Below are 144179 nucleotides of genomic sequence, written 5' to 3' on the forward strand. Positions count from 1 at the left end.
CAACCAAATTAACTACACACTCCTGGAGCTTGTCTGATAAGTTCTACTCCAACCAAATTAACTACACACTTCTGGAGCCTTTCTGATAAGTTCTACCCCAACCAAATTAACTACACACCTCTGGAGCCTCTCTGATAAGTTCTACCCCATCCAAATTAACTACACACTTCTGGCACCTCTCTGATAAGTTCTACTCCAACCAAATTAACTACACACTTCTGGAGCCTCTCTGATAAGTTCTACCCCATCCAAATTAACTACACACTTCTGGAGCCTTTCTGATAAGTTCTACCCCATCCAAATTAACTACACACTTCTGGAGCTTGTCTGATAAGTTCTACCCCATCCAAATTAACTACACACTTCTGGAGCTTGTCTGATAAGTTCTACTCCAACTAAATTAACTACACACTTCTGGAGCCTCTCTGATAAGTTCTACCCCATCCAAATTAACTACACACTTCTGGAGCTTGTCTGATAAGTTCTACCCCATCCAAATTGACTACAAACTTCTGGAGCCTCTCTGATTAGTTCTACCCCATCCAAATTAACGACACACTTCTGGAGCTTGTCTGATAAGTTCTACTCCAACCAAATTAACTACACACTTCTGGAGCCTCTCTGATAAGTTCTACCCCAACCAAATTGACTACAAACTTCTGGAGCCTCTCTGATTAGTTCTACTCCAACCAAATTAACTACACACTTCTGGAGCCTCTCTGATAAGTTCTACTCCAACCAAATTAACTACACACTTCTGGAGCCTCTCTGATAAGTTCTACCCCAACCAAATTGACTACAAACTTCTGGAGCCTTTCTGATAAGTTCTACACCATCCAAATTAACTACACACTTCTGGAGCTTGTCTGATAAGTTCTACCCCATCCAAATTAACTACACACTTCTGGAGCCTTTCTGATAAGTTCTACTCCAACCAAATTAACTACACACTTCTGGTGCCTCTCTGATAAGTTCTACTCCAACCAAATTAACTACACACTTCTGGATCCTGTCTGATAAGTTCTACTCCAACCAAATTAACTACACACTTCTGGAGCTTGTCTGATAAGTTCTACCCCATCCAAATTACCGACACACTTCTGGATCCTGTCTGATAAGTTCTACCCCATCCAAATTAACTACACACTTCTGGAGCTTGTCTGATAAGTTCTACCCCATCCAAATTAACTACACACTTCTGGAGCCTTTCTGATAAGTTCTACCCCATCCAAATTAACTACACACTTCTGGAGCTTGTCTGATAAGTTCTACCCCATCCAAATTACCGACACACTTCTGGATCCTGTCTGATAAGTTCTACTCCAACCAAATTAACTACACACTCCTGGATCCTGTCTGATAAGTTCTACTCCAACCAAATTAACTACACACTTCTGGAGCTTGTCTGATAAGTTCTACCCCATCCAAATTACCGACACACTTCTGGATCCTGTCTGATAAGTTCTACTCCAACCAAATTAACTACACACTTCTGGAGCCTCTCTGATAAGTTCTACTCCAACCAAATTAACTACACACTTCTGGAGCCTCTCTGATAAGTTCTACTCCAACCAAATTAACTACACACTTCTGGAGCCTCTCTGATAAGTTCTACTCCAACCAAATTAACTACACACTTCTGGAGCTTGTCTGATAAGTTCTACCCCAACCAAATTAACTACACACTTCTGGAGCTTGTCTGATAAGTTCTACCCCAACCAAATTAACTACACACTTCTGGAGCCTTTCTGATAAGTTCTACCCCAACCAAATTAACTACACACTTCTGGAGCCTTTCTGATAAGTTCTACCCCAACCAAATTAACTACACACTTCTGGAGCTTGTCTGATACGTTCTACCCCATCCAAATTAACTACACACTTCTGGCGCCTCTCTGATAAGTTCTACTCCAACCAAATTAACTACACACTTCTGGAGCTTGTCTGATAAGTTCTACCCCATCCAAATTAACTACACACTTCTGGAGCCTCTCTGATAAGTTCTACTCCAACCAAATTAACTACACACTTCTGGAGCTTGTCTGATAAGTTCTACCCCATCCAAATTAACTACACACTTCTGGAGCTTGTCTGATAAGTTCTACCCCATCCAAATTAACTACACACTTCTGGAGCTTGTCTGATAAGTTCTACCCCAACCAAATTAACTACACACTTCTGGAGCCTCTCTGATAAGTTCTACTCCAACCAAATTAACTACACACTTCTGGAGCCTCTCTGATAAGTTCTACCCCAACCAAATTAACTACACACTTCTGGAGCCTCTCTGATAAGTTCTACTCCAACCAAATTAACTACACACTTCTGGAGCTTGTCTGATAAGTTCTACCCCAACCAAATTAACTACACACTTCTGGAGCCTCTCTGATAAGTTCTACCCCAACCAAATTAACTACACACTTCTGGAGCCTCTCTGATAAGTTCTACCCCAACCAAATTAACTACACACTTCTGGAGCTTGTCTGATAAGTTCTACCCCAACCAAATTAACTACACACTTCTGGAGCCTCTCTGATAAGTTCTACCCCATCCAAATTAACGACACACTTCTGGAGCCTCTCTGATAAGTTCTACCCCATCCAAATTAACTACACACTTCTGGAGCCTCTCTGATAAGTTCTACCCCATCCAAATTAACTACATACTTCTGGAGCCTCTCTGATAAGTTCTACCCCAACCAAATTAACTACACACTTCTGGAGCCTCTCTGATAAGTTCTACCCCAACCAAATTAACTACACACTTCTGGAGCTTGTCTGATAAGTTCTACCCCAACCAAATTAACTACACACTTCTGGAGCCTCTCTGATAAGTTCTACCCCATCCAAATTAACTACACACTTCTGGCGCCTCTCTGATAAGTTCTACCCCAACCAAATTAACTACACACTTCTGGAGCTTGTCTGATAAGTTCTACTCCAACCAAATTAACTACACACTTCTGGAGCCTTTCTGATAAGTTCTACCACAACCAAATTAACTACACACTTCTGGTGCCTCTCTGATAAGTTCTACTCCAACCAAATTAACTACACACTCCTGGATCCTGTCTGATAAGTTCTACTCCAACCAAATTAACTACACACTTCTGGAGCCTTTCTGATAAGTTCTACCACAACCAAATTAACTACACACTTCTGGAGCCTTTCTGATAAGTTCTACCACAACCAAATTAACTACACACTTCTGGAGCCTTTCTGATAAGTTCTACTCCAACCAAATTAACTACACACTTCTGGAGCCTCTCTGATAAGTTCTACCCCATCCAAATTAACTACACACTTCTGGAGCTTGTCTGATAAGTTCTACCCCATCCAAATTAACTACACACTTCTGGAGCCTCTCTGATAAGTTCTACCCCATCCAAATTAACTACACACTTCTGGAGCCTTTCTGATAAGTTCTACTCCAACCAAATTAACTACACACTTCTGGAGCCTCTCTGATAAGTTCTACTCCAACCAAATTAACTACACACTTCTGGAGCCTCTCTGATAAGTTCTACTCCAACCAAATTAACTACACACTTCTGGAGCCTCTCTGATAAGTTCTACTCCAACCAAATTAACTACACACTCCTGGAGCTTGTCTGATAAGTTCTACTCCAACCAAATTAACTACACACTTCTGGAGCCTTTCTGATAAGTTCTACCCCAACCAAATTAACTACACACCTCTGGAGCCTCTCTGATAAGTTCTACCCCATCCAAATTAACTACACACTTCTGGCACCTCTCTGATAAGTTCTACTCCAACCAAATTAACTACACACTCCTGGAGCCTTTCTGATAAGTTCTACCCCAACCAAATTAACTACACACTTCTGGAGCCTCTCTGATAAGTTCTACCCCATCCAAATTAACTACACACTTCTGGCGCCTCTCTGATAAGTTCTACCCCAACCAAATTAACTACACACTTCTGGAGCTTGTCTGATAAGTTCTACTCCAACCAAATTAACTACACACTTCTGGAGCCTTTCTGATAAGTTCTACCACAACCAAATTAACTACACACTTCTGGTGCCTCTCTGATAAGTTCTACTCCAACCAAATTAACTACACACTCCTGGATCCTGTCTGATAAGTTCTACTCCAACCAAATTAACTACACACTTCTGGAGCCTTTCTGATAAGTTCTACCACAACCAAATTAACTACACACTTCTGGAGCCTTTCTGATAAGTTCTACCACAACCAAATTAACTACACACTTCTGGAGCCTTTCTGATAAGTTCTACTCCAACCAAATTAACTACACACTTCTGGAGCCTCTCTGATAAGTTCTACCCCATCCAAATTAACTACACACTTCTGGAGCTTGTCTGATAAGTTCTACCCCATCCAAATTAACTACACACTTCTGGAGCCTCTCTGATAAGTTCTACCCCATCCAAATTAACTACACACTTCTGGAGCCTTTCTGATAAGTTCTACTCCAACCAAATTAACTACACACTTCTGGAGCCTCTCTGATAAGTTCTACTCCAACCAAATTAACTACACACTTCTGGAGCCTCTCTGATAAGTTCTACTCCAACCAAATTAACTACACACTTCTGGAGCCTCTCTGATAAGTTCTACTCCAACCAAATTAACTACACACTCCTGGAGCTTGTCTGATAAGTTCTACTCCAACCAAATTAACTACACACTTCTGGAGCCTTTCTGATAAGTTCTACCCCAACCAAATTAACTACACACCTCTGGAGCCTCTCTGATAAGTTCTACCCCATCCAAATTAACTACACACTTCTGGCACCTCTCTGATAAGTTCTACTCCAACCAAATTAACTACACACTCCTGGAGCCTTTCTGATAAGTTCTACCCCAACCAAATTAACTACACACTCCTGGAGCCTTTCTGATAAGTTCTACTCCAACGAAATTAACTACACACTTCTGGAGCCTTTCTGATAAGTTCTACCCCAACCAAATTAACTACACACTCCTGGAGCCTTTCTGATAAGTTCTACTCCAACCAAATTAACTACACACTCCTGGAGCCTTTCTGATAAGTTCTACCCCAACCAAATTAACTACACACTCCTGGAGCCTTTCTGATAAGTTCTACTCCAACCAAATTAACTACACACTTCTGGAGCCTCTCTGATAAGTTCTACTCCAACCAAATTAACTACACACTTCTGGAGCCTTTCTGATAAGTTCTACCCCATCCAAATTGACTACACACTTCTGGAGCCTTTCTGATAAGTTCTACTCCAACCAAATTAACTACACACTCCTGGAGCTTGTCTGATAAGTTCTACTCCAACCAAATTAACTACACACTCCTGGAGCCTCTCTGATAAGTTCTACCCCATCCAAATTGACTACACACTTCTGGAGCCTTTCTGATAAGTTCTACCCCATCCAAATTAACTACACACTTCTGGAGCTTGTCTGATAAGTTCTACACCAACCAAATTAACTACACACTTCTGGAGCCTCTCTGATAAGTTCTACCCCATCCAAATTAACTACATACTTCTGGAGCCTTTCTGATAAGTTCTACCCCATCCAAATTAACTACATACTTCTGGAGCCTCTCTGATAAGTTCGACACCAACCAAATTAACTACACACTTCTGGAGCCTCTCTGATAAGTTCGACCCCATCCAAATTAACTACACACTTCTGGCACCTCTCTGATAAGTTCTACCCCAACCAAATTAACTACACACTTCTGGAGCTTGTCTGATAAGTTCTACCCCAACCAAATTAACTACACACTTCTGGAGCCTCTCTGATAAGTTCTACCCCAACCAAATTAACTACACACTTCTGGAGCCTCTCTGATAAGTTCTACCCCAACCAAATTAACTACACACTTCTGGAGCCTCTCTGATAAGTTCTACCCCAACCAAATTAACTACACACTTCTGGCGCCTCTCTGATTAGTTCTACCCCATCCAAATTAACTACACACTTCTGGCACCTCTCTGATAAGTTCTACCCCAACCAAATTAACTACACACTTCTGGCGCCTCTCTGATTAGTTCTACCCCATCCAAATTAACTACACACTTCTGGCACCTCTCTGATAAGTTCTACTCCAACCAAATTAACTACACACTTCTGGAGCCTCTCTGATAAGTTCGACCCCATCCAAATTAACTACACACTTCTGGCACCTCTCTGATAAGTTCTACTCCAACCAAATTAACTACACACTTCTGGAGCTTGTCTGATAAGTTCTACCCCATCCAAATTGACTACAAACTTCTGGAGCCTTTCTGATAAGTTCTACCCCATCCAAATTAACTACATACTTCTGGAGCCTCTCTGATAAGTTCGACACCAACCAAATTAACTACACACTTCTGGAGCCTCTCTGATAAGTTCTACCCCATCCAAATTAACTACACACTTATGGCACCTCTCTGATAAGTTCTACCCCAACCAAATTAACTACACACTTCTGGAGCTTGTCTGATAAGTTCTACCCCAACCAAATTAACTACACACTTCTGGAGCCTCTCTGATAAGTTCTACCCCATCCAAATTAACTACACACTTCTGGAGCTTGTCTGATAAGTTCTACTCCAACCAAATTAACTACACACTTCTGGAGCTTGTCTGATAAGTTCTACCCCATCCAAATTACCGACACACTTCTGGATCCTGTCTGATAAGTTCTACTCCAACCAAATTAACTACACACTTCTGGAGCCTCTCTGATAAGTTCTACTCCAACCAAATTAACTACACACTTCTGGAGCCTCTCTGATAAGTTCTACTCCAACCAAATTAACTACACACTTCTGGAGCCTCTCTGATAAGTTCTACTCCAACCAAATTAACTACACACTTCTGGAGCTTGTCTGATAAGTTCTACCCCAACCAAATTAACTACACACTTCTGGAGCTTGTCTGATAAGTTCTACCCCAACCAAATTAACTACACACTTCTGGAGCCTTTCTGATAAGTTCTACCCCAACCAAATTAACTACACACTTCTGGAGCCTTTCTGATAAGTTCTACCCCAACCAAATTAACTACACACTTCTGGAGCTTGTCTGATACGTTCTACCCCATCCAAATTAACTACACACTTCTGGCGCCTCTCTGATAAGTTCTACTCCAACCAAATTAACTACACACTTCTGGAGCTTGTCTGATAAGTTCTACCCCATCCAAATTAACTACACACTTCTGGAGCCTCTCTGATAAGTTCTACTCCAACCAAATTAACTACACACTTCTGGAGCTTGTCTGATAAGTTCTACCCCATCCAAATTAACTACACACTTCTGGAGCTTGTCTGATAAGTTCTACCCCATCCAAATTAACTACACACTTCTGGAGCTTGTCTGATAAGTTCTACCCCAACCAAATTAACTACACACTTCTGGAGCCTCTCTGATAAGTTCTACTCCAACCAAATTAACTACACACTTCTGGAGCCTCTCTGATAAGTTCTACCCCAACCAAATTAACTACACACTTCTGGAGCCTCTCTGATAAGTTCTACTCCAACCAAATTAACTACACACTTCTGGAGCTTGTCTGATAAGTTCTACCCCAACCAAATTAACTACACACTTCTGGAGCCTCTCTGATAAGTTCTACCCCAACCAAATTAACTACACACTTCTGGAGCCTCTCTGATAAGTTCTACCCCATCCAAACTAACTACACACTTCTGGAGCCTCTCTGATAAGTTCTACCCCATCCAAATTAACTACACACTTCTGGAGCCTCTCTGATAAGTTCTACCCCATCCAAATTAACTACATACTTCTGGAGCCTCTCTGATAAGTTCTACCCCAACCAAATTAACTACACACTTCTGGAGCCTCTCTGATAAGTTCTACCCCAACCAAATTAACTACACACTTCTGGAGCTTGTCTGATAAGTTCTACCCCAACCAAATTAACTACACACTTCTGGAGCCTCTCTGATAAGTTCTACCCCATCCAAATTAACTACACACTTCTGGCGCCTCTCTGATAAGTTCTACCCCAACCAAATTAACTACACACTTCTGGAGCTTGTCTGATAAGTTCTACTCCAACCAAATTAACTACACACTTCTGGAGCCTTTCTGATAAGTTCTACCACAACCAAATTAACTACACACTTCTGGTGCCTCTCTGATAAGTTCTACTCCAACCAAATTAACTACACACTCCTGGATCCTGTCTGATAAGTTCTACTCCAACCAAATTAACTACACACTTCTGGAGCCTTTCTGATAAGTTCTACCACAACCAAATTAACTACACACTTCTGGAGCCTTTCTGATAAGTTCTACCACAACCAAATTAACTACACACTTCTGGAGCCTTTCTGATAAGTTCTACTCCAACCAAATTAACTACACACTTCTGGAGCCTCTCTGATAAGTTCTACCCCATCCAAATTAACTACACACTTCTGGAGCTTGTCTGATAAGTTCTACCCCATCCAAATTAACTACACACTTCTGGAGCCTCTCTGATAAGTTCTACCCCATCCAAATTAACTACACACTTCTGGAGCCTTTCTGATAAGTTCTACTCCAACCAAATTAACTACACACTTCTGGAGCCTCTCTGATAAGTTCTACTCCAACCAAATTAACTACACACTTCTGGAGCCTCTCTGATAAGTTCTACTCCAACCAAATTAACTACACACTTCTGGAGCCTCTCTGATAAGTTCTACTCCAACCAAATTAACTACACACTCCTGGAGCTTGTCTGATAAGTTCTACTCCAACCAAATTAACTACACACTTCTGGAGCCTTTCTGATAAGTTCTACCCCAACCAAATTAACTACACACCTCTGGAGCCTCTCTGATAAGTTCTACCCCATCCAAATTAACTACACACTTCTGGCACCTCTCTGATAAGTTCTACTCCAACCAAATTAACTACACACTCCTGGAGCCTTTCTGATAAGTTCTACCCCAACCAAATTAACTACACACTCCTGGAGCCTTTCTGATAAGTTCTACTCCAACGAAATTAACTACACACTTCTGGAGCCTTTCTGATAAGTTCTACCCCAACCAAATTAACTACACACTCCTGGAGCCTTTCTGATAAGTTCTACTCCAACCAAATTAACTACACACTCCTGGAGCCTTTCTGATAAGTTCTACCCCAACCAAATTAACTACACACTCCTGGAGCCTTTCTGATAAGTTCTACTCCAACCAAATTAACTACACACTCCTGGAGCTTGTCTGATAAGTTCTACTCCAACCAAATTAACTACACACTTCTGGAGCCTTTCTGATAAGTTCTACTCCAACCAAATTAACTACACACTCCTGGAGCTTGTCTGATAAGTTCTACTCCAACCAAATTAACTACACACTCCTGGAGCCTCTCTGATAAGTTCTACCCCATCCAAATTGACTACACACTTCTGGAGCCTTTCTGATAAGTTCTACCCCATCCAAATTAACTACACACTTCTGGAGCCTTTCTGATAAGTTCTACCCCATCCAAATTAACTACACACTTCTGGAGCTTGTCTGATAAGTTCTACACCAACCAAATTAACTACACACTTCTGGAGCCTCTCTGATAAGTTCTACCCCATCCAAATTAACTACATACTTCTGGAGCCTTTCTGATAAGTTCTACCCCATCCAAATTAACTACATACTTCTGGAGCCTCTCTGATAAGTTCGACACCAACCAAATTAACTACACACTTCTGGAGCCTCTCTGATAAGTTCTACCCCATCCAAATTAACTACACACTTCTGGCACCTCTCTGATAAGTTCTACCCCAACCAAATTAACTACACACTTCTGGAGCTTGTCTGATAAGTTCTACCCCAACCAAATTAACTACACACTTCTGGAGCCTCTCTGATAAGTTCTACCCCAACCAAATTAACTACACACTTCTGGCGCCTCTCTGATTAGTTCTACCCCATCCAAATTAACTACACACTTCTGGCACCTCTCTGATAAGTTCTACCCCAACCAAATTAACTACACACTTCTGGCGCCTCTCTGATTAGTTCTACCCCATCCAAATTAACTACACACTTCTGGCACCTCTCTGATAAGTTCTACTCCAACCAAATTAACTACACACTTCTGGAGCCTCTCTGATAAGTTCTACTCCAACCAAATTAACTACACACTTCTGGAGCCTCTCTGATAAGTTCTACCCCAACCAAATTAACTACACACTTCTGGCGCCTCTCTGATTAGTTCTACCCCATCCAAATTAACTACACACTTCTGGCACCTCTCTGATAAGTTCTACTCCAACCAAATTAACTACACACTTCTGGAGCCTCTCTGATAAGTTCGACCCCATCCAAATTAACTACACACTTCTGGCACCTCTCTGATAAGTTCTACTCCAACCAAATTAACTACACACTTCTGGAGCTTGTCTGATAAGTTCTACCCCATCCAAATTGACTACAAACTTCTGGAGCCTTTCTGATAAGTTCTACCCCATCCAAATTAACTACATACTTCTGGAGCCTCTCTGATAAGTTCGACACCAACCAAATTAACTACACACTTCTGGAGCCTCTCTGATAAGTTCTACCCCATCCAAATTAACTACACACTTATGGCACCTCTCTGATAAGTTCTACCCCAACCAAATTAACTACACACTTCTGGAGCTTGTCTGATAAGTTCTACCCCAACCAAATTAACTACACACTTCTGGAGCCTCTCTGATAAGTTCTACCCCATCCAAATTAACTACACACTTCTGGAGCCTCTCTGATAAGTTCTACCCCAACCAAATTAACTACACACTTCTGGCGCCTCTCTGATTAGTTCTACCCCATCCAAATTAACTACACACTTCTGGCACCTCTCTGATAAGTTCTACTCCAACCAAATTAACTACACACTTCTGGAGCTTGTCTGATAAGTTCTACTCCAACAAAATTAACTACACACTTCTGGAGCTTGTCTGATAAGTTCTACCCCATCCAAATTAACTACAAACTTCTGGAGCCTCTCTGATAAGTTCTACCCCAACCAAATTAACTACACACTTCTGGAGCCTCTCTGATAAGTTCTACCCCAACCAAATTGACTACAAACTTCTGGAGCCTCTCTGATTAGTTCTACTCCAACCAAATTAACTACACACTTCTGGAGCTTGTCTGATAAGTTCTACCCCATCCAAATTAACTACACACTTCTGGAGCCTTTCTGATAAGTTCTACTCCAACCAAATTAACTACACACTTCTGGAGCCTTTCTGATAAGTTCTACCACAACCAAATTAACTACACACTTCTGGAGCCTTTCTGATAAGTTCTACTCCAACCAAATTAACTACACACTTCTGGAGCCTCTCTGATAAGTTCTACCCCATCCAAATTAACTACACACTTCTGGAACTTGTCTGATAAGTTCTACCCCATCCAAATTAACTACACACTTCTCGAGCCTTTCTGATAAGTTCTACCCCATCCAAATTAACGACACACTTCTGGAGCTTGTCTGATAAGTTCTACTCCAACCAAATTAACTACACACTTCTGGAGCTTGTCTGATAAGTTCTACCCCATCCAAATTAACTACACACTTCTGGAGCCTTTCTGATAAGTTCTACCCCATCCAAATTAACTACACACATCTGGAGCTTGTCTGATAAGTTATACCCCATCCAAATTAACTACACACTTCTGGAGCTTGTCTGATAAGTTCTACCCCATCCAAATTAACTACACACTTCTGGAGCTTGTCTGATAAGTTCTACTCCAACTAAATTAACTACACACTTCTGGAGCCTCTCTGATAAGTTCTACCCCATCCAAATTAACTACACACTTCTGGAGCTTGTCTGATAAGTTCTACCCCATCCAAATTGACTACAAACTTCTGGAGCCTCTCTGATTAGTTCTACCCCATCCAAATTAACGACACACTTCTGGAGCTTGTCTGATAAGTTCTACTCCAACCAAATTAACTACACACTTCTGGAGCCTCTCTGATAAGTTCTACCCCAACCAAATTGACTACAAACTTCTGGAACCTCTCTGATTAGTTCTACTCCAACCAAATTAACTACACACTTCTGGAGCCTCTCTGATAAGTTCTACTCCAACCAAATTAACTACACACTTCTGGAGCCTCTCTGATAAGTTCTACCCCAACCAAATTGACTACAAACTTCTGGAGCCTTTCTGATAAGTTCTACTCCAACCAAATTAACTACACACTTCTGGAGCCTTTCTGATAAGTTCTCCTCCAACCAAATTAACTACACACTTCTGGAGCCTCTCTGATAAGTTCTACTCCAACCAAATTAACTACACACTTCTGGAGCCTCTCTGATAAGTTCTACTCCAACCAAATTAACTACACACTTCTGGAGCCTTTCTGATAAGTTCTACCCCAACCAAATTAACTACACACCTCTGGAGCCTCTCTGATAAGTTCTACCCCAACCAAATTAACTACACACCTCTGGAGCCTCTCTGATAAGTTCTACTCCAACCAAATTAACTACACACTTCTGGAGCCTTTCTGATAAGTTCTACCCCATCCAAATTAACTACACACTTCTGGCACCTCTCTGATAAGTTCTACCCCAACCAAATTAACTACACACTTCTGGCGCCTCTCTGATTAGTTCTACCCCATCCAAATTAACTACACACTTCTGGCACCTCTCTGATAAGTTCTACTCCAACCAAATTAACTACACACTTCTGGAGCCTCTCTGATAAGTTCGACCCCATCCAAATTAACTACACACTTCTGGCACCTCTCTGATAAGTTCTACTCCAACCAAATTAACTACACACTTCTGGAGCTTGTCTGATAAGTTCTACCCCATCCAAATTGACTACAAACTTCTGGAGCCTTTCTGATAAGTTCTACCCCATCCAAATTAACTACATACTTCTGGAGCCTCTCTGATAAGTTCGACACCAACCAAATTAACTACACACTTCTGGAGCCTCTCTGATAAGTTCTACCCCATCCAAATTAACTACACACTTATGGCACCTCTCTGATAAGTTCTACCCCAACCAAATTAACTACACACTTCTGGAGCTTGTCTGATAAGTTCTACCCCAACCAAATTAACTACACACTTCTGGAGCCTCTCTGATAAGTTCTACCCCATCCAAATTAACTACACACTTCTGGAGCTTGTCTGATAAGTTCTACTCCAACCAAATTAACTACACACTTCTGGAGCTTGTCTGATAAGTTCTACCCCATCCAAATTACCGACACACTTCTGGATCCTGTCTGATAAGTTCTACTCCAACCAAATTAACTACACACTTCTGGAGCCTCTCTGATAAGTTCTACTCCAACCAAATTAACTACACACTTCTGGAGCCTCTCTGATAAGTTCTACTCCAACCAAATTAACTACACACTTCTGGAGCCTCTCTGATAAGTTCTACTCCAACCAAATTAACTACACACTTCTGGAGCTTGTCTGATAAGTTCTACCCCAACCAAATTAACTACACACTTCTGGAGCTTGTCTGATAAGTTCTACCCCAACCAAATTAACTACACACTTCTGGAGCCTTTCTGATAAGTTCTACCCCAACCAAATTAACTACACACTTCTGGAGCCTTTCTGATAAGTTCTACCCCAACCAAATTAACTACACACTTCTGGAGCTTGTCTGATACGTTCTACCCCATCCAAATTAACTACACACTTCTGGCGCCTCTCTGATAAGTTCTACTCCAACCAAATTAACTACACACTTCTGGAGCTTGTCTGATAAGTTCTACCCCATCCAAATTAACTACACACTTCTGGAGCCTCTCTGATAAGTTCTACTCCAACCAAATTAACTACACACTTCTGGAGCTTGTCTGATAAGTTCTACCCCATCCAAATTAACTACACACTTCTGGAGCTTGTCTGATAAGTTCTACCCCATCCAAATTAACTACACACTTCTGGAGCTTGTCTGATAAGTTCTACCCCAACCAAATTAACTACACACTTCTGGAGCCTCTCTGATAAGTTCTACTCCAACCAAATTAACTACACACTTCTGGAGCCTCTCTGATAAGTTCTACCCCAACCAAATTAACTACACACTTCTGGAGCCTCTCTGATAAGTTCTACTCCAACCAAATTAACTACACACTTCTGGAGCTTGTCTGATAAGTTCTACCCCAACCAAATTAACTACACACTTCTGGAGCCTCTCTGATAAGTTCTACCCCAACCAAATTAACTACACACTTCTGGAGCCTCTCTGATAAGTTCTACCCCATCCAAACTAACTACACACTTCTGGAGCCTCTCTGATAAGTTCTACCCCATCCAAATTAACTACACACTTCTGGAGCCTCTCTGATAAGTTCTACCCCATCCAAATTAACTACATACTTCTGGAGCCTCTCTGATAAGTTCTACCCCAACCAAATTAACTACACACTTCTGGAGCCTCTCTGATAAGTTCTACCCCAACCAAATTAACTACACACTTCTGGAGCTTGTCTGATAAGTTCTACCCCAACCAAATTAACTACACACTTCTGGAGCCTCTCTGATAAGTTCTACCCCATCCAAATTAACTACACACTTCTGGCGCCTCTCTGATAAGTTCTACCCCAACCAAATTAACTACACACTTCTGGAGCTTGTCTGATAAGTTCTACTCCAACCAAATTAACTACACACTTCTGGAGCCTTTCTGATAAGTTCTACCACAACCAAATTAACTACACACTTCTGGTGCCTCTCTGATAAGTTCTACTCCAACCAAATTAACTACACACTCCTGGATCCTGTCTGATAAGTTCTACTCCAACCAAATTAACTACACACTTCTGGAGCCTTTCTGATAAGTTCTACCACAACCAAATTAACTACACACTTCTGGAGCCTTTCTGATAAGTTCTACCACAACCAAATTAACTACACACTTCTGGAGCCTTTCTGATAAGTTCTACTCCAACCAAATTAACTACACACTTCTGGAGCCTCTCTGATAAGTTCTACCCCATCCAAATTAACTACACACTTCTGGAGCTTGTCTGATAAGTTCTACCCCATCCAAATTAACTACACACTTCTGGAGCCTCTCTGATAAGTTCTACCCCATCCAAATTAACTACACACTTCTGGAGCCTTTCTGATAAGTTCTACTCCAACCAAATTAACTACACACTTCTGGAGCCTCTCTGATAAGTTCTACTCCAACCAAATTAACTACACACTTCTGGAGCCTCTCTGATAAGTTCTACTCCAACCAAATTAACTACACACTTCTGGAGCCTCTCTGATAAGTTCTACTCCAACCAAATTAACTACACACTCCTGGAGCTTGTCTGATAAGTTCTACTCCAACCAAATTAACTACACACTTCTGGAGCCTTTCTGATAAGTTCTACCCCAACCAAATTAACTACACACCTCTGGAGCCTCTCTGATAAGTTCTACCCCATCCAAATTAACTACACACTTCTGGCACCTCTCTGATAAGTTCTACTCCAACCAAATTAACTACACACTCCTGGAGCCTTTCTGATAAGTTCTACCCCAACCAAATTAACTACACACTCCTGGAGCCTTTCTGATAAGTTCTACTCCAACGAAATTAACTACACACTTCTGGAGCCTTTCTGATAAGTTCTACCCCAACCAAATTAACTACACACTCCTGGAGCCTTTCTGATAAGTTCTACTCCAACCAAATTAACTACACACTCCTGGAGCCTTTCTGATAAGTTCTACCCCAACCAAATTAACTACACACTCCTGGAGCCTTTCTGATAAGTTCTACTCCAACCAAATTAACTACACACTCCTGGAGCTTGTCTGATAAGTTCTACTCCAACCAAATTAACTACACACTTCTGGAGCCTTTCTGATAAGTTCTACCCCATCCAAATTGACTACACACTTCTGGAGCCTTTCTGATAAGTTCTACTCCAACCAAATTAACTACACACTCCTGGAGCTTGTCTGATAAGTTCTACTCCAACCAAATTAACTACACACTCCTGGAGCCTCTCTGATAAGTTCTACCCCATCCAAATTGACTACACACTTCTGGAGCCTTTCTGATAAGTTCTACCCCATCCAAATTAACTACACACTTCTGGAGCCTTTCTGATAAGTTCTACCCCATCCAAATTAACTACACACTTCTGGAGCTTGTCTGATAAGTTCTACACCAACCAAATTAACTACACACTTCTGGAGCCTCTCTGATAAGTTCTACCCCATCCAAATTAACTACATACTTCTGGAGCCTTTCTGATAAGTTCTACCCCATCCAAATTAACTACATACTTCTGGAGCCTCTCTGATAAGTTCGACACCAACCAAATTAACTACACACTTCTGGAGCCTCTCTGATAAGTTCTACCCCATCCAAATTAACTACACACTTCTGGCACCTCTCTGATAAGTTCTACCCCAACCAAATTAACTACACACTTCTGGAGCTTGTCTGATAAGTTCTACCCCAACCAAATTAACTACACACTTCTGGAGCCTCTCTGATAAGTTCTACCCCAACCAAATTAACTACACACTTCTGGCGCCTCTCTGATTAGTTCTACCCCATCCAAATTAACTACACACTTCTGGCACCTCTCTGATAAGTTCTACCCCAACCAAATTAACTACACACTTCTGGCGCCTCTCTGATTAGTTCTACCCCATCCAAATTAACTACACACTTCTGGCACCTCTCTGATAAGTTCTACTCCAACCAAATTAACTACACACTTCTGGAGCCTCTCTGATAAGTTCTACTCCAACCAAATTAACTACACACTTCTGGAGCCTCTCTGATAAGTTCTACCCCAACCAAATTAACTACACACTTCTGGCGCCTCTCTGATTAGTTCTACCCCATCCAAATTAACTACACACTTCTGGCACCTCTCTGATAAGTTCTACTCCAACCAAATTAACTACACACTTCTGGAGCCTCTCTGATAAGTTCGACCCCATCCAAATTAACTACACACTTCTGGCACCTCTCTGATAAGTTCTACTCCAACCAAATTAACTACACACTTCTGGAGCTTGTCTGATAAGTTCTACCCCATCCAAATTGACTACAAACTTCTGGAGCCTTTCTGATAAGTTCTACCCCATCCAAATTAACTACATACTTCTGGAGCCTCTCTGATAAGTTCGACACCAACCAAATTAACTACACACTTCTGGAGCCTCTCTGATAAGTTCTACCCCATCCAAATTAACTACACACTTATGGCACCTCTCTGATAAGTTCTACCCCAACCAAATTAACTACACACTTCTGGAGCTTGTCTGATAAGTTCTACCCCAACCAAATTAACTACACACTTCTGGAGCCTCTCTGATAAGTTCTACCCCATCCAAATTAACTACACACTTCTGGAGCCTCTCTGATAAGTTCTACCCCAACCAAATTAACTACACACTTCTGGCGCCTCTCTGATTAGTTCTACCCCATCCAAATTAACTACACACTTCTGGCACCTCTCTGATAAGTTCTACTCCAACCAAATTAACTACACACTTCTGGAGCTTGTCTGATAAGTTCTACTCCAACAAAATTAACTACACACTTCTGGAGCTTGTCTGATAAGTTCTACCCCATCCAAATTAACTACAAACTTCTGGAGCCTCTCTGATAAGTTCTACCCCAACCAAATTAACTACACACTTCTGGAGCCTCTCTGATAAGTTCTACCCCAACCAAATTGACTACAAACTTCTGGAGCCTCTCTGATTAGTTCTACTCCAACCAAATTAACTACACACTTCTGGAGCTTGTCTGATAAGTTCTACCCCATCCAAATTAACTACACACTTCTGGAGCCTTTCTGATAAGTTCTACTCCAACCAAATTAACTACACACTTCTGGAGCCTTTCTGATAAGTTCTACCACAACCAAATTAACTACACACTTCTGGAGCCTTTCTGATAAGTTCTACTCCAACCAAATTAACTACACACTTCTGGAGCCTCTCTGATAAGTTCTACCCCATCCAAATTAACTACACACTTCTGGAACTTGTCTGATAAGTTCTACCCCATCCAAATTAACTACACACTTCTCGAGCCTTTCTGATAAGTTCTACCCCATCCAAATTAACGACACACTTCTGGAGCTTGTCTGATAAGTTCTACTCCAACCAAATTAACTACACACTTCTGGAGCTTGTCTGATAAGTTCTACCCCATCCAAATTAACTACACACTTCTGGAGCCTTTCTGATAAGTTCTACCCCATCCAAATTAACTACACACATCTGGAGCTTGTCTGATAAGTTATACCCCATCCAAATTAACTACACACTTCTGGAGCTTGTCTGATAAGTTCTACCCCATCCAAATTAACTACACACTTCTGGAGCTTGTCTGATAAGTTCTACTCCAACTAAATTAACTACACACTTCTGGAGCCTCTCTGATAAGTTCTACCCCATCCAAATTAACTACACACTTCTGGAGCTTGTCTGATAAGTTCTACCCCATCCAAATTGACTACAAACTTCTGGAGCCTCTCTGATTAGTTCTACCCCATCCAAATTAACGACACACTTCTGGAGCTTGTCTGATAAGTTCTACTCCAACCAAATTAACTACACACTTCTGGAGCCTCTCTGATAAGTTCTACCCCAACCAAATTGACTACAAACTTCTGGAACCTCTCTGATTAGTTCTACTCCAACCAAATTAACTACACACTTCTGGAGCCTCTCTGATAAGTTCTACTCCAACCAAATTAACTACACACTTCTGGAGCCTCTCTGATAAGTTCTACCCCAACCAAATTGACTACAAACTTCTGGAGCCTTTCTGATAAGTTCTACTCCAACCAAATTAACTACACACTTCTGGAGCCTTTCTGATAAGTTCTCCTCCAACCAAATTAACTACACACTTCTGGAGCCTCTCTGATAAGTTCTACTCCAACCAAATTAACTACACACTTCTGGAGCCTCTCTGATAAGTTCTACTCCAACCAAATTAACTACACACTTCTGGAGCCTTTCTGATAAGTTCTACCCCAACCAAATTAACTACACACCTCTGGAGCCTCTCTGATAAGTTCTACCCCAACCAAATTAACTACACACCTCTGGAGCCTCTCTGATAAGTTCTACTCCAACCAAATTAACTACACACTTCTGGAGCCTTTCTGATAAGTTCTACCCCATCCAAATTAACTACACACTTCTGGCACCTCTCTGATAAGTTCTACCCCAACCAAATTAACTACACACTCCTGGAGCCTTTCTGATAAGTTCTACTCCAACCAAATTAACTACACACTCCTGGAGCCTTTGTGATAAGTTCTACCCCAACCAAATTAACTACACACTCCTGGAGCCTTTCTGATAAGTTCTACTCCAACCAAATTAACTACACACTCCTGGAGCTTGTCTGATAAGTTCTACTCCAACCAAATTAACTACACACTCCTGGAGCCTCTCTGATAAGTTCTACCCCAACCAAATTGACTACACACTCCTGGAGCCTCTCTGATAAGTTCTACACCAACCAAATTAACTACACACTTCTGGAGCCTTTCTGATAAGTTCTACCCCATCCAAATTAACTACACACTTCTGGAGCTTGTCTGATAAGTTCTACACCAACCAAATTAACTACACACTTCTGGAGCCTCTCTGATAAGTTCTACCCCATCCAAATTAACTACATACTTCTGGAGCCTTTCTGATAAGTTCTACCCCATCCAAATTAACTACATACTTCTGGAGCCTCTCTGATAAGTTCGACACCAACCAAATTAACTACACACTTCTGGAGCCTCTCTGATAAGTTCTACCCCATCCAAATTAACTACACACTTCTGGCACCTCTCTGATAAGTTCTACCCCAACCAAATTAACTACACACTTCTGGAGCTTGTCTGATAAGTTCTACCCCAACCAAATTAACTACACACTTCTGGAGCCTCTCTGATAAGTTCTACCCCATCCAAATTAACTACACACTTCTGGAGCCTCTCTGATAAGTTCTACCCCAACCAAATTAACTACACACTTCTGGCGCCTCTCTGATAAGTTCTACTCCAACCAAATTAACTACACACTTCTGGAGCTTGTCTGATAAGTTCTACCCCATCCAAATTGACTACAAACTTCTGGAGCCTTTCTGATAAGTTCTACCCCATCCAAATTAACTACATACTTCTGGAGCCTCTCTGATAAGTTCTACCCCAACCAAATTAACTACACACTTCTGGAGCCTCTCTGATAAGTTCTACCCCATCCAAATTAACTACACACTTCTGGCACCTCTCTGATAAGTTCTACTCCAACCAAATTAACTACACACTTCTGGAGCTTGTCTGATAAGTTCTACTCCAACAAAATTAACTACACACTTCTGGAGCTTGTCTGATAAGTTCTACCCCATCCAAATTAACTACAAACTTCTGGAGCCTCTCTGATAAGTTCTACCCCAACCAAATTAACTACACACTTCTGGAGCCTCTCTGATAAGTTCTACCCCAACCAAATTGACTACAAACTTCTGGAGCCTCTCTGATTAGTTCTACTCCAACCAAATTAACTACACACTTCTGGAGCTTGTCTGATAAGTTCTACCCCATCCAAATTAACTACACATTTCTGGAGCCTTTCTGATAAGTTCTACTCCAACCAAATTAACTACACACTTCTGGAGCCTTTCTGATAAGTTCTACCACAACCAAATTAACTACACACTTCTGGAGCCTTTCTGATAAGTTCTACTCCAACCAAATTAACTACACACTTCTGGAGCCTCTCTGATAAGTTCTACCCCATCCAAATTAACGACACACTTCTGGAGCTTGTCTGATAAGTTCTACTCCAACCAAATTAACTACACACTTCTGGTGCCTCTCTGATAAGTTCTACTCCAACCAAATTAACTACACACTTCTGGAGCTTGTCTGATAAGTTCTACCCCATCCAAATTAACTACACACTTCTGGAGCCTTTCTGATAAGTTCTACCCCATCCAAATTAACTACACACTTCTGGAGCTTGTCTGATAAGTTCTACCCCATCCAAATTAACTACACACATCTGGAGCTTGTCTGATAAGTTATACCCCATCCAAATTAACTACACACTTCTGGAGCTTGTCTGATAAGTTCTACCCCATCCAAATTAACTACACACTTCTGGAGCTTGTCTGATAAGTTCTACTCCAACTAAATTAACTACACACTTCTGGAGCCTCTCTGATAAGTTCTACCCCATCCAAATTAACTACACACTTCTGGAGCTTGTCTGATAAGTTCTACCCCATCCAAATTGACTACAAACTTCTGGAGCCTCTCTGATTAGTTCTACCCCATCCAAATTAACGACACACTTCTGGAGCTTGTCTGATAAGTTCTACTCCAACCAAATTAACTACACACTTCTGGAGCCTCTCTGATAAGTTCTACCCCAACCAAATTGACTACAAACTTCTGGAGCCTCTCTGATTAGTTCTACTCCAACCAAATTAACTACACACTTCTGGAGCCTCTCTGATAAGTTCTACTCCAACCAAATTAACTACACACTTCTGGAGCCTCTCTGATAAGTTCTACCCCAACCAAATTAACTACACACTTCTGGAGCCTTTCTGATAAGTTCTCCTCCAACCAAATTAACTACACACTTCTGGAGCCTCTCTGATAAGTTCTACTCCAACCAAATTAACTACACACTTCTGGAGCCTCTCTGATAAGTTCTACTCCAACCAAATTAACTACACACTTCTGGAGCCTTTCTGATAAGTTCTACCCCAACCAAATTAACTACACACCTCTGGAGCCTCTCTGATAAGTTCTACCCCAACCAAATTAACTACACACCTCTGGAGCCTCTCTGATAAGTTCTACTCCAACCAAATTAACTACACACTTCTGGAGCCTTTCTGATAAGTTCTACCCCATCCAAATTAACTACACACTTCTGGCACCTCTCTGATAAGTTCTACCCCAACCAAATTAACTACACACTCCTGGAGCCTTTCTGATAAGTTCTACTCCAACCAAATTAACTACACACTCCTGGAGCCTTTGTGATAAGTTCTACCCCAACCAAATTAACTACACACTCCTGGAGCCTTTCTGATAAGTTCTACTCCAACCAAATTAACTACACACTCCTGGAGCTTGTCTGATAAGTTCTACTCCAACCAAATTAACTACACACTCCTGGAGCCTCTCTGATAAGTTCTACCCCAACCAAATTGACTACACACTCCTGGAGCCTCTCTGATAAGTTCTACACCAACCAAATTAACTACACACTTCTGGAGCCTTTCTGATAAGTTCTACCCCATCCAAATTAACTACACACTTCTGGAGCTTGTCTGATAAGTTCTACACCAACCAAATTAACTACACACTTCTGGAGCCTCTCTGATAAGTTCTACCCCATCCAAATTAACTACATACTTCTGGAGCCTTTCTGATAAGTTCTACCCCATCCAAATTAACTACATACTTCTGGAGCCTCTCTGATAAGTTCGACACCAACCAAATTAACTACACACTTCTGGAGCCTCTCTGATAAGTTCTACCCCATCCAAATTAACTACACACTTCTGGCACCTCTCTGATAAGTTCTACCCCAACCAAATTAACTACACACTTCTGGAGCTTGTCTGATAAGTTCTACCCCAACCAAATTAACTACACACTTCTGGAGCCTCTCTGATAAGTTCTACCCCATCCAAATTAACTACACACTTCTGGAGCCTCTCTGATAAGTTCTACCCCAACCAAATTAACTACACACTTCTGGCGCCTCTCTGATAAGTTCTACTCCAACCAAATTAACTACACACTTCTGGAGCTTGTCTGATAAGTTCTACCCCATCCAAATTGACTACAAACTTCTGGAGCCTTTCTGATAAGTTCTACCCCATCCAAATTAACTACATACTTCTGGAGCCTCTCTGATAAGTTCGACACCAACCAAATTAACTACACACTTCTGGAGCTTGTCTGATAAGTTCTACCCCAACCAAATTAACTACACACTTCTGGAGCCTCTCTGATAAGTTCTACCCCATCCAAATTAACTACACACTTCTGGAGCCTCTCTGATAAGTTCTACCCCAACCAAATTAACTACACACTTCTGGCGCCTCTCTGATTAGTTCTACCCCATCCAAATTAACTACACACTTCTGGCACCTCTCTGATAAGTTCTACTCCAACCAAATTAACTACACACTTCTGGAGCTTGTCTGATAAGTTCTACTCCAACAAAATTAACTACACACTTCTGGAGCTTGTCTGATAAGTTCTACCCCATCCAAATTAACTACAAACTTCTGGAGCCTCTCTGATAAGTTCTACCCCAACCAAATTAACTACACACTTCTGGAGCCTCTCTGATAAGTTCTACCCCAACCAAATTGACTACAAACTTCTGGAGCCTCTCTGATTAGTTCTACTCCAACCAAATTAACTACACACTTCTGGAGCTTGTCTGATAAGTTCTACCCCATCCAAATTAACTACACACTTCTGGAGCCTTTCTGATAAGTTCTACTCCAACCAAATTAACTACACACTTCTGGAGCCTTTCTGATAAGTTCTACCACAACGAAATTAACTACACACTTCTGGAGCCTTTCTGATAAGTTCTACTCCAACCAAATTAACTACACACTTCTGGTGCCTCTCTGATAAGTTCTACTCCAACCAAATTAACTACACACTCCTGGATCCTGTCTGATAAGTTCTACTCCAACCAAATTAACTACACACTTCTGGAGCTTGTCTGATAAGTTCTACCCCATCCAAATTAACTACACACTTCTGGAGCCTTTCTGATAAGTTCTACCCCATCCAAATTAACTACACACTTCTGGAGCTTGTCTGATAAGTTCTACCCCATCCAAATTAACTACACACATCTGGAGCTTGTCTGATAAGTTATACCCCATCCAAATTAACTACACACTTCTGGAGCTTGTCTGATAAGTTCTACCCCATCCAAATTAACTACACACTTCTGGAGCTTGTCTGATAAGTTCTACTCCAACTAAATTAACTACACACTTCTGGAGCCTCTCTGATAAGTTCTACCCCATCCAAATTAACTACACACTTCTGGAGCTTGTCTGATAAGTTCTACCCCATCCAAATTGACTACAAACTTCTGGAGCCTCTCTGATTAGTTCTACCCCATCCAAATTAACGACACACTTCTGGAGCTTGTCTGATAAGTTCTACTCCAACTAAATTAACTACACACTTCTGGAGCCTCTCTGATAAGTTCTACCCCATCCAAATTAACTACACACTTCTGGAGCTTGTCTGATAAGTTCTACCCCATCCAAATTGACTACAAACTTCTGGATCCTCTCTGATTAGTTCTACCCCATCCAAATTAACTACACACTTCTGGAGCTTGTCTGATAAGTTCTACTCCAACTAAATTAACTACACACTTCTGGAGCCTCTCTGATAAGTTCTACCCCATCCAAATTAACTACACACTTCTGGAGCTTGTCTGATAAGTTCTACCCCATCCAAATTGACTACACACTTCTGGAGCCTCTCTGATAAGTTCTACCCCAACCAAATTGACTACAAACTTCTGGAGCCTCTCTGATTAGTTCTACTCCAACCAAATTAACTACACACTTCTGGAGCCTCTCTGATAAGTTCTACCCCAACCAAATTAACTACACACTTCTGGAGCCTCTCTGATAAGTTCTACTCCAACCAAATTAACTACACACTTCTGGAGCCTCTCTGATAAGTTCTACCCCAACCAAATTGACTACAAACTTCTGGAGCCTCTCTGATAAGTTCTACCCCATCCAAATTAACTACACACTTCTGGAGCTTGTCTGATAAGTTCTACCCCATCCAAATTAACTACACACTTCTGGAGCCTTTCTGATAAGTTCTACTCCAACCAAATTAACTACACACTTCTGGTGCCTCTCTGATAAGTTCTACTCCAACCAAATTAACTACACACTTCTGGATCCTGTCTGATAAGTTCTACTCCAACCAAATTAACTACACACTTCTGGAGCTTGTCTGATAAGTTCTACCCCATCCAAATTACCGACACACTTCTGGATCCTGTCTGATAAGTTCTACCCCAACCAAATTAACTACACACTTCTGGAGCCTTTCTGATAAGTTCTACCCCATCCAAATTAACTACACACTTCTGGAGCTTGTCTGATAAGTTCTACCCCATCCAAATTACCGACACACTTCTGGATCCTGTCTGATAAGTTCTACTCCAACCAAATTAACTACACACTCCTGGATCCTGTCTGATAAGTTCTACTCCAACCAAATAAACTACACACTTCTGGAGCTTGTCTGATAAGTTCTACCCATCCAAATTACCGACACACTTCTGGATCCTGTCTGATAAGTTCTACTCCAACCAAATTAACTACACACTTCTGGAGCCTCTCTGATAAGTTCTACTCCAACCAAATTAACTACACACTTCTGGAGCCTCTCTGATAAGTTCTACTCCAACCAAATTAACTACACACTTCTGGAGCCTCTCTGATAAGTTCTACTCCAACCAAATTAACTACACACTTCTGGAGCTTGTCTGATAAGTTCTACCCCAACCAAATTAACTACACACTTCTGGAGCTTGTCTGATAAGTTCTACCCCAACCAAATTAACTACACACTTCTGGAGCCTTTCTGATAAGTTCTACCCCAACCAAATTAACTACACACTTCTGGAGCCTTTCTGATAAGTTCTACCCCAACCAAATTAACTACACACTTCTGGAGCTTGTCTGATACGTTCTACCCCATCCAAATTAACTACACACTTCTGGCGCCTCTCTGATAAGTTCTACTCCAACCAAATTAACTACACACTTCTGGAGCTTGTCTGATACGTTCTACCCCATCCAAATTAACTACACACTTCTGGCGCCTCTCTGATAAGTTCTACCCCAACCAAATTAACTACACACTTCTGGAGCTTGTCTGATACGTTCTACCCCATCCAAATTAACTACACACTTCTGGAGCCTCTCTGATAAGTTCTACTCCAACCAAATTAACTACACACTTCTGGAGCTTGTCTGATAAGTTCTACCCAATCCAAATTAACTACACACTTCTGGAGCTTGTCTGATAAGTTCTACCCCATCCAAATTAACTACACACTTCTGGAGCTTGTCTGATAAGTTCTACCCCATCCAAATTAACTACACACTTCTGGAGCTTGTCTGATAAGTTCTACCCCAACCAAATTAACTACACACTTCTGGAGCCTCTCTGATAAGTTCTACTCCAACCAAATTAACTACACACTTCTGGAGCCTCTCTGATAAGTTCTACCCCAACCAAATTAACTACACACTTCTGGAGCCTCTCTGATAAGTTCTACTCCAACCAAATTAACTACACACTTCTGGAGCTTGTCTGATAAGTTCTACCCCAACCAAATTAACTACACACTTCTGGAGCCTCTCTGATAAGTTCTACTCCAACCAAATTAACTACACACTTCTGGAGCTTGTCTGATAAGTTCTACCCCATCCAAATTAACTACACACTTCTGGAGCCTCTCTGATAAGTTCTACTCCAACCAAATTAACTACACACTTCTGGAGCTTGTCTGATAAGTTCTACCCCATCCAAATTAACTACACACTTCTGGAGCTTGTCTGATAAGTTCTACCCCATCCAAATTAACTACACACTTCTGGAGCTTGTCTGATAAGTTCTACCCCAACCAAATTAACTACACACTTCTGGAGCCTCTCTGATAAGTTCTACTCCAACCAAATTAACTACACACTTCTGGAGCCTCTCTGATAAGTTCTACCCCAACCAAATTAACTACACACTTCTGGAGCCTCTCTGATAAGTTCTACTCCAACCAAATTAACTACACACTTCTGGAGCTTGTCTGATAAGTTCTACCCCAACCAAATTAACTACACACTTCTGGAGCCTCTCTGATAAGTTCTACCCCAACCAAATTAACTACACACTTCTGGAGCCTCTCTGATAAGTTCTACCCCATCCAAATTAACTACACACTTCTGGAGCCTCTCTGATAAGTTCTACCCCATCCAAATTAACTACACACTTCTGGAGCCTCTCTGATAAGTTCTACCCCATCCAAATTAACTACATACTTCTGGAGCCTCTCTGATAAGTTCTACCCCAACCAAATTAACTACACACTTCTGGAGCCTCTCTGATAAGTTCTACCCCAACCAAATTAACTACACACTTCTGGAGCTTGTCTGATAAGTTCTACCCCAACCAAATTAACTGCACACTTCTGGAGCCTCTCTGATAAGTTCTACCCCATCCAAATTAACTACACACTTCTGGAGCTTGTCTGATAAGTTCTACTCCAACCAAATTAACTACGCACTTCTGGAGCCTCTCTGATAAGTTCTACCCCAACCAAATTAACTACACACTTCTGGAGCCTCTCTGATAAGTTCTACCCCAACCAAATTAACTACACACTTCTGGCGCCTCTCTGATAAGTTCTACCCCAACCAAATTAACTACACACTTCTGGAGCTTGTCTGATAAGTTCTACTCCAACCAAATTAACTACACACTTCTGGAGCCTCTCTGATAAGTTCTACCCCAACCAAATTAACTACACACTTCTGGAGCTTGTCTGATAAGTTCTACCCCAACCAAATTAACTACACACTTCTGGAGCCTGTCTGATAAGTTCTACTCCAACCAAATTAACTACACACTTCTGGCGCCTCTCTGATAAGTTCTACCCCAACCAAATTAACTACACACTTCTGGAGCTTGTCTGATAAGTACTACTCCAACCAAATTAACTACACACTTCTGGAGCCTTTCTGATAAGTTCTACCACAACCAAATTAACTACACACTTCTGGTGCCTCTCTGATAAGTTCTACTCCAACCAAATTAACTACACACTCCTGGATCCTGTCTGATAAGTTCTACTCCAACCAAATTAACTACACACTTCTGGAGCTTGTCTGATAAGTTCTACCCCATCCAAATTAACTACACACTTCTGGAGCCTTTCTGATAAGTTCTACCACAACCAAATTAACTACACACTTCTGGAGCCTTTCTGATAAGTTCTACTCCAACCAAATTAACTACACACTTCTGGAGCCTCTCTGATAAGTTCTACCCCATCCAAATTAACTACACACTTCTGGAGCTTGTCTGATAAGTTCTACCCCATCCAAATTAACTACACACTTCTGGAGCCTTTCTGATAAGTTCTACCCCATCCAAATTAACGACACACTTCTGGAGCTTGTCTGATAAGTTCTACTCCAACCAAATTAACTACACACTTCTGGTGCCTCTCTGATAAGTTCTACTCCAACCAAATTAACTACACACTTCTGGAGCTTGTCTGATAAGTTCTACCCCATCCAAATTAACTACACACTTCTGGAGCTTGTCTGATAAGTTCTACCCCATCCAAATTAACTACACACTTCTGGAGCTTGTCTGATAAGTTCTACTCCAACCAAATTAACTACACACTTCTGGAGCTTGTCTGATAAGTTCTACCCCATCCAAATTAACTACACACTTCTGGAGCTTGTCTGATAAGTTCTACCCCATCCAAATTAACTACACACATCTGGAGCTTGTCTGATAAGTTCTACCCCATCCAAATTAACTACACACTTCTGGAGCTTGTCTGATAAGTTCTACTCCAACTAAATTAACTACACACTTCTGGAGCCTCTCTGATAAGTTCTACCCCATCCAAATTAACTACACACTTCTGGAGCCTCTCTGATTAGTTCTACTCCAACCAAATTAACTACACACTTCTGGAGCTTGTCTGATAAGTTCTACCCCATCCAAATTAACTACACACTTCTGGAGCCTTTCTGATAAGTTCTACCCCATCCAAATTAACGACACACTTCTGGAGCTTGTCTGATAAGTTCTACTCCAACCAAATTAACTACACACTTCTGGAGCCTCTCTGATAAGTTCTACCCCAACCAAATTGACTACAAACTTCTGGAGCTTGTCTGATAAGTTCTACTCCAACCAAATTAACTACACACTTCTGGTGCCTCTCTGATAAGTTCTACTCCAACCAAATTAACTACACACTCCTGGATCCTGTCTGATAAGTTCTACTCCAACCAAATTAACTACACACTTCTGGAGCTTGTCTGATAAGTTCTACCCCATCCAAATTACCGACACACTTCTGGATCCTGTCTGATAAGTTCTACCCCAACCAAATTAACTACACACTTCTGGAGCCTTTCTGATAAGTTCTACCCCATCCAAATTAACTACACACTTCTGGAGCTTGTCTGATAAGTTCTACCCCATCCAAATTACCGACACACTTCTGGATCCTGTCTGATAAGTTCTACTCCAACCAAATTAACTACACACTCCTGGATCCTGTCTGATAAGTTCTACTCCAACCAAATTAACTACACACTTCTGGAGCTTGTCTGATAAGTTCTACCCCATCCAAATTACCGACACACTTCTGGATCCTGTCTGATAAGTTCTACCCCATCCAAATTAACTACACACTTCTGGAGCCTCTCTGATAAGTTCTACTCCAACCAAATTAACTACACACTTCTGGAGCCTCTCTGATAAGTTCTACTCCAACCAAATTAACTACACACTTCTGGAGCTTGTCTGATAAGTTCTACCCCAACCAAATTAACTACACACTTCTGGAGCTTGTCTGATAAGTTCTACCCCAACCAAATTAACTACACACTTCTGGAGCCTTTCTGATAAGTTCTACCCCAACCAAATTAACTACACACTTCTGGAGCCTCTCTGATTAGTTCTACTCCAACCAAATTAACTACACACTTCTGGAGCTTGTCTGATACGTTCTACCCCAACCAAATTAACTACACACTTCTGGAGCTTGTCTGATAAGTTCTACCCCAACCAAATTAACTACACACTTCTGGAGCCTCTCTGATTAGTTCTACTCCAACCAAATTAACTACACACTTCTGGAGCTTGTCTGATAAGTTCTACCCAATCCAAATTAACTACACACTTCTGGAGCTTGTCTGATAAGTTCTACCCCATCCAAATTACCGACACACTTCTGGAGCTTGTCTGATAAGTTCTACCCCATCCAAATTAACTACACACTTCTGGCGCTTGTCTGATAAGTTCTACCCCAACCAAATTAACTACACACTTCTGGAGCCTCTCTGATAAGTTCTACTCCAACCAAATTAACTACACACTTCTGGAGCCTCTCTGATAAGTTCTACCCCAACCAAATTAACTACACACTTCTGGAGCCTCTCTGATAAGTTCTACTCCAACCAAATTAACTACACACTTCTGGAGCTTGTCTGATAAGTTCTACCCCAACCAAATTAACTACACACTTCTGGAGCCTCTCTGATAAGTTCTACCCCAACCAAATTAACTACACACTTCTGGAGCCTCTCTGATAAGTTCTACCCCATCCAAATTAACTACACACTTCTGGAGCCTCTCTGATAAGTTCTACCCCATCCAAATTAACTACACACTTCTGGAGCCTCTCTGATAAGTTCTACCCCATCCAAATTAACTACATACTTCTGGAGCCTCTCTGATAAGTTCTACCCCAACCAAATTAACTACACACTTCTGGAGCCTCTCTGATAAGTTCTACCCCAACCAAATTAACTACACACTTCTGGAGCTTGTCTGATAAGTTCTACTCCAACCAAATTAACTACACACTTCTGGAGCCTCTCTGATAAGTTCTACCCCATCCAAATTAACTACACACTTCTGGAGCTTGTCTGATAAGTTCTACTCCAACCAAATTAACTACACACTTCTGGAGCCTCTCTGATAAGTTCTACCCCAACCAAATTAACTACACACTTCTGGAGCCTCTCTGATAAGTTCTACCCCAACCAAATTAACTACACACTTCTGGCGCCTCTCTGATAAGTTCTACCCCAACCAAATTAACTACACACTTCTGGAGCTTGTCTGATAAGTTCTACTCTAACCAAATTAACTACACACTTCTGGAGCCTCTCTGATAAGTTCTACCCCAACCAAATTAACTACACACTTCTGGAGCTTGTCTGATAAGTTCTACCCCATCCAAATTAACTACACACTTCTGGAGCCTTTCTGATAAGTTCTACTCCAACCAAATTAACTACACACTTCTGGTGCCTCTCTGATAAGTTCTACTCCAACCAAATTAACTACACACTTCTGGATCCTGTCTGATAAGTTCTACTCCAACCAAATTAACTACACACTTCTGGAGCTTGTCTGATAAGTTCTACCCCATCCAAATTACCGACACACTTCTGGATCCTGTCTGATAAGTTCTACCCCAACCAAATTAACTACACACTTCTGGAGCCTTTCTGATAAGTTCTACCCCATCCAAATTAACTACACACTTCTGGAGCTTGTCTGATAAGTTCTACCCCATCCAAATTACCGACACACTTCTGGATCCTGTCTGATAAGTTCTACTCCAACCAAATTAACTACACACTCCTGGATCCTGTCTGATAAGTTCTACTCCAACCAAATTAACTACACACTTCTGGAGCTTGTCTGATAAGTTCTACCCCATCCAAATTACCGACACACTTCTGGATCCTGTCTGATAAGTTCTACTCCAACCAAATTAACTACACACTTCTGGAGCCTCTCTGATAAGTTCTACTCCAACCAAATTAACTACACACTTCTGGAGCCTCTCTGATAAGTTCTACTCCAACCAAATTAACTACACACTTCTGGAGCCTCTCTGATAAGTTCTACTCCAACCAAATTAACTACACACTTCTGGAGCTTGTCTGATAAGTTCTACCCCAACCAAATTAACTACACACTTCTGGAGCTTGTCTGATAAGTTCTACCCCAACCAAATTAACTACACACTTCTGGAGCCTTTCTGATAAGTTCTACCCCAACCAAATTAACTACACACTTCTGGAGCCTTTCTGATAAGTTCTACCCCAACCAAATTAACTACACACTTCTGGAGCTTGTCTGATACGTTCTACCCCATCCAAATTAACTACACACTTCTGGCGCCTCTCTGATAAGTTCTACTCCAACCAAATTAACTACACACTTCTGGAGCTTGTCTGATAAGTTCTACCCCATCCAAATTAACTACACACTTCTGGAGCCTCTCTGATAAGTTCTACTCCAACCAAATTAACTACACACTTCTGGAGCTTGTCTGATAAGTTCTACCCCATCCAAATTAACTACACACTTCTGGAGCTTGTCTGATAAGTTCTACCCCATCCAAATTAACTACACACTTCTGGAGCTTGTCTGATAAGTTCTACCCCAACCAAATTAACTACACACTTCTGGAGCCTCTCTGATAAGTTCTACTCCAACCAAATTAACTACACACTTCTGGAGCCTCTCTGATAAGTTCTACCCCAACCAAATTAACTACACACTTCTGGAGCCTCTCTGATAAGTTCTACTCCAACCAAATTAACTACACACTTCTGGAGCTTGTCTGATAAGTTCTACCCCAACCAAATTAACTACACACTTCTGGAGCCTCTCTGATAAGTTCTACCCCAACCAAATTAACTACACACTTCTGGAGCCTCTCTGATAAGTTCTACCCCATCCAAATTAACTACACACTTCTGGAGCCTCTCTGATAAGTTCTACCCCATCCAAATTAACTACACACTTCTGGAGCCTCTCTGATAAGTTCTACCCCATCCAAATTAACTACATACTTCTGGAGCCTCTCTGATAAGTTCTACCCCAACCAAATTAACTACACACTTCTGGAGCCTCTCTGATAAGTTCTACCCCAACCAAATTAACTACACACTTCTGGAGCTTGTCTGATAAGTTCTACCCCAACCAAATTAACTGCACACTTCTGGAGCCTCTCTGATAAGTTCTACCCCATCCAAATTAACTACACACTTCTGGAGCTTGTCTGATAAGTTCTACTCCAACCAAATTAACTACGCACTTCTGGAGCCTCTCTGATAAGTTCTACCCCAACCAAATTAACTACACACTTCTGGAGCCTCTCTGATAAGTTCTACCCCAACCAAATTAACTACACACTTCTGGCGCCTCTCTGATAAGTTCTACCCCAACCAAATTAACTACACACTTCTGGAGCTTGTCTGATAAGTTCTACTCCAACCAAATTAACTACACACTTCTGGAGCCTCTCTGATAAGTTCTACCCCAACCAAATTAACTACACACTTCTGGAGCTTGTCTGATAAGTTCTACCCCAACCAAATTAACTACACACTTCTGGAGCCTGTCTGATAAGTTCTACTCCAACCAAATTAACTACACACTTCTGGCGCCTCTCTGATAAGTTCTACCCCAACCAAATTAACTACACACTTCTGGAGCTTGTCTGATAAGTACTACTCCAACCAAATTAACTACACACTTCTGGAGCCTTTCTGATAAGTTCTACCACAACCAAATTAACTACACACTTCTGGTGCCTCTCTGATAAGTTCTACTCCAACCAAATTAACTACACACTCCTGGATCCTGTCTGATAAGTTCTACTCCAACCAAATTAACTACACACTTCTGGAGCTTGTCTGATAAGTTCTACCCCATCCAAATTAACTACACACTTCTGGAGCCTTTCTGATAAGTTCTACCACAACCAAATTAACTACACACTTCTGGAGCCTTTCTGATAAGTTCTACTCCAACCAAATTAACTACACACTTCTGGAGCCTCTCTGATAAGTTCTACCCCATCCAAATTAACTACACACTTCTGGAGCTTGTCTGATAAGTTCTACCCCATCCAAATTAACTACACACTTCTGGAGCCTTTCTGATAAGTTCTACCCCATCCAAATTAACGACACACTTCTGGAGCTTGTCTGATAAGTTCTACTCCAACCAAATTAACTACACACTTCTGGTGCCTCTCTGATAAGTTCTACTCCAACCAAATTAACTACACACTTCTGGAGCTTGTCTGATAAGTTCTACCCCATCCAAATTAACTACACACTTCTGGAGCTTGTCTGATAAGTTCTACCCCATCCAAATTAACTACACACTTCTGGAGCTTGTCTGATAAGTTCTACTCCAACCAAATTAACTACACACTTCTGGAGCTTGTCTGATAAGTTCTACCCCATCCAAATTAACTACACACTTCTGGAGCTTGTCTGATAAGTTCTACCCCATCCAAATTAACTACACACATCTGGAGCTTGTCTGATAAGTTCTACCCCATCCAAATTAACTACACACTTCTGGAGCTTGTCTGATAAGTTCTACTCCAACTAAATTAACTACACACTTCTGGAGCCTCTCTGATAAGTTCTACCCCATCCAAATTAACTACACACTTCTGGAGCCTCTCTGATTAGTTCTACTCCAACCAAATTAACTACACACTTCTGGAGCTTGTCTGATAAGTTCTACCCCATCCAAATTAACTACACACTTCTGGAGCCTTTCTGATAAGTTCTACCCCATCCAAATTAACGACACACTTCTGGAGCTTGTCTGATAAGTTCTACTCCAACCAAATTAACTACACACTTCTGGAGCCTCTCTGATAAGTTCTACCCCAACCAAATTGACTACAAACTTCTGGAGCCTCTCTGATTAGTTCTACTCCAACCAAATTAACTACACACTTCTGGAGCCTCTCTGATAAGTTCTACCCCATCCAAATTAACTACACACTTCTGGAGCTTGTCTGATAAGTTCTACCCCATCCAAATTAACTACACACTTCTGGAGCCTTTCTGATAAGTTCTACCCCATCCAAATTAACGACACACTTCTGGAGCTTGTCTGATAAGTTCTACTCCAACCAAATTAACTACACACTTCTGGTGCCTCTCTGATAAGTTCTACTCCAACCAAATTAACTACACACTCCTGGATCCTGTCTGATAAGTTCTACTCCAACCAAATTAACTACACACTTCTGGAGCTTGTCTGATAAGTTCTACCCCATCCAAATTACCGACACACTTCTGGATCCTGTCTGATAAGTTCTACCCCAACCAAATTAACTACACACTTCTGGAGCCTTTCTGATAAGTTCTACCCCATCCAAATTAACTACACACTTCTGGAGCTTGTCTGATAAGTTCTACCCCATCCAAATTACCGACACACTTCTGGATCCTGTCTGATAAGTTCTACTCCAACCAAATTAACTACACACTCCTGGATCCTGTCTGATAAGTTCTACTCCAACCAAATTAACTACACACTTCTGGAGCTTGTCTGATAAGTTCTACCCCATCCAAATTACCGACACACTTCTGGATCCTGTCTGATAAGTTCTACCCCATCCAAATTAACTACACACTTCTGGAGCCTCTCTGATAAGTTCTACTCCAACCAAATTAACTACACACTTCTGGAGCCTCTCTGATAAGTTCTACTCCAACCAAATTAACTACACACTTCTGGAGCTTGTCTGATAAGTTCTACCCCAACCAAATTAACTACACACTTCTGGAGCTTGTCTGATAAGTTCTACCCCAACCAAATTAACTACACACTTCTGGAGCCTTTCTGATAAGTTCTACCCCAACCAAATTAACTACACACTTCTGGAGCCTTTCTGATAAGTTCTACCCCAACCAAATTAACTACACACTTCTGGAGCTTGTCTGATACGTTCTACCCCAACCAAATTAACTACACACTTCTGGAGCTTGTCTGATAAGTTCTACCCCAACCAAATTAACTACACACTTCTGGAGCCTCTCTGATTAGTTCTACTCCAACCAAATTAACTACACACTTCTGGAGCTTGTCTGATAAGTTCTACCCAATCCAAATTAACTACACACTTCTGGAGCTTGTCTGATAAGTTCTACCCCATCCAAATTACCGACACACTTCTGGAGCTTGTCTGATAAGTTCTACCCCATCCAAATTAACTACACACTTCTGGCGCTTGTCTGATAAGTTCTACCCCAACCAAATTAACTACACACTTCTGGAGCCTCTCTGATAAGTTCTACTCCAACCAAATTAACTACACACTTCTGGAGCCTCTCTGATAAGTTCTACCCCAACCAAATTAACTACACACTTCTGGAGCCTCTCTGATAAGTTCTACTCCAACCAAATTAACTACACACTTCTGGAGCTTGTCTGATAAGTTCTACCCCAACCAAATTAACTACACACTTCTGGAGCCTCTCTGATAAGTTCTACCCCAACCAAATTAACTACACACTTCTGGAGCCTCTCTGATAAGTTCTACCCCATCCAAATTAACTACACACTTCTGGAGCCTCTCTGATAAGTTCTACCCCATCCAAATTAACTACACACTTCTGGAGCCTCTCTGATAAGTTCTACCCCATCCAAATTAACTACATACTTCTGGAGCCTCTCTGATAAGTTCTACCCCAACCAAATTAACTACACACTTCTGGAGCCTCTCTGATAAGTTCTACCCCAACCAAATTAACTACACACTTCTGGAGCTTGTCTGATAAGTTCTACTCCAACCAAATTAACTACACACTTCTGGAGCCTCTCTGATAAGTTCTACCCCATCCAAATTAACTACACACTTCTGGAGCTTGTCTGATAAGTTCTACTCCAACCAAATTAACTACACACTTCTGGAGCCTCTCTGATAAGTTCTACCCCAACCAAATTAACTACACACTTCTGGAGCCTCTCTGATAAGTTCTACCCCAACCAAATTAACTACACACTTCTGGCGCCTCTCTGATAAGTTCTACCCCAACCAAATTAACTACACACTTCTGGAGCTTGTCTGATAAGTTCTACTCTAACCAAATTAACTACACACTTCTGGAGCCTCTCTGATAAGTTCTACCCCAACCAAATTAACTACACACTTCTGGAGCTTGTCTGATAAGTTCTACCCCAACCAAATTAACTACACACTTCTGGAGCCTGTCTGATAAGTTCTACTCCAACCAAATTAACTACACACTTCTGGCGCCTCTCTGATAAGTTCTACCCCAACCAAATTAACTACACACTTCTGGAGCTTGTCTGATAAGTTCTACTCCAACCAAATTAACTACACACTTCTGGAGCCTCTCTGATAAGTTCTACCCCAACCAAATTAACTACACACTTCTGGAGCTTGTCTGATAAGTTCTACCCCAACCAAATTAACTACACACTTCTGGAGCCTCTATGATAAAGACAGATGGCAGGCTGGTGCTTCTGCTCATATGTGGCAACGGTACTCCAGAACAGGGCATATCTTATATAAATAAAGGATGACATGCGGAGATAGATATTTCTGGGTTTGATGGAGACAACCAACTCCCATAAAAATCCCTTTTTACAAGACCTGATATATACTTCTTCCAGCTGAGATTAGGGGAGATATCAAGACCAGGTAGATGCAGGTCTGTTGCTTCCGGCAAGATCAAAGGACCCACGTGCACAGGAGGAAAATACCTGTATCTAGAATGGAACAGGGACAGCAATTTAGTCTGTCTTCTTGGTGTTGAAAGTTACCAGCCAATCATGACCCCAATTCAACATGTTCTCTAAATCATTGTTTAGTGAGACGCAAACCTTACTACGAGCAAAACTTGCTACTTGAATTAGGAGACACACAGTAGAGTGTGGAATCATCGGGATACACAGTAGAGTGTGGAATCATCGGCATACAGGGTAGGCTGGGATGAAAAGTTATCAGAGAAGTCATTGATTTATACCAGAAAAAGATATGGGCCAAGAACATAGCCTTGAGGAACACTATAAATTACAGAGCAAGAATTGGATGGTTGACTATCAAGGACCTTGGAAATAGAGGATGGTACACAATCAAGGACCACACGAATAGGGGATGTTTGACCAACAAGGACCACACCAATAGGGGATGATTGACCAACAACGACCACACCAATAGGGGATGATTGACCAACAAGGACCACACCAATAGGGGATGTTTGACCAACAAGGACCACACCAATAGGGGATGATTGACCAACAAGGACCACACGTATAGGGGATGATTGACCAACAAGGACCACATGAATAGGGGATGTTTGACCATCAAGCACCACACCAATAGGGGATGATTGACCAACAAGGACCACACCAATAGGGGATGATTGACCAACAAGGACCACACGAATAGGGGATGTTTGACCATCAAGCACCACACCAATAGGGGATGATTGACCAACAAGGACCACACCAATAGGGGATGATTGACCAACAAGGACCACACGAATAGGGGATGTTTGACCAACAAGGACCACACCAATAGGGGATGATTGACCAACAAGGACCATGCAAATAGGGGATGGTTGACCATCAAGGACATTGGAAATAGGAATTGGTTGACCATCAAGAACCTTGGAAATAGGGGATGTTTGTCCATCAAGGACCATGCAAATAGGTGATGATTGACCAACAATGACCATGCAAATAGGGGATGATTAACCATCAAGGACCACACAAATAAGGGATGATTGACCATCAAGGACCATGCAAATAGGGGATGGTTGACCATCAAGGACCACACAAATAAGGGATGATTGACCATCAAGGATCACGCAAATAGGGGATGATTAACCATCAAGGACCACACAAATAAGGGATGATTGACCATCAAGGACCATGCAAATAGGGGATGGTTGACCATCAAGGACCACACAAATAAGGGATGATTGACCATCAAGGATCACGCAAATAGGGGATGATTAACCATCAAGGACCACGCAAATCTTGTCCTGGCTTAGCGTGAGTGGCGGTCGCTTCGCTCACTCTTTCTCTTTGTTGTGGTCGCGCTAGAGATGGCTGCGCTTCGTGCCATGTCTGCTGGTGGAGCGAGTTCTGAGCTTTGGTGGAACTTGGAAAGATCGTGCAGACCGAGGGAGGCGCCTACGGTATCCTTTCATCTACCCCCTCCCCACCTCCCCCCCCCCCCCCATAAACGTAACAATATGTTTACCATTGAGGAACAATATCACTTTTTATGTTCAGTCTCCCCCATTTTAGGTAATGTATAGACAGACCATCAGTGACTCCTACCTGCAAACTTTGACTAGCTTGGGACTTGAGCGGATTGAGAACTTTCTCACTAGGAGAGACACCATATTGGACGGTCACAACTCATCGCCCTTCCCTGGTCAAGCAATGTGTCGGCATGTCTGGCCTTTGTGACCGTGATGTTGTGTTGACTAGCTTGGGAATGTACAATTTGATTCACCAATTTCATTTTCATTTTGGAACAGCAAGAAAACTGCTGCAAAACACGGCTTGGAATGAAAGCTCGTGCAGCGGAGATTTTTGAGAAGTTAATTTTTATTTCATGTATTCCCGAAGTGATCGTAGAGGCAATTGTAATGGGTTGGGCATTGAGGTAAGATGGCAAGAATGGCAAGACCAGAATATTGCAAGGCCACCAACTTCCCTGGAGTGAGCATGACAAAGATGGTGAGACTCAGCCTGCTGTTGCGATTGACACACATTGAACAATGTCCAAGGCCGAAGAGAGAGTCCAAAAACACGTGTACAGCCAATGGAATCCAAGGCGAAGAATAATGCAGGCAGGTCCTGAGACCTGTTAGAGGGTCCAGCCAAGAAAGGAGCACACGTGTACTGCCAACAAAGTCCAAAATCCAAGAGAGTAAATCACGTGCAAAGGCCTGTGAGAGGATCTGGCCTAGAGCCAACATGCACAACCAACAAAGTCCGAGGCCAAGAGGGAGTAATCACGTGCAGAGGCCTGTGAGAGTGTTCGGCCTGGAGAAGATGCACACGTGCTGAGTGAAACCAACCAAGAGAGAGAGAGAAAACACGTGTGCAAGGCCTTTTTGTCCAACCCTCACCGAGGGTGTGGGGGGTTGGGGGGTGTTTTCCGGGCTCCCGATTGGTCGAGTTTGTCAATCCGCCCCCAACAGCTTCCCCGAAGTTGCTCAGGCCCTGATTGGTGGAGTGTCGCTTCCCCTTCGCAAGCCCTCTCAAAGGGACTTTTACCTAGTGCATATCCCAATGGTCTTTGGTCTGTCCTACAAGACTTTGAATCAATAACTGTGGATGCAATATTGGTGCATTAGCCTGGCTAATTTATCTTTTATGAGTGGAGGGCCTGTCTTTCCCTCCCCAACGCATGAAGACATCCTCACCCGAAATAAGGGGAAGGGGCTAAGATAACGTTCTGCTGTGGAATAACTATTCTAAGGGACCTGTATGGTGGTTGCGATTATTTCTCAGCGGTTTCCCAAAACCACAACAATATATATGTATCGGTGTAAGATTTACACGTTGGGAACATAGCCGATCAAGGAGGCTGATTCATGGTGCGGAAGTAAAAATGAACTTTTATTTTGACTCTAAAATAAACTGAAATTCTAACACAAGGACTGTGATGTCAGGATCTTTAAGATTATGCAATTTAAACTGAACGTCTATCTTCGAAAGATAATGCGGAGTGTCGTGTCTTCCTACAGGCTTGGACTCCGAGTGGTTGAAACGGCGACTATTTCCGGGATCGAGACGCACTTTGTAGACCAGGCAAGGTCGAAGCAAAACAAACAGTTTGTTTTCAATAAAGTAACATGACACTCGTGGCAAAAGAGTGAGCTTACCTTTTGGAATGGTTTACCTTATTTTTATTTGGAAGCATTTATAAATAAACTGTAATTATGTGCATTCATGTTCATAAACTTAAAAAAATTCCCTTATGCTCCCTGATCCCCTGGGTGGCCCCCTGTTATGAAATAAAAAAAGTAAAACCGAGCGATCATGTGGACCATCGAGTAGGAGAGCTCTATCGGGTTTCGGAGGAATCGTCTGGTAAATAAGGGACAAGTAGGGATCTGAAGTTTGGGGGTTAACACCCCTCCACTCCACTTCCGCCCCCCTCCCCCCCTGCCCCCCCCCAAACCCTGGGAACTCCTATGATCCAAAATCGAAAAACCTAAGCACGAGCGAATGTGCAGGCTGCTGTCTTGTATCATGACTCAAGTTTCAGAACAATCAGCCGGGTGATAACGGAGGAGTAGAAAAAATGGCAAAAAGTTAACGGACGGACGCACGACCAGACGGACAGACATCCGGACATCACGACGCATTTAACAAGTACATTTTTTTCGAGCATCAAGATGTGTTGACCTCATAACTGGTGGCGATATAAAAAAAAGTATTTGTCAGGAACTAAATTTGCAACAAGTGGGTTACCGGGGGAAGTACACCTACCGAGGACCCCAAGCAAACTTGGATAAAAAATGATATAAATCTGGAAATCCTCAACCTTGGAGCAAAAACCTAAACAGGGTTGATGAAGTTTACATGAAACACGATGTTGATTATGATAATAGGACGATGCTGGATGCAAAACACAAAGCGGACAGAGAAATGTTCTTTAATTTGACTTTGATATGAAATCCAATGTTGAGAAAACAAATTGATCGGTTTATTGTGAAAAAGATGAAAAGTGCTAAATTGAAAAATACGATTAAACTCTGATGATGTCATCCAGACTGAAGAGCAAACAGAGAAGCGATTTGCTGATTAATTACATAAACCAACTAGAACTCCACTCAGTGGAGCGCATACTCCCGCCGTGGGTCAAGTTGGAATAGTACGATTTCACAAAAGTTTGAGGGAGTACTTCAGTGACAACACAAGACAAGACAACACAAGACAGACACTGCACAGATATATATTTAGAATATATAGAAGACTAGCAGAAGTACCCGGCATTGCCGGGCGGGGGAGGGGAGGGGAGGGGGGGGGGAGGGGAACGGGGGGAGAGCGAGCCCCTTGGTAAAGCGAGCGATTTTTTTTTCCATAGCGTCATAGCGTTTCATTGCGTTTCATAGCGTCATAGCGATTTTTTTTTTCATAGCGTCATAGCGTCATATCGTTCATAGCGTCATAGCGTTTCATAGCGTCATAGCCTTCATAGCGTTCATAGCGTTTCATAGCGTTCATATCGTTCATAGCGTCATAGCGTTTCATAGCGTCATAGCGATTTTTATTTTCATAGCGTCATAGCGTCATATCGTTCATAGCGTTCATAGCGTTTCATAGCGTCATAGCGTCATCGCGTTTCATGGCGACTTTTTTTTTTCATAGCGTCATAGCGTCATAGCGTTCATAGCGTTTCATAGCGTCATAGCGTCATCGCGTTTCATAGCGATTTTTTTTTTCATAGTGTCAGCGTCATATCGTTCACAGCTTCATAGCGTCATAGCGATTTTTTTTTTCATAGCGTCATAGCGTCATAGCGTCATCACGTGATCGCTCTGAGCGAATCAGCGCCCACCTGCTCTAATTCCGTTGATTCCGTGCGCTGAAATGCGCTGAGGTAAATATGAATAAAAAATATGGATCGTCAAATATTTTGAGTTCGGCCATGTTCGTCTGAGTTCGGCCATGTCTATGCCAAATATCAAGCACGTAAGCCTCTCCGTTTAGGAGTCTATCGGTAACATTACACACACACACACACACACACACACACACACACACACACACACACACACACACACACACACACACACACACACACACACACACACACACACACACACACACACACACACACACACACACACACACACAAACTGTGTTTTATATATAAAGATAATGTTAAAAAAAGACAAGGCAATTTCACTTACATCTTCGGATTCAGCGTTCAATTCTATATGAGTGAGTGTATTTTGAGGCATGTGTGACTTCAAATAAAATTGTAAGCCAGGAAAACGTTCGTTTCATTCCTTAGGGATACAACATGTAAAAGTGGCCCAAACGTCAAAACAAAACTCGCTCACTTTAAGTCGTACAAGCTAATGCGACCACTCATTCTTCTGGGAAGAATCCCGTGCACATGCTGGTCACACTTATAACTCACCTAAGTCTTTATAAGTTCATCAAATGCTGACACCGCGATTGACATTCGCCGAGGTAAATGTTGATACCTCTTTGAAGTTACTAGGGCATGCCCGTACTATATATATATCTAAAATTATATCCCCCCCTCTATTTACATGAAATGGTTTGGTCCATGAAATGTTTTGGTCCATTCGCAACGCCAAAGCGAACGGCGAACGCTTTACATGAAATGGTTTGGTCCATGAAATGTTTTGGTCCATTCGCAACGCCAAAGCGAACGGCGAACGGCTTGCGAGTACAGTGACAATCCCCCCCCCCCCCCCCCCCTCTATTTGCATGAAATGGTTTTAATTAGTTTTAAAACATAGTTTAACGCCAACATAGCGGCAACATAGTTTGCCAACGTGAAATAAATGAATACGCTCTCAAATGTGCCGTCCGAGGCAGAGTGTGTTCGCCACGTTCGGCACACGCGATAGCTCGCTGCTCTCTGATTGGTTGAATCGTTTTTTGGACATAGCTCGGTAAGTAATTGTCCGATTAATATGAAACCTTGAAAAGGCACATCCTCGGGTCCCCAGCAATATACCTGGCAAGTTTCAAGTATATCGGACCGGTAGTTGTCGAGAAACAGCGGTCGCATACACACACACAGAGATTACTGGAATTATAGATAGATAAAAAAGAAAAAAGAAAAAAAAAAGCAGTTTTAAAGCATTATACGTATCAAACGATACATTTTATGAAACGGGGAAACCGAATATACACTTTTCTGGTTTGAAAATGACAGAATATGTCTTTATTATAAAAATTAAAAAAAGAACCTTGAAGACGACGCTGCTAACAAAATACACCGCTCTAATGCATAACCACGAGTTTAAACTACATTTACAACAAATATGAAAACTATTTTCATATCACAATGTTAAATATAGAATATATAGAAGATAATATTTAAAAACAAATGAGCCCTATCTTCCAATGGTAAACAATCCTTCAAAAAATTTCTGGATCCGGAATAATATCCTGAGCTTCACCAAAAACTAATCAATTCTTCCTTATCCCAAGGGCAATCATCCCACCAACTTTCATCCAAATCCGTTCAGAACTTTTCCAGATATGTTGTTCACAAACACACAAACACACACACACACACACACACACACACACACACACACACACACACACACACACACACACACACACACACACACACACGGACACGATCGAATGCATTACTCCCTGGCGGGAGTAATTACCAACAGCCTGCCCATGAGCGATCCATAAACATTTTCACGGGATGGAGGTGCGTAAGCGGAACGTGTCCACCAGGGGGCACGCTTTGGGAATTGATCGAGAACCCACGGTTTATAGTCCAGGGAGGCTGGGGGCACGAAGACCAGCGTTACTCGTGCGTGGGATCAGAGACTGGCGTTGGGTGCTGAGTCCGGCCGGGTCCATTCACGAACTGGCGCCAAACGATGGACGTGGAAAACCAGCTCTTGGTGGAGGAAAAGAAGAGTTTCTACTCGTCTAACCTGTCGAGGTGAGCTCGGCATTGCGTCACAGTTAACATCAATTACGTCTGGTCCATTCTTTACATGTTTCGAGACCTGGTTCATCCGTTTTTGTTGTTCGGGTTCACGGGAGCAAATTCACACCCCCACCCCCCGAGGGTCTTATGGGAGGTCGATGAATGAATCCCGGTGATTATGTGCCAAAGAAATATCCATTTGTTTAAATAAACCCAAACATATCGGCGACGATTTACTATCGGCTCTTTGTACATTTTTACAAATCAAAAAATCTTTCGTTTTTGCGCATTTTCGCTTTTAAATTTAGAAGCGATTCTAGTGCTTTGTGAAACGAAACAACAGAAATACTCATCTTTTCTTACATTAATAACGAATCCATGAACATTTATATATATATATATATGTATATGTATACATGAAATGAAAACGAGTATAATATATACGCAATAATATGTACGTCTTCAGCTTTGTAAAATACGTCATTATGTAATATATCGCTGCGGTTGGAATAAAGCATCACATGATATTATTATTAATATTATGAATAGGCCGATAATTTCGATCATGTTTCTGTCACTGGTTTTTTGGCGAGTTTGTTGAGCTCCCCAGAATAACTAATTATATATATATTTATATTTGATACCACACTCGGTGTTGTCATCGTGAGCTTAAAAATATTTATTTATTTATATTTAATACCAGACGGCGTTGTCATAGGTAGATTTAAAATATTTGTTTCTTTATATTTGATACCAGACTCAGCGTTGTCATAGTTAAATAAAAAATATTTATTTATTTATATTTGATACCAGACTCGGTGTTGTCATAGGTAGATTAAAAATATTAATTTATTTATATTTAATACCAGACGGCGTTGTCATAGGTAGATTTAAAATATTTGTTTCTTTATATTTGATACCAGACTCAGCGTTGTCATAGTTAAATAAAAAATATTTATTTATTTATATTTGATACCAGACTCGGTGTTGTCATAGGTAGATTAAAAATATTAATTTATTTATATTTAATACCAGACGGCGTTGTCATAGGTAGATTTAAAATATTTGTTTCTTTATATTTGATACCAGACTCAGCGTTGTCATAGTTAAATAAAAAATATTTATTTATTTATATTTGATACCAGACTCAGCGTTGTCATAGTTAAATTAAAAATATTTGTTTCTTTATATTTGATACCAGACTCAGCGTTGTCATAGTTAAATAAAAAATATTTATTTATTTATATTTGATACCAGACTCGGTGTTGTCATAGGTAGATTAAAAATATTAATTTATTTATATTTGATACCAGACTCGGTGTTGTCATAGGTAGATTAAAAATATTTATTTCTTTATATTTGATATCAGACTCAGCGTTGTCATAGGTAGATTAAAAATATTAATTTATTTATATTTGATACCAGACTCGGCGTTGTCATAGGTAGATTAAAAATATTTATTTCTTTATATTTGATATCACACTCGGTGTTGTCATAGGTAGATTAAAAATATTTATTTCTTTATATTTGATATCACACTCGGTGTTGTCATCGTGAGCTTAAAAATATTAATTTATTTATATTTAATACCAGACTCGGTGTTGTCATAGGTAGATTAAAAATATTTATTTCTTTATATTTGATACCAGACTCAGCGTTGTCATAGGTAGATTAAAAATATTAATTTATTTATATTTGATACCAGACTCAGCGTTGTCATAGGTAGATTAAAAATATTTATTTCTTTATATTTGATATCAGACTCAGCGTTGTCATAGGTAGATTAAAAATATTAATTTATTTATATTTGATACCAGACTCGGTGTTGTCATAGGTAGATTAAAAATATTTATTTCTTTATATTTGATACCAGACTCAGCGTTGTCATAGGTAGATTAAAAATATTAATTTATTTATATTTGATACCAGACTCGGTGTTGTCATAGGTAGATTAAAAATATTTATTTCTTTATATTTGATACCAGACTCAGCGTTGTCATAGGTAGATTAAAAATATTAATTTATTTATATTTAATACCAGACTCGGCGTTGTCATAGGTAGATTTAAAATATTTATTTCTTTATATTTGATATCACACTCGGTGTTGTCATAGGTAGATTAAAAATATTTATTTCTTTATATTTGATATCACACTCGGTGTTGTCATCGTGAGCTTAAAAATATTAATTTATTTATATTTAATACCAGACTCGGTGTTGTCATAGGTAGATTAAAAATATTTATTTCTTTATATTTGATACCAGACTCAGCGTTGTCATAGGTAGATTAAAAATATTTATTTATTTATATTTGATACCAGACTCGGTGTTGTCATAGGTAGATTAAAAATATTTCTTTCTTTATATTTGATACCAGACTCAGTGTTGTCATAGGTAGATTTAAAATATTTATTTCTTTATATTTGATACCAGACTCAGCGTTGTCATAGTTAGATTTAAAATATTTGTTTCTTTATATTTGATACCAGACTCAGCGTTGTCATAGTTAGATAAAAAATATTTATTTCTTTATATTTGATACCAGACTCAGCGTTGTCATAGGTCGATTAAAAATATTTATTTCTTTATATTTGATACCAGACTCAGCGTTGTCATAGGTAGATTAAAAATATTTCTTTCTTTATATTTGATACCAGACTCAGTGTTGTCATAGGTAGATTTAAAATATTTATTTCTTTATATTTGATACCAGACTCAGCGTTGTCATAGTTAGATTTAAAATATTTGTTTCTTTATATTTGATACCAGACTCAGCGTTGTCATAGTTAGATAAAAAATATTTATTTCTTTATATTTGATACCACACTCAGCGTTGTCATAGTTAGATTTAAAATATTTATTTATTTATATTTAATACCAGACTCGGTGTTGTCATAGGTAGATTAAAAATATTAATTTCTTTATATTTGATACCAGACTCAGCGTTGTCATAGTTAGATTAAAAATATTTGTTTATATTTGATACCAGACTCGGTGTTGTCATAGTTAAATTAAATATATTAATTTATTTATATTTAATACCAGACTCAGTGCTGTCATAGTTAGATTAAAAAATATTTATTTATTGATATTTAATACCAGACTCAGTGCTGTCATAGTTAGATTAAAAATATTTGTTTATTTATATTTGATACCAGACTCGGTGTTGTCATAGTTAAAAAAATATAAAAAACCACCTTTAGAGGCCATTTTTCCCCGCAAGCAGGGGTTGGCCTTTTTCGGGAACCGTGGTTGTTGTTGTTTTTCGGTCCCCTTTTTGAAGCAATGTTTTACGGCCGGATGCCCTTCCTGACGCCAACCCTTTTTGCCGCCTTTAACGACAAACAGGGAATTACCAGTGAACTGGAACTCAATTTGCCGACCTCGGAAGGATGATAGGCTGAGTCAACCCCCCTGGCGTTAATTCAGCGATCGACCAAGATTCGAACCCAGGATCCTAGGATCCTAAGCCGGCACCCTAGTGTTGTCATAGTTAGATTAAAAATATTTGTTTCTTTATATTTGATACCAGACTCGGTGTTGTCATAGTTAGATTTAAAATATTTGTTTATTTATATTTGATACCAGACTCGGTGTTGTCGTAGTTAGATTAAAAATATTTATTTCTTTATATTTGATACCAGACTCAGTGTTGTCATTGTTAAATTTAAAATATTTATTTATTTATATTTGATACTAGTCTTAGTGGTGTCAAAGTTAGATTTAAAATATTGTTGTCGATCTGTCACCGGAAACCTTCTCCCCTTATCAAGGGGGGATTAATCCCCTTGTCTTTACTGACCTGGTGCGACCCGATACCTATTACGTCCCTTCCGGACAGCGCTAAATAGGGTTTTGGGACCAAATTCGCTGTTACCTAAGTACTGGCGCTGCCCTGGAAGCGATGGAATAAGCCTCGCACGAACCACGTGTAATGGTGATACGCCGAGTGGTTTGCGTACACGTGATCCGCGCTATTTATAATACTAGACCCGATTGGAACGATCTTATTCGTACCACGCTTAGTCAATGGAGAAATCACAAAGGCGATCGAATTTGAAAGAAAAGGAAGAACAAATTGGTTTAATTATTACGCACGTATTTACAGCACAGGAGGAAGAGACACAGAGCAATCCTTATACAATCTTACACTTGATACCCCAGGACAATGGGCCCATCTGACACACACACTCACACAGGGATTGCAGATGGGCAGCATGCTGTTCAGGCCGAACGCGCCGGCTTGGTCGGCCAGGGTCGGCCCCGTCCGGCTCTCCACGGTCCCCGGCTCGTCCCACGAAGATGGAGGTAGGCGAAAGCAGGGACTCTTATTGTGTCGCTCGAACAAAGCTGGTAATCTCGGGGCGAACGGTAAAGGGTGGACTTTGCGCGGCTGGCGGTTACTCAGCCGCATTCACTCGCTTTGGCCGAACCGAGTGAGTTATCAACGCCCTGTCTGTGCCCACGTATTCCACGTAACAAAGTTCATACAGTGTGAAGGATCCTTTCCAAGCGCATCTCCTTGGAATCCTCTCGTAAACTCCGCACCAGCTCAGCGCTCCTCCCTCGATAACTCTCAAGTCCTTCCCTCTGCGAGTCCTCTCCTCTGCAAGTCCTTTTTTTGCAACTGCCGTGTGCACGCGAGTCCTTTTCAACGCACTTATCCTCTCCAAGTCCTCTCGAGGGCTTTTCGCATCGGGTTATATATGCCATGCCCTTCAAACCCTCTGGAACTCACCAGACGCTCTTGACCACGCCCTCTCACGCCATGCTGCTCGAGCTTTGAATGCCTGGTTCATTCTTACCGTCCCCACTGCTGCCGTGCCGAGCTCAACCCTCCTTCACCGTTCGAGGCCCTGCCTCGTGTTAACTTCACTAGTGGACAGCCAAATGGGACGCGGGATGGATTGCGCCCATAGAGGTAGAATGGAGGTTGGAGCAAAATGATTTTAGGGCCTATTCTCCTGCCTTTACACAACGCAGGTACTAAGAGGGGAAATGGCCTATTCTTACACATACTAAGACATAACTATACTACAAATGGGCCTATATGTTGCTCGTGTGACTAACTATGGGAGGCAAACCTTTAACATTTATTGACTTCAATGTGCCAATCTCAAAACCGCAGCAATATTTATTTATTTATATTTGATACCAGACTCGTTGTCATCGTTAGATTAAAAATATTTGTTTATTTATATTTGATACCAGACTCGGTGTTGTCATAGTTAGATAAAAAATATTTATTTCTTTATATTTGATATCAGACTCGGTATTGTCATAGTTAGATTAAAAATATTTGCTTATTTATATTTAATACCAGACTCAGCGTTGTCTTAGTTGGATTAAAAAGATTTGTTTCTTTATATTTTGATACCAGACTCGGTGTTGTCAGTTAGATTAAAAATATTTATTTATTTATATTTTATACCAGACTCGGTGTAGTCATAGTTAGATTAAAAATATTTGTTTATTTATATTTAATACCAGACTCAGTGTTGTCATAGTTATATTTAAAATATTTATTTATTTATATTTGATACCAGACTCAGTGTTGTCATAGTTAGATTAAAAATATTTATTTATTTATATTTGATACCAGACTCGGTGTTGTTATACTTAGAACGTCCAATCTGAGTCTGTAAAATCGTTGTTTCGAACCCCGGCTGAGTCATTCCAAAGATTTTATTATGGTACGTGCTGATTTATTATGGTATGTGCTGATTTATTATGGTACGTGCTGATTTATCATGGTACGTGCTGATTTATCATGGTACGTGCTGATTTATCATGGTACGTGCTGATTTATCATGGTACATGCTGATTTATCATGGAACGTGCTGGTTTATCATGGTACATGCTGATTTATCATGGTACATGCTGATTTATCATGGTACGTGCTGATTTATCATGGTACGTGCTGATTTATCATGGTACGTGCTGATTTATCATGGTACGTGCTGATTTATCATGGAACGTGCTGGTTTATCATGGTACATGCTGCTTACTTGTTTAACGTTCAGCGTTTTAAAAGATAGAGTACAGCCAAAATGCTGGGAAGGAAATGCCAAACCACCTTGTCAATAAATTACTTCGGCAGCATCAACACACTGTGAAGATTGTATTATTTATATTATTTATATGTGTATATATATATATATATATTCTTACGGATCCGGGGTCGGCACTCCCCTTACCAAGGGGGGGTTAATCCCCTTGTCCTTTAAGCTGGCCGTTCCCCCCAACCCTAGAAGTTATAACGCTCCTTCCGGTCGGGAGCAGCCAGGGTGATGGGTCAATGAAGTCCCAAATACCTGAGTGCTACCCCTGGCCGTGAAACAGGGAGATAACGTCTGCTCGGACCGCGGACAAGATAGAATTTGCCGAGCGGTTTAACAATCCGAAGCCCGAGCCATTAACAAAAGGACTAAACCCGATTAAAGCAGTTCCGAATCATGCCACAGGTACTCGATGGAGAGAAAAGACGAAGATGATCGAATAAGGAGAAAACAGAAAGAACAGGGCAATTTATTAACTATTTGTACAATTAGAAGAGGAAACGAAAGAAGGGCATATACAATAAGAAGAGCAAAAGGGCACAGGGCAAGCTTACACAGTCTTAAATATCACGCCCAGGACAACACAAACAGACTTACACAAAAGGGGAATAGCAGGAAGGAAGGTCCAAGCAGATGGGCCAGTATTGGCTCCAGCCCCGGTTCACGCTCCACTCCGGTCTACGCTCCACTCCGGTCCACGCTCCGGTTCCGCGGTGAAACCCGGTAGGCAGCGCTGTTCATTGATTGTTGAACGCGAGCGGACCTTAGTTATCGGGGTTCATAAATCGGGGAGGGAGGCTTTGAACGTTCCTGACGCACTGATGTTCGGCAGAAGTCCCAGCTAGAAGTCGTTCGTGCACTCAGCTCTCACGCCAGCTCTCTCTCTCTCTCGCTCCCGTCTCCCCGTCTCAACTTCAACTCTCAACTCTCTCAACTCGACTCTCTCCCTCTCTCTCATCTCCGTAAGTAGTCCCACGCGAGCGCTTTTATCACGCGCTCGCGTATCAAGCCACGGGCTTTTAGGACACACCCACCGGTCAGCTCGCCTCAGCCCTGGTTGGTCGCGAGGGCTCACCGACTCCTCCCTTGGTGACACGTCGACGGGGCCACGCCTCGCCCTGACAACTCCTCCCCCTTTTTCTCCACTCTGACCACGTGGTTAATGGCGTTTGGAGCCAGCGCTGTGGCTGGCAGAGACGCACAATACACTTTGGAGGGAGGCTACCCCGCAAAATGAAGGGGATTTGAAATGGGGCCTAGGATATTTGATTAATGCAACGCAGAGTCAAACTATTGGAAACAGAGCCTTACCTGAAACACATACTAATGAAATAACTGAAAGGTTCCTATGGTGTCCTAAGTGTTGCAATATGGACTAACTAGGGTGCGACCTTTGACCTTGGAAGATGGGGATATTTACAGGGAATTATTTACAAGGCTTATTATTTTACAAAGTGAAGGTTCTAAAAACCGCAACAATATATATATATATATATATATATATATATATATATATATATATATATATATAATTTATATACACACTGTATGATGCCCTATAGATACACACACTTGCCTCTCAGCTGTGTTGCCTGGGTTTGAATCCCGACGTAGCTATAAACTGCCATGCTGTGGTTTCATCAGTGTGTGTGCGCCGTCCTTCGGATGGACGTTAAACTGGTGTCTCATCTTCCAGCATTACCTGATGGACGTTACACCTGGCGGATCCTTCCAAAAGAGCAGACGAGCAATCGTCGGCAGCATGAACAGATTATTGGGGAAAATGCCAGGGGCATTAAAAAAAGACCCCTTTTTATGGTATGTGCTATGTGGATATCTATAGAAAAGAAGGATATTCCATGGCTTGTGGAAAATGCCAGATGATAGAAAATAAGGGATTTTCAAAAAAAAATTGTGTGCATGCTGGACTACCCTTGTGTTCTTAGGAGGAACCAAGTACATTCAACCCTCGTTAATCCAGACTACTTTGTTCCGAGCACCCAATGTCGGATTAGCGAGATTGTCAGATAAACTATTTTGCGGATTAGAGGGATAAAATGTATGGCGGAAATCTGTTCCTGGATGTTTTGGTCGGATAGCGAGATTTCCGGATTAAACGGGGGCAGATTAATGAGGGTTGACTGCAATGCTCGAGAAAAGTTCATATAAAGGGAAGCCCTACATCTGGCAAATAAAATACATTTACTTATTCATGCAGCTGTATGAATCAAATTGATGCCACTTTATATAAACCTTTCTAGAACATTATTCAAACCCTCCACAGACCCCCTCAAACCCTGATATTTTTAGTGCCTTGAACAAACTTTGGTACATCATGGAAGATGAAGGTTGTGATCAAGTTTCATTGAAATCGCGTGTGTAGTTTTGTAGAAGCAAGCAAACACCTATTTTGGGGGATCAACCTCCCCACCCCTGTAAACCCCATTAATGTGCTCAGATTTTGATGCTGGCAATACAACTTCATTACACATCAGTTATGAAGGTTGTAGCCAAGTTTCATTAAAATCGTGTGTGTAGTTTCGGAGAAGAGAGCAAATACCTAATTTGGGTGGGAGATGGGTGGGGGGGGGGGGGTGTCAAAAACCCCTCCTCCGTAAACCCCCCAATAAATGCAGATTTTGATGTGGTCAATACACCTTCGTTAGGCATCAGATATGAAGCTTTTAGCCAAATTTCATGAAAGTCGAGTGTGTAGTTTCAGAGAAGAGAGCAAATACCTATTTTGATGGTCTGATGGTTATCCCTCCCCTCCCCCTCTAGACCCCCACATTGAGGACATATTTTTGATGTGGTCAATACACCTTCGTTAGGCATCAGATATGAAGCTTGTTGCCAGCTTTTATTAACATGGTGCGTGTAGTTTCGGAGAAGAGAGCAAATACCTCTTTTGGGGGCAGGGGTGGTCAAACCCCCCACCTCCCCTAGACCCCATCAATGAATGCAGAGTTTGAACTTGTTTAGGAAGCCATTAATTAGACGTATTGGTCGATGTATATTCTAAGTTTCAGCTCGTTTCAATGCATAGCCTTTGAGATATGAGCACCAACACATTTTGGCCAATCGAACTGATAGACACCAACGTGAATTTGAGAGTTTTCTTCATAAAATTCAAGAAGGCGGAAACGAACGTTGGTGAAATTTGTAATATACTAGCAGATTACCCGCCCTACGGTCGACCCTGTTCCAAGTGTGCAACACATTTTTCTGCCATCGGATATTTTCTGCTGACAACTGCTTTGACTTGGATTTCTTGCTGATTTCCTTTGGTAATATTGCCCTTGCTGATTTCTGTTCAACTTATGTGTCCTTGGTTTTTGAGGCATCTCAATTTTCCAAAAAAAAAACCAACAGTCACCCTAGCTAACAATACCCACGACAACCCCACACTCCTTCTTTCCCCCTCCCCCCTCCCACCTCTCCCCTCCACCATTCCCTCACAATCATGCTTCAACTGTCACCCAAGCTAACAATATCCACGACCACACCACACCCCTCACCCCGCTCCACCATCCCCTCACAATCTCCTATCAGCCGTCACCCAAGCTAGCAATACCCACGACCACTCGCAATACCCCATTCATCATCCCCAATCAGTATCGGAATCCGAGCTCGCAATGCACCGTTTCTCTGTGTACCGTCACCAGTAGGATCACGGTGAGTTCACAATGTGACGTCACTGGCAAACTCGAACATGGACAGTCTAGGGTTTTTTTGGCACTTCGTGATTGGCAAATAAAAAACAAATCCTTAAAATTAGACCTCATTAATGATTGCCAATGGTTTTTTCAGAAAAATATAGTTGCGTTTGGGTTCCCTTTTAAGGGTATTTTGGGTCTTCCGAGTCTTTTCAGTCTCCAGGGTCTTTTCGGTATTTTGGTCTTCAGGGTCTTTGGGGGTATTTTTGGTCTTTGGGGTCCATTGGGTATTTGGGTCTTTTCAGCCTTTTGGGTATTTAAGGGTCTTTTGGGTATTTTAGGATCTTTGGGGTAATCTGGGGTTTTAAGGGTTTTTGGGGTCTTTTGGGTCTTCAAGGTCTTTTGGTTCTCTTGGGTCTTCATGGTCTTTAAGTGTCTTCAGGGTATTTTGGGTCTTTGGGGTCTTTGAGGTCGTTAAGGGTCTTTGGGTCATTTGGTTCTTCGGGTCTTTTGGTTCTTTGGGGTATTTTCGGTGTTCAGGGTTTTTTTTGGGGGGGGGGGGTCTTTGGGGTTTTTTGGGGGGGGGTCTTTGGGGTTTTTTGGGGGTCTTCAGGATATTTTGGGTCTTCGGGGTCTTTGGGGGATTCGGCGTCTTTTGGGTCTTCGAGGTCTTTTCGGTCTTCAGGATGTTTTGGGTCTTTTGGGTCTTTTTGGTGTTCGGGTTTTTTTGGGTGTCTTCGGGATATTTTGGTTATTTGGTGTCTTTTGGGTCTTTGGGGTCTTTTTGGTGTTCTGGGTCTTTTAGGTCTTTGGGGTCCTTTGAGTCTTTGGGGTCTTTTTGGTGTTTGTGGTCCTTTGGGTCTTTGGGGTCTTTTGGCGTTCAGGTTTTTTGGGGATCTTTGGGGTTTTTTGAGTCTTCAGGATATTTTGGGTCTTCAGCATCTTTTCAATATTATGGGTCTTTGGAGCCTTTGAGGTCTTCGGGGTATTTTTGGTCTTTGGGGTCTTTTCGGTGTTTGGGGTATTTTGGGTCTTGGGGTCTTTAAAATATTTTGGCCATCTGGGGTCTTTGGGGTCTTTTGGGTCTTTTCAGTGTTCGGGTCTTTTAGGTCAATGGGGTCTTCGGGGTCTTTTGTGTATTTGGGTCTTTGGGGTCCATTGGGTCTTTGGGGTCTTTTCTGTCTTTGGGGTCCTTTGGGTCCTCAGGGTCTTTTGAGGTATTAGGGTCATTGGGGTTTTTTGGGTCCTCAGCGTCTTTTGGATCCTCGGTGTCTTCTCTGTCTTTTGGGTCCTCGGAGGAGTTTGGGGAAGGGGGGGGGGTTATTTTGGGTCCTCGGGGGAGTTTGGGGAAGGGGGGTTCTTTTGGGTCCTCTGGGTACTTTAGGTTAAGTATTTCAGGTTACGATTGTGGGTGGTGTCAAGTCAGCTGTCTTACCAATGGGTGAAGAGCGGACATACATGCATACAAACACTTGCTCCATCTATCTATAATTCCAGTAATCTCTGTGTGTATGTGTGTGTGTATGTGTGTATGTGTGTGTGTCGTTTGTCTGTGACCGCTGTTTCTCGACAACCACGGGTCCGATATACTTGAAACTTGCCAGGTATATTGCTGGGGACCCGAGGATGTGCCTTTTCAAGGTTTCATATTAATCGGAGAAGTAGTTACCGAGCTATGGCGATTTATTTACCAAACTCCGCAAGCCGTTCGCTTTGGCTTTGCGAATGGACCAAACCATTTCATGTAAATAGAGGGGGGGTTTTGTCACCGTACTCGCAAGCCGTTCGCTTTGGCTTTGCGAATGGACCAAACCATTTCATGTAAATAGAGGGGGGGGGGGGGGGATATAATTTTAGATATATATATAGTACGGGCATGCCCTAGTTATATCAAAGGGAGGTGCCCAATGCCCCTCCCTTTATATAAGGGATCGTTGCTCTGTATCCAGCTTTAACATGGGGAATGAAAATACGTTTCTCAGCTTCTACTGGACGAATTTCAGAAGTAAATGTGGAGAAACCGTTCACTATTAAATCGCCTATTTGATTCATTCAGCTGCATGAAGAAGTAAATGTGTTGTATTTGCCAGATGTAGGGCGCCCCTTTATATCAACTTTTCTCGAGCATTCCTTGGTTCCTCCTCAGAACACAAGGTAGTCCAGCATGCACACAAGATTTTTTTGAATGCCCCTTCTTTTGTTTGTATTATTTGGCATTTTCTATAAGCTGTGGTTTGTTCATTCTTTTCTATACTTTGCCACATGGCACATACCCTTATATAAACGGCTTTTTCTATGCCTCTGGTTTTTTACCCAAGATTAGTAATACAGCTTGTTCTTTACAGCTTGTTCAGTTAAGATGAGTAATAAAACGTCCTTTCAACACACGTGTATGAAATAAAACATGTAATAAAACACAGTTATAACACATGTGTATGAAATAAAACATGTATTAAAACGTTCTCTTTTTAACACACGTGTATGAAATAAAACATGTAATAAAAAGTTCTCTTAACACATGAGTATGAAATAAAAACATGTAATAAAACAGTTTTTAACACACGTATGAGATAAAACATGTAATAAACACAGTTTTAACATGTGCATGAAATAAAACATGTAATAAAAGGTTCTCTTCTTAACACACGTGTATGAAATAAATCTTGCAATAAAATGTCCTTTCAACACACGTGTATGAAATAAAACATGTCATAAAACGTTCTCTTAACACATGAGTATGAAATAAAACATGTAATAAAACACTTTTAACATGCGTTTGAAATAAAACATGTAATAAAAGACAGTTTTAACACATGTATGAAAAAAACATGAAATAAAACGTTCTCTTCTTCACACACGTGTATGAAATAAAACTTGCAATAAAATGTCCTTTTAACACACGTGTATGAAATAAAACATGTAATAAAACACAGTTTTAACACGCGAATGAAATAAAACACAGTTTTAACACGTGTATGAAATAAACAGGTAATTAAACGTTCTCTTCTCAACACACGTGTATGAAATAAAACATGTTTTTCTCTTTCTCTTTGTGCATGTGAAGAGAAATGGATGTGATGAACAAAGGATATTATAAATATAATAAAATACAATTGTAATATGAATGGATTTGATAAAGAGGTATGAATATTATAAAGTGGATTAAAGCAATGTATTTATATATTCCGTTGAAGTTATACGAACAATAATATAATCATTATATTTATGTATTATACTGTATTTAGAAAAACAACGGCTCAGATTTATTTCTGCGAATCAATATTCCGGTTAGAAAAGTCATGTTTTCCGTTCCAGTATATTGCAGATAATTGTAGATCTGATCGAGGGAAGACCTCATGTGACTACCATTCAATTACAAGTTACGTCTCCTGGTTGCATCACTGGTGAGGTCACGTGATTGTGCCAATTATTCGATTAGCTGTGTAATTTGGAATTTGGCTGGGGGTATCGGCACATGATCCTTCCTCCTTTAGTAGCTGCCGACAGCAGTCTTTACCCATCAAGTGGAAAACACCATCGCACTTTGCCCTCTCCGTGCCCCCCCCCCGCCCCCCGCCCTCCCAACCCCCCTTCTGGTAAAACTCCCAAAATCAAGGATCACTTCTCACCTCCACTCATTCATTCCTCTTTCTTCCCCACCTATGGAACCAAGTTCCCCATCCACAACTATCGGGGACGCATCTTCGTGGTGGTTGTACCCTCCAACGCAAGTCAATTCTGCTCCCCAACTCAACTCCCCAATCTTTCCCATTCTTCCCTGCTGCCCAAATCAGTCAGGGCAGCGCGGTCACGGTCAGAGTACCGATCGGTCCCTTTATGGATCAGGACCCTTTCTCTATTTTCTCTCTCCTCCTCTCCCCCCCTTGCCTTCTCCCCTCATTCGCCTCCCTCCCTCCCCTCCTCGTCCCCTTCTTTCCCCTCCCTCCTCCCCTCTCCTCCCCTCTCCCCCTTTCTCTCTTTCTCTCTTTCTCTCTGACTTTGTGAAGGCGAGGGTGCACCATCCTAAATGTTGGGAATCTCTGAGTCGAAGATCAATCGGCTGTGTCCATGCAGGGGGCTTGTTCAAGAACACTGCCCGGGGCTATAAAACAACAACTTCCACACCCTCTTTAATCTCATTCTTTCCTTAAGGTCTTCAAGACAGCTGTTCACCGCCATCTCAGATCATCCCCAATTCAAAACCATGATCTTTTCCACCCTCATTATATATTTCTAATTATATATATATACAGTATATATATATCTTCATTTCATCTCCAGCTGTCTAATTTACCCATAATCCCTGTGCTAGTTAACATGCCCCCACTCTCCGTAATGGGGACGAAGATACACCTTAATCCGAACACACGGTCTACCAGATCCCTACCTATTACATGGTGGTTCTTCTTCTTCACGACAATCGCAGCACACTAATCTATACAAATCTACCTGGACTAAAGTAATCAGTGCCTACCCCATACAAACGTAACAGAATACCCCCCTCCCCCACCCCCCGGAATCAATTCAAAATTCATCATTCCTTTCAATTCAATTCATAGTCAGGTTCACTATGTTAACAAATATAATTTCGTTCAAAATTTTGGGAGATTAGCAAAACTATACATTTTTGGAATACTCAGAGCATGAGGAATCCAAAAATTAATGTTTACATTTGCACAGACACCTGCATGGCCGCCATTTTGGATTTTGAAAATGGCCGCCATAAAATACATATTTTGCGCGATCTCGGCTTCTAGTCAACCTAGAAACTTAATTAAATATGCTAATCCTATGTTTTCTGGGTCAAGGAATCCAATAAAGGCCTCAAAATAGTGCTCAAGATTATAGAAAAGCAACAAACAAAGGTAATTGAAAACCATTGTCTTTATATTTGTGATATTGTAGCGGCTACCGCTGGGTTTTCACAATCGCCTTGCACCTATCAAGGACGCGGAGCGATCACCATGCCGGGCTCGTCCAGGACGCCCGGGCAGGCTCGCCCTCAACTTGCCAGGCCGCAGCCAGGACGCTCGGCCACGCCCCCTCTCGCCTTTCCTGGGCAAACGCTCCGGGATAATGTGTGTATATATATTGCTGCCCGATAAACGGGCTTTTCAGAGTACCTGAGTGTTTTGTTTGAATAAAGCAACTCGGACGAATTCCAGCTTTTTGTCGCGTCCATTCTTCCGATCGACGTGGGAGCCCCAGCTCCTTCAATATAACTGTATTACATAATACATGATATTGCAAGTCCGTTGAAGTTATAGGTTGTTATAGGAAGTTATAGGTAGTATCAGATTGAACTATAAGTCCTATACACAGGATCTACGAGGTCTATACCGTTCAGGAATATGCTTTTACAGATCTTCATCACTGTCCTGAGTGTCATTTTCGCAAAGGTGTCTACGCAAATGTAAACATTAATTTTTGGATTCCTCATGCTCTGAATATTCCAAAAATGTATAGTTTTGCTAATCTACCAAAATTTTGAACGAAAAAACATAGTGAACCTGACTATCAATTCCAAAATTCATTCATCCTCAATTCAAAACCATGATCTTTTCTACCCTCTTTAAACCACCCCTCCCGAAATTTGGTTTCTGTGTCTATTTTATCCAAGCCTACATTAACCCCTACCTGTCATCGTTACCTGCATCCCTTGTTGTTCGTCTCCATCTATTTTCTCCCTCGACCCTGCTGTTGCTGTATTCCCCTTCTCTTTCTGTTGTTCCTTTTGTTCTGATGTGTCCTGATCCGTTCTGTTTTCCAGCTCCTCCACGAGCCTTGACTGTATATAAAATGTAAGGGGGATAGACAATCAAGTGTCTCTGGATTACCCTCTATGGTTTACCTTTAGTGGTCGTCAGGTTAGGAATTTTGTAACTTTTCTGGTTTTCAAACCAGAAAAGAACTGGTCTTCATGTAGGTGTGCTCACATGATTGTATCATGGGTCTCCCTACCAGCCCGAACCTGCAGCTGAGGAGTGAGTCTGCCCGCAAACATCAAGCGGAGAACCCTGAGGGCAACCCAAGAGCGGGAGTCCCAGGCCACAGACACTGCCATGCGCCATCACACCAAATCCATGCTGGGCGGGAACTCGATCGACAGCAGGCCACCACCAAGTTGTGTGCGGCCGCAGGCATCTGCCTGATTTTCATAGTCATCGAAATCGTTGGTAAGACATGAGTGAGGTGCGAGTCCATAATGTAATCTACCCACTATCCAAGAAGGTACTTTTAGTGGCATCGTCTATGGTGCTCCGATGAAAACACCTCCACTGCTGTCAAAGGTGGTGGATGGCAGTCACTCATCTTGGGGTCGCCTTTTAAAGTATTATTGAACACATAGAAATCGCTCATTTCAATTGGAGTATCACATTCACATCGCAACCTAGGACTGCACTCGGTAGAGAGCGTACCTCCGCCAGGCTGAACAGTTTGCGTTGTGCATCCCATTGATAGGCCAAATCTGGATCCGGACCTGAACAAAAGTCAAATTGGCTTGTTCTTGTCCGCTAACCAACTCGTCTTTTTTTTTTTCTTTTTTTTTTGTATACAAGATCGAGGCTCGTGTAAGAGCTCACATTAATCAAAAAAACATAAATGGACACATAAAATATGTAATAACGGGAGCGGGAGACAAGATGGAGAGAGAGTGAGGGAAGCACACAAGCACAACAGTAGAGAACAGGCACATCGGGAGATCTACGGGGGGGAGGGGGCTTGGGGGGAGGAGCCATGGGAAGGTGGGGGGGGGGGGGGACTACCTAGTTTTTTTCATAAATCGATCACAAACCTTTGAAATATCATGCTATATATCGTTATTGGCCCTATCACTATAGACAAACATTGGCAGTAGAATGGGCCGTACTGAAGAGCTCAGTGATTTTCAAGGTGGCACCGTCATAGGATGCCACCTTTCCAACAAGTCAGTTCATCAAATTTCTGCCCTGCTTGAGCTGCCCTGGTCAACTGTAAGTGCTGTTATTGTGAAGTGGAAACGTCTAGGAGCAACAACAGCTCAGCCACAAAGTGGTAGAAACACAAGCTCACAGAACAGGATTGCCGAGTGCTGAAGCGCATAGCGCGTAAACATCGTCTGTCCTCAGTTGCAATACTCACTACCGAGTTCCAGCCTGCCTCTGGAAGCAACGTCAGCACAATAACTGTTCGTTGGGAGCTTCATGAAATGGGTTTCCATGGCCGAGCAGCCGCACACAAGCCTAAGATCACCATGCGCAATGCCAAGCCTCGGCTGGAGTGGTGTAATGCTCGCCGCCATTGCACTCTGGAGCAATTGAAATGCGTCCTCTGGAGTGATGAATCACGCTTCACCATCTGGCAGTCCGACGGATGAATCTGGGTTTGGTGGACGCCAGGAGAACGCTACCTGCCCGAATGCATTGTGCCAACTGTAAAGTTTGGTGGAAAAGGGATAATGGTCTGGGGCTATTTTTCATGGTTCGGGCCAGGCCTCTTGGTTCTAGTGAAGGGAAATCTTAACGCAACAGCATACAATGACATTCTAGACGATTGTGTGCTTCCAACTTTGTGGCAACAGTTTGAGGAAGGCCCTTTCCTGTTTCAGCATGACAACGGCCCCGTGCACAAAGTGAGGTTCATACAGAAATGGTTTGTCAAGATCGGTGTGGAAAAACTTGACTGGTCTGCACAGAGCCCTGACCTCAACCCCATTAAACACCTTGGGATGAATTGGAATGCCGACTTTGAGCCAGGCCTAATCACCCAACATCAGTGCCCGACCTCACTCATGCTCTTGTGGCTGAATGGAAGCAAATCCCCGCAGCAATGTTCCAACATCTAGTGGCAAGCCTTCCCAGAAGAGTGGAGGCCGTTATAGCAGCAAAGGGGGGGACCAACTCCATATTAATGCCCATGATTTTGGAAATAGATGTTCGATGTTCGGGTGTCCACATACTTTTGGTCATGTAGTGTACATCACCAAATTTCGTATAAATCCGTCCACAACGTTTTGAGGTATCTTGTTCACAGACAAGCAAACAGACGAATGAAAAATGCACACTGGTAGGGCCCATAGATAAACTTCGTTGGGGGGGGGGGGGGGCAGAGGGGGCTCCTTTTTCTGACTCCCTATTTATTTATCCTTCTTCGCATTGTTAAGGTGGGGACCGCCATGTTGTTAAACGGTGCCGGTCCTTTGGAGTGTTAGCTTTAGTGTTTTGAGGCACGAAATCCATTTGGAGAGAGGTAAGGGAGCCACTTGGTAACTGAACCCTGATGAGAAAGGGTTGACACCAAAACGGAACCATTACAGTGTTTTGTTTTTTAATTTCGAAAGAGATTTGTGTAACAATAACAAGTTCTCATCCTATAAGAATCAGCTTGGTGTTGGCTTAGCGGTTAGGGTGCCCGGCTTGGGATACCTAGGATCCTGGGTTTGAATCCCGGTGAATCACTGAATTAACCACCAGGGACGTTGACTAAGCCTGTCATCCTTCCGAGGTCGGCAAATTGAGTAGCAGTTCACTGGTAATTCCCTGTGTGTTGCAAGACGCGACTAACTGGTTTAGAGGCGACTAACAGGTTTGGAGGCAGGAAGGGCATCCGGCCATAAAACATTGCTTCAAAAAGGGGACCACAGTGCCCCCAAAAAGGCCAACCCCTGCTCTGCGGGGTAAAATTGCCTCTAAATGTGGTTGTTTTTTCTTTCTTTCATCCTATAACAATCACGCTGTCCATCAACTCAAACTTGGACTTGTACATGATGTGAACTGGATTTGTAAAGATGGGCATCTCCACCGTCTACGATCGTATCCTGTGGCCAAATGTAAGGTAGCCATTCTTCATCACCAATTGAGTATTTGGTCATTTTAAAAACTGCATATCGATGGGCATACATGTGTGTAACTTTACATATGGGTGTGTAAACGTTTTTTCACTTTTTTCTCACCCTTTCCCCTGTGTGCGCACCTCTCCCAGCCTGATCTCTTTGTGTGCGGGTGGTCACAGGAGGCTCTTTGGCACACAGCCTGGCAATCATGACCGACGCTGCCCACCTCCTTGCTGACTTTGCCAGCTTCATCATCAGTCTCTTCTCATTATGGGTCTCAAACCGAGCACCTTCTAAAACTCTCACCTTCGGCTGGCACCGAGCAGGTTGGGATTCCGCTGTATGGGATCATCGGCGTGACGTCACTTAAACCCCACTCTCGTCCGACATTTAGTTTTTTTAATACTTTCATAAATCCAATGTTGCAGTTTTCACGTTATCAGAGGTCGGCGTTTTGTGTGTGTGGCATCAAATTATTTACAGTATATATATATATATATATATATATATATATATATATATATACAGTGGAACCTTGACTTACGAGTTTAATTCGTTCTGTGACCGAGCTCGTAACTCAATTTGCTCGTTTCTCAAATCAAATTTCCCCATTAAAATGCATTGAAATGCTATTAATCCGTTCCAGCCCCCCAAAAACCACACCAATTTTTTTTGAAATTTACAGTATATATAAAAATATCTCGCGCTTTATATTTCACCTGTATGCAGCATACAAGTTGGCAGGATGGCCTGGACTGGAGGTATGCACACTTGACTCTAAACTGTCCAGCCTGGGTTTGAATCCCGACCCAGCTATAACCTGTCATGTCGGTGTTTCACAGGCAGGGTGATTCATCAATGTGTGTACCACTAAACTGGGCGCCCCGTTTGCGTCCCATTAGTTGTTGGATGTTAAGGATCTCACCGTGTCTTCCACAAAGAGAAGGCGAGCTATCGCCGGCACTCTGAACAAGTTGTGGCCTGGCATGCTCTTCTCCTCTGCTGTTATATACGTCCTCCTCGGCATCTTTTTCCAGAAGAGCCCTGTCTCGTCACAGTTGAAGATTTGCTGGGGGATGTATCCTTCGGCTTCTATCAGTTCGGCAAAAGTTATAATAAAATCTTCAGCTGCCTTCACATCCGAGCTTGCTGCCTCACCACGCCTGACGACGGAGTGAATGCCGGTCCTCTTCTTAAAATTATCAAACCATCCCCGACTGGCTTAGAATGACTCTTCCGATGCCTCGTCCGTTGATGTTCCCGCCGTCTGCTGCACCAAATCCCCGTAAATGTCTCGTGCCTTCTCACAGATGATGCTCTCGGTCACGGTATCTCCTGCGAGCTGCTTCTCCGTCAACCACACAAACAACAACTTCTCCATCTCTTCATGGACAGAGGTCCGGAGCTTTGAAATAATCTTAACGCCCTTGGCTGGCGTTATAGCCTTTATCGACTCCTTCTGCTTCAAAATCGTACATATCGTAGAAGTACTACGATCGTACTGCCTCGCCAAGTCGACAACACGCACACCTCGCTCATGTTTTTTGACGATTACGTGTTTTATATCCAAGCTCGCTCGCTCGTAACTCAGATCTCGGCTCACATCACAAAGCAAAAATTCGACCGAGCGACGGCTCGTATCTTGGAAAACTCGTAAGTTGGTGCACTCGTAAGTCAAGGTTTCACTGTATATATATATATGTATATTGTTACGTTTGTGAGCGTAGGTAATGATATACCTTAGTGAAGTCATGATTGTGTAAATTAGCATGGACCATGTGATGCGAAGAAGAAGCCCACCTCGATGTAACTAAGTAGGGAATCTGTATATAATAAGATCGTCTGTGTCTCCATACGAGGGGTGGAGCTAAGCTAATTAGTTAGGGCTTAAGGATAATCCCCAGTGTGTAATTCCCCTTGTGATTTGTCCCTTATGTTTTATTTTATCAAAAAGGGCCACCATTACAACCACAATTACAACAACAGCCATTGCACCATCATGCTGACAGTATAACCGGACATTACGATCGGGCAATTAAACCCAGCCCCACGACCACTGACATCATCCGAACATTCCTGAAGGCGCCTATACTCCGCCTTGATGACTCATAGTGCATAAACCACGCCCCGAGCTTCGTGACTGGTTAAGGAGTCCTGCGATGATGTAATGGGACATCGGGATTGGTCGGGAGTGACGTCAGCGAGGGACTAAGGGGGATGCATCCCTCTCCCTCTCTCTCTCTCTCTCTCTCTCTCTCTCTCTCTCTCTCTCTCTGGCTCTTGTCTCGAGTGGGTGCTGTTGTCTCGCGTGCGCTTGTGAGGAGATGTCGGAGCTTTGGAACTTTTGCTGCATTGGAGGAGGGCGTGTTGTTGACTGTGGTGCTTTTCGGGGGAGGGGAGAGCCACGTCTCTCTTGGCGGTGAAAGCGAGGAAGGGCCGGTTGGCTGCTTGCCCACGCCTGGGCGTTTTCAGTGCCATTTGTTGGAGCATTTCCCGTGCGGGAGGCTGCACAGACTTCCAACGACCACCAGGCTCCTAGAGGCCATTTGAGGTGCAAAGCTGTGCCGGCCGGCTTAAAACATTTATTTTTATTTAACCTTTCCCCTTGTGTGTTTTCGTGTCTGAGTGGAGATGTCTCACCGTAGGATTTATTTTGACTTCAACATTCATTTTATTTCCTTACCTTAATTTCATTAAATTTATTATTGTGCATTTCATTTGTTGTATTGTGGATTTTCCTTGTTGTGTGTGTTTATTTGTTTGTGGGTCCGAGGAACAAAAACCCCGTGGTGGCTCTCCGATCAGATAAAGCTTCGGGCCTTTCCTGCACGCACAAAAAGATAATCCCACCAAATTCGAAATACACCTCGGAGTTAAAGCTCGTTTCGGCTATCCGTCATCAGGGATCTTAATCCCCAGCGACGTGACAATACATATGTATATGTTACCCATATGTTATAACATCTGTTATTTGGAGTTCATTAGTTTAAGGTAATTAAAACTGTTTATGACCCCTACCCCATTTCCCAATGTAAATGCAAATGTATATGTTTGGGGAGGGTGGAGGGGTGGGGGAGGGTGGAGGAGGAGGTGGGGCGGGGGCGTGGGTGAGGGGGCGATGTGGTTCCTCCCATATTTTTCATTGTTCCTGTGATTATAGAGGTGAAACTCTCTAAAGTTTATCTCCGCTTGTCCAGCTATTGAATCAAACAAACTAACTTCCTTCCATTATCAGTCAGTTTCAGTGATCTTTATACGAGATGTACAGACTCACGATGTAATGATACACGGACCTGATATACATGATATCTATATAGAATCATAGATGATAATTGATATACCTGATATGCATAATTCCTGATATACATGATATCTATATAGACGATACTTTATATACCTGATATGCATAATTCCTGATACACATTCTGCCTATATACATGATACCTGATATACATGATACCTATATACATGATACCTGCAATTCAAAAACATAGCCACAAATCACACGGAATGATCTATCAATGATGGAAACATTTTTTTAATGAATGATTTGCTTAACTTTACTGTATAGGATTCCACAGCCTGTTGAACAGCCCCATATTGGGGTTATTCAATCCGTGACCGTGTGATGGATCAGCTGATCGTTCTGATATAACTGTGGTGAGGGTGACATGGATGACATATGTCAAGTTAATCTTTTAATGGCAGATTAAATGTATTTCCCAATCGTGCTGTTTATCTTTTAGTAGCGCATTAAATGAGCGTTTCCCAATCGTCCCGTTACCTGATTTTGTCGCAGATTATGCCCACAATGTGGTCATTCTTGTTTCAAAAACACAAAGTGATATGAGCATTATGTTTGGCACACCTGCAGAGATTCTGGGAGCCTTCTGCTCGGTGATGACGATATGGCTCGTCACTGGCATCCTGGTCTATCTCGCTGTGGAAAGACTGATCTACAGAAACTTTGAGATTCATGGCGTTGCCATGCTTATCACTTCTTGCTGTGCCATTCTTGTTAACATCATGTAAGTGCAAGTTACCCTTCCCTCACTGAAAACACTTTAAGGAGAAAGTACAGAGGGAAAAGATAACATAACTTTGTTATTCTGTTGCGTGCTTTCCCTGAAATCTGAAATTTTCGATATTGTTTAGTGGTTTATTGACAAAATGTGTTATGCTCGTCTAATCTGTGTTCTGTTGTATTGTACTAGAAACACCTGCTCCCTACGCAAGGTGCAAAGGAGTCTTTCTCCTTTTGAGGTTGGAAGTGTCCATACAAACTGAGTAGAATGTTCCAATGCACACCTCGAGTACAACAAACAAGTTTTAACGCATTTCGTCCGACAAACAAACAAGAAATATGTCGTGCATAGTTGTTTACCTTTGGACTATGTTGACCTTTTGGCTTATGTTGACCTGAAAAATAATTTGAGGTCGAATTAAGTGACCGGATATGCAACTCCTGTTCAAATTTCAAGTCAATCAGATGAAAATTGAGGATGTTAGAAATTCCACTTAAGTTTTGACCTTTCACCTATGTTGACCTTTTGACCTCAAAATCAATAGCCTTCTTCCTTCTGACCAACTCTACCATTTGGCAAAGATCGAGTTAAAATTGTGACCTGTAGGGGATCGATATACAAAACAGACAGACAGACAAACAGAAAGACCAACAGCAGAATAACGCACAAGACCGAACAATATACTTGATAAATCTTGGATTTTCATAAGTAACAAACACAGAGGATTCAACGCATTTCCAACATCTATGATTACTATGATTTTCATGATACTATAAAACAGATAATTGACATATTTTAGAATGATTTGTACAATTTCCGGGAGTTTGATTAATTTTGCTTCTGCCAACGAAGTCGCCAGAGGTGTTATTTTTAATGATAACATCCAGTTTTCTAGTTATTCTGTGCAGCAGGAATGCATAGTATGTGCAGTATGATCATTCACCCACTTCTTTTGATAATTCCCCAATTTCACATAAACATATAAATCTAAGTTGGAGGTTGCCATCCTCAGCACTGGAGAGAAAACCGAGCGAGCTCCTTATTGGATGGGTCGTCACCAATGGGCAGTCAGGGTGACGTCACATGCCAGAGAATATATAAGTGCCGGTGTGATTGCTCTTGCATCAGACAGTAGTGAGAGAGTAGAGTCAACACAGTAGTGAGTCAGTTGAGGTTCTCCTGGTCGTTCTCTTCCTTTTTCTGGTGCTCTACCTCTGGCACCTACCTTTGCAACCAGCTCACCACCTTGCTTTTCCTGGTCTACATGTCCACCATGGGAAGCCACGTGTGTGTTTTTATGAGAACGAGCCCAGAGCACCCCAGCTCACAGCCATGGTTGAATGAATGAATGAATGATCATTTTAAGGCCATTTTCCCCGCTAGAGCAGGGGTTAGCCTTGCGGGCCCCATGACGATCATGGTTCCCTGTTTGAGGCAATGTTTTTATGGCCAGATGCCCTTCCTGGCGCCAACCCTTAGTCGCCTCTTATGATGCGCAGGGATACGGTGTACCTATTCTAAACCGGGGTACACACCGTGATCATTCATCCCAGCAAGCTGGTACTCAATTTGCCGACCTCGGAAGGATGACAGGCTGAGTCAACCCCCCTGGCGTTAATTCAGCGATCGACCGGGATTCGAACCCAGGACCATAGGATCCCAAGCCGGCACCCTAACCGCTAAGCCAACACCAGGGTTTCACAGCCATGGTTGGTTGGGATGAAACAGTCTGCACATCCGAAGTAGCCTGCACATCTGACGTACCCTGCACATCTCACCTACCCTGCACATACAATGTACCCTGCACCTCTCACATAGCCTGCACATCCCACATAGCCTGCACATCCCACATAGCCTGCACATCCCACATAGCCTGCATATCCGACAGACCCTGCACATCTCACCGAGCATGCACATCCCATCTAGCCTGTACATCCCATGCAGCCTGCACATCCCACCTAGCCTGCACATCCCACCTAGCCTGCACATCCCACCTAGCCTGCACATCCCACCTAGCCTGCACACCCCACCTAGCCTGCACATCCCACCCAGCCTGCACTTCCCACGCAGCCTGCACATCTCACGTATCCTGCACATCCGACGTACCCTGCACATCCCACCTAGCCTGCACATCCCACGCAGCATGCACATGCCATGCAGCCTGCACATCCCACCTAGGCTGCACATCCCACCTAGCCTGCACATCCCACCTAGCCTGCACATCCCACCTAGCATGCACATCCCACCTAGCATGCACATCCCACCTAGCATGCACATCCCACCTAGCCAGCACTTGCCGTGCAGCCTGCACATCAGACGTACCCTGCACATTCCACCGAGCCTGCACTTCCCACACAGCCTGCACTTCCCACGCAGCCTGCACATCCCACCTAGCCTGCACATATCACCTAGCCTGCACATCCCACCTAGCCTGCACATACGATGTACCCTGCACATCCCACCTAGCCTGCACTTCCCACGCAACCTGCACTTCCCACCCAGCCTGCACATCTCACCTAGCCTGCGCATACGATGTACCCTGCACATCCCATGCAGCCTGCACATCCCATGCAGCCTGCATTCCTCTCCTGCACTTTTCTTTGTTCTTTCGGTGTCGATCTGGATCCGGAACTGATAACTTTTGAAGTGATTCTTCACCATTGAGTGATATGTCGCAGGACATCTCAACAAGTTGCGGACGAGTTGTGACAAAACTTGGTAGATGAGTTGGTTAGGTGACAAGAACAACCGAATCCAGATCTGGCCTATCCGTGGATGCAAAATGTAAACTGTTACACCTGACGGAGGTATGCGAATGCTGTTCTAGTTTTAGTCGCGAACTTTGTGGTCAGAATTTTACCTTCGTGGGTTCCTTCTTGCCCATAAGATGGAGTTTTATCAAGCATTATTATAGAAGCTTTACTGATCAAGATGTTGAACCTGTTGTGGTCGCTTTGACTTTCTCCTCATTACAGTATGAGCTTCACCCTCCATCAAACGGGCCACTTTAAAATGGACCATCACTCACACAATACACCTGAGACTGCAAACTCCAACGTGGAGAGTCTTCCCGAATCAAACCCCAGTGTGCGGGCTGCCTTCATCCACGTCATCGGCGATCTCCTGCAAAGCATCGGTGTGTTCATCGCAGCTTTCATCATCTTCCTGAAGGTATATTATTTCATTGTTTCCACTTATATGTTGAGAGAGATGAGGGATATTTCCGTAGTTTGATAAACCTTAATCCCATAATGACTCAAGTCGTTTGACTCAGCTAAGTATAGGTAATTTTATCATTATTAGCCGCGTCGCAGACGCTGCTCATAGAGTGCCCTCTGCTGTTGTTCTTCTTCTTCTTCTTCTTCTTCGTCTTCTTCTTCTTCTTCTTGTTCTTGCAGAGAAGACAAAACCTCAAAGCTCCACTCATTCTGGGAACCATAGCTCCACCCATTTTGGGAGAGGCTTCATATAAACAAATATCCACCATTTTATTAACTCGCATAGCTTTGAGGCCTGTTTTGTAGGACCGTGGTGTCTTCCTCTCTCACACAGTTTTATTTCAAATCAAATTCGATATATCATTTCATTTTTCACAGTCGCTAACATAGTTTTAGACTCAGTTGAAAAAAAACGGGAAGAAATTCCGATGAAAGTTGCCCTTTATAGAACGAAATGAATTCTCAGAGGCCTGTAACTTCAAGTCCATTGAGATTTTTTTTTTTTAAATCGCGGCATGGTCAGTCATACACCGCCCGAAATAACAGATGGGAAAATGCCGAGATATATTAAAAATTCGTCCATTTGATGACAATCGTCACGATGAAATATTTAATTTATACGTCGTCACAATAATGTGGAGAGAGGAGCATAGCTTCGTTAACGTGTCGCCACATACGGGAAATTGCCGAGATTTTTTTTTTTAAAATCGCGGCATGGTCAGTCATACACCGCCTGAAATAACAGACGGGAAAATGCCGAGATATATTAAAAATTCGTCCATTTGATGACAATCGTCACGATGAAATATTTAATTTATACGTCGTCACAATAATGTGGAGAGAGGAGCATAGCTTCGTTAACGTGTCGCCACATACGGGAAATTGCCGAGATATTTTTTTTTTAAATCGCGGCATGGTCAGTCATACACCGCCTGAAATAACAGATGGGAAAATGCCGAGATATATTAAAAATTCGTCGCCACCCACGGGAAATTGCCGAGATATATTTTCACTTTGCACAAAAATAACATCAAGTAATCGAATCAATAGGAATGTCCTGTGCCTATAACATCGACGTTATAGGCACAGCTGCATCTAGGCATTGTGTAACATCGACGCAGCTTTTGTTTTAATTAAAACTTTTTGTACTTGTTGTTGGTAGAGTAGTGATATTTGGGTGATGTGTTGTCAGGGAAACTGGGGTGCCTCGGAACATGGGTCACATTGGGACATCTCCTCTTTCATCTATTATTCGTTATTGTTATGAAGAGCCATTGTGTTTGGTCTTATTATGATCGACCAAGATACCGAGCCATTGGTGAGGTATGTGGATGGACAAAAGGACCACCGAGGCACTCGGAAACATGGTGGTGGGATGATGAAGTTGGAAAGAGGATTGACGAGAAGAGGAAGAAGTTCAAGGAGTGGCAGAAGGCGAAGGGTTCCGGGAGCCGAAACAGCAGAGCATGAAAGTTATAAGGCAGCCAAGAAGGCTGCAAAGAAAGAGGTAGCAAAGGCGCAGGAGGAATGTAGGAAAATGTTCGGAGAATGCTTGGATTCGGAAGAGGGTCAGAGAGCAGTATTTAGGATTGCAAAGCACATAGCGAAAGAGAGGTGTGATGTGATGGGGGTGAGTTGCTTGAAGGATGAAGTGGGACAAATCATTGTGGACCGAGATGGAATTAAAGGAAGATGGAAAAGATATATATGGAAATGCTGTTGAATACAGAGAATGAATGGGATGGCAACAGAGAGTAACCCAGTTTTAGGACCGGCAGAGAAGATAACTGAGAAGGAAGTTGAGGAAGCGATAAAAGCAATGAAGAGTAGAAAAGCGGGAGGGCCGACGGGAGTTGTGGGAGATATGTTGAAGGCAGCAGGAAGTTGGGGTGTGAAGAGAATGACAGAGATCTGTAATCTGGTGGTGAAAGAAGGCCGCATTCCAGTGGCTTGGGAACTGAGTACCCTCGTCCCTCTATACAAGGGGAAAGGTGACCCTCTGGAGTGTGGCTCGTACCGAGCGATAAAGTTATTGGAGCATGGAATGAAGGTATTGGAAAGGGTGTTGGAGAGGAGGATAAGGAAGAAAGTGAAGATCGACGAAATGCAGTTTGGATTTATGCCAGGAAGAGGAACGACAGACGCGCTTTTTATTGTGAGGCAGTTGCAGGAGAAGTACATGGAGAAGAGGAAGAAGTTGTTTCTTCGGTTTGTTGATCTGGAGAAAGCATTCGATAGGGTTCACGCAAAGTATTTACATGGGCATTGAGGAAGTTAGGAGTGGAGGAATGGTTGATCAGAGTCGTGATGGCAATGTACAAAAGAGCGCGCACAGCTGTAAGGACAAAGGACGGGAACAGTGATGAGTTTGAGGTGAAGGTGGAGGTGCATCAGGGGTCGGTACTAAGTCCGCTACTATTTGTAGCTGTGATGGAGGTGCTGGCTCAGAACGTAAAGGAGGGTTTGCCTTGGGAGTTGTTGTATGCAGATTATCTGGTGTTGATTGCGGAAAGTATGGATGGACTGAAGGAAAAGATGAACAAGTGGAAGGAATGTATGGAGACAAAAGGTCTGAAGGTGAATATCGGAAAGACGAAGGTGATGGCAAGTGGTAAAGCATGTGGTGAAGTGGAAAGAACTGGGAAGTGGCCCTGTGTTGTGTGCAGGAAGGGTGTCGGAGTGAACTCCATGCAATGTACAATGTGCGCTGAGTGGGTTCATCAAAAATGTAGTGGTCTGAGAGGGTCATTAACCAGTGTGGCAGCTACATTCAAATGTAAGGTGTGCACAGAGGGAGCTGCAGATGGAGGAAATGTTGAGTTGGATCTTGGAGACGGCGTGAAGCTGGAAGGTGTGAAAACATTTTGCTACCTCGGAGACATGCTGAATGGAGAAGGTGGATCAGACTCGGCAACGGTTGCTCGAGTGAGATATGCATGGAAGAAGTTTCGAGAACTGAGTGGCGTGCTGATGAGGAGGGGAGTGTCGTTGAAGCTGAAGGAAAAGGTGTATGCTGCATGTGTGAGAAGTGTTATGATTTATGGGAGCGAGACATGGGTAATGAACGTAGAGCAGCAACGAAAGCTGGAAAGGGTGGAAATGCGAATGGTTCGGTGGATGTGTGGAGTATCGTTGAGAGAGAGGAAGACAAATGATGAATTGCGAAAGATGATGGGAATAGAGCCTGTGATTGATGCTGTGAAGAGGAACAGGTTGAGATGGTTTGGTCATGTGTTGAGGAAGGATGAAAGTGACTGGTTGAGAAGAGTGATGGAAATGAATGTAGAAGGAAGTAGAGGACGGGGAAGACCGAGAAAGACTTGGCTAAAGATGGTGGAAGAAGAAATGCGGGCAAGGAGGTTAACAAGGAGAGATGCAGAAAATAGGGCAAGATGGAGAAGATTGTCATGGGGGCCGCAAGGCTAACCCCCGCTCTAGTAGGGAAAATGGCCTTAAAATGCATGTTGTTGTTGTTGTTGTTTGGTATCCCCACTGTCTGCTGGAGTATCTTGGGATCTGAACCCATGGGTATCCCCACTGTCTGCTGGAGTATCTCGGGATCTGACCCCATGGGTATCCCCACTGTCTGCTGGAGTATCTTGGGATCTGAACCCATGGGTATCCTCACTCTCTGCTGGAGTATCTTGGCAGAGTAAACTACCCTCATGGCGCTTTACATTATCATGCGACCGCACACACACACACACAAACATACACACGCACAGACACACCTTCACTCTTGCCCTATTCCTCTCCCTCCCCATTCAAAACCCACAGATGTGTACTCCCCATTCAAAACACACAGATGTGTACTCCCCCTCCCCTCCCTCCCTCCCCCGCACATGTACACAGACATTGTTGTGCATTTACAGCCCGAGTGCAAGATCGCTGATCCGATTTGCACGTTTTTCTTCTCATTCTTCGTCCTTGGAACCACACTGACAATCCTTCGAGACGTCTTCATCATCCTGATGGAAGGTGAGATGTTCCTGTTTTCATGCAGTAATGGCCGAAAGATGTGCTTTTCTTCTCGCCAATATGACGTCAAGTGACGTCTTTTCATCATTTTACATTTGTGCTGTACGAGCGAAGGGAGACAGTGAAATGGCATTTAGTGAGTTGGCAATGTGATTCTTTGTGGAGACACACTAAGTGTTGATGTTGACATATTCCTGACCGTGTTGTACCTCGTATGGAAGTTTACGTTCATTAGCGTCCGTCGCACTTGGTCCAAAACGGGGGCTTTTGAATTGGGTCTCGTCTGTCCGTCCGTCCGTGCATCCGCAACCATATCTCGGAGATGTATGGACCGAATTTTTTAATTCATGGCACAAACACAATACATGATGGTATATACATATGCAAATCATTTTGCTTCGTGATGTGATCAAAGATGGCCGACTGGCGGCCATTTTCGTTGTAAAAAAACCTAATGTTGAACACATCCTCAACCTTTTCTCGGACATGCATTTACTCATGTGGTTCAAACGTGACACACAGATAAAGAATGATTGTTTACATATGTACGTCACTTTCTTTCGAGATCAGATCCAATATGGCCGACTGGTGGCCATTTTGTTACACAAACGTGTCTCCAACCATTTCTTGACATGCATGGTCCGACTTTGTTCAAACCTATCAGAAGGACAAAGACAAAGACTCAAACTTATCACAAAAACGCTAAAATCAAGACTCTCTGCTCACCTTCACTCTTTCATTCCGCTTTTCTTCTGCCTCTGGAACAAACTCCCTCACTCTCTTCAATCCCACTCCTCCATCCAGGTCTTTCAAACAGCTGTTCGCCACCATCTCTTATCTTCCCCCATTCAAAACCTTGATCTTTTCTACCCCCGCTAATTCACCCCCCAGATCCACTTTTTTGAAATACCGACCTCTATCCTGGAAATCCTAGCAGTGTCCAGGAAACAGGATAGTTTCCTGGAAGATGTGGATCAGGACCTTGAACAATAATCGAATTGCTTGTTGTTGTTGTCCCCTAACCAACTCATCCACCAAGTTTTGTCATAACTCGTCCAGAACCTTTTGAAATATCATGCTGTATCGGTATATTGTTCTTTGCCATATCTCTCAATTATGAAAAATCACTGAGTCTTAAAAAAAATTCTCGTATCCAGATCCGGATCTTCAACAAAATCGAATCAGTTCGTCCTTGTAACACACCCAACATGTCCACCAAGTTTCGTCCGAGTCCGTCCAAACACTGAGCCTGTGTGGCGCTGATTGGTGGTTTTGCGTTTTGGTTTAAGGGATGTGTGGCTGAGTGGTGACGAGGTTAAATATCACATCATGTGATGTTTTGTGTGTGGTACGGGATGTGGGGCCCCTTAGTCTTAATGTCTTATGATGTCATTAAAGTTTTTGTTGCATCAACAGCCCTTTTCATTCCACCATTTGTACATATTAACTGGAGGAGGTTAATGTGCGATTTGATGAGTTTTCAATAATAATGGCGATTTATTTTAAATCAATTGCTTCGTTTCTATTAACTGTAATCCCCTAATCTTACACTCAATACAAACTAGAAGGAAAACTTTAATTTACATTACACATTAAACGACATCTCGTAATGGATGCAAATCACTGTATTGACATTTTAAGGTTGTTTTTATTTATTTTACAGATTTCTTGTATCCAGTTGAAATTTAAGGGTTTTTAAAAATTATTTTACAGATTTCTTCTATCCAGTTGAAATGTAAGGTTGTTTTTATTTTTTTTACAGATTTCTTGTATCCAGTTGAAATTTAATGTTGTTGTTTTTTGGGTTTTTTTTATTTTTTTTTACAGATTTCTTGTATCCAGTTGAAATTTAACGTTGTTTTTACTTTTTTACAGATTTCTTGTATCCAGTTGAAATTTAACGTTGTTTTTACTTTTTTACAGATTTCTTGTATCCAGTTGAAATTTAAGGTTGTTTTTTGGTTGTTTTTTTTACAGATTTCTTGTATCCAGTTGAAATTTAACGTTGTTTTTACTTTTTTACAGATTTCTTGTATCCAGTTGAAATTTAAGGTTGTTTTTTTCTTCAGATTTCTTGTATCCAGTTGAAATTTAACGTTGTTTTTATTTATTTTTACAGATTTCTTGTATCCAGTTGAAATTTGAGGTTGTTTTTATGTTGTTTTTTTTTACAGATTTCTTGTATCCAGTTGAAATTTAAGGTTGTTTTTTTTTACAGATTTCTTGTATCCAGTTGAAATTTAAGGTTGTTTTTTGGTTTTTTTTTTTACAAATTTCTTGTATCCAGTTGAAATTGAAGGTTTTTTTTTTTTCAGATTTCTTGTATCCAGTTGAAATTTAAGGTTGTTTTTTTCTTCAGATTTCTTGTATCCAGTTGAAATTTAACGTTGTTTTTTGGGTTTTTTTTTTACAAATTTCTTGTATCCAGTTGAAATTTAAGGTTGTTTTTTTCTTCAGATTTCTTGTATCCAGTTGAAATTTAACGTTGTTTTTATTTATTTTTACAGATTTCTTGTATCCAGTTGAAATTTGAGGTTGTTTTTATGTTGTTTTTTTTTACAGATTTCTTGTATCCAGTTGAAATTTAAGGTTGTTTTTTTTTACAGATTTCTTGTATCCAGTTGAAATTTAACGTTGTTTTTACTTTTTTACAGATTTCTTGTATCCAGTTGAAATTTAAGGTTGTTTTTTGGTTTTTTTTTTTTTACAAATTTCTTGTATCCAGTTGAAATTGAAGGTTTTTTTTTTTTCAGATTTCTTGTATCCAGTTGAAATTTAAGGTTGTTTTTTTCTTCAGATTTCTTGTATCCAGTTGAAATTTAACGTTGTTTTTATTTATTTTTTACAGATTTCTTGTATCCAGTTGAAATTTGAGGTTGTTTTTATGTTGTTTTTTTTACAGATTTCTTGTATCCAGTTGAAATTTAAGGTTGTTTTTTGTTGTTTTTTTTACTGATTTCTTGTATCTAGTTGAAATTTAAGGTTGTTTTTTTTCTTCAGATTTCTTGTATCCAGTTGAAATTTAACGTTGTTTTTATTTATTTTTACAGATTTCTTGTATCCAGTTGAAATTTGAGGTTGTTTTTATGTTGTTTTTTTTACAGATTTCTTGTATCCAGTTGAAATTTAAGGTTGTTTTTTGGTTTTTTTTTTACAGATTTCTTGTATCTAGTTGAAATTTAAGGTTGTTTTTTTTCTTCAGATTTCTTGTATCCAGTTGAAATTTAACGTTGTTTTTATTTATTTTACAGATTTCTTGTATCCAGTTGAAATTTGAGGTTTTTATGTTGTTTTTTTTTACAGATTTCTTGTATCCAGTTGAAATTTAAGGGGTTTTTTTTGTTTTTTTTTTACAGATTTCTTGTATCTAGTTGAAATTTAAGGTTGTTTTTTTTCTTCAGATTTCTTGTATCCAGTTGAAATTTAACGTTGTTTTTATTTATTTTTACAGATTTCTTGTATCCAGTTGAAATTTGAGGTTGTTTTTTTGGGTTTTTTTTACAGATTTCTTGTATCTAGTTGAAATTTAAGGTTGTTTTTATTTTATTTTTTTCGCAGATTTCTTATATCCAGTTGAAATTTGTTTTTTTTGTTTTTCTTTATATATAGATTTGATGTATCCAGTTGAAATTTATGCGATTGGTTCTTTGGACCTCGTGCGTTTAGAAATTAAAAAACCCAAAAATGTGGCATTTTAAATGTGGTACAACAAGCAATCAAAACGTTTAAATTTTATGTACTGAACAATAATCTGAATATTTTTTGCTTCGCTCATTGATTTTGGCCTGCTGTAAAACATGAGGGCTGGCAGGATGGCCTAGACGTATGTGCACTCGCCTCTACATTGTCTAACTGCCTCGAGAGTCGAATCTCAGTCCAGCTCTAACCTCCCATCGTGATGTTTTACATCAATATGTGTGTGACATCTCTAGGTTAGTTAAACCAGGCGCCCCGTCTGCCGGCATCAGTTGCTGAACGTTTAAGACCCCACGGTGTCCTTCACAAGTAGTACATACATGGAAATCCAAAAGCTACACACCCCATATACCGCCATACTGGTATCATCACTTGTTGGCGAGTCATCAGCGACAACATAGACAGAAACGCACATCGCCTAGGCTCCCAAGCATGTACGATGTGCAATGCCAATAGCAATCATTATAAATACCAAGAACCAATCATGCCTCACACCCGTAATAGGAGGAAAGAACCAATCAGCTCTCACCTATTCTATTATCCCCAGGTGGCTAGGATCTTTATAATTGACGTCCTGCTCTTCGAATCAAAGAAAGCTGTATAAAGCAACCAAGAAAAGCTACACAAGGTAAACGCTCATGTAGCGTTGCGATTGTCTTTTCCATGCTACGTGTGAATGTCTGCAGCTGCAGCGAAACTCCGGTAGGGCTTAAAACACCAAAGAGCTTATTTGTGTACCTTGCGTTAATGAATAATTAACTCTTCATTAATGTCCTAATTATATATATATATATATATATATATATATATATATTGTTACGGTTTTCCGCCGCCCTTCCTACCCTTACCAAGGGGAGATTAAGCCCCTTGTTCTTTCTGGGCCGGCGTAACCAAGACTTGAAACGCCCCTTCCGGGCAAACGCAAGATAGGGTTTCGGGACAAGTCTCGCACGTACCTAAATACCTGCGCCGCCACGGAAGCGGGGAACCAAGGCTTGCACGAGCCATGTGTAATTTTGGTACACCGAGCGGATTGCGTACCATGTGGTCCGTGCATTTACCATTAGTATTGGAACCCGATTAGAGCGGTTCTATTCGTACCACGCTTAGCCAATGATGGAAAACACGAGACGGTCGAATAAAGGAAGAACACTATTTAATTACTATTTACACAAGTATGTACAAGTCGGTAGAAAGCAGACACAGAGCAGAACTTAAGCAGTCTTATATTAACCCCAGACACGGGCCCGATCACACTCACAAAGGGGAAATGCAGGTAGGATGGTGTTCACACGCTGCCTTGGTCATCCAGGAACGGCTTTGCCCAGCGTGGCTCTCCACGGTCACAGCACGTCCCGCGATGAAGGCAAGCAGGTGGTGGAAGGGATCCTTGGAGCGCGTCTCTCGAACAAAGGGCAGCAGGCAGGAAGGTGGAAGGAAATGTACGCGTCTCTCGGCGGCTTGCAGGTTTTCCACAGCGCGTTGAGTTACCAGCGCGCTATCACTCACGTAACCCAATAGAGGCTCGGCCTCAAGCTCAACCGAGCGTCCAATTTGGTAAGAGCTTATAACTTAGTTAATGCGCGTCTTTTCTCAGAACTCATAACTCTCATCAACACGCGCCTCTCCAATAACTCAATGCACAAGCTCACCTCTCCCCGAACTGCTAACTCTCAACAGAACTCACAAGCTCACCTCTCCACTCAACTACTGTGGGGGCTTCGTGCAACGGGTTATATAGCGAACCCCCTTAGCCTTCTCGAATGTTCCAACCACGCCCTGTGACGCATTGCCGCAGCCACTCCCTTCGAGCCCTGATTGGCGGCTCGCGCTTACCGTCAGCTTCTCCGCCGCCCTCATTCGGTCCCTGCTCGATTTGCCAGGCCTGCCTCGGGTTAATTCGTGCCAAAAAGCCAAAGGCAGCATAATGAGGCATAGGGCGGCATAAGGCAATGAAGGAACTACTCTCATTATTCTACTCAACGCAAAACTAACACAGGAAAAGGACTATGCTCACAAATACTAAGAGATAACTGAACTATCGCGAGGCTACATGTTGTTGTGTGACTAAACTATGAGGGGGAAATTTAACCTTTATTGTACAAACTCAAAACCGCAACACTACCCCTCTCCCTCGTCAGACTCGTCCCCGAGTCGAACCCAACAAAAATGGAACGACCGGTTTTGAGAATGATCTGGAAAATTACTTTTACTTTTACCTGTGACATATAGATGTGGTTCCCCCTAACATTTACTCTAACCCGTGGGTGCGACAGTTTTAAAACACTAAATATGTCGTCCCCCCCCGTCCCCCCTATTGCGTTGAGTAGCTAATCTAACAGAATCACGCCCACAATTAACCGAATCCGGAATTTGTCAATTTATAGCCGGTGGGCAGCATTTTTATATACAAGCACAGAAAACTTATCCTTATTTACAACTCTATGTCCCAGGACCTGTCCTTTTTGAAGAGAAGATTGGAGGGGAGAGAAAGCACAGCAAAAACACAAACACACTAAAAAATCATCACATTTGCTGCTTGCTTCTTGCATCTTGCTTCTTGCATCTTCTGTGTGCATATATCAAACTGGCTAGCTCCCTGACCGGCATGCAGACCATTCCTGCTCTTCAGGAACAGGTGCAGCAAAGTTATAACACAAGGATATGGCAGCAAACTGCTACGCAGTTCGGCTGCACAGGTGTAACAAAGATGCAGCAGGGAATGCTGCACAGGTCGCTGGTGCTGCACAGTTCCACCTCCAAAATGGTCCTGGGGTTGGGGGGAGAGACAAAACACGACCAGCAAAGTGGAAAGGGCGCAAAGGTACACAGCAAAACAAGGTAATGCAGCATGAGGGGCACGGAAGAGCGAGCAGAGCAAGCTCATCCCTAACCGTCCGTACCCCCCATCGTCGGCTTACACTACCCTATCCCTTCCTATTATTTACAAATACAAATTCGTCTCTACGTCTTTCTCCATATCCCCCTCTAACTCCGAATTCGTCTCCCAATCCCTCCCAGGAAGGAAGGAATGGAACAAACACAATGTCCCATTACGTCATGATGCGTCTTACACTCAAACAGTTTACTTGGTCCTGGTGTAGAGCTTCGTCCTCCTCGGTGATTGGCTGTGGATGGCGCGAAGGGGTTTCTCATCTCCTAACTACTCTAATGACATTAACTCATTTAAACTACCCGGGGTGGTACCCTGCCAATCGGCCATCTTTAAACTATGTGGTTCTAAAAACCGAATTCCCATTGTCCACTCTGTGATGCCATCTGAATTTGGGTCTCACTCCCACAAATTTTCATACTGTGCCCTTGCACAATTTCGGGGCTGGGTCATGTGGCTCCACTAGCAGGTCCAACTACCTGCGCACCTCCGGCACTGAAGTCACCACCCGAATCTCATTAAATGCTAAGTCTGTAAAAACAGACTTTGCATTTAATATGGAATATTTTTTTGTGGGGGTGAACTTACTTTTCAAGATGACTTAGAACCAAAAGTTCATTTGAATTATGTTGAAATTATTCTAGATTTTGTTAATGTGACCTTTAAAAGAAACAAAAACCACATTTGACATTTTGAAGCAAATAAATTGATCCTTGAAAGTGATGTAAACTGATATCGAACTCAATTCACAGACAGTACTGTGTTAAACTTCTGTACGTTTTCCAGAAGTATCTCTTTATTTTGCACATTAGCCAAAGTTTTTTTCAAGAAAAACAAAAGCTAAATTATGACTGGGATTATGGACAGTAAAATTACAGTTCAGTACTTCGTGTAACCCCCACGAGCATTCAGGAGAGCACGTACACGTTGAGGCATGCTGTTCACGAGGTTTGCCAAGGTTTGGACAGGAATCGCTTGCCACGCAGTGACAATAGCCTGCTGCAATTCACGCACAGAGGCAGGCTGCTGGTCCAAGTTGTCGATTTGACACGTTAATTCTGCCCACAAGTTCTCTATCGGATTCATATCCGGGGACATGGCAGGCCACTCCATATGCTCTACACCCATGGTCAGCAAGAAAGTGTTGGATCATGCGAGCACGATGAGGCCATGCATTGTCATCTTGGATGACAAAGTTTCCTCAAAAGGCTGCACGAGCAAATGGAAGCAATGTTTCTTCCAGAATGGCCCTGTGCTTGAACTGGTTCAGGTTTCCATTCAGAACAACCAGGTCAGTTTTGCCCCCTGCATGAAAAGCAGCCCAAACGGTCACCCCACCACCTCCAGCTTGGACTCTTGGCACTATACAATCTTCGTTGTGGGCTTCATGCACTTGTCTGTGCACTCGGACGCGGCCATATTGACGATAGACCTGAAATCTAGACTTGTCACTGAAGATCATGTGATTCCAGTGTCCTGGCTGCCATTGACGGTGCTCTCTGGCCCACTGCAATCGGCGCTGGCGGTGTTGTCTGGTCAGACGTGGCTTTCTCGGGGGATGCCTGGCACGATAGCCTGCTTGAACCAGTCGTTGGTTGAATAGCCTTCTGGATACAAGCACATTTGTCAGTTGCTGCCACTCAGCCCTAAGCCGTTTAGCTGACTTGGTATGGCCATTGCGGACTAACTGGTGCAGCTGGCGATCGTCCCTCCTTGTGGTTCTGCGGGGACGTCCTGACCTCGGTATTGGAGTAGGGACACCCCTCTGAGCATTTCGTTTCAGGATCTTTGACACCTGACCTTGAGTGATGCCATACTGCAGAGCAATAGCATGCTGTTTCATGCCGGAATTTCGTAAAGCCACCACTAAATGACAAACAGCATTGTCGAGTTGACGGACCATCTCCAGGGGAAGCGGCAATAACTTTTGTAGATGTGCAGCAGTTGTTTTCCACTAATACAGAACGCAACAACCCTTATATACCCGATTGTGAAGCCAATCGTCAAATGTACCTGTCCGTACATTTTGTCACGCCACCTGTGATATAATCCTGTTATTGATTTCTTGCTGCGACAGAAAATCAGTGACATGGTTCTTTTGACAAAATCACCGAAGCGTAAAAGAAATTCACCAGATTGATATACCGAGTTCAAAAAGTAAACCCAAGTCAAGGAAAAAAATATATTCCATATTAAATGCCAAGTCTGTATGTATATATATATATATATATATATATATATATATATATATATATATATATATATATATATATATAGATATATAGATATATAGATATATATATATATATATATATATACATATACAAGCTGAAAGCACCCGGCGTTGCCAGGGTTCTTTTTGAATGTATATATATATATATATGTATATATATATGTATATATATATATTCCATATTAAATTATATATATTTGTGCGGACTTGTCTGTGCACTCGGACGCGGCCATATTGACGATAGACCTACAGAAATTACACAATAGAAATTACACAATAAAATGAATTTACTACTACTATTCAGCTTTTACTCGCGGCCGTAGAAGATTGACTACTATAATTCAGCTCAGCTTTTAATTGCGAAATGGGCCCGGCCTGGCCGAAGCAGCCTCAACCGGCCTCGCCACCTAGCCTAAAATCTTCCTGGGGCCCATGCTGACATTTTTTGTATTGGAAGTTTACTCCTATCTTTCACCGTTCAGGAGATTAGCTTGCGCAGACAAACAAACAAAAACTTTCTTTTATATAATGAAAAATAATAAATAATAATATATAAGATAATTGTCTGCACAGATTATATATATATATATATATATATATATATATATATATATATATATATATATAATTGTCTGCACAGATTAAATGTATATATGTGTAATTGTGTGCACAAAATAACTATATATATATATATATATATAATATTGTCCGCACAAATTAACTTGGAGCCTTGGTTGAAATAGTCTTGAGATAATGTAAATTACAGAATATAAATTGGCTATTCCTCTGACACGTCACCACCGAAAATGGATGGACTGTTACTTCCCTTAGTATAAAGGTTCCTTTTTTCCTTTCCCATTACATATTTAGGACCACACCTTGTCCTTTCTCCACTTTTTCCAGTTGCCATTTGATTTACTTCCTTCGCCGTATGAAGTGGCATCTGTGTCTCACTGTTTGGCCCTGCCAGGTACACCACGTGGTATGAACTTCAACAGAGTACGTGAAGCAGTGTGCAAGGTGCCCGGTGTCCGATCTGTACATGATCTCCATATCTGGGCACTCACAGCCAATCACTGTGCCATCACTGCCCATGTAGCTACTGGTACGTTATGAATAGGCAGGTGCTCGGAGGTGGGTTTACTTTGTTTAACATGATCAAGTGAACGTTACATCAGATCATAGGCCTGTTTTATGATAAAATGATGCCTGATGTTTCAAAAACACCCTCTAAAAACCTTTTACACAATCACTTTTAAAAACTCATGCTGGATGTTTTGGCCCAAGATCACATAACAAAGTACAGTGTATTGAAGTCTGTCCTGTTGCATTCGGACCATTTTGAGATTTAACGTGAACAAACATAATAACGTGAAAAATAACAGATTATTTGCATTAACTCACCCATCACTGCCCCTCCCCCCACCCCCAATTGGCTGGCAGGATGGCCTAGAGACCCGCACACTCCCCTCCGAGCTGTGCAGCCTGGGTTTGAATCCCGATTCGGCCATGAACTGCCATCCTCCTGGTGTTTCGTGATTCAATGTGTTTCGTCCCTCGGATGGACGTTAAACCGGGCGTCCTGTCTGCCAGCTTTAGTTAGTCGATGTTAAATGTCCCATGGTGTCCTTAGTTAAGAATAGGTGGGTTATCGCCGGCACCCTGAACAAATTTCAAATCTCTGCCATAACCTCACGTTCACCCTGTCGAAAGGGAACTACACAAAAGGATCCACCCCCAAGTGGGTCACGACATGCATAGCTAGCTGGGAATGTGGAGTAGGTAGTAGTGTAAGTAGTAGTAGTAGTAATAGTAGTAGTAGTAAAAGCAATAGTAGTAGTAATAGTAATAGTAGTAGTAATAGTAGTAGTAATCGTAATAGTAGTAGTAATCGTAAAGTAGTAGTAAAAGTAATTGTAGTAGTAATCGTAATAGTAGTAGTAATCGTAATAGTAGTAGTAAAAGTAATTGTAGTAGTAATCGTAATAGTAGTAGTAATCGTAATAGTAGTAGTAAAAGTAATTGTAATAGTAATAGTAGTAGTAATCGTAATAGTAGTAGTAAAAGTAATTGTAGTAGTAATAGTAGTAGTAATCGTAATAGTAGTAGTAATCGTAATAGTAGTAGTAATCGTAATAGTAGTAGTAAAAGTAATTGTAGTAGTAATTGTAGTAGTAATAGTAGTAGTAATCGTAATAGTAGTAGTTAAAGTAATTGTAGTAGTAATAGTAGTAGTAATCGTAATAGTAGTAGTAATCGTAATAGTAGTAGTAATCGTAATAGTAGTAGTAAAAGTAATTGTAGTAGTAATTGTAGTAGTAATAGTAGTAGTAAAAGTAATTGTAGTAGTAAAAGTAATTGTAGTAGTAATTGTAATAGTAGTAGTAATTGTCGTAGTAATCGTAATAGTAAAAGTAATTGTAGTAGTAAAAGTAATTGTAGTAGTAATAGTAGTAGTAATCGTAATAGTAGTAGTAATCGTAATAGTAGTAGTAAAAGTAATTGTAGTAGTAATTGTAGTAGTAATCGTAATAGTAGTAGTAAAAGTAATTGTAGTAGTAAAAGCAATTGTAGTAGTAATTGTAATAGTAGTAGTAATTGTAGTAGTAATCGTAATAGTAAAAGTAATTGTAGTAGTAAAAGTAATTGTAGTAGTAATTGTAGTAGTAATCGTAATAGTAGTAGTCATCGTAATAGTAGTAGTAAAAGTAATTGTAGTAGTAATCGTAATAGTAGTAGTAAAAGTAGTAATTGTAGTAGTAATTGTAGTAGTGTCAGTTGTAGTAGTAGTAGTAGTAGTAGTAGTAGTAGTGTTCTTTGTCAGCTTGGGAGGATGGCGTGCTCTAAACTCCAAAGGTTTCATCTGAATCGGTTCGTTTGGTCCCGAGACGTGCCCACAATCAATAAGAACCACCTTTCTTGAGAGTTCAGAGGAAAGAGGTTGAATCCGTTTGTCACTCATGGTGGAATGGACATGTGAAAATAAGGAGAATAGGAGAATACAAGAGTGCGTGCTCTTCTATGTGCAAGAGAATACAATAAGGAGAATACAAGAGCAGACAGTCCTCCCCGATGGCAATACCTGCATACAATACAATAAATGTCACAAGAAGCTTAAGGAAGTAACTATACGATGTGCTAGCTTAAGGCCTATTTTTAACTGGGCTTAACATACGTTTTCACAGTAAGTGTGTAGTCTTCTAACTTCAGTCGCTGTTTTAGTTAGTGAAAGTGGAAGTGAAAACTGAGCACGACATTGATGTTCACCTGGATCGACCCAAACCCAATGATGCCGAAGCGTCTTTCCTCAAGAAAGGTGGAAAGTAGTAGTAGTAGTAGTAGTAATTGTAGTAATAGCAATAGTAGTGCTTTTGTTGGAAAGATAATAGAGGTTTGCGCTCAGGACTCAGGAAAGTTCAGGCAAACATAAGTTTCCTGTTTAATGTCGCTCAACTTCCTCATCCCTGCAAGTCCATGGTTTGAACTGCAGTGGACAAGGAAGAGCATTTTAAAGAGAAAGCACTACCAAGACAGTTGGAGAGTTAAAAGAACACCAAGAACACAAAATGACACCTTTATACAAATAATAGCAAAGTACCTTGTGGGGAAACACTACAAAGTGCATTATTTCCTTTCCACACTTCTATAAAACTCCCGACATCCAAAACCTTGATCTTTTCTACGCCCGCTAATTTCACCCAAATTCCACTTTTTTGAAATACCAACTTCTGTCCTGGAAGTCCTTGGTGTCCTTGTGTTTTATACTTCTCCCTCCACCCCCCCCCCCTTCCCACGCCTCCTCCCCCCAAGCCCTCTCCCTTCCACACATCCCCCTGCTCTCAAATGTTGTGATTGTGTGCTTCCCCTTCTCTCCCCATCTTGTTTTCCGCTCCCTCTTTTTATATATTTTGTTTGTCTGGTTGATTTGTTTGTGAAGTAAATGTCAGCTCTTTCACGATCCTCGATTCAGTATACAAAAAAAAAAAAAAAAATCCTCACCCACATTGATTGCACGTTCATCCTCACCCGTCTTTCTCACCCAACCCAACCACCCCTTCAGGTCGACCAGCTATGCACCATGGAACCCTTTCCTATTGCATCCCCAGGTGCTGCATGACGTCATCGCCGGGCACCAAAGGGGGCTCGGCGATGACACGCACAGAAATGGAGTAGTACTCAGTTTTCACTCCAGTTTCTTTCTTTCTTTCTTGTTTGTTTGTTTGTTTGTCCGGGTGATATCTCAGCCATCCTTTGAGCTAGGAAGCCGAGATTTCGGAACAATAGTGAGCAAGTACTCTGGGAAAAATGGTATTATTTATTTTTTGATTAATCAATTAATTTCTTCATTATTATCGATTAATTAAGTATTTATTTATTTTCTTTCTCTTCTGGACAATATCTCAGGCGCCTTTTGAATTAGGAAGCTGATATTTGGACACGACAATGACCAAGTGATTTGGCTGTAAATGGTATTTTTGCTTTATTGATGAATCAATTAATTGTTTATTTAAACACTAGTGGTTTAGTTATGCTATTAGCCAATTGATTAAGAAATTATTTTTGGATTATTCTTTATTTATTTTAATTACGCAATTAATCAATCAATTACTGTACACCTCTCCCTCCCAATACAGTCTCTATGAGCTGCACGGTGGCATTGCTGGGCGCGGACGGCACCCCGGCAATGTGGCACGCTGGAGGATGTTATTTATTTATTTGGCATGGGGGCGGTGTACACTCACGGTGTAATTTGAATGTATCTGTACTTATCATTTATTTTTCACTTTCTTACATTGCAGAGGACATGTCGAAAGCGGAGGAACTGACCATCGCTGTGACAGAGGTCCTACAAAGCCGGTTCCAGTTCCAGATGGTCGCCATCCAAGCAGAGCTCTTCAGTGACGAAATGCTCGGCTGTCCGGAGTGCCGCATGCTCGAGGCCTGAGCGACGCCGTGGGCCTGCGCCGACAGACCTCTGCTGGATACCTGTCGCAAAGCATCACCTTCGGTACCAATTCACCGTGCGGAGAATCTCCATCTACCAATCAAGACGTGAGCAGCCTGTAGTGAGGCAGTCAGACACCTCGTCCACCTCGTTTGAATCCTGCCAATAATCCTCGCTCCATGAATCGACATTCCATCGCTCCGTTTTGCTGACACATTATGCAATTCCATTTACTTGATCAATTAATTACTGTATCGGTTTCCTTGACACGTTGTGCGAACACCTCCCGCTCGGTTACCTGTGGTTGTGAACTTTGCTGGGAATGTGGTATTTTTGTCGTAACTTTAAGGTTAATTATTGTACACGTGGAAAAGAATGCTGATTGCCGAGGGTCGTCATATTCATCAATAAATCACGAATGTGTTCCATTTCAAGTGCAATGTGGGAGGGTCTACGTGGCGTGTTGCTATGGGAATACGTGACGTCACAATCCACTTTACGTTCGTGTTTGTTGCGAGCCCAACAATGATGACGTCGTAGTGTTTTCGGAGTCCTGTTTTTCTGTATCAATGTTTCGGTGCGTTGTGGAAGGATCCACTGTTTTCATGACGTCACGGTGCGGTGTCTCATGCACAAGATACGTTCAACATAACGTGGTAAATGTTTTGGCGTCTGTGTGTGATTACGTGATGTTTGTCTGACTTTGTGAAAATCTTGCGTTTTGCTATCTGCATTGCTTATTGAGCATTTAAATATTCATCATCATGGAATTTGTTGAATAAACAACTTTTTACACAAATATTTATATTTGATTATATTCAGAAGGTGAGAGGTACAGTGCCAATAGAAAGTCCACACCCCTTTCAAAATCAATTTATTAAACCAATTATAATAAGAAGACGTCATGCAGAGCACGATACTTGCAAAATCCGCCCCCCCCCCCCCAAAAGGTTTTCCATTGATACAGCAAATTGTCCATTTCATCAAGATTAAAATTGACTACCTTGATCAAAGCTCGGGTCAACAGGATGAAAAGTGACGATTTTTCAGATGAAAAATGATGATTTTAGAAGTTTGACCTTGAGTTGACCTTTTACCTCAAAAATAGTTAATTTCCCAATTTAGTGACTCAATATACAAATGCTATTCAATTTTCAAGTCAATCGGATTTAAAATGGCGATTTTAGAAATTTGACCTCCAGATGACCTTTGACCTCAAAAACAATAGGCTTCTCAATTGGGACGACCTATACAACTTGGTGAAGTTTCATAACGATCGGTTTAGAATTGTGACCTGTAGGCCGGTGACAAACAAACAAACAGACAGACAGAACCACAAACGATAACAACCGACCAATATACTTGAAAAATTTTAGATTTTGCAAATAATAATATATTAAACCAAGATGGCAGACAGCAGTCCATTTACAGTGGAAGAGAGCTTGGTAGCAGTGCTGTGGTACCACGAGAGAAGAAACACAAACAAAACAACAAGAAGACGTCATGCGGAGCACGATACTTGCAAAAACCGCCCTCCACCCCCAAGAAAAAAATTCCATTGATACAGCAAATTGTCCATTTCATCAAGATAAAAATTGACAATCTTGATCAAAGCTCGGGTCAATAGGAAGAAAATTGACGATTTTTCAGATAAAAAATGATGATTTTGGAAGGTTGACCTTGAGTTGACTTTTGACCTCAAAAATAGTTAGTTTCCCTATTTAGTAACTATGTGCAAATGCTGTTCAATTTTCAAGTCAATTGGATGAAAATTTAGGATTTTAAAAACTTGGCCTATGTTGACCTCAAAAAATAGTTGGTGGTTGAATTCAGTGACCAGATATGCAAGTCCTCTTCAAATTTCAAGTCAATTGGATGAAAATTGAGGATTTTAGAAATTTGGCCTATGTTGACCTTTTGGTCTATGTTGACCTCAAAAATACTTGGTGGTTGAATTCAGTGACCAGATATGTAAGTCCTCTTCAAATTTCAAGTCAATCGGATGAAAATTGAGGATGTTAAAAACTTGGCAAAGTTGGTGACCTTTGGCCTATGTTGGCTTATGTTGACCTTTTGACCCCAAAAACCATAGGCTTCTCAATTAGGACGACCTATACAACTTGGTGAAGTTTTGTGACGATAGGTTTAGAATTGTGACCTGTAGGCCGGTGACAAACAAACAGACAGACAAACAAACAGATGGAACCACAAACGCAACCGACCAATATACTGGAAAAATCTTCGATTTTGCAAGTAATGAAACAGGTGCAAGAAGACTTTGAGGAGCGTTTTGAAAATCTCGCACCATCAAAATCAAATTTTCAAATTTGGGAAAAAAGGAATTCTACACTGGAAGTGCAATCGACAGCAAGAACATCGGACGAACAAAAAATAGTGATTTGGGAATTCAAAACATTAAAACATCCGTTCTCAGATCTCAGAAAAAAATCATTAACGAAACGTTCTGCAGAGTTGGATGTTTTGGATTCCTGGTTACGTCGCACAATGAAGGAAGACCTTCACATGAAACCATATAAACTAAATGTCATTTGTAAATTGTCAGATGCAGATCATGAAAACAGGTTGACAGCTTGTGACAGAGCGCTGCAGCACTTCGATCCAATTCCTAAAAGGCCAAAGGTTGTGTTTAGTGATGAGTGTGCTGTTTACCTCAGTTCATCTCCACACAATGTTTACCTTTGGAGTGATGCTAATCCACATTATGTTGAAGAAGTGCAAGAAGAAGAAGCGCTGCTCAAACCACATGCTATGGTTTGAGCAGCGTTATTTGCGGGACTTTCATCGACCTTCGCGGATTATCGTTGACATTCTTTGGATTTGCCTCACCATTCGTGGATTTTGCCTCGCCATACATGGTTTGGGCCTCTCTATTCGCGGATTTTCGCGACTCAGGAACATAGTCCCCCTTTTCCCATTGATTTAACAATGCCCCGCTATTCGCGGTTTCGCTATTCGCGGATTTCCCAGGAACGTATCCCCCACAACTAGCGGGGTCACGTGTGTGTATATATATATATATATATAATTTATATATATATATATATATATATATATATATATATATATATATACATATATATATATATATATATATATATATATATATACTGTCGTGTTCCCGGGGATTATGATTCTCCAAGGTAACGGGTAGCTGATCGAGCTTTACACTCTGAGGCATTCAATCCAATGGCGGTGTGAATACGTGCGGGGGATGAGGGCAGCGAAGGATAGCGAAGCTCTTACCTGCACTGGATGTCTTCGACCCTGGTAATCAACTCAAACCGACACGGATTTTGAATGCAACAATAAAAAAAGGTTTAATAAAAAATAAAGCCAGGGACAAAGAAATGCACAATAAAACCAAGATTCCTAAATGGAGCGAAGATTGGTATTTCCATCAGCAAAGCGACGGTTTTATATTCTAGTCTTCTTTATTTATTAGACATCCTACGGACGTAAATGAACACTCAGTTTACTCTGGGTGCAGCACATCATGTGCAACGAATTTCACCTCCCAGCACATGGTATTTATTGTGATTTTAAAAAATCGCGTCTGTACACCGACCATGAGGCTGCTCAGGGTCTTTTGCATCCTCAGGATTTTTTTTTGTCCTCTGGGACATTTGGGTCCTCAGGGTCTTTTGGGTGTTCATGGTCTTTTGTGCCTACAGGGTCTTCAGGGTCTTTTGTTTCCTCATGTTCTTTTGGGTCATTTGAGTCTTTTGGGTCCTCTGTATCTTTGGGGTCCTCGGGTCTTTCCAGTCCTCAGGGTCTTTGAGGGTCTTCGGGGGTATTTTCAGTCTCTTTGGTATTTAAGGGTCTGCAGGTTATTTTGAGTATTTGGGCTCTTTTTGGTCTTCGGGCTCTTTTTGGTATCGGGGCTCTTTTTGGTCTTCGGGATATTTTTGGTCTTTGGAGTCTTCAGGGTCTTTTCGGTCTTTTGGCTCTTTGATATATTTTTGGTCTTGGGTTATTTTGGGTCTTCGGGGTCTTTTGGGTCTTTGTGGTCTTTTAGGTGTGAATTGGTCTTGGGGTCTTTTCAGTCCTTTCGGTCTTTGGGGTATTTTGGGTCTTAGGGGTCGTTTGGGCCTTCATGGTCTTTTGTGTTTTAAGGGTGTTGGGGTCTTTCGGTCTTCAGGGTCTTTAAGGGTCATCTTTTTTTTTCTTTTTCTTTTTTTCTTTTTTTTTTTTTTTTGTATACTGAATCGAGGCTCGTGAAAGAGCTAACATTTATTTCACAAACAAATCAACCAGACAAACAAAATACAAGAGGGAGCGGAAGACAAGATGGGGAGAGAAGGTGAAGCACACAACCACAACATTTGAGAGCAGGGAGAAGTGTGGGAGGGAGAGGGCTTGGGGGCAGGAGGCGTGGGAAGGGGGGGGGGGGTCATCTGGGTCTTTTGGGTCTTCTGTGTCATTGGGACCTTTTGGGTATTCGGGGTCTTTGAGGGACTTTGGGGTATTTTGGGTCCTTTGGGTCTTTGGGGTATTTTGGGTCCTTTGGGTCTTTGGGGTATTTTGGGTGCTCGGGGTCTTTTGGCTCTTCAGAGTCCTTGGGCTCTTCTGGGTCCTTGGGGTTTTTTGAGTCCTCTGGGTGGTTTGGATCCTTGGGATTGTTTGGATCCTTTGGATCCTTGGGGTCTTCTGGGTCCTTGGAGTATTTTGGGTCCTCTGTGTCTTTTAGGTATTTTAACTGGTGGACACACAGTCGTGTTCAAAGATTGCCCATTAAACCACCCACTGAAATCCCCCCGAAAGCACTACTCAAAGCCTTTAAAACTGGGAACCTACCTTTATGAAGGGGGACAGACATCACACAAAGACACATTGTGTTTTATATGGTAGAAATCCTCCTCGACAGAACACCTGGAAACTTTTTCTTCAAAAACCAAGATGTTTGAGTCTGTATAACTATGGAATTGCTTTGGAAATGCCCTTACCTCCGTCACCGAAGGTGTCGTGTGTCTGTCTGTCTGTCTGTGTGTTTGTCTGTCTGTGAGCACGACATCTGAAAATGTTGTGGACGGATTCAGATGAAACTTGGTGGATTGGTTGGGTGTGGGACAAGGACGAATTGGTTCGATTTTGGTTCAGGTCCGAATCTAGGTCCGACCTATCAGTGGGATACAAAAGGTAAACATTTAAACCTGGCGGAGTTCTGCGCTCTACCGAGTGCTCGTGTATTTCTTGTCATAACCTCCCAGTCTACATTAACAAAACCCTGCAATTCGCAAGAAACAGCTCCCAGCCCAGTTGTAGCCGGACTTGTACCTACTTCACTTCCAACATGTGGTGGGACCGGATGTATTGAACCTGATCGTTTTCAGGTGATGGCGTCAAATTTGTATTCAAAATGAAGTCACCATCAGCTGTAGTATCGCTACCCAGAGGGCAGCGCTCAGATATGACGTCGCTACGACCGAAGGATCTTCCTCCCGAAGGATGCACGCAATGTGTGCCATATGTTAATTGCCGCCCAAGGGGGAAGGGGACGTCACGTGACTGTGGTGTGCAGATGGTGATGTCCAACATCATGAGCATCAACATTTCCTCCATGCGAAGCGCCATAAAGATGTTTGTTGCAATTAGATGCAAGTCAAATTAATGACAGGCTGCCTATATACGCTCATCTGATCAGGTAATTACAATAAACTGCTACACATCCCTGTCCAGTGTAGGGAAAATTGAGAAGGTCACGGGACGCCATTGCAGGAGGTGTGCAATTGCTCATGGTTTTCGGCTAAATTTACCAAGTTGCATTATTTCCTCCGAATGAGGTGGTGTTTTGTTTTCCGAAAGGTAGTTGCCTTGTTGATATGAAGACTTCCATTGAGGGCAGGATGAGCGACTTGCTGTGCTTGTGATGCGGAGCACGTGGCGGATGGAGTGCTACGCAGCCCGACGGACACAGAGTAACGTTGGGCCCGAGCGTGTGATATCGCACAAGTGCATTTTCCGGTTCACGTAGCTGGAACGAAGGGGCAAGGCGGCCCTGTGAGTGATGATCGAATTTATTTAATCTCTCACTACATTTCGTCCTCTTGCAGTCGCCATTGATTGTATCCCATGGTCCTTTGTGTGTAAAGGGATTTGTCGTTTCTACATCTGAATGTGGAGCACATGCACGACGAACCCTAACCGAACTCTAACCCTAACCCTAACCTAACCCTAACCTAACCCTAACCTAACCCTAACGCTAACGCTAACCCTAACCCTAACCCTAACACTAACCCTAACCCTAACACTAACTCTAACCTAACCCTAACCCTAACCCTAACCCTAACCCTAACCCTAACCTTAACAACCCTAACAACCCAGAGCACGACTCTAGCTAGAGCAAGACAAGCTGACTTGAGAGAAGGGGAATTGAGATATTCGGAAACTAGAACGGGCACTCGGTAGAGCGCATACCTTCGCCGCAGCTACTGTTCTGTACTTGGCATGGGAGTGTAGGGAACAGAACAGTGAACAGTTTGGTGCTGATTTCATGCAAATCGGATAAGAATTGACCGAGTTATGACAAAAAACGCACATTTTGCAAGGTCGTGACCCCCCTGACCTTTGACCCCCAACCGCTAACAAGGGTAATGTCTTCACTGGGTCATGTCGTATATCACAAGATCGGGCATTGAATTCTGAACATTTTGGCATTAGTTGCATGCCAATTGGATAAAAATTGACCGCGCTATGGTAAAAATACGATTTTGACCTTTTCGTGACCTTGACCTTGACCTTTGACCCGATTGCTCCCAAAATCTAATCAAATGTGTCCCGTATAATAACCAATCATCCCACCAAATTTCATGCAATTCGGTTGAATACTTTTTGAGTTATGCGAATAACATACACACACACACACACACACACAGACATACAAATAAATACACAGCGATCAAAACATAACCTTCCGCTTTTGCGAAGGTAAAAAAAGAAAAAAGTACTATATACTGCAATTTTGAATGAATTTGGAATCTGTCACAGTGTAATTGCCTTATCATTCAATTTTTCTGGAATTCCTTAGATGTTAGAGAATCCAAAACGAAGGGGAAACTACTGTATTTGAAATAGCAAAAACTTTTTTATTAATTAAAAAGTTGTTTTTCATTTTTAGTTTTACAGGCGGTTTATTGAGCACGTATGCTCTGGGGTGAAATGGGGTCAAGGTAGAGCGTGAGATTTACTCTATTGTGGGGAGAAGAGGAGGATGCGTAAGGAGGGGCCAAATGTGCAAACACAATGGGTTTACTGTGCTGAATTAAGATTTTATTTGGAATTTTCATTTCTCTTTGTCAACTGTTAATTTATTTTCAATAATTCTTGATGTTTTGTACACAAAGTCTAGGGTCATGGTTATTACACCTTGGAATGTGTAGTGCAGATCTAGACTTAGGGTATGCAAACTGGGTAAGTGAAGGTTCTCAGTGCTTTGACAGTATAAATATAAATGTATATATACAGTCGTGGCCTAAAATATTACCACCCTTGCACCTTTTTCTAATAACTCACAATTTTCTCGAAAAATAAGTAGAAAATGACAACCTTTGTTTTTGATTCAGAACTTCATATATCCTTTATAGTCAGAAAAAAAATGGCATTGACAAATTATTGACACCCTTGACTTAATATTTGGACAAATTAACTGCAGTCAAGTGCTTCCTATAGCCATGAATGAGCTTCATACACCTCTCGACTGGCAGTTTGATCCACGCTTCTTGTGCAAACTGTTCCAGTTCTCCCAGATTTGAAGGGTGACTCCAGATCAATGAACCTCCTCCATGTTTGATTGTAGGGAAGGTGTTCTTTTCTTTAAAGGCTTCATTTTGTATTCTGCAAACATAGAGATGATGTGCCTTACAAAAAAGCTCTAATTTGGTCTCATCTGTCCACAGGACATTCTCCCAGAAGTATTTTGGCTTGTTCAGGTGTGTTTTGGAAAACTCCAGTCGGGCTTTCTTATGTCTCTCTCTCAGCAGTGGGGTCCTCCTGGGTCTCCTGCCATAGAACCACCTTTCATCGAGTTGGTGATGGATGCTGCGAGTTAAAACTGTTGTACATTGTGTCTGAAGGTCACCTTGAATCTGTTTGGCCGTTGATCGAGGTGCTTTCTCCCCCATTCGTACAATCTTTTCCTGCAATCTTCGATCAAGTTTTCTCTTGCAGCCATGTCCAGGGAGGTTTGCTAAAGTGTCATGGGCCTTAAACTTCCCGATAACATTGCATATGGTGGACACAGGAACATCAAGGTCTCTGGAGATGGACTTGTAGCCTTGAGATTATCCATGCTTGGCTATAATCTTGTGTCACCTCCTCAGACAATTCTCTTATTTTCTTTCTTTTCTCCATGCTCATTGCGGTACAAACAGTGACAAAAAACAGCCGAATGAAACAGCAAAACAGCAGAGTGCAAGGATGCCAATGAACTCCTTTTCTCTATTCAAACTGGTTGAATGAATGATTGTTGTATTGCAGGCACCTGCAATACTCACCACAGGTGAGTTCAATTCCAAGGCAAAGGAGAATCACCTGCTTGAAATCTAATTATTTCTAACAACTTCTAAACGGTGCCAATAATATTGTCCGGGCCATTTTAGGATTTCTGTGTGGAATAAGCTAAGATTTAGTACTTTTTCAGCTTTTTTTGTTTTGTACCACTGCAAACCAACGAAATACAAATGTGGATACCAAAATATTTTTTAATTTCAACAATTTTCTGGAAGAAATGATGCATTATTTGAAAAGAGTGCAAGGATGCCAATATTTTTGGCCACGACTGTATATATATAAATATTTATATATATAAATATTGTTACGTTTGTGGGGGGTAGTGATGCTGTAGATCTGGTAGAATGCATAGGTCGTGTGCTCCGACTGTCGTGAAGAAGAAGAAACCTTGATGTACCATAAGTAGGGAATTTCTGTAGACCATGTGTCGGGTAAGCTTGTATCTTCATCCCCATCAGAGGAGTGGGGCTTGTTAATTAGCAAGGGATTATGGGTAATTGATTCCCTGTGTGTGATTGCCTCTGTAATTTATTCCTTTGTTCCTTTTGACACAGCACCCACACATAAAGCCAAAGTCGCCCATTAAACACACTAATTAATAAAAACCACCAGAAACAATGCACAAAGCGCTACCGCTGACAACCCAGACTTGGTGAGCATGCAGGACAGGCAGGGCCACGGAGACACGGACTTTGAGGGGGGCAATTTGATTCATGCAGCTACACGAAGAAGTAAATGTATTTTATTTGCCAGATGTAGGGCACCCCATTATATAAACCTTTCTAAAGCATTACTTGGTTCCTCCTAAGAACACAAGGGTAGTACAGCATGCACACGAGATTTTTGAATGTCCCTTCTTTTATATTGTTTGGCATTTTCTACAAGCTATGGAATGTCCCTTCTTTTCTCTACTTTGCCACATGGCACATGACCTTATATGAAGGGGCCTTTTCTATGCCCCTGGAATTTTTCACAAGATAGATTTTAAATACGAACAAAATGCATTTGTTCATCGTACAAGACTTTATTCAAGACGATATAAAAGACTTGAAAAGTAAGGGTAAAAAAATATTCAACCCATACGGGATTCAATCCCACAATCGCCATGTTGGGAGTCCGATGCCTTATCCATTAGTTAGGCCATTGGGCCAGTACATTCGATTTGTGTAATAATATTTGTAAAGAGACATTGTTGCATTTGTAGGGGTAGAGGATGAATTAACATAGTACAGGTGGGATTGTATAGGGATAGCACGGACTGTGGACGCATATGAGACATCCCAATGTACGTATTAAGTAGGGAAACTGGAGCTTAAGGTTGTTTATATGTCTTCACACAGGGGGCGAAAGGCATTATCTAGATAGGGGTTAAGTTAGTTTTCCCCCAGTTTGTCATTGCCTCCTTTGGCTTTTCCCTACGTTTTTTACAACTACAACAAGTCCGGCCATAAAAACTCATGTTTTTAACACCAACAACAACAACAACAACCATTCCCTGCAAGCCAGGCAGTACCAATAGGCAAGTAAGCCACACCTTAATGATGCTCACGCCAAGAAAAGCGGCAGGCCATGCCCCAAAGTTCGTCTTTGGTCGAGCACGACCATAGGGTGATTCGAGAGATCTTGGCCGTTGGTCGGCGTAACGTCAGAGAGCAAGGAAGGTTCAAACAGGAAGAAGAAGACTCTCTCTCTCTCTCTCGGTCAGGGCTTTCGTGTCAGGCAGTCCCTCTTTGTCTCTGACTTGGTGGTTCCTGGCTTGTGTGAAGAGAACTTTGCGGAGCTCGTGTGGACTTTTGTGATTGTGAAAAGGAGGTTTTCATGGCGGTTTATGGGGCTCGTGGTGCTTCAGTTGGAGTGGCGACCGAAAGAGGACCGCCTGAACGAGTTATCTCACTACGTGGGCTGTGGAGAGCGACTCAGTGCCATTGTTGGGGGTTTCCCAAGCGAGCGGCTCGGGCCACTCTTTACTGCCGACTTCATTCAACGATCTCATTGAGCAAGCTGAGTGCCGGCCGGCTTAAAACGATTTATTTTATTTTATAATTCCCCTGTTGTGTATTTGTGTCAGAAAAGAGACGTCTCAAATTAAGATTTAATTTTACCTCAATTTTCATTTCATAGTCGTGCTTTATTTAATTAAATTCATTATTTTGGCATTTATTTCATTTGTTGTATGTTTATTTGTTTTTAATATTTGTTTGTGGGTCCGAGAATAAACCCGTGCGGCTTCCGCCTGAGGTAATCACTTTGTTCCTTCACCCGCTCACGATAGACCGACTGCCAGTTTCAGCTACATGCCTCGGGAATTAAGGACCATTACAGTTATTCGTCACCCAGTGGTGTTAACCGCCGGGGCTGACACGATAGTATAAAGTGTGTATATGTTTATTTATATATCATTTAATTTTAAAGCAAAAACTACAGCACTTAGGTGGAATTTGTTTAGAAAGCCATTAACTAGACCTGTTGGCCGATGCATATTCCAAGTTTCGGCTTGTTTCAATGTATAGCCCTTGATATATGAGCACCAACACATTTTGGGCGGACGGACGGACAGGACGACGGACCGACGGACAGACGGACAGACCGATGGATGGACAGGCCGATGGACAGACATACCAACGGATGGACAGACGGATGGACCGACGGACGGACAGACACCAACGAAAATTCGAGGGTTTCCTAAATAAAACTCAAGAATGTGGAAACAGATGTTGCTGAAATTTGGAGCATATTACCTCGATGTACAAAGCATTTCGTTCTGAAACTTGCAGCCGATTTCGTCCGGTGAGAAACGTATTTTCAGTCCCCATGTTAATGCTGCATCGAGAAACAATCCCTTATATAAAGGGAGGAGAACTTTGCACCTCCCTTTGATACACCCAGATTTTGAATGCATAAATGTACATTTCTGTCAGTATTGCATATGTAATAAATAAACAGTCCAGTAAATGTACACGTATTATTTGCTTTATACATTAATTCTTCCAACCTATAATTCCTTTTTTTTTGGAACCCTTGGATATACAGTCAAGGAATTTAAAAAATTGCTGCATAACAAGCAAACAAAAACAAGCAAACTTTGTAGGAATCATCATCTCTTATTAAAGTGGAATCTAAGCAGGATATTACATTACATCAACTAGTGTAACTAGGCGCGCCCCACGTGCCTCACCACTCGTCATTTCAGAGGGATAGGCATCGTTGACCATTTAGGTGTCTTTTGGGTCTTCAAGGTATTTTGGGTCTTCATTGTGTTTTGGGTCTTCAGGGTCATTTGGGTCTTCAGAGTCGTTTAGATCCTCTGGACCTTTAATGGTGTTTTGGGTCTTCATGGTGTTTTGGGTTTTCGGGGTCTTTTGGGTCTTTCAGGTTTTTGGGGTGTTTTGGGTCTTCTGGGTCTTTTGGGTCTTTATGGTGTTTTTGATCTTCGTGGGTTTTGGGTCTTCAGTGTATTTTGGGTCTTCAGGGTGTTTTGTGTCTTTGGGGTCTTTTGGGTCTTCGGGGCCATTTGGGTCTTCAGGGTCTTTTGGAGCCCCAGAGCCTTTAAGGCTATTTTGGGTATTTTCGGTGTTTTTGGTCTTCGGGGTATTTTGGGGCTTCAGGATATTTTGGAGTTATCCACCAAAAAGCGAAAACTTATGCAGGAAGGTCGAAAGAAAAAGAAGCGTTTCCAGAGGTGTGGGAAAATAACATTAGGCGGAAGACCAAACCTGAAAATGCTGGAGACCAAAGCTGAAATTGGAAAAACAATATGGCCTATTTTACTCCAGCGGGTCCCAGGATTACCCACCCACAATTTAATTGCGATCGGTTCAGCCGTTTTCGCAGTACCTGGGAACGAACGGACGGACATTTGGTGAATTATAGTAAGATGAAGAGGTGAGAATGGAATGGGGGCATTTGGAGCAACGTGCCAGGCCGAGACGTGGTCGAAAGAGAAAATCACTTTCAAGCGTCATTAGGTCCGTTTACCATGGAGCCCGGGATGAAATGGACCATGGATGCTTTAAGACTTGCCTGCCATGGCAGCGACTGTGACCGTCCACATCCACATGCACGTCATACTTGTTATGCACAACCCATCTCAAAACACTCACGAGCAAAACAGGTTAAAATTTACATTTTCATTCTGCCATTGGTTACCTGCGGCACCGAAGGCGGGTGCAGGTGATGTTTTCACTCCTATCCGTGTTTGTCTGTCTGTTTGTGAACAGGATATCTCGAAAATTTTTGGACGGATTCGGACGAAATTTTGTGTACAGATTGTGTATGTGACAAGGACGGATTGATTCAATTTTGGTGAAGATTGGAATTCGATTTCTTTTTTAATTGATTCTTCACCGTTGAGAGATTGGGCCAAAAACGATCTAGATCGTCATCAAAATCACAAAAAACAATTGCAGTATATCGCTACAGATTCGAATCTTCACTCAAATCGAATCATTTCGTCCTTATCACATACACAATCTGTCCACCAAATTTCGTCCGAATCCGTCCGCAATCTCTTGAGATATCCTGCCAAGCAAACACAGACAGACAGAGGTGAAAGCCTCACCTCCGTCCACCTTGAGTGGCAGAGTTAACCGCCCTATCGTGCCTTTCTATACTTTGATTAGGTTAAATAATTTGTCATCCTGTATATCTATAATAAAGATCGACATTTCTACGCCCCGCCCCCTCGTTGACTCCTCCTCCTTCTTTTGAAAGTAAAGTAACCACAACCACAGCCACGAGGTGACACGAGGACGAAAAGGAAGATCTCTGATGTTGAGTGCTTTTGTGTGACTGATACCCATGTGCATCACTCAAACCATCTTAGAGTAAACTCTATATCTATCTATAATTCCAGTAATCTCTGTCTGTACGTTTGTACGTCTGTACGTCTGTTTGTCTGTGACCGCTGTTTCTCGACAACTACCGGTCCGATATACTTGAAACTTGCCAGGTATATTGCTGGGGACCCGAGGATGTGCCTTTTCAAGGTTTGAAATTAATCGGACAAGTACTTACCGAGCTATGGCGATTTAGCCGTTCGCCGTTCGCTTTGGCGTTGCGAATGGACCAAACCATTCATGTAAATAGAGGGGGGGGGGGGGGGGGGGTTCTGTGGTCGTTCGCTTTGGCTTTGCGAATGGACCAAACCATTCATGTAAATAGAGGGGGGGGTTCTGTGGTCGTTCGCTTTGGCTTTGCGAATGGACCAAACCATTCATGTAAATAGAGGGGGGGGGGGGGGTTCTGTGGTCGTTGCGAATGGACCAAACCATTGTTTTTTTTTTGCAGTTTTTTTTTTTTTTGCAGTTTTTTTTTTTTTGCAAGGAACGGGCACCCACGTACGGGCACGTCCTAGCTTATATATAGTACGGGCATGCCCTAGTATATATAATGCACAAGGAATACTAATTCAGATGTAAAAACGGCGATTCTGGTCATCTCATCTGCATCATGTTTCAACTCGCATTATCATAACATCGGCACAATCTTAACTATCCCAAAAATATAAATTTTTAATGCATAGAAAACTAAAACAGCACTCGGTAAAGAGCATACCAGTTTCCGTTTTGTATCCCACTGATAGGCCAGATCTGGATTCGGACCTGAACCAAAATCTAATCGGCTTATTCTTGTCACCCAACCAACTCGTCCACTAAGTTTAGTCATAACTCGTCCATAACTTTTTAAAATATCATGTTATTTATCGCTTTTCTCCCGATCTCTCAATGCTGCGTAACAAGCATAATACACACTGTTTGATGAAACACACATACGTTCCTGCATGAGAATAGCGACTTGCAACCAAAAAAAACCTGCATTTTTGTGTCAAAACTGCTTCTATTTGGCAAACAAGATTGGTTTGCACGAAAAAGATTTCTTGTCAAATATGTGTTATTTTGCTGGAAACAAGCACAATGCACACTATTTGATGAAACACATTCGCTCCTGCATGAGAATAGCGACTTGCAACCAAAAAAAACCTGCACTTTTATGTCAAATCTGCTTCTATTTGGCAAACAAGATTGGTTTGCACTAAAAAGGTTTCTTGTCAAATATGTGTATTATTTTGCTGTTTTCAAGCATATTACACACTATTTGATGAAACACATTCGCTCCTGCATGAGAATAGCGACTTGCAACCAAAAAAAACCTGCACTTTTGTGTCAAAACTGCTTCTATTTGGCAAACAAGATAGATTTGCACTAAAAAGGTTTCTTGTCAAATATGTGTTATTTTGCTGTTTTCAAGCATATTACACACTATTTGATGAAACACACGTTCCTGCATGAGAATAGCGACTTGCAACCAAAAAAAACCTGCACTTTTGTGTCAAAACTGCTTCAATTTGGCAAACAAGATTGGTTTTGCACTAAAAAGGTTTCTTGTCAAATATGTGTTATTTTGCTGGAAACAAGCACAATGCACACTATTTGATGAAACACATTCGCTCCTGCATGAGAATAGCGACTTGCAACCAAAAAAAACCTGCACTTTTATGCCAAATCTGCTTCTATTTGGCAAACAAGATTGGTTTGCACTAAAAAGGCTTCTTGTCAAATATGTGTTATTTTGCTGTTTTCAAGCATATTACACACTATTTGATGAAACACATTCGCTCCTGCATGAGAATAGCGACTTGCAACCCAAAAAAACTTGCACTTTTGTGCCAAAACTGCTTCTATTTGGCAAACAAGATTGGTTTTGCACTAAAAATGTTTCTTGTCAAATATGTGTTATTTTGCTGGAAACATATCCTGGAAAACAAATTTTGCTGGAAGGTTACGCAGCAAATAGAAGCAGTTTTGACACAAAAATGCGGTTTTTTTTGTTGCAAGTCGCTATTCTCATGCAGGAACGTATGTGTTTCATCAAATAGTGTGTATTATGCTTGTTTCCAGGAAAATAACACATATTTGACAAGAAACCTTTTTCGTGCAAAACCAATCTTGTTTGCCAAATAGAAGTTTGCCTTAAAAAAGTAAGTAACTCTCATATCCGAATCCATATTCAGATCTTCACCAAAATCGAATCGAATCGTCATTGTCGGACACACAACATGTCCACCAAATTTTGTCCAAATCCGTCCACAACTTTTTGAGATGTCCTGCTATGTATAGTTTTTGGCCCTATCTCTCAATTGTGAACAATCACTTAAAAATTTCTAGTAGCCGGATCCGAATCCGGATCTTCACCTAAATCGAATAATTTCATCCTTGTCACATACACAACCTCTCCGCCAAATTTTGTCTAAATCCATCCACAACTTTTTGAGATATCCTGTTCACAAACAGACAGAAAAAAAACAAATAAGAAAGACGTCATGCAGAGCACGATACTTGCGAAATCAACCCCCACCCCTCCCCCCCAGAAAAAAGTTTCCATGGAGACATCAAATTTTCCGTTTCATTATGATTAAAATTGACAATCTTAACTAATGCTTGGGTCAATCTGTTGAAAATTGATTCTTTTTCAGATGAAACTTGATGATATTGGAAGTTTGACCTTGAGTTGACCTTGAGTTGACCTTTGACCTTTTGACCTCACCAATAGTTGGTTTCCCAATTCAGTGAGGCACTATGCAAATACTGTTCAAATTTCAAGTCATTTGGACAAACATTGACGGTTTGTCAGATGAAAATTGATGATTTTGGAAGTTTGACCTTGAGTTGTCCTTTGACCTTTTAACCTCAGAAATAGCTGCTTTCCCAATTCAGTGATGCACTATGCAATTGCTGTTTAATTTTCAAGTCAATCAGATGAAAATTGATGATTTTTCAGATTAAAATTGATGATTTTAGAAATTTGACCTCAAGATTACCTTCAACGTCAAAATAAATAGGCTTCTCAGTTGTGACTACCTCCACAACGTGGTAAAGTTTAATGACGATCAGTTGAGAATCGTGGCTTGTAGTCAATTGACAGACGGACAGACAAACAGAATGAAAAATCACTCATAGAGCCCCACTGGACAAAAGAGAACAAAGTAGAATGGCACTCAGTAGAGCATCCTTTTGACCTCACAAATAATTGGTGGTTGAATTTTGTCACCTGACATGCAAATCGTCTTCAAATTTCAAGTCAATGAGAAGAACATTGACAATTTTAAGAAATTTGGCCTATGTTGACCTCAAAAATAGTTGTTGTTTGGTGTCAGTAAACTGATATGCAAATCCTATTCAGTTTTAAAGTCAATTGGATGAAAACTGAGGATTTTAGAAATTTGAAGAAAAGTGTTTGACCTTGGCTGACGTTGACCTTTTGACCTTTTGACCTCAAAAATGTACAGGATTTTGTCGGACCACGAAATGTACAATTTGGTGAAGTTTTGTGAAGGTCGGTTTAAAATCGTGACCTGTACGCAAGTATAAGTGAGCGGACAGACAAACAGACAAATGAAAAATCACTCAAAGAGCGACACTTGGCAAAACAGAACAAAGTAGAATGGCACTCAGTAGAGCATCCTTTTGACCTCAAAAATAAATTGGTGGTTGGATTCAATGACCTGATATGCAAATCCCAATCATATTCCAAGTCAATCAGATGAAAATTGAGGATTTTAGAAATTTGAAATGGTTGTTGACCTTTTGGCCTATGTTGACCTTTTGGCCTATGCTGATCTCAAAAATAGTTGGTGGTTGAATTCAGTTAGCTGATATGTAAATCGTATTCAAATTTCAAGTCAATCCGATGAAAAAAGAGTATTTTAGAAATTTGTAATGGTTGTTGACCTTTTGGCCTATGTTGACCTTTTGGCCTATGCTGATCTCAAAAATAGTTGGTGGTTGAATTCAGTTAGCTGATATGTAAATCGTATTCAAATTTCAAGTCAATCCGATGAAAAAAGAGTATTTTAGAAATTTGAAATGGTTATTGACATTTTGGCCTATGTTGACCTTTTGGCCTATGCTGATCTCAAAAATAGTTGGTGGTTGAATTCAGTTAGCTGATATGTAAATCGTATTCAAATTTCAAGTCAATCCGATGAAAAAAGAGTATTTTAGAAATTTGTAATGGTTGTTGACCTTTGGCCTGTGTTGACCTTTTGACCTTTTGAACCTAAAAATATATCGGATTTTGTCAAACCACGAATTCTCCCATTTGGTGACGTTTCGTGAAGATCGGTTTAAAATTGTGACCTGTACGCAAGTATAAGTGAGCGGACAGACAAAAAACACACAAACACACACACAAACCGGAGTGATCAACATACTTTGCCAAGTAAGAACATTTTTTTTGGAAAACAAATTTATAAACATTTTTTTTTGCCAAGTAATAGCAAAGTCGACCGACCAATATACTTGAATGTTCGATTGTTCGATGAAATGTTCGATTGTTCGATGAAATGTTCGATTTTGCAAGTAACAAACAAACCTTCAGTGGTGGAGTTAAATTTGAAATTACACAATTTTACACCAGTAAGGGTTGCAGTGAAGTGAGTGCAGGTAGGTGTGGAGGTGCAAGTGCAGGCAACGGTGGAAGTGCAGTGTTTGTAGGCAGGGAAGCCTACAAACACTGGAGCCTGGAGCAAGTGCAGACAGGGTTGGGCTGCAGCGAGTGTAATCAGTGTTGGAGCTGCAGTGAGTGTAGGCAGGGTTGTGGCTGGAGCGAGTGCAGACAGGCTTGGGGCTGGAGCGAGTGTAGGCAGGGTTTGGCTGGAGCGAGAGTAGGCAGGGTTGGTGCTGGAGTGAGTGTAGGCGGGGTTGGTGCTGGAGCTAGTGTCGGCAGGGTTGGGGGCTGGGGGGAGTGTAGGCAGGGTTGGGGGCTGGAGGGAGTGAAGGCAGGGTTGGGGGCTGGAGGGAGTGAAGGCAGGGTTGGGGGCTGGAGGGAGTGAAGGCAGGGTTGGTGCTGGAGTGTGTGTAGGCAGGCTTGGTGCTGGAGCGAGTGTAGGCAGGGTTGGGGCTGGAGCGCGTATACCCAGGGTTGGTGCTCGAGCGAGTGTCGGCAGATTTGTGGCAGGAGCAAGTGTCGGCAGGGTTGGGGGCTGGAGCGAGTGTAAGCAGGGTTGGGGCTGGAGCGAGTGTAAGCAGGGTTGGGGCTGGAGCGGGTGTAAGCAAGGTTGGTGCTGGAGCGAGTGCCGGCAGGGTTGGGGGCTGGAGCGAATGTAGGCAGAGTTGGGGGCTGGAGGGAGTGTAAGCAGGGTTAGGGGCTGGAGAGAGTATAGGCAGGGTTGGGGGCTAGAGCGAGTGTAAGCAGGGTTGGGGCTGGAGCGAGTGTGGACAGGGTTGGGGCTGGAGCGAGTGTAAGCAGAGTTGGGGCTGGAGCGAGTGTAGGCAGGGTTGGGGCTGGAGCGAGTGTAGGCAGGGTTGGGGCTGGAGCGAGTGTAGGCAGGGTTGAGGGCTGGAGCGAGTGTCTGCAGATTTGTGGCAGGAGCGAGTGTCAGCAGGGTTGGGGGCTGCAGCGAGTGTAAGCAGGGTTGGGGCTGGAGCAGGGTTGGGGGCTGGAGCGAGTGTAGGCAGGGTTGGGGGCTGGAGCGAGTGTAGGCAGGGATGGGGGCTGCAGCGAGTGTAAGCAGGGTTGGGGCTGGAGCAGGGTTGGGGGCTGGAGCGAGTGTAGGCAGGGTTGGGGGCTGGAGCGAGTGTAGGCAGGGATGGGGGCTGGAGCGAGTGTAGGCAGGGTTGGGGGCTGGAGCGAGTGTAGGCAGGGTTGGGGGCTGGAGCGAGTGTAGGCAGGGTTGAGGGCTGGAGCGAGTGTAGGCAGGGTTGGGGGCTGGAGCGAGTGTAGGCAGGGTTGGGGGCTGGAGCGAGTGTAGGCAGGGTTGGTGGCTGGAGCGAGTGTAGGCAGAGTTGGTGCTGGAGCCGGTGTAGACAGGGGAGTAACCTGGCTGAGTGTTAAGAAATGAATGATATCGGGTTCGGAGAATGTAAGTTGTGGGGTACCCCAGCAAATACTTTGATGACAGATGACCATTAATTATTCACAATTTACATCAATGGTGTTAAGTGTAGGGCTGTAGGCTTTCCAAATTTGCAGATGACCCAAAGCTTGGAAGTAAGGTAGGTATAAATAGTATGAAGGAGTTGATCAGATTCAGGAAAGCCTCGATACTTTCATAGAATGGAAAAAATATTGGCATTCTTGAGTCTGGGGTGGCAATCAACGCAGGGAAAAGGGGGGTGGGGTGGGGGGGGGGGGAGGGTGGTAAGCCGACTGCAAAGTGCTTTAGCATCTATAGATAAATATAATAGGGTTTTAGGTTGTATTCATAGAGGGATAACATCAATCAAAAGAGCTAGTTAACATTGTTCAATAAGTTAGTAAAACTTCATCTGGAATATTGTATTCAGTTTTGGTCGCCACATCTGAGGACTTGGACACAGCGACCACAGAGGGGGTACAGCATCGAGTAACGAGATTGATTCCAGGGTTAGGGTTCATTAGGGTTAGGGTTAGGGTTCATTAGAGTTAGGGTTGGGTTCATTAGAGTTATGGTTCATTAGGGTTTGGGTTTATTAGGGTTAGGGTTTGGGTTTATTAGGGTTAGGGTTTGCATTAATTAGGGTTAGGGTTCATTAGGGTTAGGGTTTGGGTTCATTAGGGTTAGGGTTGGGTTCATTAGAGTTATGGTTCATTAGGATTTGGGTTTATTAGGGTTAGGGTTTGGGTTTATTAGGGTTAGGGTTTGTATTATTCGGGTTAGGGTTCATTAGGGTTAGGGTTTGGGTTCATTAGGGTTAGGGTTGGGTTCATTAGAGTTATGGTTCATTAGGATTTGGGTTTATTAGGGTTAGGGTTCGGGTTCATTTGGGTTTGGGTTCATTAGGGTTAGGGTTCATTAGGGTTAGGGTTCGTTAGGGTTAGGGTTCATTAGGGTTAGGGTTTGGGTTCATTAGGGTTAGGGTTGGGTTCATTAGAGTTATGGTTCATTAGGATTTGGGTTTATTAGGGTTAGGGTTCATTAGGGTTAGGGTTCATTTGGGTTAGGGCTAGGGTTAGGGTTATGCCCTGTACTGTGTGGTGTGTGTGTGTGTGTGTGTGTGTGTGTGTGTGTGTGTGTGTGTGTGTGTGTGTGTGTGTGTGTGTGTGTGTGTTAGACTCAGCTATGAGGAGTTGTTAGGGTTAGGGTTCATTAGGGTTAGAGTTAGGGTTCATTAGGGTTATGGTTGGGTTCATTAGAGTTATGGTTCATTAGGATTTGGGTTTATTAGGGTTAGGGTTTGGGTTCATTGGGGTTCGGGTTTGTATTAATTAGGGTTAGGGTTTACTAGGGCATGCCCGTACTATATATAAGCTAGGACGTGCCCGTACGTGGGTGCCCGTTCCTTGCCAAAAAAAAAAAAAAAAAAATTTGTGTAGGGGTGTGTGTGTGTAAACATCCTAGGGCGTGCCCGTACGTGGGTGCAAAAAAACATGCGTGCAAACAACAACAACAAAAAAAAACTTTGAAACCACGTGGCAGTAACGACCACAGAACCCCCCCCTCTATTTACATGAATGGTTTGGTCCATTCGCAACGACCACAGAACCCCCCCCCCCTCTATTTACATGAAATGGTTTGGTCCAAAGCGAACGGCTTGCGGTGTTTGGTAAAGAAATCGCCATAGCTCGGTAACTACTTGTCCGATTAATTTCAAACCTTGAAAAGGCACATCCTCGGGTCCCCAGCAATATACCTGGCAAGTTTCAAGTATATCGGACCGGTAGTTGTCGAGAAACAGCGGTCACAGACAAACATACACACATACACACATACAAACACACATACACACATACACACAGAGATTAATGGAATTATAGATAGATTAGGGTTCGGGTTTGGTTCATTAGAGTTAGGGTTCATTAGGGTTAGGGTTGGGTTCATAAGAGTTATGGTTCATTCGGATTTGGGTTTATTAGGGTTAGGGTTTGGGTTTATTAGGGTTAGGGTTTGCATTAATTAGGGTTAGGGTTCATTAGGGTTAGGGTTTGGGTTCATTAGGGTTAGGGTTGGGTTCATTAGAGTTATGGTTCATTAGGATTTGGGTTTATTAGGGTTAGGGTTAATTAGGGTTTGGGTTCATTAGGGTTAGGGTTCATTAGGGTTCGGGTTCATTAGGGTTAGGGTTCATTAGGGTTAGGGCTAGGGTTAGGGTTATGCTATGCCCTGTACTGTGTGTGTGTGTGTGTGTGTGTGTGTGTGTGTGTGTGTGTGTGTGTGTGTGTGTGTGTGTGTGTGTGTGTGTGTGTTAGGCTCAGCTATGAGGAATGGCGAAAGGAGACCGGAGGAGAGCTGAATGAGATGTTTACCTCTGGGTCCTGGTAAACCCATTCCATACGGATCGGTACACCCAAGGGTACACCTATCTAGGGTTTAGGACTTTAGGTAATGAAGTGCATCGCCAACAGAAGTGCAGAATAATTTTCAGCGGAATATAGACGCTAATTGCATGAACACATCACCGCACACTTGACAAGTGGATAACACCTGGATACCTAAAGCTTGTTAACACACATTTATGACGGCAGAAGCTGCAACACTTGAACAACTTCCTCGATCTATGTTAACTTTGCTGGCAACTTGAAAAGTGGTGATGATGAAAAGAAAGCAGTGATCTCCTTGTTCTAATTAAGAGGTCATAATTGGCTTTCCTCCCTTCATTGTGGTGTTTGTAATGGCAATATACCACGTGATGGCTATATACCACGTGATGGCAATATACCACGTGATGGCAATATACCACGTGATGGCAATATACCACGTGATGGCAATATACCACGTGATGGCAATATACCACGTGATGGCAATATACCACGTGATGGCAATATACCACGTGATGGCAATATACCACGTGATGGCAATATACCACGTGATGGCAATATACCACGTGATGGCAATATACCACGTGATGGCAATATACCACGTGATGGCAATATACCACGTGATGGCTATATACCACGTGATGGCAATATACCACGTGATGGCAATATACCACGTGACGGCAATATACCACGTGATGGCAATATACCACGTGATGGCTATATACCACGTGATGGCAATATACCACGTGATGGCTATATACCACGTGATGGCAATATACCACGTGATGGCTATATACCACGTGATGGCAATATACCACGTGATGGCTATATACCACGTGATGGCAATATACCACGTGATGGCAATATACCACGTGATGGCAATATACCACGTGATGGCAATATACCACGTGATGGCAATATACCACGTGATGGCAATATACCACGTGATGGCAATATACCACGTGATGGCAATATACCACGTGATCGCAATATACCACGTGATGGCAATATACCACGTGATGGCTATATACCACGTGATGGCAATATACCACGTGATGGCTATATACCACGTGATGGCAATATACCACGTGATGGCAATATACCACGTGATGGCAATATACCACGTGATGGCAATATACCACGTGATGGCAATATACCACGTGATGGCAATATACCACGTGATGGCAATATACCACGTGATGGCAATATACCACGTGATGGCAATATACCACGTGATGGCAATATACCACGTGATGGCTATATACCACGTGACGGCAATATACCACGTGATGGCTATATACCACGTGACGGCAATATACCACGTGATGGCAATATACCACGTGACGGCTATATACCACGTGACGGCAATATACCACGTGATGGCAATATACCACGTGATGGCAATATACCACGTGACGGCAATGTACCACGTGATGGCAATGTACCACGTGACGGCAATGTGCCACGTGATGGCAATGTACCACGTGATCGCAATATACCACGTGATCGCAATGTACCACGTGATGGCAATATACCACGTGATCGCAATGTACCACGTGATGGCAATATACCACGTGATCGCAATGTACCACGTGATGGCAATGTACCACGTGATGGCTATATACCACGTGATGGCAATGTACCACGTGATGGCAATATACCACGTGATGGCTATATACCACGTGATCGCTATATACCACGTGATGGCAATATACCACGTGATCGCAATGTACCACGTGATGGCAATATACCACGTGATGGCTATATACCACGTGACGGCAATATACCACGTGATGGCAATGTACCACGTGATCGCAATGTACCACGTGACGGCAATATACCACGTGATCGCAATGTACCACGTGACGGCAATATACCACGTGATCGCAATGTACCACGTGACGGCAATATACCACGTGATGGCAATGTACCACGTGACGGCAATATACCACGTGATGGCAATATACCACGTGATGGCAATGTACCACGTGACGGCAATATACCACGTGATGGCAATGTACCACGTGACGGCAATATACCACGTGACGGCAATATACCACGTGACGGCAATATACCACGTGACGGCAATATACCACGTGATGGCAATATACCACGTGACGGCAATATACCACGTGATGGCAATATACCACGTGACGGCAATATACCACATGACGGCAATATACCACGTGACGGCAATATACCACGTCACGGCAATATACCACATGACGGCAATTTACCACGTGACGGCAATATACCACGTGACGGCAATTTACCACGTGACGGCAATATACCACGTGACGGCAATATACCACGTGACGGCAATATACCACGTGACGGCAATTTACCACGTGATGGCAATATACCACGTGACGGCAATATACCACGTGACGGCAATATACCACGTGACGGCAATATACCACGTGACGGCAATATACCACGTGACGGCAATATACCACGTGACGGCAATATACCACGTGACGGCAATATACCACGTGACGGCAATATACCACGTGACGGCAATATACCACGTGACGGCAATATACCACGTGATGGCAATATACCACGTGACGGCAATATACCACGTGATGGCAATATACCACGTGATGGCAATATACCATGTGACGGCAATATACCACGTGACGGCAATATACCACGTGACGGCAATATACCACGTGATGGCAATATACCACGTGACGGCAATGTACCACGTGACGGCAATATACCACGTGATGGCAATGTACCACGTGATGGCAATGTACCACGTGATGGCAATATACCACGTGATGGCAATGTACCACGTGATGGCAATGTACCACGTGATGGCAATGTACCACGTGATGGCAATGTACCACGTGATGGCAATATACAACGTGATGGCAATATACCACGTGATGGCAATGTACCACGTGATGGCAATGTACCACGTGATGGCAATGTACCACGTGATGGCAATGTACCACGTGATGGCAATGTACCACGTGATGGCAATATACCACGTGATGGCAATATACCACGTGATGGCAATATACCACGTGATGGCAATATACCACGTGATGGCAATATACCACGTGATGGCAATGTACCACGTGACGGCAATGTACCACGTGACGGCAATGTACCACGTGACGGCAATATACCACGTGATGGCAATGTACCACGTGACGGCAATATACCACGTGACGGCAATGTACCACGTGACGGCAATGTACCACGTGATCGCAATGTACCACGTGATGGCAATGTACCACGTGATGGCAATGTACCACGTGATCGCAATGTACCACGTGATCGCAATGTACCACGTGATGGCAATGTACCACGTGATGGCAATGTACCACGTGATGGCAATATACCACGTGATCGCAATGTACCACGTGATCGCAATGTACCACGTGATGGCAATGTACCACGTGATCGCAATGTACCACGTGATCGCAATATACCACGTGATGGCAATGTACCACGTGATGGCAATATACCACGTGATGGCAATATACCACGTGATGGCAATGTACCACGTGATCGCAATGTACCACGTGATCGCAATATACCACGTGATCGCAATGTACCACGTGATGGCAATATACCACGTGATCGCAATGTACCACGTGATGGCAATGTACCACGTGATGGCAATATACCACGTGATGGCAATATACCACGTGATGGCAATATACCACGTGATGGCAATGTACCACGTGATGGCAATGTACCACGTGATGGCAATATACCACGTGATGGCAATGTACCACGTGACGGCAATATACGTACCACGTGATGTACCACGTGATCGCAATGTACCACGTGATGGCAATGTACCACGTGATGGCAATGTACCACATGATGGCAATGTACCACGTGATGGCAATGTACCACGTGATGGCAATGTACCACGTGATCGCAATGTACCACGTGATGGCAATGTACCCCGTGATGGCAATGTACCACGTGATCGCAATGTACCACGTGATCGCAATATACCACGTGATGGCTATATACCACGTGATGGCAATATACCACGTGATGGCTATATACCACGTGATGGCAATATACCACGTGATGGCTATATACCACGTGATGACAATATACCACGTGATGGCAATATACCACGTGATGGCAATATACCACGTGATGGCTATATACCACGTGATGGCAATATACCACGTGATGGCAATATACCACGTGACGGCAATATACCACGTGATGGCAATATACCACGTGATGGCTATATACCACGTGATGGCAATATACCACGTGATGGCTATATACCACGTGATGGCAATATACCACGTGATGGCTATATACCACGTGATGGCAATATACCACGTGATGGCAATATACCACGTGATGGCAATATACCACGTGATGGCAATATACCACGTGATGGCAATATACCACGTGATGGCAATATACCACGTGATGGCAATATACCACGTGATCGCAATATACCACGTGATGGCTATATACCACGTGATGGCAATATACCACGTGATGGCTATATACCACGTGATGGCAATATACCACGTGATGGCTATATACCACGTGATGACAATATACCACGTGATGGCAATATACCACGTGATGGCAATATACCACGTGATGGCAATATACCACGTGATGGCAATATACCACGTGATGGCAATATACCACGTGATGGCAATATACCACGTGATGGCAATATACCACGTGATGGCAATATACCACGTGATGGCAATATACCACGTGATGGCAATATACCACGTGATGGCAATATACCACGTGATGGCTATATACCACGTGACGGCAATATACCACGTGATGGCTATATACCACGTGACGGCAATATACCACGTGATGGCAATATACCACGTGACGGCTATATACCACGTGACGGCAATATACCACGTGATGGCAATGTACCACGTGATCGCAATGTACCACGTGACGGCAATATACCACGTGATCGCAATGTACCACGTGACGGCAATATACCACGTGATCGCAATGTACCACGTGACGGCAATATACCACGTGATGGCAATGTACCACGTGACGGCAATATACCACGTGATGGCAATATACCACGTGATGGCAATGTACCACGTGACGGCAATATACCACGTGATGGCAATGTACCACGTGACGGCAATATACCACGTGACGGCAATATACCACGTGACGGCAATATACCACGTGACGGCAATATACCACGTGATGGCAATATACCACGTGACGGCAATATACCACGTGATGGCAATATACCACGTGACGGCAATATACCACGTGACGGCAATATACCACGTGACGGCAATATACCACGTCACGGCAATATACCACATGACGGCAATTTACCACGTGACGGCAATATACCACGTGACGGCAATTTACCACGTGACGGCAATATACCACGTGACGGCAATATACCACGTGACGGCAATATACCACGTGACGGCAATTTACCACGTGACGGCAATATACCACGTGACGGCAATATACCACGTGACGGCAATATACCACGTGACGGCAATATACCACGTGACGGCAATATACCACGTGACGGCAATATACCACGTGACGGCAATAAACCACGTGACGGCAATATACCACGTGACGGCAATATACCACGTGACGGCAATATACCACGTGACGGCAATATACCACGTGACGGCAATATACCACATGACGGCAATATACCACGTGATGGCAATATACCACGTGACGGCAATATACCACGTGATGGCAATATACCACGTGATGGCAATATACCATGTGACGGCAATATACCACGTGACGGCAATATACCACGTGACGGCAATATACCACGTGATGGCAATATACCACGTGACGGCAATGTACCACGTGACGGCAATATACCACGTGATGGCAATGTACCACGTGATGGCAATGTACCACGTGATGGCAATGTACCACGTGATGGCAATGTACCACGTGATGGCAATGTACCACGTGATGGCAATGTACCACGTGATGGCAATGTACCACGTGATGGCAATATACAACGTGATGGCAATATACCACGTGATGGCAATGTACCACGTGATGGCAATGTACCACGTGATGGCAATGTACCACGTGATGGCAATGTACCACGTGATGGCAATATACCACGTGATGGCAATATACCACGTGATGGCAATATACCACGTGATGGCAATACACCACGTGATGGCAATATACCACGTGATGGCAATGTACCACGTGACGGCAATGTACCACGTGACGGCAATGTACCACGTGACGGCAATGTACCACGTGATGGCAATGTACCACGTGATGGCAATATACCACGTGACGGCAATATACCACGTGACGGCAATGTACCACGTGACGGCAATGTACCACGTGATCGCAATGTACCACGTGATGGCAATGTACCACGTGATGGCAATGTACCACGTGATCGCAATGTACCACGTGATCGCAATGTACCACGTGATGGCAATGTACCACGTGATGGCAATGTACCACGTGATGGCAATATACCACGTGATCGCAATGTACCACGTGATCGCAATGTACCACGTGATGGCAATGTACCACGTGATCGCAATGTACCACGTGATCGCAATATACCACGTGATGGCAATGTACCACGTGATGGCAATATACCACGTGATGGCAATATACCACGTGATGGCAATGTACCACGTGATCGCAATGTACCACGTGATCGCAATATACCACGTGATCGTAATGTACCACGTGATGGCAATATACCACGTGATCGCAATGTACCACGTGATGGCAATGTACCACGTGATGGCAATATACCACGTGATGGCAATATACCACGTGATGGCAATATACCACGTGATGGCAATGTACCACGTGATGGCAATGTACCACGTGATGGCAATATACCACGTGATGGCAATGTACCACGTGACGGCAATATACGTACCACGTGATGTACCACGTGATCGCAATGTACCACGTGATGGCAATGTACCACGTGATGGCAATGTACCACATGATGGCAATGTACCACGTGATGGCAATGTACCACGTGATGGCAATGTACCACGTGATCGCAATGTACCACGTGATGGCAATGTACCCCGTGATGGCAATGTACCACGTGATCGCAATGTACCACGTGATCGCAATATACCACGTGATGGCTATATACCACGTGATGGCAATATACCACGTGATGGCTATATACCACGTGATGGCAATATACCACGTGATGGCTATATACCACGTGATGACAATATACCACGTGATGGCAATATACCACGTGATGGCAATATACCACGTGATGGCTATATACCACGTGATGGCAATATACCACGTGATGGCAATATACCACGTGACGGCAATATACCACGTGATGGCAATATACCACGTGATGGCTATATACCACGTGATGGCAATATACCACGTGATGGCTATATACCACGTGATGGCAATATACCACGTGATGGCTATATACCACGTGATGGCAATATACCACGTGATGGCAATATACCACGTGATGGCAATATACCACGTGATGGCAATATACCACGTGATGGCAATATACCACGTGATGGCAATATACCACGTGATGGCAATATACCACGTGATCGCAATATACCACGTGATGGCTATATACCACGTGATGGCAATATACCACGTGATGGCTATATACCACGTGATGGCAATATACCACGTGATGGCTATATACCACGTGATGACAATATACCACGTGATGGCAATATACCACGTGATGGCAATATACCACGTGATGGCAATATACCACGTGATGGCAATATACCACGTGATGGCAATATACCACGTGATGGCAATATACCACGTGATGGCAATATACCACGTGATGGCAATATACCACGTGATGGCAATATACCACGTGATGGCAATATACCACGTGATGGCTATATACCACGTGACGGCAATATACCACGTGATGGCTATATACCACGTGACGGCAATATACCACGTGATGGCAATATACCACGTGACGGCTATATACCACGTGACGGCAATATACCACGTGATGGCAATATACCACGTGATGGCAATATACCACGTGACGGCAATGTACCACGTGATGGCAATGTACCACGTGACGGCAATGTGCCACGTGATGGCAATGTACCACGTGATCGCAATATACCACGTGATCGCAATGTACCACATGATGGCAATATACCACGTGATCGCAATGTACCACGTGATGGCAATATACCACGTGATCGCAATGTACCACGTGATGGCAATATACCACGTGATCGCAATGTACCACGTGATGGCAATGTACCACGTGATGGCAATATACCACGTGATGGCTATATACCACGTGATCGCTATATACCACGTGATGGCAATATACCACGTGATCGCAATGTACCACGTGATGGCAATATACCACGTGATGGCTATATACCACGTGACGGCAATATACCACGTGATGGCAATGTACCACGTGATCGCAATGTACCACGTGACGGCAATATACCACGTGATCGCAATGTACCACGTGACGGCAATATACCACGTGATCGCAATGTACCACGTGACGGCAATATACCACGTGATGGCAATGTACCACGTGACGGCAATATACCACGTGATGGCAATATACCACGTGATGGCAATGTACCACGTGACGGCAATATACCACGTGATGGCAATGTACCACGTGACGGCAATATACCACGTGACGGCAATATACCACGTGACGGCAATATACCACGTGACGGCAATATACCACGTGATGGCAATATACCACGTGACGGCAATATACCACGTGATGGCAATATACCACGTGACGGCAATATACCACATGACGGCAATATACCACGTGACGGCAATATACCACGTCACGGCAATATACCACATGACGGCAATTTACCACGTGACGGCAATATACCACGTGACGGCAATTTACCACGTGACGGCAATATACCACGTGACGGCAATATACCACGTGACGGCAATATACCACGTGACGGCAATTTACCACGTGATGGCAATATACCACGTGACGGCAATATACCACGTGACGGCAATATACCACGTGACGGCAATATACCACGTGACGGCAATATACCACGTGACGGCAATATACCACGTGACGGCAATATACCACGTGACGGCAATATACCACGTGACGGCAATATACCACGTGACGGCAATATACCACGTGACGGCAATATACCACGTGATGGCAATATACCACGTGACGGCAATATACCACGTGATGGCAATATACCACGTGATGGCAATATACCATGTGACGGCAATATACCACGTGACGGCAATATACCACGTGACGGCAATATACCACGTCATGGCAATATACCACGTGACGGCAATGTACCACGTGACGGCAATATACCACGTGATGGCAATGTACCACGTGATGGCAATGTACCACGTGATGGCAATATACCACGTGATGGCAATGTACCACGTGATGGCAATGTACCACGTGATGGCAATGTACCACGTGATGGCAATGTACCACGTGATGGCAATATACAACGTGATGGCAATATACCACGTGATGGCAATGTACCACGTGATGGCAATGTACCACGTGATGGCAATGTACCACGTGATGGCAATGTACCACGTGATGGCAATGTACCACGTGATGGCAATATACCACGTGATGGCAATATACCACGTGATGGCAATATACCACGTGATGGCAATATACCACGTGATGGCAATATACCACGTGATGGCAATGTACCACGTGACGGCAATGTACCACGTGACGGCAATGTACCACGTGACGGCAATATACCACGTGATGGCAATGTACCACGTGACGGCAATATACCACGTGACGGCAATGTACCACGTGACGGCAATGTACCACGTGATCGCAATGTACCACGTGATGGCAATGTACCACGTGATGGCAATGTACCACGTGATCGCAATGTACCACGTGATCGCAATGTACCACGTGATGGCAATGTACCACGTGATGGCAATGTACCACGTGATGGCAATATACCACGTGATCGCAATGTACCACGTGATCGCAATGTACCACGTGATGGCAATGTACCACGTGATCGCAATGTACCACGTGATCGCAATATACCACGTGATGGCAATGTACCACGTGATGGCAATATACCACGTGATGGCAATATACCACGTGATGGCAATGTACCACGTGATCGCAATGTACCACGTGATCGCAATATACCACGTGATCGCAATGTACCACGTGATGGCAATATACCACGTGATCGCAATGTACCACGTGATGGCAATGTACCACGTGATGGCAATATACCACGTGATGGCAATATACCACGTGATGGCAATATACCACGTGATGGCAATGTACCACGTGATGGCAATGTACCACGTGATGGCAATATACCACGTGATGGCAATGTACCACGTGACGGCAATATACGTACCACGTGATGTACCACGTGATCGCAATGTACCACGTGATGGCAATGTACCACGTGATGGCAATGTACCACATGATGGCAATGTACCACGTGATGGCAATGTACCACGTGATGGCAATGTACCACGTGATCGCAATGTACCACGTGATGGCAATGTACCCCGTGATGGCAATGTACCACGTGATCGCAATGTACCACGTGATCGCAATATACCACGTGATGGCTATATACCACGTGATGGCAATATACCACGTGATGGCTATATACCACGTGATGGCAATATACCACGTGATGGCTATATACCACGTGATGACAATATACCACGTGATGGCAATATACCACGTGATGGCAATATACCACGTGATGGCTATATACCACGTGATGGCAATATACCACGTGATGGCAATATACCACGTGACGGCAATATACCACGTGATGGCAATATACCACGTGATGGCTATATACCACGTGATGGCAATATACCACGTGATGGCTATATACCACGTGATGGCAATATACCACGTGATGGCTATATACCACGTGATGGCAATATACCACGTGATGGCAATATACCACGTGATGGCAATATACCACGTGATGGCAATATACCACGTGATGGCAATATACCACGTGATGGCAATATACCACGTGATGGCAATATACCACGTGATCGCAATATACCACGTGATGGCTATATACCACGTGATGGCAATATACCACGTGATGGCTATATACCACGTGATGGCAATATACCACGTGATGGCTATATACCACGTGATGACAATATACCACGTGATGGCAATATACCACGTGATGGCAATATACCACGTGATGGCAATATACCACGTGATGGCAATATACCACGTGATGGCAATATACCACGTGATGGCAATATACCACGTGATGGCAATATACCACGTGATGGCAATATACCACGTGATGGCAATATACCACGTGATGGCAATATACCACGTGATGGCAATATACCACGTGATGGCTATATACCACGTGATGGCAATATACCACGTGATGGCAATATACCACGTGATGGCTATATACCACGTGACGGCAATATACCACGTGATGGCTATATACCACGTGACGGCAATATACCACGTGATGGCAATATACCACGTGACGGCTATATACCACGTGATCGCAATGTACCACGTGATGGCAATGTACCACGTGATCGCAATGTACCACGTGACGGCAATATACCACGTGATCGCAATGTACCACGTGACGGCAATATACCACGTGATCGCAATGTACCACGTGACGGCAATATACCACGTGATGGCAATGTACCACGTGACGGCAATATACCACGTGATGGCAATATACCACGTGATGGCAATGTACCACGTGACGGCAATATACCACGTGATGGCAATGTACCACGTGACGGCAATATACCACGTGACGGCAATATACCACGTGACGGCAATATACCACGTGACGGCAATATACCACGTGATGGCAATATACCACGTGACGGCAATATACCACGTGATGGCAATATACCACGTGACGGCAATATACCACGTGACGGCAATATACCACGTGACGGCAATATACCACGTCACGGCAATATACCACATGACGGCAATTTACCACGTGACGGCAATATACCACGTGACGGCAATTTACCACGTGACGGCAATATACCACGTGACGGCAATATACCACGTGACGGCAATATACCACGTGACGGCAATTTACCACGTGACGGCAATATACCACGTGACGGCAATATACCACGTGACGGCAATATACCACGTGACGGCAATATACCACGTGACGGCAATATACCACGTGACGGCAATATACCACGTGACGGCAATAAACCACGTGACGGCAATATACCACGTGACGGCAATATACCACGTGACGGCAATATACCACGTGACGGCAATATACCACGTGACGGCAATATACCACGTGACGGCAATATACCACGTGATGGCAATATACCACGTGACGGCAATATACCACGTGATGGCAATATACCACGTGATGGCAATATACCATGTGACGGCAATATACCACGTGACGGCAATATACCACGTGACGGCAATATACCACGTGATGGCAATATACCACGTGACGGCAATGTACCACGTGACGGCAATATACCACGTGATGGCAATGTACCACGTGATGGCAATGTACCACGTGATGGCAATGTACCACGTGATGGCAATGTACCACGTGATGGCAATGTACCACGTGATGGCAATGTACCACGTGATGGCAATGTACCACGTGATGGCAATATACAACGTGATGGCAATATACCACGTGATGGCAATGTACCACGTGATGGCAATGTACCACGTGATGGCAATGTACCACGTGATGGCAATGTACCACGTGATGGCAATATACCACGTGATGGCAATATACCACGTGATGGCAATATACCACGTGATGGCAATACACCACGTGATGGCAATATACCACGTGATGGCAATGTACCACGTGACGGCAATGTACCACGTGACGGCAATGTACCACGTGACGGCAATGTACCACGTGATGGCAATGTACCACGTGATGGCAATATACCACGTGACGGCAATATACCACGTGACGGCAATGTACCACGTGACGGCAATGTACCACGTGATCGCAATGTACCACGTGATGGCAATGTACCACGTGATGGCAATGTACCACGTGATCGCAATGTACCACGTGATCGCAATGTACCACGTGATGGCAATGTACCACGTGATGGCAATGTACCACGTGATGGCAATATACCACGTGATCGCAATGTACCACGTGATCGCAATGTACCACGTGATGGCAATGTACCACGTGATCGCAATGTACCACGTGATCGCAATATACCACGTGATGGCAATGTACCACGTGATGGCAATATACCACGTGATGGCAATATACCACGTGATGGCAATGTACCACGTGATCGCAATGTACCACGTGATCGCAATATACCACGTGATCGTAATGTACCACGTGATGGCAATATACCACGTGATCGCAATGTACCACGTGATGGCAATGTACCACGTGATGGCAATATACCACGTGATGGCAATATACCACGTGATGGCAATATACCACGTGATGGCAATGTACCACGTGATGGCAATGTACCACGTGATGGCAATATACCACGTGATGGCAATGTACCACGTGACGGCAATATACGTACCACGTGATGTACCACGTGATCGCAATGTACCACGTGATGGCAATGTACCACGTGATGGCAATGTACCACATGATGGCAATGTACCACGTGATGGCAATGTACCACGTGATGGCAATGTACCACGTGATCGCAATGTACCACGTGATGGCAATGTACCCCGTGATGGCAATGTACCACGTGATCGCAATGTACCACGTGATCGCAATATACCACGTGATGGCTATATACCACGTGATGGCAATATACCACGTGATGGCTATATACCACGTGATGGCAATATACCACGTGATGGCTATATACCACGTGATGACAATATACCACGTGATGGCAATATACCACGTGATGGCAATATACCACGTGATGGCTATATACCACGTGATGGCAATATACCACGTGATGGCAATATACCACGTGACGGCAATATACCACGTGATGGCAATATACCACGTGATGGCTATATACCACGTGATGGCAATATACCACGTGATGGCTATATACCACGTGATGGCAATATACCACGTGATGGCTATATACCACGTGATGGCAATATACCACGTGATGGCAATATACCACGTGATGGCAATATACCACGTGATGGCAATATACCACGTGATGGCAATATACCACGTGATGGCAATATACCACGTGATGGCAATATACCACGTGATGGCAATATACCACGTGATGGCAATATACCACGTGATGGCAATATACCACGTGATGGCTATATACCACGTGATGGCAATATACCACGTGATGGCTATATACCACGTGATGGCAATATACCACGTGATGGCTATATACCACGTGATGACAATATACCACGTGATGGCAATATACCACGTGATGGCAATATACCACGTGATGGCAATATACCACGTGATGGCAATATACCACGTGATGGCAATATACCACGTGATGGCAATATACCACGTGATGGCAATATACCACGTGATGGCAATATACCACGTGATGGCAATATACCACGTGATGGCAATATACCACGTGATGGCAATATACCACGTGATGGCAATATACCACGTGATGGCAATATACCACGTGATGGCAATATACCACGTGATGGCAATATACCACGTGATGGCTATATACCACGTGATGGCAATATACCACGTGATGGCAATATACCACGTGACGGCAATATACCACGTGATGGCTATATACCACGTGACGGCAATATACCACGTGATGGCTATATACCACGTGACGGCAATATACCACGTGATGGCAATATACCACGTGATGGCAATGTACCACGTGATCGCAATATACCACGTGATGGCAATATACCACGTGATGGCAATATACCACGTGACGGCAATGTACCACGTGATGGCAATGTACCACGTGACGGCAATGTGCCACGTGATGGCAATGTACCACGTGATCGCAATATACCACGTGATCGCAATGTACCACGTGATGGCAATGTACCACGTGATGGCTTCTGCCACGTGATGGCAATGTACCACATGATGGCAATATACCACGTGATCGCAATGTACCACGTGATCGCAATATACCACGTGATCGCAATGTACCACGTGATGGCAATGTACCACGTGATGGCTTCTGCCACGTGATGGCAATGTACCACGTGATCGCTATATACCACGTGATGGCAATATACCACGTGATCGCAATGTACCACGTGATGGCAATATACCACGTGATGGCTATATACCACGTGACGGCAATATACCACGTGATGGCAATGTACCACGTGATCGCAATGTACCACGTGACGGCAATATACCACGTGATCGCAATGTACCACGTGACGGCAATATACCACGTGATCGCAATGTACCACGTGACGGCAATATACCACGTGATGGCAATGTACCACGTGACGGCAATATACCACGTGATGGCAATATAACACGTGATGGCAATGTACCACGTGACGGCAATATACCACGTGATGGCAATGTACCACGTGACGGCAATATACCTCGTGACGGCAATATACCACGTGACGGCAATATACCACGTGACGGCAATATACCACGTGATGGCAATATACCACGTGACGGCAATATACCACATGACGGCAATATACCACGTGACGGCAATATACCACGTGACGGCAATATACCACGTGACGGCAATTTATCACGTGACGGCAATATACCACGTGACGGCAATATACCACGTGACGGCAATTTACCACGTGATGGCAATATACCACGTGACGGCAATATACCACGTGACGGCAATATACCACGTGACGGCAATATACCACGTGACGGCAATATACCACGTGACGGCAATATACCACGTGACGGCAATATACCACGTGACGGCAATATACCACGTGACGGCAATATACCACGTGACGGCAATATACCACGTGACGGCAATATACCACGTGACGGCAATATACCACGTGACGGCAATATACCACGTGACGGCAATATACCACGTGACGGCAATATACCACGTGACGGCAATATACCACGTGATGGCAATATACCACGTGACGGCAATGTACCACGTGACGGCAATATACCACGTGATGGCAATGTACCACGTGATGGCAATGTACCACGTGATGGCAATATACCACGTGATGGCAATGTACCACGTGATGGCAATATACCACGTGATGGCAATGTACCACGTGACGGCAATGTACCACGTGATGGCAATGTACCACGTGATGGCAATGTACCACGTGATGGCAATATACAACGTGACGGCAATGTACCACGTGACGGCAATGTACCACGTGACGGCAATGTACCACGTGACGGCAATATACCACGTGATGGCAATGTACCACGTGATGGCAATGTACCACGTGATGGCAATGTACCACGTGATGGCAATGTACCACGTGATGGCAATGTACCACGTGATGGCAATGTACCACGTGATGGCAATGTACCACGTGATGGCAATGTACCACGTGATGGCAATGTACAACGTGATGGCAATATACCACGTGATGGCAATATACCACGTGATGGCAATGTACCACGTGATGGCAATGTACCACGTGATGGCAATGTACCACGTGATGGCAATATACCACGTGATGGCAATATACCACGTGATGGCAATGTACCACGTGATGGCAATGTACCACGTGATGGCAATGTACCACTTGACGGCAATATACCACGTGATGGCAATATACCACGTGATGGCAATGTACCACTTGACGGCAATGTACCACGTGACGGCAATATACCACGTGATGGCAATGTACCACGTGATGGCAATATACCACGTGACGGCAATGTACCACGTGATGGCAATATACCACGTGACGGCAATATACCACGTGATGGCAATATACCACGTGATGGCAATATACCACGTGATGGCTATATACCACGTGATGGCAATATACCACGTGATGGCAATATACCACGTGACGGCAATATACCACGTGATGGCAATATACCACGTGATGGCTATATACCACGTGATGGCAATATACCACGTGATGGCTATATACCACGTGATGGCAATATACCACGTGATGGCTATATACCACGTGATGGCAATATACCACGTGATGGCTATATACCACGTGATGGCAATATACCACGTGATGGCAATATACCACGTGATGGCAATATACCACGTGATGGCAATATACCACGTGATGGCAATATACCACGTGATGGCAATATACCACGTGATGGCAATATACCACGTGATGGCAATATACCACGTGATCGCAATATACCACGTGATGGCTATATACCACGTGATGGCAATATACCACGTGATGGCTATATACCACGTGATGGCAATATACCACGTGATGGCTATATACCACGTGATGGCAATATACCACGTGATGGCTATATACCACGTGATGGCAATATACCACGTGATGGCAATATACCACGTGATGGCAATATACCACGTGATGGCAATATACCACGTGATGGCAATATACCACGTGATGGCAATATACCACGTGATGGCAATATACCACGTGATGGCAATATACCACGTGATGGCAATATACCACGTGATGGCAATATACCACGTGATGGCAATATACCACGTGATGGCAATATACCACGTGATGGCTATATACCACGTGACGGCAATATACCACGTGATGGCAATATACCACGTGACGGCTATATACCACGTGACGGCAATATACCACGTGATGGCAATATACCACGTGATGGCAATGTACCACGTGATGGCTATATACCACGTGATGGCAATATACCACGTGATGGCAATATACCACGTGACGGCAATGTACCACGTGATGGCTATATACCACGTGATGGCAATATACCACGTGACGGCTATATACCACGTGATGGCAATATACCACGTGATGGCAATATACCACGTGATGGCAATGTACCACATGATGGCAATGTACCACGTGATGGCAATGTACCACGTGATGGCAATATACCACGTGATGGCAATATACCACGTGATGGCAATATACCACGTGATGGCTATATACCACGTGATGGCAATATACCACGTGATGGCTATATACCACGTGATGGCAATATACCACGTGATGGCTATATACCACGTGATGGCAATGTACCACGTGATGGCAATGTACCACGTGACGGCAATGTGCCACGTGATGGCAATGTACCACGTGATCGCAATATACCACGTGATCGCAATGTACCACGTGATGGCAATATACCACGTGATGGCAATATACCACGTGATGGCTATATGCCACGTGATGGCAATGTACCACGTGATCGCAATGTACCACGTGATGGCAATATACCACGTGATGGCAATATACCACGTGATGGCTATATACCACGTGATGGCAATATACCACGTGATGGCAATATACCACGTGATGGCAATATACCACGTGATGGCAATATACCACGTGATGGCAATATACCACGTGATCGCAATGTACCACGTGATGGCAATATACCACGTGATGGCTATATACCACGTGACGGCAATATACCACGTGATGGCTATATACCACGTGATGGCAATATACCACGTGATGGCAATGTACCACGTGATCGCAATGTACCACGTGATGGCAATATACCACGTGATCGCAATATACCACGTGATGACAATATACCACGTGATGGCAATATACCACGTGATGGCAATATACCACGTGACGGCAATATACCACGTGATGGCAATATACCACGTGATGGCAATATACCACGTGATGGCAATATACCACGTGATGGCAATATACCACGTGATGGCAATATACCACGTGATGGCAATATACCACGTGATGGCAATATACCACGTGATGGCAATATACCACGTGATGGCTATATACCACGTGACGGCAATATACCACGTGATGGCTATATACCACGTGACGGCAATATACCACGTGACGGCAATATACCACGTGACGGCTATATACCACGTGACGGCAATATACCACGTGATGGCAATGTACCACGTGATGGCTATATACCACGTGATCGCAATGTACCACGTGACGGCAATATACCACGTGATCGCAATGTACCACGTGACGGCAATATACCACGTGACGGCAATATACCACGTGACGGCTATATACCACGTGATGGCAATGTACCACGTGACGGCAATATACCACGTGATGGCAATATACCACGTGATGGCAATGTACCACGTGACGGCAATATACCACGTGACGGCAATATACCACGTGATCGCAATGTACCACGTGACGGCAATATACCACGTGATGGCAATGTACCACGTGACGGCAATATACCACGTGATGGCAATATACCACGTGATGGCAATGTACCACGTGACGGCAATATACCACGTGACGGCAATATACCACGTGACGGCAATATACCACGTGACGGCAATATACCACGTGATGGCAATATACCACGTGACGGCAATATACCACGTGATGGCAATATACCACGTGACGGCAATATACCACGTGACGGCAATATACCACGTGACGGCAATATACCACGTCACGGCAATATACCACATGACGGCAATTTACCACGTGACGGCAATATACCACGTGACGGCAATTTACCACGTGACGGCAATATACCACGTGACGGCAATATACCACGTGACGGCAATATACCACGTGACGGCAATTTACCACGTGACGGCAATATACCACGTGACGGCAATATACCACGTGACGGCAATATACCACGTGACGGCAATATACCACGTGACGGCAATATACCACGTGACGGCAATATACCACGTGACGGCAATAAACCACGTGACGGCAATATACCACGTGACGGCAATATACCACGTGACGGCAATATACCACGTGACGGCAATATACCACGTGACGGCAATATACCACGTGACGGCAATATACCACGTGATGGCAATATACCACGTGACGGCAATATACCACGTGATGGCAATATACCACGTGATGGCAATATACCATGTGACGGCAATATACCACGTGACGGCAATATACCACGTGACGGCAATATACCACGTGATGGCAATATACCACGTGACGGCAATGTACCACGTGACGGCAATATACCACGTGATGGCAATGTACCACGTGATGGCAATGTACCACGTGATGGCAATATACCACGTGATGGCAATGTACCACGTGATGGCAATGTACCACGTGATGGCAATGTACCACGTGATGGCAATGTACCACGTGATGGCAATATACAACGTGATGGCAATATACCACGTGATGGCAATGTACCACGTGATGGCAATGTACCACGTGATGGCAATGTACCACGTGATGGCAATGTACCACGTGATGGCAATATACCACGTGATGGCAATATACCACGTGATGGCAATATACCACGTGATGGCAATATACCACGTGATGGCAATATACCACGTGATGGCAATGTACCACGTGACGGCAATGTACCACGTGACGGCAATGTACCACGTGACGGCAATGTACCACGTGATGGCAATGTACCACGTGATGGCAATATACCACGTGACGGCAATATACCACGTGACGGCAATGTACCACGTGACGGCAATGTACCACGTGATCGCAATGTACCACGTGATGGCAATGTACCACGTGATGGCAATGTACCACGTGATCGCAATGTACCACGTGATCGCAATGTACCACGTGATGGCAATGTACCACGTGATGGCAATGTACCACGTGATGGCAATATACCACGTGATCGCAATGTACCACGTGATCGCAATGTACCACGTGATGGCAATGTACCACGTGATCGCAATGTACCACGTGATCGCAATATACCACGTGATGGCAATGTACCACGTGATGGCAATGTACCACGTGATGGCAATATACCACGTGATGGCAATGTACCACGTGATCGCAATGTACCACGTGATCGCAATATACCACGTGATCGTAATGTACCACGTGATGGCAATATACCACGTGATCGCAATGTACCACGTGATGGCAATGTACCACGTGATGGCAATATACCACGTGATGGCAATATACCACGTGATGGCAATATACCACGTGATGGCAATGTACCACGTGATGGCAATGTACCACGTGATGGCAATATACCACGTGATGGCAATGTACCACGTGACGGCAATATACGTACCACGTGATGTACCACGTGATCGCAATGTACCACGTGATGGCAATGTACCACGTGATGGCAATGTACCACATGATGGCAATGTACCACGTGATGGCAATGTACCACGTGATGGCAATGTACCACGTGATCGCAATGTACCACGTGATGGCAATGTACCACGTGATGGCAATGTACCACGTGATCGCAATGTACCACGTGATCGCAATGTACCCCGTGATGGCAATGTACCACGTGATGGCAATATACCACGTGATCGCAATATACCACGTGATGGCTATATACCACGTGATGGCAATATACCACGTGATGACAATATACCACGTGATGGCAATATACCACGTGATGGCAATATACCACGTGATGACAATATACCACGTGATGGCAATATACCACGTGATGGCAATATACCACGTGATGGCTATATACCACGTGATGGCAATATACCACGTGATGGCAATATACCACGTGACGGCAATATACCACGTGATGGCAATGTACCACTTGACGGCAATGTACCACGTGACGGCAATATACCACGTGATGGCAATGTACCACGTGATGGCAATATACCACGTGACGGCAATATACCACGTGACGGCAATGTACCACGTGACGGCAATGTACCACGTGACGGCAATGTACCACGTGATGGCAATATACCACGTGATGGCAATATACCACGTGATGGCAATATACCACGTGATGGCAATATACCACGTGATGGCTATATACCACGTGATGGCAATATACCACGTGATGGCAATATACCACGTGATGGCAATATACCACGTGATGGCAATATACCACGTGATGGCAATATACCACGTGATGGCAATATACCACGTGATGGCAATATACCACGTGATGGCTATATACCACGTGATGGCAATATACCACGTGATGGCAATATACCACGTGACGGCAATATACCACGTGATGGCAATATACCACGTGACGGCTATATACCACGTGATGGCAATATACCACGTGATGGCAATATACCACGTGATGGCTATATACCACGTGATGGCAATATACCACGTGATGGCAATATACCACGTGATGGCAATATACCACGTGATGGCAATATACCACGTGATGGCAATATACCACGTGATGGCAATATACCACGTGATGGCAATATACCACGTGATGGCAATATACCACGTGATGGCAATATACCACGTGATGGCAATATACCACGTGATGGCAATATACCACGTGATGGCAATATACCACGTGATGGCAATATACCACGTGATCGCAATATACCACGTGATGGCTATATACCACGTGATGGCAATATACCACGTGATGGCTATATACCACGTGATGGCAATATACCACGTGATGGCTATATACCACGTGATGGCAATATACCACGTGATGGCAATATACCACGTGATGGCAATATACCACGTGATGGCAATATACCACGTGATGGCAATATACCACGTGATGGCAATATACCACGTGATGGCAATATACCACGTGATGGCAATATACCACGTGATGGCAATATACCACGTGATGGCAATATACCACGTGATGGCAATATACCACGTGATGGCTATATACCACGTGACGGCAATATACCACGTGATGGCTATATACCACGTGACGGCAATATACCACGTGATGGCAATATACCACGTGATGGCAATATACCACATGACGGCAATGTACCACGTGATGGCAATGTACCACGTGACGGCAATGTGCCACGTGATGGCAATGTACCACGTGACGGCAATGTGCCACGTGATGGCAATGTACCACGTGATGGCAATATACCACGTGATCGCAATATACCACGTGATCGCAATGTACCACGTGATGGCAATATACCACGTGATCGCAATGTACCACGTGATGGCAATATACCACGTGATCGCAATGTACCACGTGATGGCAATGTACCACGTGATCGCAATGTACCACGTGATGGCAATGTACCACGTGATGGCAATATACCACGTGATGGCTATATACCACGTGATCGCTATATACCACGTGATGGCAATATACCACGTGATCGCAATGTACCACGTGATGGCAATATACCACGTGATGGCTATATACCACGTGACGGCAATATACCACGTGATGGCAATGTACCACGTGATCGCAATGTACCACGTGACGGCAATATACCACGTGATCGCAATGTACCACGTGACGGCAATATACCACGTGATCGCAATGTACCACGTGACGGCAATATACCACGTGATGGCAATGTACCACGTGACGGCAATATACCACGTGATGGCAATATACCACGTGATGGCAATGTACCACGTGACGGCAATATACCACGTGATGGCAATGTACCACGTGACGGCAATATACCACGTGACGGCAATATACCACGTGACGGCAATATACCACGTGACGGCAATATACCACGTGATGGCAATATACCACGTGACGGCAATATACCACGTGATGGCAATATACCACGTGACGGCAATATACCACATGACGGCAATATACCACGTGACGGCAATATACCACGTCACGGCAATATACCACGTGACGGCAATTTACCACGTGACGGCAATATACCACGTGACGGCAATTTACCACGTGACGGCAATATACCACGTGACGGCAATATACCACGTGACGGCAATATACCACGTGACGGCAATATACCACGTGACGGCAATTTACCACGTGACGGCAATATACCACGTGACGGCAATATACCACGTGACGGCAATATACCACGTGACGGCAATTTACCACGTGACGGCAATATACCACGTGACGGCAATATACCACGTGACGGCAATATACCACGTGACGGCAATATACCACGTGACGGCAATATACCACGTGACGGCAATATACCACGTGATGGCAATATACCACGTGACGGCAATATACCACGTGATGGCAATATACCACGTGATGGCAATATACCATGTGACGGCAATATACCACGTGACGGCAATATACCACGTGACGGCAATATACCACGTGATGGCAATATACCACGTGACGGCAATGTACCACGTGACGGCAATATACCACGTGATGGCAATGTACCACGTGATGGCAATGTACCACGTGATGGCAATATACCACGTGATGGCAATGTACCACGTGATGGCAATGTACCACGTGATGGCAATGTACCACGTGATGGCAATGTACCACGTGATGGCAATATACAACGTGATGGCAATATACCACGTGATGGCAATGTACCACGTGATGGCAATGTACCACGTGATGGCAATGTACCACGTGATGGCAATGTACCACGTGATGGCAATGTACCACGTGATGGCAATATACCACGTGATGGCAATATACCACGTGATGGCAATATACCACGTGATGGCAATATACCACGTGATGGCAATATACCACGTGATGGCAATGTACCACGTGACGGCAATGTACCACGTGACGGCAATGTACCACGTGACGGCAATATACCACGTGATGGCAATGTACCACGTGACGGCAATATACCACGTGACGGCAATGTACCACGTGACGGCAATGTACCACGTGATCGCAATGTACCACGTGATGGCAATGTACCACGTGATGGCAATGTACCACGTGATCGCAATGTACCACGTGATCGCAATGTACCACGTGATGGCAATGTACCACGTGATGGCAATGTACCACGTGATGGCAATATACCACGTGATCGCAATGTACCACGTGATCGCAATGTACCACGTGATGGCAATGTACCACGTGATCGCAATGTACCACGTGATCGCAATATACCACGTGATGGCAATGTACCACGTGATGGCAATATACCACGTGATGGCAATATACCACGTGATGGCAATGTACCACGTGATCGCAATGTACCACGTGATCGCAATATACCACGTGATCGCAATGTACCACGTGATGGCAATATACCACGTGATCGCAATGTACCACGTGATGGCAATATACCACGTGATCGCAATGTACCACGTGATGGCAATGTACCACGTGATGGCAATATACCACGTGATGGCAATATACCACGTGATGGCAATATACCACGTGATGGCAATGTACCACGTGATGGCAATGTACCACGTGATGGCAATATACCACGTGATGGCAATGTACCACGTGACGGCAATATACGTACCACGTGATGTACCACGTGATCGCAATGTACCACGTGATGGCAATGTACCACGTGATGGCAATGTACCACATGATGGCAATGTACCACGTGATGGCAATGTACCACGTGATGGCAATGTACCACGTGATCGCAATGTACCACGTGATGGCAATGTACCCCGTGATGGCAATGTACCACGTGATCGCAATGTACCACGTGATCGCAATATACCACGTGATGGCTATATACCACGTGATGGCAATATACCACGTGATGGCTATATACCACGTGATGGCAATATACCACGTGATGGCTATATACCACGTGATGACAATATACCACGTGATGGCAATATACCACGTGATGGCAATATACCACGTGATGGCTATATACCACGTGATGGCAATATACCACGTGATGGCAATATACCACGTGACGGCAATATACCACGTGATGGCAATATACCACGTGATGGCTATATACCACGTGATGGCAATATACCACGTGATGGCTATATACCACGTGATGGCAATATACCACGTGATGGCTATATACCACGTGATGGCAATATACCACGTGATGGCAATATACCACGTGATGGCAATATACCACGTGATGGCAATATACCACGTGATGGCAATATACCACGTGATGGCAATATACCACGTGATGGCAATATACCACGTGATCGCAATATACCACGTGATGGCTATATACCACGTGATGGCAATATACCACGTGATGGCTATATACCACGTGATGGCAATATACCACGTGATGGCTATATACCACGTGATGACAATATACCACGTGATGGCAATATACCACGTGATGGCAATATACCACGTGATGGCAATATACCACGTGATGGCAATATACCACGTGATGGCAATATACCACGTGATGGCAATATACCACGTGATGGCAATATACCACGTGATGGCAATATACCACGTGATGGCAATATACCACGTGATGGCAATATACCACGTGATGGCAATATACCACGTGATGGCTATATACCACGTGACGGCAATATACCACGTGATGGCTATATACCACGTGACGGCAATATACCACGTGATGGCAATATACCACGTGATGGCAATATACCACGTGACGGCTATATACCACGTGACGGCAATATACCACGTGATGGCAATGTACCACGTGATCGCAATGTACCACGTGACGGCAATATACCACGTGATCGCAATGTACCACGTGACGGCAATATACCACGTGATCGCAATGTACCACGTGACGGCAATATACCACGTGATGGCAATGTACCACGTGACGGCAATATACCACGTGATGGCAATATACCACGTGATGGCAATGTACCACGTGACGGCAATATACCACGTGACGGCAATATACCACGTGACGGCAATATACCACGTGACGGCAATATACCACGTGACGGCAATATACCACGTGACGGCAATATACCACGTGATGGCAATATACCACGTGACGGCAATATACCACGTGACGGCAATATACCACGTGACGGCAATATACCACGTCACGGCAATATACCACATGACGGCAATTTACCACGTGACGGCAATATACCACGTGACGGCAATTTACCACGTGACGGCAATATACCACGTGACGGCAATATACCACGTGACGGCAATATACCACGTGACGGCAATTTACCACGTGACGGCAATATACCACGTGACGGCAATATACCACGTGACGGCAATATACCACGTGACGGCAATATACCACGTGACGGCAATATACCACGTCACGGCAATATACCACGTGACGGCAATAAACCACGTGACGGCAATATACCACGTGACGGCAATATACCACGTGACGGCAATATACCACGTGACGGCAATATACCACGTGACGGCAATATACCACGTGACGGCAATATACCACGTGACGGCAATATACCACGTCACGGCAATATACCACGTGACGGCAATATACCACGTGACGGCAATATACCACGTCACGGCAATATACCACATGACGGCAATTTACCACGTGACGGCAATATACCACGTGACGGCAATATACCACGTGACGGCAATATACCACGTGATGGCAATATACCACGTGACGGCAATATACCACGTGATGGCAATATACCACGTGATGGCAATATACCATGTGACGGCAATATACCACGTGACGGCAATATACCACGTGACGGCAATATACCACGTGATGGCAATATACCACGTGACGGCAATGTACCACGTGACGGCAATATACCACGTGATGGCAATGTACCACGTGATGGCAATGTACCACGTGATGGCAATATACCACGTGATGGCAATGTACCACGTGATGGCAATGTACCACGTGATGGCAATGTACCACGTGATGGCAATGTACCACGTGATGGCAATATACAACGTGATGGCAATATACCACGTGATGGCAATGTACCACGTGATGGCAATGTACCACGTGATGGCAATGTACCACGTGATGGCAATGTACCACGTGATGGCAATATACCACGTGATGGCAATATACCACGTGATGGCAATATACCACGTGATGGCAATATACCACGTGATGGCAATGTACCACGTGATGGCAATGTACCACGTGACGGCAATGTACCACGTGACGGCAATGTACCACGTGACGGCAATGTACCACGTGATGGCAATGTACCACGTGATGGCAATATACCACGTGACGGCAATATACCACGTGACGGCAATGTACCACGTGACGGCAATGTACCACGTGATCGCAATGTACCACGTGATGGCAATGTACCACGTGATGGCAATGTACCACGTGATCGCAATGTACCACGTGATCGCAATGTACCACGTGATGGCAATGTACCACGTGATGGCAATGTACCACGTGATGGCAATATACCACGTGATCGCAATGTACCACGTGATCGCAATGTACCACGTGATGGCAATGTACCACGTGATCGCAATGTACCACGTGATCGCAATATACCACGTGATGGCAATGTACCACGTGATGGCAATATACCACGTGATGGCAATATACCACGTGATGGCAATGTACCACGTGATCGCAATGTACCACGTGATCGCAATATACCACGTGATCGTAATGTACCACGTGATGGCAATATACCACGTGATCGCAATGTACCACGTGATGGCAATGTACCACGTGATGGCAATATACCACGTGATGGCAATATACCACGTGATGGCAATATACCACGTGATGGCAATGTACCACGTGATGGCAATGTACCACGTGATGGCAATATACCACGTGATGGCAATGTACCACGTGACGGCAATATACGTACCACGTGATGTACCACGTGATCGCAATGTACCACGTGATGGCAATGTACCACGTGATGGCAATGTACCACATGATGGCAATGTACCACGTGATGGCAATGTACCACGTGATGGCAATGTACCACGTGATCGCAATGTACCACGTGATGGCAATGTACCCCGTGATGGCAATGTACCACGTGATCGCAATGTACCACGTGATCGCAATATACCACGTGATGGCTATATACCACGTGATGGCAATATACCACGTGATGGCTATATACCACGTGATGGCAATATACCACGTGATGGCTATATACCACGTGATGACAATATACCACGTGATGGCAATATACCACGTGATGGCAATATACCACGTGATGGCTATATACCACGTGATGGCAATATACCACGTGATGGCAATATACCACGTGACGGCAATATACCACGTGATGGCAATATACCACGTGATGGCTATATACCACGTGATGGCAATATACCACGTGATGGCTATATACCACGTGATGGCAATATACCACGTGATGGCTATATACCACGTGATGGCAATATACCACGTGATGGCAATATACCACGTGATGGCTATATACCACGTGATGGCAATATACCACGTGATGGCAATATACCACGTGATGGCAATATACCACGTGATGGCAATATACCACGTGATGGCAATATACCACGTGATCGCAATATACCACGTGATGGCTATATACCACGTGATGGCAATATACCACGTGATGGCTATATACCACGTGATGGCAATATACCACGTGATGGCTATATACCACGTGATGACAATATACCACGTGATGGCAATATACCACGTGATGGCAATATACCACGTGATGGCAATATACCACGTGATGGCAATATACCACGTGATGGCAATATACCACGTGATGGCAATATACCACGTGATGGCAATATACCACGTGATGGCAATATACCACGTGATGGCAATATACCACGTGATGGCAATATACCACGTGATGGCTATATACCACGTGACGGCAATATACCACGTGATGGCTATATACCACGTGATGGCAATATACCACGTGACGGCTATATACCACGTGACGGCAATATACCACGTGACGGCAATATACCACGTGATGGCAATATACCACGTGACGGCAATGTACCACGTGATGGCAATGTACCACGTGACGGCAATGTGCCACGTGATGGCAATGTACCACGTGATCGCAATATACCACGTGATCGCAATGTACCACGTGATGGCAATATACCACGTGATCGCAATGTACCACGTGATGGCAATATACCACGTGATCGCAATGTACCACGTGATGGCAATGTACCACGTGATGGCAATGTACCACGTGATGGCTATATACCACGTGATGGCAATGTACCACGTGATCGCTATATACCACGTGATGGCAATGTACCACGTGATGGCTATATACCACGTGATGGCAATGTACCACGTGATCGCAATATACCACGTGATCGCAATGTACCACGTGATGGCAATGTACCACGTGATCGCAATGTACCACGTGACGGCAATATACCACGTGATCGCAATGTACCACGTGACGGCAATATACCACGTGATCGCAATGTACCACGTGACGGCAATATACCACGTGATGGCAATGTACCACGTGACGGCAATATACCACGTGATGGCAATGTACCACGTGACGGCAATATACCACGTGATGGCAATATAACACGTGATGGCAATGTACCACGTGATGGCAATGTACCACGTGACGGCAATATACCACGTGATGGCAATATAACACGTGATGGCAATGTACCACGTGACGGCAATATACCACGTGATGGCAATGTACCACGTGACGGCAATATACCTCGTGACGGCAATATACCACGTGACGGCAATATACCACGTGACGGCAATATACCACGTGACGGCAATATACCACGTGACGGCAATATACCACGTGATGGCAATATACCACGTGACGGCAATATACCACGTGACGGCAATATACCACGTGACGGCAATATACCACGTGACGGCAATTTACCACGTGACGGCAATATACCACGTGACGGCAATATACCACGTGACGGCAATATACCACGTGACGGCAATATACCACGTGACGGCAATTTACCACGTGACGGCAATATACCACGTGACGGCAATATACCACGTGACGGCAATATACCACGTGACGGCAATATACCACGTGACGGCAATATACCACGTCACGGCAATATACCACGTGACGGCAATTTACCACGTGACGGCAATATACCACGTGACGGCAATTTACCACGTGACGGCAATATACCACGTGACGGCAATATACCACGTGACGGCAATATACCACGTGACGGCAATTTACCACGTGACGGCAATATACCACGTGACGGCAATATACCACGTGACGGCAATATACCACGTGACGGCAATGTACCACGTGACGGCAATATACCACGTGACGGCAATATACCACGTGACGGCAATATACCACGTGACGGCAATATACCACGTGACGGCAATGTACCACGTGACGGCAATGTACCACGTGACGGCAATGTACCACGTGACGGCAATGTACCACGTGACGGCAATGTACCACGTGACGGCAATGTACCACGTGACGGCAATATACCACGTGACGGCAATATACCACGTGACGGCAATATACCACGTGACGGCAATGTACCACGTGATGGCAATATACCACGTGACGGCAATGTACCACGTGACGGCAATATACCACGTGATGGCAATATACCACGTGATGGCAATGTACCACGTGATGGCAATATACCACGTGATGGCAATGTACCACGTGATGGCAATATACCACGTGATGGCAATGTACCACGTGATGGCAATGTACCACGTGATGGCAATGTACCACGTGATGGCAATGTACCACGTGATGGCAATATACAACGTGATGGCAATATACCACGTGATGGCAATGTACCACGTGATGGCAATGTACCACGTGATGGCAATGTACCACGTGATGGCAATATACCACGTGATGGCAATATACCACGTGATGGCAATATACCACGTGATGGCAATATACCACGTGATGGCAATATACCACGTGATGGCAATGTACCACGTGACGGCAATGTACCACGTGACGGCAATATACCACGTGATGGCAATGTACCACGTGATGGCAATATACCACGTGACGGCAATATACCACGTGACGGCAATGTACCACGTGACGGCAATGTACCACGTGATGGCAATATACCACGTGATCGCAATGTACCACGTGATCGCAATGTACCAAGTGATGGCAATGTACCACGTGATGGCAATATACCACGTGATGGCAATATACCACGTGATCGCAATGTACCACGTGATGGCAATGTACCACGTGATGGCAATGTACCAGGTGATGGCAATATACCACGTGATGGCAATATACCACGTGATGGCAATATACCACGTGATGGCAATATACCACGTGATGGCAATATACCACGTGATGGCAATATACCACGTGATGGCAATATACCACGTGATCGCAATATACCACGTGATGGCAATATACCACGTGATGGCAATATACCACGTGATCGCAATATACCACGTGATGGCTATATACCACGTGATGGCAATGTACCACGTGATGGCTATATACCACGTGATGGCAATATACCACGTGATCGCAATGTACCACGTGATGGCAATATACCACGTGATCGCAATGTACCACGTGATGGCAATATACCACGTGATCGCAATGTACCACGTGATGGCAATGTACCACGTGATGGCTATATACCACGTGATGGCAATGTACCACGTGATGGCAATGTACCACGTGATGGCTATATACCACGTGATGGCAATGTACCACGTGATGGCAATATACCACGTGATGGCTATATACCACGTGATCGCTATATACCACGTGATGGCAATATACCACGTGATCGCAAAGTACCACGTGATGGCAATATACCACGTGATGGCTATATACCACGTGACGGCAATATACCACGTGATGGCAATGTACCACGTGATCGCAATATACCACGTGATGGCTATATACCACGTGATCGCTATATACCACGTGATGGCAATATACCACGTGATCGCAAAGTACCACGTGACGGCAATATACCACGTGATGGCAATGTACCACGTGACGGCAATATACCACGTGATGGCAATATACCACGTGATGGCAATGTACCACGTGACGGCAATATACCACGTGATGGCAATGTACCACGTGACGGCAATATACCACGTGACGGCAATATACCACGTGACGGCAATATACCACGTGACGGCAATATACCACGTGATGGCAATATACCACGTGATGGCAATATACCACGTGACGGCAATATACCACGTGACGGCAATTTACCACGTGACGGCAATATACCACGTGACGGCAATTTACCACGTGACGGCAATATACCACGTGACGGCAATTTACCACGTGACGGCAATATACCACGTGACGGCAATATACCACGTGACGGCAATATACCACGTGACGGCAATTTACCACGTGATGGCAATATACCACGTGACGGCAATATACCACGTGACGGCAATATACCACGTGACGGCAATATACCACGTGACGGCAATATACCACGTGACGGCAATATACCACGTGACGGCAATATACCACGTGACGGCAATATACCACGTGACGGCAATATACCACGTGACGGCAATATACCACGTGACGGCAATATACCACGTGATGGCAATATACCACGTGATGGCAATGTACCACGTGACGGCAATATACCACGTGACGGCAATGTACCACGTGACGGCAATATACCACGTGACGGCAATATACCACGTGATGGCAATATACCACGTGACGGCAATATACCACGTGATGGCAATATACCACGTGATGGCAATGTACCACGTGACGGCAATGTACCACGTGATGGCAATGTACCACGTGACGGCAATATACCACGTGACGGCAATATACCACGTGACGGCAATATACCACGTGATGGCAATATACCACGTGACGGCAATATACCACGTGACGGCAATATACCACGTGACGGCAATATACCACGTGACGGCAATATACCACGTGACGGCAATATACCACGTGACGGCAATATACCACGTGATGGCAATGTACCACGTGACGGCAATGTACCACGTGATGGCAATGTACCACGTGATGGCAATGTACCACGTGATCGCAATGTACCACGTGATCGCAATGTACCACGTGATGGCAATGTACCACGTGATGGCAATGTACCACGTGATGGCAATATACCACGTGATCGCAATGTACCACGTGATCGCAATGTACCACGTGATGGCAATGTACCACGTGATCGCAATGTACCACGTGATCGCAATATACCACGTGATGGCAATGTACCACGTGATGGCAATATACCACGTGATGGCAATATACCACGTGATGGCAATGTACCACGTGATCGCAATGTACCACGTGATCGCAATATACCACGTGATCGCAATGTACCACGTGATGGCAATATACCACGTGATCGCAATGTACCACGTGATGGCAATGTACCACGTGATGGCAATATACCACGTGATGGCAATATACCACGTGATGGCAATATACCACGTGATGGCAATGTACCACGTGATGGCAATGTACCACGTGATGGCAATATACCACGTGATGGCAATGTACCACGTGACGGCAATATACGTACCACGTGATGTACCACGTGATCGCAATGTACCACGTGATGGCAATGTACCACGTGATGGCAATGTACCACATGATGGCAATGTACCACGTGATGGCAATGTACCACGTGATGGCAATGTACCACGTGATCGCAATGTACCATGTGATGGCAATGTACCCCGTGATGGCAATGTACCACGTGATCGCAATGTACCACGTGATCGCAATATACCACGTGATGGCTATATACCACGTGATGGCAATATACCACGTGATGGCTATATACCACGTGATGGCAATATACCACGTGATGGCTATATACCACGTGATGACAATATACCACGTGATGGCAATATACCACGTGATGGCAATATACCACGTGATGGCTATATACCACGTGATGGCAATATACCACGTGATGGCAATATACCACGTGACG

General features: G+C 43.3%; 1 protein-coding gene across 1 annotated transcript; it reads left to right on the plus strand.

Annotated features, from left to right (window-relative positions):
• The first annotated feature begins 44150 nt into the window (after positions 1-44150).
• LOC137438422 (proton-coupled zinc antiporter SLC30A2-like) lies at positions 44151-88588 on the plus strand. Its single transcript, XM_068133541.2, has 8 exons — positions 44151-44289; positions 59957-60168; positions 62984-63130; positions 66679-66832; positions 69805-70000; positions 73920-74025; positions 83818-83952; positions 87647-88588. Exons 1-8 carry the CDS (start codon positions 44225-44227, stop codon positions 87790-87792), a joined length of 1161 nt encoding a protein of 386 aa, XP_067989642.1. The 5' UTR covers positions 44151-44224; the 3' UTR covers positions 87793-88588.
• The last annotated feature ends 55591 nt before the right edge of the window (positions 88589-144179 follow it).

The sequence above is a fragment of the Myxine glutinosa genome, chromosome 13, assembly GCF_964187855.1.
Source record: "Myxine glutinosa chromosome 13, kmMyxGlut1.1, whole genome shotgun sequence".
NCBI classification, from domain to species: domain Eukaryota; kingdom Metazoa; phylum Chordata; class Myxini; order Myxiniformes; family Myxinidae; genus Myxine; species Myxine glutinosa.

Coding starts and splice junctions, on each gene's coding strand:
- LOC137438422 (XM_068133541.2), top strand. CDS start 44,225: ATGGACGTGGAAAACCAGCTCTTGGTGGAGGAAAAGAAGAGTTTCTAC. Junction 60,169..62,983: donor CATAGTCATCGAAATCGTTG/GTAAGACATGAG, acceptor GGGTGGTCACAG/GAGGCTCTTTGGCACACAGC. Junction 70,001..73,919: donor CTTTCATCATCTTCCTGAAG/GTATATTATTTC, acceptor GTGCATTTACAG/CCCGAGTGCAAGATCGCTGA.